This window comes from Phoca vitulina, unplaced genomic scaffold, assembly GCF_004348235.1.
Source record: "Phoca vitulina isolate PV1807 unplaced genomic scaffold, GSC_HSeal_1.0 scaffold22, whole genome shotgun sequence".
NCBI classification, from domain to species: Eukaryota; Metazoa; Chordata; class Mammalia; order Carnivora; family Phocidae; genus Phoca; species Phoca vitulina.
In genome coordinates this window covers 42,078,212-42,222,390 of record NW_022589725.1, presented here as the reverse complement: position 1 = coordinate 42,222,390, position 144,179 = coordinate 42,078,212, and the positions used below count along the sequence as shown (strand labels likewise).

The window sequence follows — 144,179 nt, the reverse complement described above, 5'->3', positions numbered from 1 at the left end:
CAATGTGATTGTATGATATTGTCCATACATGATGTTTGTCTAGGGCAAGAATCCCCTGCTTTCGTCTGATTCCATGACTCCAACATGGATTAGTAGAATTTTTAGGTGGTTTAATTTCACATCATTTGGAAAGAAATCAAGTGTCGGTGGTGTGCATGGTAGCCTCTAGCTTGGACAATATTTGTTTGCAAAGATGTCTGTAGAGAATGCCTCCAACACCTGTGTGTCGGGCCACAGCTGACTAAGTTTTTGTCATAGTCTGTGAGATAGGTCAAGGCAAAGAGAAGCAGGAACCAGGAGGACCCCTAGAAGAGAGATCATCAACATGAATCTCAACAAGCCAATTAAAGCCAAACCAACTTACAGATGAAGAAATAATCATAGCATCGTCCTCAGAGACCCAGTGACACATCCAGTTAATATTGTTTTCCTATTGATTCTGTTGTCAGGAAGGAAAGGCCCGGGTAGAATGGCGATCCAATGTCACATGCCTCTCTAAACGCTACCTATGGGTCAGGGCTCACTTTCTCCTCAAAGCAGTTTTGACTTTTGGGGTCAACTCTGAACTTCTTTCCCTTTTAGTCTTTGTTGGTTGGACTAATAATTACACTGACACAACAGATGAACAAGAGAAAAATGAGTTCTAAGTTTGTCCCTATGGGAGATCACAGAAATAGGAGATTCCCTGAAGTGATCAAGGCAGGCAGCTTCCGTAGCTTTTAAACAGAGAAACAATTATTTGTAAAGAATTGACAGAGGGGTTTGGGCTTGGGGTAGCAAATAAAGGAAGAAGCAACAAGGTTTGTTTATCCAGCCTTGGTGGCCCCGAGGGCGCTATTTCGGCAATCAGGATGCCTTCCACCCTCCAGGTGCAGGGAGGCTAGCCTTCACCGGGGAAATAGTTCCGGCTTTCAGGGGACAAAGGAGGGTCCGAGTGGCCTTCTTGCACTGGCTGTTTCTTAAATGGCTTTCATGCAAAATAATCGACATACCAAAGTGGCATATTTGGGAGTGGCCTGCCCTGAACCCCATCAGTTCCTTCCTCTGAAACTTGCCTGGAAAGTGCACACTTTAAAGGTGAGCTGATGGCTGGAGAGAGCAGAATTGGGTTTGTCACTGAGTGGGAAGAGCTCTGCAAAGGGAGAAAAGAGCGTAGACTAGAAGCAGGATGGACAGAGATGAATAAAGGGAAGTAATTCGACCCACAACCCATTAAACCACCTCCCAGTCCTGGGACTCGATCAGTCCAATACAATGGTTGTGCTTCATTTATCGGATGGACAGAGTTCATCTTCTCTTTCAATAGATGTAAGTTAGACTCCATTTGTCCTGTTTCATTTATATTAAAACAGCATTTTTCACCGATGATTGCATACGCTTCTTATCACCCGGCAGTGAGAGCATGATGAATTTGGAGGACGGCGGAAGCGAAGCTGTTAACTTCCAACTGAGTAGCTTCCAAGCCCGTGTGGTGGTGTGGAACTCTTGTTCTCTCACCATGGAAGGATTTAAAATCACCTTTTCCAATTCATAACTCTTACAGCTTGGGAATAAGGTCCTCAGTGCTAAAAAGAGCTTGCAGTGGGGATACCCAAGCCGATTTTCTAGTCTAAGATGTTTATGTGGCATGACTTCATGAACAAAGGGGCGCAAGTCTGCGATTTGGCCGGCATTTAAGGTGGGGTGTCTAGTGACAGAAAGAGCCAGGGGCCCGGGTCTACATCACCCTGACCACTTGGGTGGGAACCCTTTATAGACCTTGTCACCACATAAGATTAAAAGACCCGTGTGATTCAAAGATAAGATCAGAGCAGAATCTGTAATATCTCAGATCTGGGGCTTTCCATCACCTCTGCTTCTAGTAATGTTAGCATCCACACATCCACACTTTGTCTGGAAGAGCAGAGCAGGTTGCAAAACATCCGACACAGGAAGCCTGCACGCCGGCTTTGGCAGCTATAAATCTTGGTTTTGTCCCCTGGCCAAGTTAGGCCAGATTTCTTGGTCCGCTCATATACAGTTTGGGGTGTTGGGTAGTCTAATCAGGGAGCAGCTAAGATACTGCAAGTCATACGAGTGTGGCTCGTGAAACCATCTAAAACATATAGTGATTTGGCAAACATCTGTGCCATGGGAGGTAGTGCTTGAGTCACTTTTAATCTCCTTGACACGTTTGCAGATGCCCAGTGTTTGCAACATCATCCTGGTATGTCACCCAAGAAGGGCCCAGTGGCACGTCTGTTTTCGGTATAAAGGGAAACATTTTCACCTGTTGTCCTTATCTGGGCAAGGGACTGTCCTTGAGCCTCTCTAGAGGTTTTCCCAAGCCCAGTAACCCACCTGAAGAAGAGGCAGAGTGATGTTTCTCTAGAGTGAATGCCATACCCTGCCGTTCACCCACTTTCCATACGCAGTCCGCCACATGGGCAGGAACGAAAACCAGTATAGGTCCTTTTGCACTCTTGAGGATGTCAGCATCACCAACAGTCATATTCATGAGTCAACACAGCCAGGGGCTGGTAAACTAGCAAGAGGGGGTGTTGGGTCTGGGGCCAAACGGTTGGAAAGGGAATATTGGTAAGAGCAAGATACAAGTTGAAAGAGAGCCATCGTGGAAACTCAGAGGGAGCAGAGGATGGACTGAAACAAGCATTCTCCACTCAGCCTTCTAATACATGATTAATAAATGTGGGGGGGATATGTTCACTAATAACAAAAGGTGTGTGTGTGTGTGTGTGTGTGTGTGTGTGTGTGTGTGTGTAGGGAGTCTTAAAAGAGAGAGAAGGGAAGGTGGAAGCAAGTTTATTAATCCTCAAGCTTGGGAAAGGAGGTCTACTCCGTGAGGCCGTCTGTCGGAGTGCTGACAAGAGCGAATCCATCTCTGGTGCTCCACCTCTCACGCCCTGCAGTGACCTTCCTCGGGGCCACGTGTTCCAGGTGGTGCGGAGGTTAATGGATGCCCTGCCCCAGGTGTGGGGAGGCTTGTTCTGAGCTTCCCTGAGCACCCAGAAGGCTCCACTTTAGGTAACTAGTGGAGACCCTCTGGCGCATAGATGGCCCCACTTTAGGTCATGACCTTGTGATCCCACCACCACGTTCCTCATGCTATAAATGCTGGGGATTAAGGCCCGGACTGGAGGGAGAATGAGGAGCATCCTGGTTCCCCCCTTCAGTAACTTACCCCGAATAAAACTGTGAGCAGTATGGAGTGGCTTGCTTCATTTTTCGGTCTCAAAATGCCTTCTCTGTGTAGAGGAGACCCTTTCCTGACCCTCCTCCACCTTCTGAGAATTGGTGAGCCAGGCACAGAGAGAAAATGAAACAAGCACGGGTAAAAGGGGGTGCTGGGGGCAGCCTGCAGTCTGCATGGGGGGGCAGCCAGGGGTCCGCGCAGGAAATCCCCAGCTGGCTGGACACCGCATGTGGGGAGACTTGGCCGGGTCTTTCAAGCGTTCCGGACCAGTGCGTGAGTATGGGGACGGGAACACCCTGCAAAGGCCCCAGGGAATGTTCGAGGTCTCATCTGAAACCGTGGGGAAAAAGCAGAGAAGGGAGAGTGACCAAGCTGTTGCGGCGGTGGCTTGGTTGTTGATCTGAGTGTTCGGAGACCCCAGGGAAAGGGAATTATGAGTAAGGAGAGAATCGGAACGGAGCTTTAGAAAACCTGTCTGAGCCACAAGCTCTTCTAATGGGGATATTACGTGCAAGAGAAGGCCTGGAAATCCTGGCAGGAGCGGGCACGGGTGCAGGGGTGCGGACTGCCCCACACTGAAGTGAGACGTAGTGTGTCTCAGGAGAGCTGGGACCTGGAGCACGGGGTCCCTGGGACGGAGACTCCCCCAATGAGGAGAACTCGGTCTTGGAGGGAAGAGGAGGAGGTACAGGGCCCTTTGATTCGGGTGGAGAGTCCGGCCGGTTGTGAGCCTGGGCATGACCGAGAAGAATTCCCACTAGTCAGAAGACTGCTATGAGGGAATATTCTGCCGTTGAATTCGTGGAGCTAACGAGCCCCTTTAAGCCCAAGGGCCAGGAAGGGGTGGCTGTTTGGGTGTCAGGACTGTGGGAAACCGGGGGAGATGGTATTGTATGAACTGGGTTTGAGACACCGGAAATGGCCTCAGTCTCGTGGGACGAAGGTTGTCTGGGCGCCAGCACTAACTTGATGCATTAGGTCAGCCTGATATTGAGATAACCTGGCCTCACGAAGGGGCTGTTCCATTCCCTCCCTTACACTGGCCCTCTCTAGAAGAACTACAAGAAGTTACACATGAACTGGGAATGAGGCATGCCATTTACATCCAGCATTTTAGAGGCCCAGACACAGAATGGTTTTCCTGTGGTGTGAAAGACTGATTCGTGCAGTCAGGCCCCCGGGGGCTGTGGTGTGGGGCTTGTGTATCTGCCCTTGCTCCTATGGGTCGTCAGCTCATGGCTACAGTAGTCGCTCTGGTGGCAGACTTACATGAAACCAAAAGATTCTGTCACAAGGGAAATAGATGGGTTGAAAAACGGAAAAACAAAGGACCCTGCCAAGGACAAAATGGTGGACAGGGGGCCCATCAAGGTCTCTCCTAAACAGCTGTGGCAAGATCCAATATTAGCTGGGACCCGGGGAGAAAATATGGACAAACAATCCAATCTGGTCTTGCTAAGCCTATGGAAGGCGTTGCCTAAGGGAAAGCAGTTTACTCCCTTGAAGGAAGGCCCAGAAAAGCCAAGTGTATCCCTGAGTGCCCGTCCACTAACAGAGGAATTTTAGGGGTGGATCCCCCATACCCACAGAGGCTAGGGGTTAGGCCAACATTGCCCTCTAGTGCATGTGCTAGGGGGCGACCAGACGCCCCATGTCTTGCACTAACAAACACACTGTACTAGCTCTAATATTCACTGGCTGAATGAACACTTATCTATGGAAACCCCTCTATATTTCAGGGAGAAATAAAGGCTACTGATGGTTATGGGAGACAAATTGTCACCGGCTCGAGTCCTTGGGCTCTCCAAGCAGTAGAAATTGGCTGGGGCCAACAGGAATTTCCAGGCAAGGCTTTTACTGGGGCTTATGCTTGAGCACAAGGGAGACAGAATAAGGGAAAGGATCCTTCATGCTGGCATTCTAAACAAAGGCCAGAGAAAGTTTTTGAAAAGACTGAGGTGGGAAAGGAGTGATGTCTAAGAATGGGGGGTGGGGAGAGGTACAGGAAGTTGGGTGCACAGGTGCAGTGGACAGAACATGGTTGTCATGCATTGAATAGCTCATTAGCATGTTAAATCTCCAGCCCTGAGGGTGATCTTTAGTATTATAATGAGGGCAAAAGTCAATGACAGGTCAGTGCTGGGGTCCACCTTGGTGCAGACTGATTTGGTTTGGTCTTCCAGTCTTTGTAGTTGAGCATCTCCTTTGGTAAGCAACCTTCTTCCACCTTCCTGCAAGACATGCTACTCAAGAGTCACAGAGTGTTACCTATCAAGGAACGCTGGATTTTGCGGTCAGCGTTGAGGGAACTTGAGTCCAGTCCCTGCTCTGTCTCAAAATTATTGAGGTCAGACAAACTAGTCTCTACCTACAGACCAGCAGGCTTCCTCCCCACTGTTTTCTAGTGCATATCTCCCCCATTCCTGAATGTATTTGGGGTGTAGATGTTTTACAGGTTTACAATGACAGGTGAATTTAGGTTGTGTATCTGAGTAGAGAAACCCATCATGGTGAGTCATGCAAAATGGGAACCTCTATAGCTGCTGGTTCCCAGAGTGGGACAAATGTAAAACACTATAAGCTGTCAGGGGTGCTCGACGAGATTACTTCCACCGTGACCAAATTAGAGTACGCATGGGTCATCAGGTCCACTCGAAGCCCATTCAGTAATCTGGTTGGGCCTGTAAAGAAATCTAAGGGGATCTGGGAAATGACAGTAGATTGTAGGGAACTCAATATAGTTATTCTGCCCATCCACGCTGTGGTGCCAATGTAGTCTTATATTCAGAGAAAATCATGGCGTCCATTAAGACCTACCATTTTGTACTGGGCCTATCTAATGCTTTTTTAGCATTCCATTAGGACTTGAAGTCCAAGACCAATTCACTGTCACATGGAACAGGAGACAGTGGACCTTCCAGGCGTTACCCCAAGGGTATCTCCATAGTCCCACAGTTTGTCACGGGATAGTAGGCAGAGATTTGGAAGAAAGAATATTGCCAGAGGAGATGGTGCTTTCTCATGATATAGATGATGTCAACTTGTGATGATTTAGCCTCCCCGTCTCAAGCAGCCACGTCATTCCAGTGTACTTAAAGTCACAAGGATGGGAGATAAATGCTGACAAGATCCAAGGGCCCAGTCAATCAGTACAATGCCTGGGTTCCATCAGGTTGAGGAAGACACAGGTGTTGTGGGAGGTGGTCATCCATAAGATCCGAGCCTTCCCAGTCCCTAATATGGTAAAGGAATCACAGGCTTGGTTTATTGGGTTACTGGAGACCTTTTTTTATTTCCCATCTAGAGCAGATATTAAGACCTTTATATGCCTTGGTTAGGAAGGGAAGCCAATGGGACTGAGGTGCTAACCAACAAGAGGCTTTCTTAAAGGCAAAAATGGTAGTGAAACCAGTACAGGCCCCAGGAGTATTGATGCCTGATGCAAGTTGTGAATGAGATGTAAGTTCATTTCCAGAAGGGCTTGGCTGGGGCTTGTGGCAATGGCAAAATGTGAAACAAATCCTGTTAGGATTCCGGTCTCGATTATGGAAGGGAACAGAAACCAGGTATAGTCCCATCGAGAAACAACTTGAGCTGTATATCTTGTACTACAAAAGACGGCAGGACTGATAGCTGACCTGCCTGATGGTAGGAATCTCTCTGCAGGTAGGAGAATGGATTTAGGACACGTTCAGCAAAGCCTATGCCCAGGAAAGCATGCCTATGCCCAGGAAAGCACCTTACAGAAATGGCTTGCTTACCTACAGCAGACATTATGCCTCCCCTCCCCTGAGCAAAGGAAGGGGTAGACCGGCCTCCGGCAGACACTGGATACACTGATGTCAGTTGCAGGGAAACCCCCCTCTTTGGCATTCCTCTGCCATCCCGCTGGATTCTGATGGACTTTGGTTCAGAGAAAGCTATTTGGGAAGCATGCACTAAACCCAATGTAGCCGTCCAAGTATGGCGTGTGTCCGCCCAGTACCCATCTACACCAACACCACCAGGCAATCATGAGGCAGAACCACAAGTTGCTGAGAAGGACTGCCCCTGATGCCATCTCAGGTGACAGCTGGGGCATGTTGGCTGGACCACACACCACCCTCTTTCTTGCTGGCAAATAGATAGCATCGGCCCTCTGCCAGGACTGGCAGGACACAAATAGGCACTGGCCTGTGTGGACACCTCCACAAGACTTGTGCAAACCTTTGCCTGAAAAAGAGCAAGTACGGGGGGAGGGGCAGGGGCAGAGGGAGAGAAAAATCTCAAGCAGACTCCCTGCTCAGCGTGGAGCCTGACGTGGGGCTCGATCTCACAACCCTGAGATCATGACCTGAGCTGAAACCAAGAGTCGGACACTTAACCGACTGAGCCACCCAGGCATCCCTCCAGTATTATTCTTAACCCCTTGACATTGGTCAGGGCCCCACACATGGATATAGATATAGCTTTTGAAGCTCTGACACTCGGTGCTGAGGTAGACAGGTTAGTATGGGTACCAACTGAGACCACTGTGTACAGTAGAGGCACACCCTCTTGGATATGAAGGAACATAATTCATGGTATCATCCCTCGGGGAAAATACCTAAGCCAACAGTGGTGTTGAGTCATGGGGACCAAACCACTTCCATGTTGCTCCAAAATGGAGATTTGTCCATAGCTATTGCCTGTAGAACATTTGTCTTATCGCCTCTACCCTCAGTTGCTGATGTTCCTTCCTATCTGGTCAGGAAACCTCTCCCTGTCATGGATGTTCTCAGTCCCTCTGTGGAAAGGACCTCTTTCCTGAGTCGCTGGGGAACCACAGTTCTGAGTTTTTTCTTTGGGCTTAAGGGTATACTAATGTCGCTGTTGTGGCACAGGGATGCAGTCACCTCCTGATATGTGGCCCTAGGGTCATGGTGGAAGAAGGGCATGAGATTGTTTGGGCTGTAAAGATGTCAGGGTGGAGTGTAGGGGTGCTAACAACACTGACTCCGTCTTTGGCCTTCCATCTCGTTCATGCGCCCCAGTGACTTGCAGGGCCAGGTGTTCCAGGGCCTGTGGGGTGAATGTGTGCCCTGACTGGGGTGCAGGAAGGCTTGTTCTGATCTTCCCTAACGTGGTGCACAGAGGGCAGAGCAGTGCAGGAGGCCCCGCTTTGGGTGACTAGTAGAGAGCCTCTAGCGCATAGATGGTGCCCCTTTAGAAGACTGCCATGTGACCTCACCACCATGGTCCTCGTTCCGTAAAAGCTAGGGATTAAGGTCAGACTGGGCAGAGAATGGGGGTGGAGAATGGCCGCATACCTCCGGGATCGCCCACCTGCCCGATCTCCGCATCAGTCAGTTACCTGGAATAAAACTGTCTGAAAGAGCCTTCTCTGTGTACAGGATGCTTTCCTGACCTCTTGACCTTCTATCACCATCTGTTTCAAAAGCCTGGGAGTTTGCTCTAGAAATCCTTCCTTTAAGGTCATCTATAGGGATTGTCTTCCAGTTATCTCAGAAGTGATGAGCTGGGTTTTCTTTGGCATAGCTTGCATGAATCCAGGAGGATTTTTCTTTTATTTTCATTGTGGTTCGTGGTCAGCAGTACCTCATAAGGTCCTCCCAGAGAGGTAACCATGCATGTTTTCTTCTAAAGACCTTGAACTATATTGGTCTCCTGGTCAAGAGGGATGGCAAGCCTTGTCTATCAGTGGAGGCCATGCCCCTTTTACCTGCTGGTGATACGTTTTAGGTCTACTGAAGTGCTTGTATATAGCTAGTCACAGCATCAAATGGTTCACTTAAGTTCCCACAATGTTCACTTATCCCAGGCATGGAAGGTTTGTTTGTTTGTTTGTTTGTTTAAGATTTTATTTATTTTTTAGAGTGAGAGAGAGCATGACTGGGCGGGGAGCAGAGGGAGAAGGACAAGCAGACTCCGTGCTGAGCATGGAGCCCAATGTAGGGCTCGATCCCACGACTCTGAGATCATGACCTGAGCTGAAACCAAGAGTCCAATGCTTAATCAATTGAGCCACCAGGCACCCCCAGGCATGGAGGGTTTTAAATGCCAGGACGCACTGGGTGTCCAAACACTATTTCAGAAAGGTTCAATCCATGTCTCCTATTTGGAGTGTTCTGGATCTTTATAAGGGGAGGGGTAATGCATCTGGCCATTTAAGTCTAGTTTCTTGACCAGTCTTTCCTACAGTCCTTTGTATGTCTAAATTTTACGTTCTACTTGCCCTGATGATTGAGGATGGTATGGAGTCTGAAACTGTAATGAGTATCCCGAGTCTCTGTAAGCAAATGGTTTCTCTCTGCTGTAAAATGAATTCCTTGGCCTGACTTAATCCATAACAGAGTAACAAAATGTGGAATAATCTGTTATTAATTTCTTTACCACTGTTGTGGTATCAGCACATCTGGCCAGATAGCACTCGGTCCACCCACCAAGGATACAGACAAAAAAAAAACACACAGTGAGAAGAGCCCAAGCCTGGGGGCAAATCTACAAAATCCATTTGGAACTGCCACTATGTGGGCCTGGGAGGACTTCCTAGGGTATGTCCATTTCTTCCAGAAATTTGGTGAGACTGACAAGTGGACACTGGTAAATAATCTGGTCAGCAATTCTGTGGATGCCAGGGCAGAACCAATTGTCTTTTAGTTCCTTACCTATCCCCTGTCCACACATATGTCCCATTCGGTGGGAGATAAACACACGCCAACAAGTCCAAAGGAAGGGACTATGGAAGTCTGTCTGGCCCAAGGTATAGTCCATCTGGTAACTTGTTTGGCACCTTTTAGTATCCATTTGTCTTTTTCAGATTGGGGCAGGGGGCATTTGCCTGATAGTCAATAATACCAGTCAAGGATAAAGGCGGGCTTAAAAGTTGGGTGGAGAAAGGAAGGGGGTTCTGTTTTGGGCTGCATACTTAGCAGCTGTGTCAGCCCTATTGCTTCCTAAGGGTGTACCATCCGTCTCCCTAGTATGGGTTGAGCGGTGAGCGATGGAGGTTTTAGAAGGAGGGGAAGGGCTTGTAACAGGGCAGCGATTGTACGCACGTTAGCAATAGGAGTAGCGCAGAGGTGAAGAATCCGCGGGCTTTCCGAACTGCGCCAGCAGCATGGCAGACGCCAAAAGCCTGTGTGCAGTCAGTGTAAAAAGTGGCACTTCTCCCTTCCACCAACGTACAAGCTGTGGTGAGCACTAGCAGTTCAGCCACGTGGGCCGATTTCATAGCGGGCAAGGAAGGAGTAGGCCACCAGTGTTGCACACGGGGACACAATGGCATAGCCCGTTTTTACGTTTCGCTGGAAATTTCGTCTACAGGAGCCATTACGAATGAGAAGTAAATCTGGGTTGACTGGGGGGGGGGGTGTCTGGGGCCCCTCCTGTGGCTTTGAGCCCGTTCTATAGTGGCAAGGCGACTGTCATGGCAGGGGCTGGGGGGCAGCACTGTGGGTGGTATGACGGCTGGATCAAAAGCGTGACGACAGTAAGATGGTGGACGGTTAGTTAGAAGAACTAGGTTGTAGGTACTGTGTCTTATGAACTTGTCAGCGGGCAGACACCTCGTGGGGAACACAGGTGAGAGGGGAGAGCCCAGTGCAAGGCTTCGTCAGGCAAGATGGCAGTGGTGCTACAGTAAGCACGCGGGCCATGCCTGCGCCACGGGGCCTGACCCACAGGAGCCCCCCGTGAGCGCTACGCCACAGGATGAATCAGAGACGCAGAGGCTGTCCTGGGACCCCGTTATTTTCATGGCAGTATAGGTAAAAAGGTTTGTGAACATTAGATAAGCCAAGAGCTGGGGGTGTGGACAATGTTCATTTTAAGGCTTCAGAGGAGGTTAATGCCTTGGAAGGCTGGCCAGGAAATGGAGGACATACAGAGGTTTAGCAAGGGCAGCAAAATTAGGAATCCATTGGCCGCAGGAACCGGTTGCCCCATAGAAATTTATGTAGCTCTTTTTTGGTTTCGGGGAGAAGGATGGGCAAAAGTGAGTCGAGGCATTTTGGGGTGAGCCTTTGAACACCCTGAGGACATCTCATGCCCTGAGTAGGTAACAGCTGTTTGCACCCACTGAAATTTAGATGGGCGGGCCTTATGGCCTCGTTCAGCTGGTGCCTTTCGGAAGATGCGGGCGGCTCTGAGAGTGGCTGGCCTAGTGTGGTTCTAGCGTAAAAGCTCATCAACACACTGAAGGAGAGGGGAGGCTTGTGTGCAGCCTACGGAACCCAAGTGGGCTTTAAGGACTTAGGAGAGTAGTGAGGGAGACCCATCGTATCTTTGAGGTATGCGAGTGTCTGTTAACTGCTCCCTAAGGCAATCTCGAGTCAGGATGCCGTGGGGCTAAAGAGAAAGCCGAGCAGAAGTCAGCTACTGCAAACCAGACAGCATGCCCTGGAATCGAGGCAAGAACAGTAACTGGATTGGGGACACAGGGTAACAGGGGGGTGCAGGAGTTTATGGTTCTTAGGTCTTGCACAAATGGACAGATTTGGTTCCTGTCCGAGTCCAATTTACCTTCTTTCTTTACTGGCAAAATTGGGAGTGTCACAGGGTGAGGCCGTAAAGACCAGTGTGAGATCTGCTGCCAAAAAACGTAAGACGGGCTCCAGGTGCCGCTCTGTGTGTCCGGGGACGGGGCGCTGGGCTGCTGATGGGAAGGGCTCATTCCTTTCCGAGAAACACACCCGCTCAGCACTCAGGCACAACCCAACCTCACTTGCATGTGTGGCCCAGAGACAAACTGGGGCATCCTTTACAGACCCACCCTCTTCAGAGGAATTGAAATCAAGATGAGTTACAAGTAAGGAGAGTGGGAAATCTGTGGTTTGGCCGGAGGGCTGGGAGATAGACCCCTCTCTCATTGTATTTTACAGTGGCATTAAACTTACACAACAAGTCTGAACCAGGAAGGTTTGCTGATGAGAAGCTGGACCCCAGAAAGGCATGCTGGGTGCCAGGAGGGCCTGAGGGTCTTGGGGTGGTTGAGAATGGGGCCATGGAAGAGGGTCCCAGAGTCTCCAGTGGCTCAAATAGAATCAGGTGACAGGCAGAGATGAATCCTCCGAGCAGATGGTAGAGAGAGTCACACCAGGCTTGATTTAAACATCCAGTTCTGGGTCCTCTATTTCCACTTGAACGGTGGGCTTGGGTGTGATCGAGGATTAGCTGACCCCATCCACGGATGGCGAACTGTCCCACAGGGGGAGACAAACTGACCTTCTGGGGACGTGGGGCCCCGGGGGATGGTTTCCTTGACTTTTCTCTCTGAAGTGCAGGGCAGTTATTCTTCCAATATTGTTTTTTATAATATCCACAAATGTCTGGAGGCAAATAGGAAGGGTCACAGTGGCCTTGGAGTAGCTTTGAGAGTTACAAGTTGCAGAGAAAGAGTAGTTGATTTAAAAAAATTTTTTTCCCTACAAGCTGTTTTCCAGTAATTTAGTAGCTGTTTCACTTATAGGCTGGCTGGCCGATCCAACTATATTATTTTGAAGGTGCCTCTTTATATCAGGGAGAAAGTTTCCTACTAAAGGGGAAATTAAAAGATTTTTATATTCTGGAGTTTCTGGGCTCGGTGCAGTCGCACGTTTGAAGAGTTTGCATAAAGCATTCAGCAAAGGCCTTTGGATGTTCTCCTTCCCTCTGAGTTCACAATTCAACCTTAGACCAATTCACTTTAGGGAGAAAAGCCTCTAATACTGTTCCCATCAAGCCTTGAATATCAGCCTCCAGCTGAGCCATCTCCTGGTCATTTGCAGAAGGGCCTTGCAGAATTTCTGGCTATCTGTTTCCTCTGCGAGGGGGTTTTTCCAGGGGGCTGTCTGGCCTGCCTAATAACCACAGTACAGTCACGGGAGGGAAGAATACTCGCAAGCAGCCGATGCAGGTCTCTGGGAGTAGGGTGGTGAATGGCCACTAATCTTTCTAATTCCTCCCTAAATTGGATAGGATCTTTTGAAAGTGGAGGTAAAAGGGCTTGTTTCAAAGGTCTGCTGCTATCCAGGGGACATGAATTCTTTGTGGTGGGGGGTCCAACATGCCATCTGTGAAGGACCCTGCCTAGGCAGGCCTGAGGCGAGCAGGGTCTGCGTAGAGAGCCCTGGCCAGTAGGGGGAGCTGTAGGGGGACAGTAAGCCCGCCTCACCGCCTGCCCTACGTGTTTCGGCTACACTCACTTCCCGACCTTCAGCACTTCCACAGGCAACCTGTGTACCCTGGGCCAGGAAGTCAGGCCGGGGTGCCCTCTGAAAATCTCATAGGGAAAGGGAAGTTAAAACAGGGAGCTGATGGGATTTTTCTGGGGAAGATGGAAGAGTTTGGGGAGCTCTGAGAATTTGCTGAGGAGCGGAAGCTGGCTTCTGAGAAGGGGACTTTGACCCAGGGCCTGGAGATCCATAAGATCTTCTGGAAGGTAGGGGACAGGGAGCTGGGGTAAAGGGGTGCACGAGAATGTGGAGGCAGGGAATTTATGCTGGATGTGGATTTTAATCTTTGTTCCCAGTCTGATTTCCGTTCCTTCCTCTTGTTAAGGGAGCCGCACAGGTTAGCTATCATACTCCTTGGTGTCCTGTTCTCCATCTGATCTTCCCAGAGACACCAACAAGATCGCTCTGTAGGAGGAGAGCTCTTTTTTTTTTTTAAGTAGAGAAATTTTTCCCATTCAAAACATCCATCATCTGGTCATTGACGAGTGGGATCTCCATTAGTATATTTATTCCAAATGCGACTCAATCCAATAAAGCTTTTTAGTGGAAGGACCTGGAGATAACTTCCCAGGCTTAGAATAAATCAATAAATCTTAACCATGGGTGTAAGAGGCACCTCCAAAGTGGGTGCAGAAGATGGAACCCCCACAACCCAAGGTCTCCTGGAGTTACTCTATGAAAACACAGACCTTGGTAGTCACAGGCGAACAGTGTGGTGAAAATGGGGTCTCGGGTCTGTCACGGGAACGTGAGACATCTGCCGTCACAGACCCGCAAATCTGTGATACCAGGCAAGTGCTCCTGGAATGGGGCTCATGAGGCTTTTCGAACATTAGCAACACAACGAAGGCTGGGTCGAACGATGAAAAGGCCCCATATGGGCTGGGACCCCTTATAATAAACTCTCCTGAGAGCAGGCGAGGAAAGACAAAGAGAGTGCTGCCTGACTTTGTGTCTCGGATCCCCAGTCTCTTGGACTGGCCACCACTGGTACCTGCCCGTTCTCGATGGTGGGGACCAGAAGGAATACTCTCTTCACTGGTCCCAAAGCCAAGCTCTCAGGCCACAGAACAAGACAGGAAAACCTCATGCAGTTTTTAGAGAGAGCACCCACAGCAAAGTCTAAGCAGATGCCGGTCTGGTGAGGCTGATGGGGCCGTGCCTGTGTCCCGCCCTGTGGGCTTCTGCCCTGTGACAAACGACACACAAGACAGACAAAAGAAAACAGTCACCGCCTGTGGGAGGAACAGGATCAACAGAGAACAGAAGTACTCCTAACAAATCTTTACCAGAGTGCACGCAGGTATTTTCTCCTGCCAGGAAGAGGGCTCTCTCCGGGTTGCGTCTCTGGGACTCTGCGGGCAGAGCAGGCTGATGTGAGAGGAATTTCGCCTCTGCCAGCACCCGTCAGCCGTCCCAGGGCTCAGCCGAGGCAGCCCCCCGGGGCGGGCAGCTTCCAGCCAGGCCAGGCCCCCGCACTGGGCGCCAACACTGTAGGGAGGAAAAATGTCCTTTCTTCCCTTCTAGGTTCTGTGGCTGGCCTCATAATTACATTGACACGAGACGGAGGAATAGGAGAAAAACTTTAATTTTGTCCATATGGGGGCTCACAGAAATAGGAGACTCCCCAAAGTGACCAAAGCCTTTGAAACCGAGAAACAATTATTTGTAAGAACTTGACAAGGGGTTTGGGCTTGGGGTAGCAAATAAAGGAAGAAGCAACAAGGTTTGTTTATCCAGCCTTGGTGGCCCCGAGGGCGCTATTTCGGCAATCAGGATGCCTTCCACCCTCCAGGTGCAGGGAGGCTAGCCTTCACCGGGGGACTAGTTCCTGCTTTCAGGGGACAAAGGAGGGTCCGAGTGGCCTTCTTGCACTGGCGGTTTCTTAAATGGCTTTCATGCAAAATAATCAAAATACTGAAGTGGCATATTTGGGGGTGGCCTGCCCTGAACCCCACCACATCTATTCCCCCAGGACGTGTCCACGTCAGAGAGGTATTTTGCTCAAGTTTGCTGAGTGGTCCGCAGAACCCTGGGAGGCAGAGACAGCGGCTCCGTATTTCAGACTAGAAAGCGGAGGCTCGGCGAAGGCAGAGTGGCGGCTTCCTGAGCACCTGTTGTGCACCAGGCCCCACCGGGCGCAGCGCCTGGAGGCCCGTGGCTGTCCCCTCCGGCATCTGCCCTGGCCGCGCCCTCAGCTCTGACTCCTCTCCCAGCCAACACTTCTCAGTGGGGCTGAACACTTAACTGGCCTCTAATTGTTGTCTCTAAGTCAGACTCTGGGGACAGAACTCTGACTCGACTAGTTTTGGTAACCCTCTTACTGCCAGACCCAAAGGAGAGCACGTGCGTGGAGGGACAGAAGAGTCCAGGCTGCACGGGGCAGGCAGGCACAGTGCTCCCTTTGAAATGGACCGTTTTTCTGAGGACTCGCTAACGAAGTCCTTGACCTCTGGGGCAAAGGTTTATTCCTGCCCCTTCTGTGAGCCAGGCCCCGGGCCGTGAAGATGAGCCGGACACTCTCCCCGCCTTTGCGGAGCTTGCGGTCCGGTGCGAGGAAAACCCCTAAGTGGGCACTCACTGTTGAGCGCCGTGCCCGCTGCACGGGGCAGGTGTTATGGGAGCAGAGGAGAGCCGGTGGGGGCCGTGGGGCCAGGCCTCAGCACCTCAGATAGCTGGCGGGAGGGTGTTGTAAGGAAGAAACAGGCCCAGAAGGGTGGGGAGAGGCCGTGCTCTTTCATGGGTAAGGGGCCCCCGACCACAGTGTGGCAGGGGGAGCGCGCAGACTGCCTCTACAGACCTGCAAGGACACTTTCTATTTTTCTTTTTTCTTTTATTTTATTATGTTAGTCACCATACATTATATCATTAGTTTTTGATGTAGTGTTCCATGATTCATTGTTTGCGTATAACACCCAGTGCTCCATGCAGAACGTGCCCTCTTTAATACCCATCACCAGACTAACCCATCCCCACCCCTCTCCCCTCTAGAACCCCCAGTTTGTTTCTCAGAGTCCATAGTCTCTCATGGTTCATCTCCCCCTTCGATTTCCCCCTTTCATATTTCCCTTCTTACTATCTTTTTTTTTTTTTTTAACATATAATGTATTATTTGTTTCAGAGGTACAGGTCTGTGATTCAACAGTCTTACACAATTCACAGCGCTCACCATAGCACATACCCTCCCCAGTGTCCATCACCCAGCCACCCCATCCCTCCCACCCCCCACTACTCCATTATGCTGAGCGAAATAAGTCAATCAGAGAAAGGCATGTATCATATGACCTCACTGATATGAGGAATTCTTAATCTCAGGACAATTTCTATTTTAAGACGACCTGGGACAACGCTGGGGTGTGCCGTTCTTTTGTCTGTGTGGACTGTTGCCTTCTGGGGATAGGACCTGCTGGCTTCTAGCTGTCTCTTTTTTTTTTTTTTTTTAAAGATTTTATTATTTATTTATTTGGAGAGAGAGAGCGCGCACAAGCAGGGGGAGCTGAAGGCAGAGGGACAAGCAGACTCCCTGCTGAGCAGAGAGCCTGACACGGGGCTCGATCCTAGGACCCCGGGATCATGACCTGAGCCTAAGGCAGACACTTAACCGACTGAGCCACCCAGGTGCCCCAAGCTGTCCCTTCTCCTACTCCAGCCACGGGCTGCCATGGGAGCTGCCAGAGTTCCAGTCTGACCCCAGCTCCCTGGAGCCAGCTGGAGGTGGGTTTGAGTGTGGTTTCCGGGCATCGCTGGGAAGCACCTTGAAGACTGGTTGAGCCGTGGAGTTTGAGAGATGGTGGGAGTGTTTCTCAGCCGCAGGAATAGTAGTTGTGCAAGAAGGGAAGGTGGCAGAGGGCGCAGATGAGCGTTCTGGGAGCCTTGCATCTGGGAGGCCTGAGGAGCTGCTCCACCTTCCTGCAGGATGGCTGTGTACCTCTTCATGCAGATAGGCTGAGTACCCTGAGAGCTTCCCGAGAAACCCCTTTTGCAGGTGAAAGACGGTCCAAGTTTGGGGCGTTTGCAGCCTGTGCCCAGGAGAGTTCTAATATGACCTAACCATAACGGAATACCGCCACTGACGGACACGTGATCCTCGGCTCCCTTAACTTTGTCCATTAAACACCACTAGGAAAACCTGCCTTCCCTCAAGCCACTTCCTCCCCTCACTTCAGAGAAACAATGCTCTAAAATTACAAAAGAGAAATTCCACTTAATAGTGGGGGGATGCCACGAGAGAAGAGTTGCCTCCAGAAGCCATGATGGGGAAGACTTACCAGGTTACACACGATCGTGCGGAGCTCGGTATGAAATCTTTCATGCCTGACCTGGAGGGAGAGATCTCACACTGTGAGGCTGGCCCCCCTGGAGAGGTTTCAATCTTCTTTTAGGAGAAGTACAACCAGGTGCTGGAAAATGAAAAAGGAATCCACTTGGATTCCTCATGAACAGTTTTCATAGAGGATCCCAAAGTGGTTTTACCTTTTGTTAAAGCTTAGGCAGCAGTGATTTAATGAAAGGTAATATGAATTTACCACCCCAATAAAGGGGTGTCCTTGCTTCTCTCAAAAACATTTTCTGGAAGGAACTTGTCTTGGTTGATGCTTATAACCGTGGTAAATAAACAGCGAATACAAATCGAATGACAAAGCGCTAACATAGAAAAGCGATAGCAATCATAGAAATAGTCCTAGCGTAACGGGGCCTTTCAAGGTTGAGGCCTTGTTTCAAATGTAGGTTTTATTATGATTCAGGTATGGTGAGGCCAACAGATCAGGAGGTGACTGCCACTGGAAAGATCTTTCATTACAGTTTCCGAGGGGAGGAGGCACGCCACACAGGGCCATGCAGGGAAGGACCACGGTTGGCTACTAGCGAGAGTGAGTAGAAAACCTGGTTTTTATTGTGGTTTCTGAGGGATGGAGTGTGTGAGACGGTATAAGCAGGCTTAGGGGTGGCTAGTTTCGGAGGGCTCTGGGACACGGGCTGTCCCTCGTTGTAAGGTACGGGGCCTTGAGGTGATTGGGGCAGTGGACACGGGAGGTGGCTGGGATGTGGATACGGGCTGGTTGGTTTGCGCTGGCTGGCAGGTCCGGCTCCAGTCAGCAAGGCCTCAGAAACACATGTTTAATACAGGTCTCTGTCCCAGAAATCGTTTATGTGATTTACATGATGAAACTTTTAAGCATCTTCTAATTCTAATGAAATAGTCTGTGGTTCTTTTTTTTTTAATATATATATAACATTGATGATATTGATGATTTAGTTTAAAAAGCTAACAATCTGTGGCTGAAGGGCAAAGTAATACAATGATAGGACTTGAATTCTTTGAAAATCTTTCTCAACACTTTGCTCCTCAGTATTAACTCGCAATCTGTTTTCTGTGAAATGGCAGCAAATATTCTTTGATAAGACTTTGCGCACAGTATTGACGTTCGGTAGTTTTTACAGGTTAGTGTTCAAAGATTACTCGTATTTTTTAGTAATGCGTTGTTTTGGCCATAGGCTTAGAATAAGAGAAACTTCTGCGGTTTTTCACAAGGTTGTTCACCAAAGGGGCAATAATTTCTGTGAGGTGATGAAGATTTTTATCTTCATGGCTCCTTGCCTGTTAACTCTGGGGACCGTGTTACAGCCCATTCAAGGCACGTGGCTTCAGTATTTGCAAAACACAACCTACTGATCCCTCCTCATCAACCCCTGTCATACCCTGCTGGTCGCTACCCACCGTGGCTCTGAGCCCTTCCCGCGGCTGAACACACGCGATGTCGGAAGGTTCCTGAATCCAGTCCGGCCTAGATATTCTCACAGACACGGAGACACTTGGTCTGCAACATCAAATTGTGCCACCATTTGTACCACCACGTTTCAGTTTTTTCTGGATGGCCGGTGAAGTCTGTGCTCCAGAAGGAGGCGACGCATAGCCAGGGCCCTGCTCCTTCATCTCCCAGGCCACTTGCTCACACCACCGCCCCTACTCTTGCCCTCTTCCACGCTCGTGGATCACCACGCACTTTTGTTTCACCGAACGACAGTAGGTGAAAGAGGGATTTTTTGATGAGAATCATACCAACATCTACAGAGCTCTTCCTGTGGGCTCCATGGCTCGTCGTGATCCTCAGAGGCGTGCTGCTCTTCTCCCGGCTTCACGAACGAGCAGCTGAGGTGCAGGGAGGTCAGCTGGCCCGGGCCCACACACGGACTCTACAGACTGTGTTCTGAAGCCGCCACGCACCGTCTCAGGGTGGCCTTGTACTTACTTTTACCCTGCAACAGTTCGTAATGAAAAGCCTACGTAGCCCCTTTGGAAGGGATATTAAGTGGACACCCATGGACCTGTCTCTCCACCCCTCTAGCCCCACCTGGCACAGCGCCCCTCACCAGCATCTACAACACATGCTCTGCCTCACCCACTGCTTTCAGGGCTGCACGCGAAGGCCAGGCTTATTTTTCTTAAAGAAAAAACAAAAACAAGACCAAAACCCAAAACCTTCCTTTTTTTTTTAAATTTTATTATGTTAATCACCATACATCATTAGTTTTTGATGTAGTGTTCCATGGTACATTGTTTGCGTATAACACCCAGTGCTCCATGCAGAACATGCCCTCTTTAATACCCATCACCAGGCTAACCCATCCCCCAACCCCCTCCCCTCTAGAACCCTCAGTTTGTTTTTCAGAGTCCATAGTCTCTCATGGTTCGTCTCCCCCTCCGATTCCCCTTCATTTTTCCCTCCCTTCTCCTAATGTCCTCCATGCTATTCCTTATGTTCCACAAATAAGTGAAACCTTATGACAATTGACTTTCGCTGCTTGACTTATTTCACTTCACATAATCTCCTCCAGTCCCATCCGTGTTGATGTAAAAGTTGGGTATTCATCTTTTCTGATGGCTGAGTAATATTCCATTGTATGTATGGACCACATCTTCTTTATCCATTCATCTGTTGAAGGGCGTCTCGGCTCTTTCCACAGTTTGGCTATTGCGGACATTGCTGCTATGAACATTGGGGTGTGTATGGCCCTTCTTTTCACTACATCTGTGTCTTTGTGGTAAATACCCAGGAGTGCAATTGCTGGGTCATAGGGTAGCTCTATTTTTAATTTTTTGAGGCACCTCCAAACTTTTCCAAAGTGGCTGTACCAACTTGCATTCCCACCAATAGTGTAAGAGGGTTCCCCTTTCTCCACAACCTCTCCAACATTTGTTGCAAAACCCCCCTTATGTCCGTGCCATTACAGGGATGGACCCCTCTGGGAATCTCATGAGAGCGATGGACCAATGTCCAGGAAGAATTACATATCCATAAAATCTTGGGAAGGATTCTAAGGTTTCACACATGCCCTGAAGTGTGGGGAGCCAAAGAGCGAGCTCCTTAGGAGTTACACGGAGATAACCCAGTGATACTGAGAGGTGTAGGCTGGGCCATCGCAGGCAAACTGGGGGAGTCCTCGGACCTTCCTCGGGCTTCATCCCTGGACTCGCATCGCTGTTCATGCCTCACCTAGAACCTTCTCCCACAGGCACCTGGCCCACTCATTGTCCTCCTAGTGATCCCATCTTGATGGCATGGCAGGGACACCCCTCTCTGGATGTGATGAAGGCTCAAGGTTGGCTGTCGGGCATGGCATAAATGCTAATGAATCAATGGTTACCCATCCACTACGATCTGCCGGAAACTCCACCGCCTCCGTCAAATCTCCTGACCGCACCGAGCGACAGGCTCTCCTTCCATGGACCGCGTGAGCACGGGTGGTCTGTGCGGGCTCCTGTGCTGTGTGTCCTGCCTCGGCCTCCCACAGGCTTCAGAGCGCCATGCTGGAGCCAAGATTCCAGATTCCAACCTGGCTTGGCCACTCCCTCACCCTGCAACTTTGGGGAAGTTACATAATAATGTCCCTGGGCACTGATTTTTCTCAGGACCACCTAATAGGGTTGCTGTGAGGATTAAATACATTCTTACTTGTAAAGTACTTAGTACTTGGCACCGAGTAGGAACTACAGAAGCATTAGCACTTACTATTATCTGAAGGGAATAATCTTGTCAAATGCCTTTTTTTTTAAAAAAAAAGTGCCTATCAGCCCTTCTCAATGCCGCATACACGGCTGGTGTTCAGAACCCACTTCCCGAGTTTCTGACTAAGGTGGCCGAGAAGGTCAAGAATCAGAGGCTGGAAAGGTAAATGCCTTCAGCTCCTGCCCTAAGCACTTGTTTGCAAAAGAGCCGGCCTCCAGCTGAGCAGAGAAACAAGGGTCTGGGCCTGCTTAATCCTCTTCCTTGGCTGCCTCGTCCGCACACTCCGATGGCCCAGCTCCTGAGTGGACTGCCACTGCTGTCCCGCTCTATCTTATTTTTTTTATTTTTTTTTATTTTTTAATTTTTTTAATTTTTTTATTGTTATGTTAATCCCCATACATTACATCATTAGTTTTAGATATAGTGTTCCATGATTCATTGTTTGTGCATAACACCCAGTGCTCCATGCAGAATGTGCCCTCCTCAATACCCATCACCAGGCTAACCCATCCTCCCACCCCCCTCCCCTCTAGAACCCTCAGTTTGTTTTTCAGAGTCCATTGTCTCTCACGGTTCTTCTCCCCCTCCGATTTCCCCCCCTTCATTCTTCCCCTCCTGCTACATTCTTCTTCTTTTTTTCTTTCTTAACATATATTGCATTATTTGTTTCAGAGGTACAGATCGGAGATTCAACAATCTTGCACAATTCACAGCGCTTACCAGAACACATACCCTCCCCAGTGTCCATCACCCAGTCACCCCATCCCTCCCACCCCACCCCCCACTCCAGCAACCCTCAGTTTGTTTCCTGAGATTAAGAATTCCTCATATCAGTGAGGTCATATGATACATGTCTTTCTCTGTTTGACTTATTTCGCTCAGCATAATACCCTCCAGTTCCATCCACGTCGTTGCAAATGGCAAGATCTCATTCCTTTTGATGGCTGCATAATATTCCATTGTATATATATACCACCTCTTCTTTATCCATTCATCTGTTGATGGACATCTTGGCTCTTTCCACAGTTTGGCTATTGTGGACATTGCTGCTATAAACATTGGGGTGCACGTACCCTTTCGGGTCCCTACTTTTGTATCTTTGGGGTAAATACCCAGGAGTGCAATTGCTGGATCATATGGTAGCTCTATTTTCAACTTTTTGAGGAACCTCCACAGTTTTCCAGAGTGGCTGCACCCCGCTCTATCTTATTTGATCCTCACGAAAGGGCAGGTGGGACTGCCAGGGCAGACAGTGAGTGACCCCAATCTGACGTGAGGCACTGAGATGCAGAGGGGAGCGGGACCCGCTGCACACACACACAGCCCGCACTGTCTGCCAGCCCGGGGAGGGCCCTGCAGCTTCCTTCTCCAGTGGCCTTTGGTCACCCCCCAAGACTTCCTCATTCCGCCCCCACCACCGGTGCTGCTTCTGGCTCGTCTCCCTCCTTCAGGCTTTAAACGTCACTGTTTTCTCCAGAGCAGAGGCTTGGCCTTCTTCCCGCCCATGCCCCTCCTTGCTGGTTCCAGCCGTGTTTCAAGTGCCCAACCAGGTATGGCCTCCCAAACCGGCCAGCGGCCTGACGCCCCTGCTCAGTTACAGTCCCTTGTTTCCAACTGTCCCCGAACATCTGAAACTCCAAGCCAGCCCCTGTGGTGTCACTGTCCCCTCTGCCGTGTTTGCAGTTCTCTCCTTTACCAGCTGCCTGCTCACTCTTCTCCTTGGCATCTGCCCCTGCCTCTTACAGCCAGCTTGGGCCTGCTCTGGAACATTCTGCACACCTGCCCCGTTCTGGTCATCCTGCCTGGTCCTTCCGGTCACACAAGCCTCCTGATGGGTCCCCTACTTCGAGTCCCTCCTGTTCCTGCAACAGCTGTGATCTTCCCAAGGTAGAGGTTCTCCCTTGGAGCCCTGGATTCCTGAGAGCCGCCTCACATGAAGGTGGGACCTAACATTCAGACTGTTGTTATAGGCTGTACAATGTAGGGGTTCGGGGTGCCGATCCCTGTGCAGTAGAAAATCCGTGTAGAACTTCGGACTCTCCCAAAACGTACTAATAGCCTACTGTTGACTAGAAGCCTTACCCATAACAAAGAGTTGTTTAGCACACATTTTGTATATTATATTTATTATATATTCCTATAATAAAGCTAGAGAAAATGTTAAGAAAATCCTAACATACATTCACAGTATTGTACTGAAAAAAAAAATCCAGATATAAGTAGACCCATGCAGCTCAAAGGTCAACTGTATTGTGTGTTGTGATCCTACCTAATAGCTAAACTATTTCAGAGTCGTGTTGCTAACAGTCTGAAATCACTGTTGTAATCTCAACCCTCCTGGCTATTTTCTTGAGAGAAAGCCAGGCTCAGGCATTCTCCGGGGGCAGTAAGCACAGTCACAGCTCTGTGACCTTGTGGCCGCCACAAACCCACCCAGCACCTTCCCCACCGGCAGCAGCCCCGCCTGCTGTTTCTGTCCCGCCCGAACATCCTGAACTTCTACCTTCTGCCTCTGAACTTCTGCCTTCTGCCTCTCTGCTGCTGCCAGGGTCTGCACCCCCACCTCCTGCCCCCACCGCTGTCTCCGCCAAGTCTCCGGTCCTTCAGGGCCCCCGGCTTTCCCGCACCAGCACCCTGGTTTCCCCCGAGGCGTCTCTTCCACGAGAAGCGCCGGCCGCCACGCGCTCAGGCTGGCCTGTCCTGCCAGAGCTCGCCAGGTGCGCGCCAGGTGCCGGGGGACCCACGCGCCCACCTGCAAGACCTCAGCGGACCCACACCGCACGGCAGGACCGATCGTCACTCCCCTCTCGTCAAGGTGATAGAAAGCGCGCTCTGACAGAAGCGGGACGAACCTGCCACGACTTCACAGGAGAATGCAGCACAGAGAAACCAGGGCACGTTTTCTACGATTTCGTCCGATGAATAATGCATTGGGCACGATGCGGGGATATGTATGCCCTCGATTTCATTGGGTTACCGTATGGTTTAAGGATCTGAAGTGTATGTACACATTTCAGAACTTAGCCTAGACTTTTTAAAAAACAAATTTACTGAGAAATCAGTACTAGGTAATTCCCTACAGAAAGGGCAACTGAACACTGAGGGTCTAATTTCTGAAGTATTTATTAAAACAAGTGTATTAAGATGGATTTAAAGCACCCCTGTCACCAATTACCTTTTCCCCTCAAAAACCTACTGCAAAATTATAATACAGTTAAAATCTAAGTTTCTTAGATTAAAGAACTTTAGAAACCCTATAAGAAGCTCCTCAATTGAACACTCAGCTGACTGAGGAATGCAGCTGTTGGCCAGAAACCTTATGTGGTCTTTCAGACCCAGTGCAGGCAATTACAGAGGCTGTCCCAGGGAAGCGGCCCTCCCCACCCCTGCCCTGCGGACAGCTGGTGTGTGGCAGTCTCTGGGGGACCCGTAGTCAAGGACTCGGCCCCTGGCCCCCGCCCTCGCTCTTCCACCTACGTGAACTCGTGGCCTACCCACCTTCCTTCAGAGCCTCTGTATGGCAGGCACCTCTGCGAGCCTTCCGTGGGCTGGGGGAGCGCGTCCCTGGCTTAGTCCCTGGCTTATACCATAGCAGGAAGCAGTTACAGACTTCACTATTAATTTCACTCGGCTTTCTTCCCAGCTTTACTGAGGTAGAATTCAGTGTTGTGATACGTTTAAAATGTACAATGGGACGATTTGATATACAGTAGTCCCCCCTTATCTGTGCTTTCAGATCCCCGTGGTCAACCACAGTCTGGGCGCACTTGGTCCTCCTCCTGCTCTATCATCTGAGGGTCAGTAGTGGCCTAACGCCGCGTCCCGATGCCCACGTCTTTCCCCTCTCTTCATCTCCTCATCTCACACCATCATGACAAGGGTGAGTACAGCACAACAGGGTATTGTGAGAGATACCACGTTCACATAACTTTTATTACAGTATACTGTTATAACTATTCCATTTGATTATTATTGTTAATCTCTTACTATGCCTAATTTATAAATTAAACTTTATCACAGATATTTATGTATAGAAAAAAAACCCCGTTTTGTATCGGGTTCGGTGGTTTCAGGCACCCCCCTGGGGATCTTGGAATGTATACCTGTGGATAGGGGGTGGGGGACTATTGTACGCACACACGGGTTGTGAAAGGGTTCCTACCATGAAGTAAATTAACCTATCCATCACCTCATGGTTTCCCCCACACACACTTTTTTTTTTTGGTGAGAATGCTTCAGATCTACTAAGCAAATTTCCATTATATAATACAGAATTATCAGCCGTAATCCCCACATTAGATCCTCAGAACTAATTCATCTTCTAGCTGAAAGCCTGTACCCAACTTGGAGAGCATTATGCTCAGGGAAATAAGCTGGATGAAGACAAAAACCACATGGTATCACTTGTATGTAGCATCTTAAAGCTGAACTCCTACAAACAGTAGAGCGGTGGCTGCCAGGGGCTGGGGGGAGACTCGCCTGTTGTCTGAATCCGCTCCTTGAACATTTGGCAGCTCAGTCCTCTCTGGCTCCTGACAAAGACCCTCACAACTTACTTCATTTTCTTGAACAAGCATTCTCGCCCCTCATTTTGAAAAATATGTTGTAACAATGGCTGTATGGGAAAACAAGAGAATCAGGAGAAATGAGTTCCCTCATTAAATTAGCAGTGTAGCTCTGGTAGGTCCCTTCATTTTGGAGGCTGGGCCTTCTCGTCTGCAAAATGAGGTTACTTGACTAGATGTTGTTGAATGTTCCTTTCAGATCTAATATGCCAAGGTTCTATGAATCATGCTTCTAAAACGACCTTCTGAAAAATAAAGCAGCAGAATGAAGCTAAATATTTTTTAAAAATTATGTTTACAAGGTAACCTTTACAAAGTAGCATTTAAAAATAAATCATCTCACAACTCAAATGCCTGATAGTGTTGCCCTCACACTGGCCAGCAAATATTTATTGTATGTCTGCCGCATGCCAAGCACATATACACGGCGTTTCCTCTCCTCGCCCGTGAAAGAACACTTAGCGCTTCTTCCAGGTGAACTTTCTGCGGGCTCCCTCTTGGCCTGGCTTCTTCCGTTCTCTGACGCGTGGATCAGCAGTCAGCAGTCCAGCTGCAGTGTAGAAAGAGAAGCCTTTATGAAGCATGGGAGATGCACGCTGGCCTACAGGAAAGCAACCAGACCTGTAATAATTTACCAGCCTGGTGTAAGTCTCACGATAGCAGTTTGCTCTCACTCTTTTAGGACAGTTCCCCCATTTCGGAGACAAACACCGGCTGCATTGTTTGAGTCTGTTCTTCTCTTCCTATGAGGGCTGTGGTTCCTTGTAGGTTTTTAAGCCTGTTCAACCTAAGATAAGTCTGCTCATGCGTGGGTGGTCACTATTCACTGTGACGGCACTGACACTGCCTGCTTATTATTACAGGTGTGAAAGTTCCAACAGAGACGCGAGGCAGACAAGAAACACTATATGGCTGAGTAAGAGGAAGTCTACGGACACTGTAGATTTGAGAACATGAATATACAAACATACAGGTACAGTATGACTTATCAAACCTATCTGAGAAAAGAAACTTCTGGAAGTTTTCACTCCCTAATCATCAAGAGCGGGTAATTTCTAGGCAACTGATGAGCTACTCTCAGCATATGCCCCGAATAACGCGCCCCTGTGGTGGCTGGAACCACAGATTTCGAGAATACCAGTGATGAGAAAGCTCTTACAATGCTTTTATAAATACGTAAACAGACCATAGTTTTTCCTTGTCTTTTTTACTCTTCCAACACTAGCACTGCTTTGCCTGTAGACAAGGTGGGGGTATCTTATTAGGAGTATCTGAATGGGCGTAAAGCAAAGGCAAACTTCAATCGCTCATTGTATACCCATTACGTTTTTGCATTTACTTGTCTTTAAAAGGGCATGGAACAAATATTTTGGACAAAATGCAGATAAAACTTGTCTAAATTCTAGTTTGGATTATAAGTAATAATGCTTTATTACTTTTCAATATGCCCACTAAGTCAAACTGGCAGAATTATGAAGTAAGGTCCTATAAGTTATTGGAATGACTAGACATGAATTGTACAAAATGGTAAATTTTTTATAAGCAAATGGATTTTTAAGAGACTTAAAGAATCAACTAGCCTAAGCCGTAAGTGGCGCTTCTCTGCAGCGCAGTATCGGACCGCAGCGGCTCACGCAGGAGGGCACAGGGCAGGCCATCTTACTTGCCCAGAGAGGAGCTGCGGGGCCAAGAGGCGCTAAGTGACGCGCCCGGGCCACACAGCTGGTCAGTAGTGCCCCCAGTGCTTTCCTCCCTTCGTAAACAGTTCGAAGACGGTCTTCAGCTAGAACCGCCCTGATTTATCGTAAGCGCTTAAAGCAGTGCCCTCATGAACAAACTCACGGCCTCTTCTTTCTCACACTGCAGACTCTCATATTCATGACGAGGTGAGAGTCACCCAGCGAATAAGACAACATAAAATTCAAAGTCACATCACAGTGGAAAAATGGAAATCTCCAATTAATGTCGGAAAGATACAGTATAGACTTCCTCATCACATCGAACAGTTACAAGTTTCTAGGATAAGACAAACACAGTCACTGATTCATCTGTTAAACACAACGGGGCAGCGCTTGTTAAGCTGGTTAAGCGGTTAGGCCCTCAAGGCCAGAAGAAGCCTTCCCTGATGCTGGGAGGGCCTCCTTTTCTTTTTCTAGCTCAAATTCACTTCACAGAAATCAGAAGTGAAGAGCACTGGTATGGTTCTGGAGCATACAAAGAGAAGCCAGCAAACTGCAATGCTGCGTATTTAACAGAGTATTTTCTGATTTCCGGGGACTGGTGCAGGAACCAGGGAACACCACAGATCGGGCGGAGACACCCCCCCCGCCCCGCCACTCTCAACGCGGCTCGTACCTTGTCTCATCCACTCGACCTCTTCCTTGGTGACAAAACTGCACAAGGCTCTTGCCACCGCCAGGCGTATGGCTCCAGCCTGGGACGAGCGCCCACCCCCCGAGACTGTGCAGGTCACATCGTGTTCTCCAAGCCGGTCAAGGAAGCAGAAGGGGAACATCAACTGTTCTCTAGAACACATCACAGGGAAAGGTAGCTCACTATCGAGATGCTTGTTACAAACTGCTCACACGGTCCACATTCACAGAAAGCGAATCAGGCACACCGGCACGCATACTTCAGTCAACCTGTAAGAGGAACAACTCCTGGTGTCTCTGATGTCGAGAACGCTCTGCGGACAGCCACGTTTCTTCTTCTTCCTGGATAGAGCAATACACACCCTCTCACAGTTGAGCCCTTTTCTCTCATGAGAACCTTGCGAAGCTTGAAAATAACCTTGTAAAGAAGTCTCAAAGTTGGGAAATTCCACTCATCAGCAGAATCTCCTGGGATTCAGTGATCGATTATCCAATGCCACTTAGATTCACTAAACAAAATGCACCGTAACACATCTGTGTAATGTAGGATGCTCATCCTGACATGGTTTTGACAGCTACTAGAACCACAGTCAACTCCGACCCCACCCCCCACCTCCGAAACACCTACTCCTATGACCAGTTCTTGAAGTGGCAGGTGCCACGTGACACTGTGCACGACACCAGCTGGGCCCACTTCCCTTGGCAGTCTGTGCCCGCGCGGGCCCCAAAGGCACCCCAGCACTGGAGAATGGAACACGGACAGAACACCGCCCGGACCTTCTCTTGCTCAACCCAGCAAGTGACTGTTGAACACCATTTATGTACCAGGTCCAATCACCACTGCCTGTCAGTTACGCTGATCTTGCTATTTTGCCCCAATATCTCTACTGAATATTTAGAAAAGCCGATTCATTTTGCATTGACTTGCTTTATCTGACAGTGTAGCTTTCTAGACCTCAAATAAAACTTATACCACAGTGATGCTGAAAGACAGATATGGACAGTTACATTCGAGTGTTACTCTTCAAGCTACACGGGCAAAATAATTGCATGCAGACAGATGGACAGAACCTTCTCTCTGAACAGGACTTTCCAAGAACACAGTTAATTAGAATCTGCAATAGTGCTGCTTCAACAGGGATGTTGTTTGAACAGGGATGAAACAACAACAAACACGGGCCTGAAACAACATAAATCCATATTGCTTTTTTGAATAAAGCAACCAAATCAAAAATAGGAATGTTATAAAAATAATACTGTTCTAAGTAATAGCCATATTATCATAATAACTAAAGAAAATTTAGAGACTGATAATGTAATTCCACCGTTCCACTTTTCCAGCAGGGCAAGATAGGCCAAGACGGAATCTATGGGATTGACATGCAGACATGCGTGGGGGGTGGGGGGGACTCTGTGTTGCCTGACACAGGTAAGTGGTTAGTGACGTAAGTGACATTACTGAGCAGCTCTGGTCACCCACTTGTTTGGGAGCTTAAACACTTACCTGTGTTAATTCCTAAAATTCTAAGATTCCCTAACAAATGCTTATATAAAGAAATAGAGACAAATTCAGAAAAAACACATTCTCTAATCTACTCCGGACACACTAGAGGGACTGAACCAGGGGTCAAGGTAAGACAGACCACCAAGAAGGGTCTGGACATTTGGGAAGTGGGTGCACACTAAGGAAGAAAACTTAACTGATACGTAAGTGTGATCCAAAGGGTAACAACTGAAGATGATTATATATAGCTATCGATTTTAACTAATCTGGACTGCAAACAAATACGTGCAAAAACAGTCTTCATCTGCTCTCAGGCATCTCAGACAGAATCCTGAGTTAAAAGAATCAAATTTATTTTGTTCTTTATTATCTAATCAAAGTCATTTTGAAAAAAATATAAAACAATCTCCTTTTCCATCTTCTCTGAACGAACTCCTTATGGCACCAATTCAAAAGCATATAACTTAGCATATGTACAAATGCATGCTCTTTTTTATTTTTAATTGCTTAGAATGCTAACCTTATCTCCCCTATTACACGGCTAGTGCTGTGTGAGGAACGTATTTCTTTTGCACAGATGATCAGTTAAGAGTTACTTTAGTGGTTGCCTGACAGAGCAAAGGACTTTCCAAATCAGAAGGGTTATTGATCTTTGTATTCCACAGTACTAGGCACTTAGTAATAAATGTCTGTTGTGTAAGTGAACGGATGAATGAACAAACATTTTCTGATAACACTGGGAAGGCAACACAGTCAACGTTCATTCCCAATGATCTATTTGTGCAAACAGCCTGAAGAAGGGACCCTGGAAAGAGAGCTAGCCATCCAGCTGACTTGTAGGCGAGCATCTGAGAGATCAAGTCCAATTCTCCTACAAACTAGCAAAGTGACCTTTAAGTATCTGGGCTAAGGTCACACAGCTAGAAAACAGAACTCGAAGCGAGATCACCTGATTCTCAGTTTAGCTGCCTTCCTGCTGGTCAGTGGTCACCTTGCTGCTGAATCTGTAAGCTCCTGGCTGCTCCTGCACGTGGGAAGGCCAGCCTAGCACAATCCCTACAACCACTTTAAGATGACGAGACGGTCGGGTGCCCATTTCTGCCAAGATTCTCTACTTAGGCTTCCCAATCAGAGAGGAAGTCTCTTGATGATAGAAATCATATTTAAATAGCTCTGATATCTTCACAACACCCAGAACAAGACGGTGCACACAGACCGTCCTTAGTAAATGCCTGCTGAATTCAAACTGGAGAGTAAGTTCTAAGGATACCTATTGATTTATGAGTTCAAGCCATAACTGAGATTTATGGTTAAAGCATCAGGAGTTACATCTGAAAGTAAACTAACAGGTTATTACTGGTCAAATGCCATTCCTCCAAGCAGTTTCCAGTGCTGACGTTCTGGGTCTCTCTCTGGCTTTTCTTAAAGGAAAGAAGAGCTTCCGCTACCCATTTCCCTGTGAGAAGGATGGCAGAATTAGCCTACTCCATTTGAATGGAGTTAGAGTGGGTTACTCCTCGATACAGACACACATACCAATAAAATAAACATACATTTCCTGAAGTCATTATTCGGTCCAGAAACTTGCACGACATTAACAGGGTCCTCTCTTCCTTACATAAGCACTGGGATCAGCGGAGCTTTTGCCTCTTTTCACCTTAAATAGCGCACTACACATTCAGGAAACAGGGCCTAATCATGCAGAACTTGTGTTACTTGTGGATAATGACAGTAACTACTAGAAAAATAATAACCGCCTCCAAAAGAGTAAGCCTTTGGATAATGACTCACAGAGATCGAAGATGAGCATATTTAGAGAACGTGAATTGTAAAACTTATTTATGATTAATATCTATTTCTCCATGGGATACAAAGTTCAAAAAAATAAAACTGCCATATTTGGCACTGGGAACTAAAGCAAAGCCTGATGAGCTCTTGTTTTAACACATCAATGTCAGGTTTAGATTTGCTTGCTCAGTATGTAATCAGTTTCCTCTGAGTAGCAAAAAAAATCCAGAGCGATAAAGCAGACTTTTTCTAATATTTATGCTGGTAAGGGCCAAGGTTGGTTTCTGTTGTTTTGTGCACGTCCGCCCCCCAACTAGGGAAACAGAAGGTGGGAATCTACTTTTCTTTCATTTTGGCATAGTCTGCATTTCAGAAAGGAAGATACATCTAAAATACTCAACTTCCAGTAGGATCTGATAGAGGAGGAAGATTCAATTAATGAGGAATTCTAGAGATGCTTTTTCAAAATCTGGAAAATCACATTTAAAAAACAGTGACAGCTTCCCTCTAGCTAGTTTGATTTAATTACATTGGTAAAGAGAAACAATCATTCAGACATATATAATCAGAAAATCATAAGGCTTTTTAATATAAAGACAAAACGCAAACGCAAAATGAGAAACAAACCTGTCTTGTGTCACTGGGAAGTAAAGCAGATAATCGATTCCATTTACTTTTATTTTTCCACTTCCATGCTCATAAACAACTGCTTCTGCTTTTGCACTCTTTCTTTTACCTTTGTAAATACAGAATTTCTATTAGTAAAAATCTTCGAGGTGAATGGGGTAGGTAAAACGACGTTATGTTTTTTCCCCAGAAGGACAATATACTAGTACACTATACGTAGTAAAGTTCTATGAGTATTATAAGTCAAACAAAAATAAAACAGGCAAACTACACCATAATCAATGCAATAGAGCTTATTATGGGGTAATTTTGTTCCTCAACTCCATTTTAGGAACACCACAATGATTTAAAATTAGTTTCAGTGAGCAATGAAGTAATTCGTATTTATTTATGTTACTTTAGAAAAACAACCACTTTACAGTGTTCTTCTTTGGTAATCAGTAAGTATATCTAATCATATAACTTTTAAAAATATATGAACAGTATAATAAAATATAATTGGTAAAAAAGAAAAGAATCCTCAGGAAAGATTCCATTTCTTTGAAAGCATTAGTTGAAATGCCAAGGAAGAATGCTCAACTGTGAAGAGTTGCAGGTTTATCATTTAATAGGTCAGGCCTTAAAAGCTGCATCATAACGAAAGTCTGCATGGCTCCAAGGAAGATGTGAGGTTGAGGACCTCAAGTTTTCACGTTTCACAGTTTCAGTATCCAACAAGCAGATTCCCTGAGCATTTTCATTTTAGATGGGAAACCTTTATCACAAACATTTTTTGTCTCTGCCAGTTGAAAATGTGAAAAAGATTTAACATAAGTCTAAAAATAAAAAGCGTCAACAAGATGGGGTAGGTACGCATCCACATTTTTTCTTGGGACACGAGAAGGTTCAGATTTTTGAAACTTCAACAGAGTCTTAAAAATCAGAAAATTCAATGTTTCGGCAGCAAAAAACAAATGGACCAACTGAATACCAGGGAGTGATAGCAAATAAAAATAATTGTTGTTTCTCAGTTTTCACAAAATTTATTTTCTCTCCACGGAATGTCATTACCTTCGCTGGTGCTGAAGGCCATTCCTTGCTCATCATACTGCACAGGTTCAATCAGCTGTTTTTTTGATTGAATAGTTACACTCCTACGGAATCTCTGCACAAATTCTTCTTCGGCACCACCGTACAGTGTCAATAACCTTTCTAGCAGCCGAATGAACTGTGCATACTACAGACAATAAAATAAAAATTCATTAGAAGATGCAAGTGTAATTGCATTTGCTAAATTTTTGCTATTTTTGTATACCTGATCTTTCCAATGTTGCTTTTCTTGATGAATTTTGACAGGATGACACTCCTGCACCTTCATGCTGCTTTTAAAACAGCATGCAGACACAACACTTCCCCTGTGTATCCCTCAGTGCCCAATCTTTTCTTTTGAGAAACAAAAGAGACTTACCAAGCAAAGAAAAATCAGCTTCTCTGTATTTTAATTACATGAAATTGAGATTTAAATTCATTTTCAAAAAATATTTAGATGATCTTCAAGTGTAATTTCTACTCTTTTATTAACTGGATCAAGAGGAGGTTTAAAAATAATTTCCAGTTATGTATAGTAAAATGGGAAGAGTTTGATTTTGAGAAAATGTACCTCTTAAATTATATTTCATAATACATTTGGCAAATATATCTTTAGCTGTTCAAGCTGTGTTACTTTAATGTTTATGATTTCCTTTAAAACCGAACAATCAAGCTATTTAAAAATTCAAGAGATACTTGACTTAAAGGGCAACCTCTTGAAATAAATTATCCCTGCTACTCTGTGCGTTTTTTTTAATAGTTCTCGAACATGTGATTAGAAAGTAAACAACTTGGTATTAACCCCTTAAAATTAGACGCCAGAGTAATCATTCTAAAGTGTTTATGCAGAAGGAGACAACTAATACTCGAGATCCTTAATGTGGAGTGTGAGACCCAATTTTTGATAACCTTATTTGTGTTTTTGTCAACCCTAAAAATCATACTCCTCTTTGTTGCCTCTGACTTTATCGTGAACATCTGCCACTAATGATTTGAAATGTGGAGAAATCTCAACAGTAAGTTTTAAGAGACTGCTTCAATTACTGCTTCCTGTGCTGTCACAATAAAAGAGAGGGGGATTTTCTAGGTGAGGGTGACAGACTTGGCCACCTGCGGTACCTGGACTGACACAGCTCTGTTCTTCCCCTCCATTTCTGGGCCTGTGCCCTCTGCTCTCAGCTGTTCTCTCAATTCCATCACATGCTGACTATGAACGTACAGAGGGGTAGCTACGAGTCTGGCATGGCCTTTCTGATGAGCTAGGGGTAAGGTTTAAGAAGTCCCTGCCTCCCCCATCTTGATACCAGCCAGCAACTTCAGGATCTCTTCTGCTATCCAGTACCCCAAAAGTACAGCAGACTATCACCCACACATCTACTGTCTATGTATAGGAGATACATACATCATTATGTGTATGCATGGAAAATGCATATATTTGGTCTTCCCAGTTGCACACCTCTAAAAAAAAGCCCTTGGGATGTTTTCAAAATGGAAAAACAAACAAAAAAAACCCCAAAAAACAAACTTGTATTATAAAAAAATCAAAGCAGCCAGAAAACATAGGAAACAATGAAATGATACATTCAATGAAGAAGCAAAGAGATTTTTTTCAGTTAGATCCAAATGCAGCAATAGCGACTTGGCAGTTAGGATATTAGAAATTAACTCCAGATCTACCACTCACCAAATGCCTGACACCTTGTTAAGCAAGTTGCAACGTTTCCAAATCATTAATTTCTCCAATATGTTAAATGAAAAAAAGCGCAATTTAAGTACATGACTTAAAATCAACACGGGTGGCAAGGTACTAACAGTGTTAGCCAGTGTGCCGTGGAAGAAAAAGTCCTTCCTGGAACAATCTGTGAAACGTACACTCAAATCTTCTAGAAATAATCTAAATTTAGAATATCAGCATATTTAAAACATCAAATTTCCTCAGATAATATTGGCGTATATTAGAGCCTTTAGCAAAAGAGCACTCCAATGAAAACCTAAAGCAGGGGGCACAGACTTTATAGGGTATAAGACTCACCTGGGGAGTTAAAAGAAAAGAATTCCTGGGTGACACCCCTGGAAATTCTGAGCGAGGTCTGAATTCTTAGGAAACTGCATTTTCTAACCAGTTTTCTGGCTGCATTTTAAGTGATTCTGACATAGGTGGTTTCTCAGATTCCAAGATGAAAAATACCACCCTTCTAGATACTGCACACAGTAGGCCAGGGAGCAGCAAATTGCACGAGGGCGACCATGCGCTCCTTTCTTTTTCTACTTCACCTGTGAGAACTCCTTACATTAGCTTGTAAAATTAGCTATCAGCTTTACTGAAGGAGATGAAAACTGACCTCTGCTGTGCTTCCCTAGAACTGCCGGCGGAGGACACCGAGGGCACTTGTGGATAGGAGGGTCTGGCCAGGAGGCATGTCACCTTCCTGACCGCAATAAGGCCCTTTGGCAGAAACCAATATACATATGTTTTAGAAAGGAAAACTGTCTTAGGAACACCTGCCTCTGAGGAACATTACCGTGACGATCCTAAATACAGCAATTGTCTGCATTCTTACGGCACAAGTCCCCTTAAATTTAAAAGATTAATCACTCACATCTTGATCTGACAGTTTTTCCACTAACATTTCTTCTAGTTCCTCCTTAATCAGCCATCTGCTGCCAATCAGGTTTCTGTTAAAATATCACATATATTCTCTTTTAAATTAACCATGCAATTAGAGTTCTATCACAAAAGATCCCACATGCAGTAGCGATTCTTGATTGGGAAACAAATTTTTGTATTCTAGAGCATTAAAATTTCACCTAAGTAAACTACTTTTGAGAAGTGTTATTTCATTCCCTCATTCTACTTTAGGAAAGACATCCAGTCTAGCAAATGTTTTGTTGGAGGACTTAAACACGCTCTTGTGGAACTCATGTGATACACCAAGCTACCAGGTTTCCTAAAAATTAACACTGTGCTGGTTTTTCATTATTTACTTCAAAGGAGAAGCAATGGACACAAAGGTGGCCTGCCAGAGGACTAAAGTAGTAATCAAGTCCAAATAAAGAGCTAGCGGTGGTATGCACGACTTCAGCAAGGGATTCTCAAAGACTCATGTCTTCTGCATAAGAAGTAGTGAAGCACCGGGCTGACAGATCTAACCTATCACTGTTTGCCCAATGGAAGTCCAAATCTTAACATTTACATGCCTGAATTGTTTTTGGTATTTCAGTAAATATACAGCTATATAAAAAAAATTCTGAGGATCTCCTCTTCAAAAGTAAGTGCCATTTAATACATAAATCTGGAATGAAGATAAAAATAACAGCTGTAATATCTACTTCCTCCCAAACAAAAAATCAGCCTGTTATTTTGACCCCTAACTTTAATGATCAATGCTGAAATCGGGAACACACTTCTAGGCTTTAAGTATGCCTAAACACCACCAATGACAAGTGGCATGTTTTTCATTCAAATTTTGCATGTATTTTAATGCGAGAGAAGAACTTACTTGGTTTTAGTTTTTTCTGAAAATAAACCTTTGGCTTGCAACTGGTTCTGATGCTTTTCTGCTTCTAGTAGCTTTCCATATGCTTCCTGTGGCAAATAAAATATACACGCTAAAATAAGAGCTACAGTACATTATGACTTCTACTCATATTTTCCCTGTGAGCATCCCTCATTTCAGAAGGGACCTCCTCACAGAATCTAGCTGCACAGCAAATAACACTGAAAACACTTTTTAATTATACTATTTCTCCCTCAAACTAAAGGATGGTAGTATAATTTCAATGAGAATTTACTATCATACATAATAGCATACATTAACTGATTTTTAAATAACTCTGTAAGAAATTTACTCTATAAAAAAATTCTAGTGAGGTTGGAAAACACAAAAGAAAGCTACAAACTATTTTCCTTTAAGTTCCACAAACAAACAAAAATAAAGAAATCATAATTTATATAGCAATATGCACTTTAAATTTAGGGAATTAACCAGCAAAGTTATGATATTTACAGCTGAACTACTTATCTAATATTCAATATTTACATAATATTTAAGTCCTCACCATGTTAGTCTATGTCTTAAAAAGTTTTCTATTATATTTGTTTCATTATTTGATTTGTTTCCATTAATTTACTTTCCAACAAAGTCTGTAAATGTATGTCACTTGTTAAATTGTAATGTAAACTGGGGGGAAAACTGCCATTTTGTTAGAACTTGTAAAAAGCAATAATCTGGCAATGAATAGTATCAATAAAATACATTTTCCAGGAAATGAGTTTACAAAAGTAGAATCATGCAAGTTGTCTCCCAGTTTTTTGACTGAACAAATTTTCATTGAGGACTCACATCCAATATGTGTGTATTCACTTATAATTTAACATAATCTACCATACTGATACCTAATGAGTAGACATTTTCAAAGGATGAGCCAGAGATGATATAAATGACATTTTTTTCTTGCTGATCATGACACCTTCCAATATCATCAGCTACTTACTGTCAGATAATGAAGACACAACTTGTCACTGTAGACATGTTCATCCATCTCTCAAATAGTCTTAATAATTTCAAATTTTGGAAGGGCAACTTCTTGTTGGCTCTGATTAAACTGCCAGAGGTTGCTGACGAGTTTGTTCTAAGAAAAGGGGAAGTGTCCCTTTGCATGGGTCTCTGTCTGTACCAGCGTGCGTACATTAACAGTGTACATGAGGATCTCAAACAAAGTGAAACCATCACCAGGTCGGTAACTGTAAAGGTAAGTTTCCAGGGCAGCAGCGGCAGCATAAGCGTAGAACTGGTTAGAACTGTGATTTCTCAGGCCCTAACCCAGACTTTCAGATGAGCAACCTCTGGGGTGGGGCCCACTGATCTGTTTTAATGATGACCCTAAGTTACATACACTGACGTTTGGATCTAAACACTAGAAGTATCAAGAATCTAGTTCAACATAATACAGCAAAGGGACAAATTCAGTTAATTCTATTCTAGTGTCCATATTAAGTATAACAATCTCTACAACTATACCCAAAGCACAAATCCACCACCTGCAGCAGCAGTACTACAACCGTCTACCCCCAAAAAAAGCAAAAATGAATGTGAGCCATCCACGTGTAGTATGTATACCTGCTATTCAACTTAAAATTCTACAATTTATCTCCCAAGAATTGGTAAGCCTCATTTGACTGGTTCTGTAATTTATCTCCCAAGAATGGTAAAGTCTCATTTGACTTTTAACTCATTTTAAAAGGCTAAGATACTGGATTGTGACCCCACCTGGATACCATATCAGAACAATTTCTGTGTACCTGTTTCTAGAAAGCAATTCTCAAATGCTCTGAATAGATAAAATAAAGGAAGAAACAAGAACCCAGAAGACGAATCCCACCCCACTTGTACAAAGTAGACAGACACAGCACACACGGCCTCTCTCTGTGCACCGGGCCCCCTGCTGTCAGCAGGCTGGCCCCAGCCACACTGCTACACCTCGGGGCTCTGGTGAAGGAATGGCATCAGTCTCTCTGGTCTGCTCCAGAGTCTGGACGTTCTGAGGGTACGGAAGTCAGAGATGTTGTATCTTTCAAATCCAGCTAAAAAAATGCGAATCCAAGAGAACACCAGCAACAGTAATAAGATGCCTTCTCCTGTTTGTAAGGCTGTTAGTTTCTGGAATAACTATGGCAACTAGAAATAATAATAATAATAGCTATTATTATTATTATTAACCTGCCTCATAGTCAAATTTCAAGTCAATGTGTGGACTGCTAAAGTCATCATCATTTTCCAGTGACTCTGGACCGACTTTTAAGTCCATACTCTTCTTCACATATTTTTCACTGTCATCATTACCTTCCATGGTTATATTTAGCTCCATAATCATTTGGAAGTAGTACAAGTGAAATAATGAGAAAAAAATGTGGACTATGAGAAAACCACCCATGAATGGTACATGTCAAATTTCAAACATGGTAAATTTTATTCATTTACGGCAGACGCTTACACTTTGATGGTTGTGATCCATCGAATTACATAATTCTCATTAAGCCACCCCATACATTTCTTTAAATAGGAAAACATGCATCAAGTATTTAGCGCAATGCCTGACCTGTAGTAAAGGTCAAGAAATGACAGCGGGGGGAGGTATGGCACTCAAGAGTCTAACAATTGAAACAATTTTACTGGTGTACCATTTCTATTTATTCTTTCTCTTCTATATAATAAAGCCACTCTAGAGATCCTATCTTGGTTACTTAGAGACAACAGCTCTCTGGAAAGTAGATTCTACAGCTTCAGCTCCCTGAAGAGATGTGCACGAACCTGCATCAAAAATCCCTGAGGGTATGAAATATGCCAGGAACTGTCAGCATCACAGATTATCACTGGTAGCGTCTGATATATTGTTAAGTTTCCACTTAATTTTTAAAGGACACTAGAGATTTAGTGTGACCCCACCTACACTAAGTTTATATACTGTATTTAATAGTATAATTTTCAAATACGACAGGAATAACCCAGATGTGAAATGCTGAATCATTAATCACAACTATGATTAATATTTCATAAAATCAAAGCAAGCCTATCCACCCCTCGTGTCATCAGATTTCCATAATGTATGAGTCAAATTTAGAAGGTGCCTAATTTGAAAATACCAGATGCTCAGGTTGCAGAAAAGGGATGCGTTTAAACTAAACCCTTCCAAGAGCATGAGCAATATGATTTTTTAGTATTCTTCTAAAATCTGTTTTGGCTATATTAATCATGTAGAAATTCCAATTTTAGGAAGGGTAAACAAAATTTCTTGTGGGGGTAGTATTGGAAAAGTCAACTGTATTTTGATACCCAAAACATACACTAATAAACTAATAGTAACTGTCATCTTAGATGCTAGTTAAATAACAGAATAGTAATGGACTTAAAATATGTGTTTGTCAAAAAGAAAAAAGTCACAGAAAATCAGATTTCCTAAGTAGCAATCTCCCCAATTTTTTGGCTACTGGCATATACAATGAAATAAAATGAAATAAACATAATACAGAATTCATTTATCATAGTTACTGCTATTTATCTAATGTTTTAAGTGACATACTGCTATCACACACCCTTGCTATCACTTTGTGAAGACAATATGCTGCCTTAAAAGAGCACGCAGAGATATGTCAGCACCACTCCGTAGCTTTTTAAAAATCAGTACTTTGCACAGTTTTAAAGGAGTTATTTCATAATACCTCATTGTGAGAAGGGTCACTGTTTTAACTCCATTTTTAAAGATAAGGACACTAAATCAAAAGTTTTAAATATTCACCACAAGGTTACAAAGACGATGCAAACTACGTAAGAATTCTGTGGCACTAAGTCCCCAGGACTTCTGCTCATTGGACTCTGGGATCTTCACATAGTGAAGTCACTTCGAGGGCTGTTGTTCTCAGGCTTTATGAACACAGAAGGTTAAGTCATTTAAAATAAATCAGAGACTTTCTAAATAAGCCAGCCTTTTTTCAAAAGGCAAATGAATCCCGTTTACGCATAAGTTATCAGGATTAGAATTACTTGGTTTTCTTTCAAATTTTAACTTTTTTTCCACTTCAGCAGAATAGTTTAAGTAATATATAATGATCTACTTATTCCTTAATTTCAAACTTTTTTGGGTACGGATTTCATCTGTGGCCATGTAATTCCTTCAATTCATGGAAATACTCTGAAAATATTCCATTGTTTACTGTAAAACGAGTCCTAAAATATAAATGAGGTTTATAGATTTAAGAGGCTCAATTCCCAGTGCAGTAAAAACTGCATCTAAAAAGAGATGCACAACCATATCATAGAAATTGGGGTGAGGGAGATTATGTAAAATGTCAGCAAATGCCTAAGGTGTTTGATAAATGATTTTTTCCTAAGCACTGGTCTCATGGAACGTTAAAAGGGGCTCTGGGCAGAAAGGGTTCCGTGACCCGATGTTTGAGCAGTAGTGGGTTACTGTAACAGGCTTCTTCACTGCTGGACTTTATCATGCTATCACGCGGCTCCTGGCGGAGTTTCCCAGGACTCAATGTGCGGCACTGCCAAACTCACTTCGTGGCAGAACCTTTCTCATGCAGAATATTTTATAACCTGTGTTTCTTACCAAGCACTTCGGGAAAGGCTGCAGTAGACATGCCCAGACTTAATGAATCATATTTTACAAAGGGTTCCCACTTCAGAGTCAAATAATCACCTCCCGTAATGAATTTTAAATAATTTTTAATTCGCTTATAGTGAGTGAATGTAAAATTTTTCAAGAACGTGTATATATTAACAAATAAGCCTGAATTAACATTTTTCCCATAATTAAAGGCCCTGCCCAAACTCAACCATGGCTGTCCAGGTTGTAAATGTCTCGCTCATGGGCATAGCCTTCTTCCATCACCAGCGTGGCCGGTCTGGACAGGTACCCCCCCCACCCCCCCCCCCCCCCCATCAGGCTGGCAGGCCCCAGAGCACACAGACCACCCTTCTGGCCTGTCTCCTGACTGTGCACACTGGGTTTTCTCCCTCATCTAGAGCAAGGCTATTCACAGCTCAGTTGTACCATGGCATAGGATTTTCTTTTCTGCCCACACACATATATCCTCTTTAAAAATTCTTCCCTTTCCTTCATACTTAGGCTCAGTTGTTTCAGAAACTTCTCTTTTTCTCCCTCTGTTTGTTCCTTCTGCTCCTGAAACCCTAAACTGAAACTCTAAATCATGTCTGAAAAGTATACAAGTTCTCCTCGTCACATGGCTATTATGGAAAAGGAAAGCCATCCATTTTGGGTGAGAAAAGACAGATGAGCCAGTGCCATCAAGCGTGGAGCTCCCTTTTCAGTACTCAACGATCCTTTGAGAAACTCCTTAAGTCTCTTATTTCTTCTTAAACTACTTTTTATTGTTTAAGGCACTACTTGTTTATACTGTCCTATACTTTTTACATTACATATGCACACCATATTCACTACAGTGTAAAATCAGTGGGTTTTTATTGACTTTCCCAGGAACCTGAAGACATATATCGTATCCGTAGGAAAAAGGGAGTTCCAAGGAAGGTGGTAACAACCTTTGGAAGGTAACACATTTACAAAGTCTGAGACCACCACGGATCAGCATATTTCCTCCACTTTACGCTTTCCTATCATGCTTCACTTCTGGGCAGGAACAATAAATTGCTTCTTTCTTCTCGTCCTCATCTTCCCTCAAAAACTTCCCTGCCTCTCCACAAGGAGAGGACTGATGATAGACTGGATGGACTGATGATAGGCCAACTGGAAACAGTGTTCACTAAAACACTGTATGTAAGCCACATCGGGACTCTCTTGTATTAGTTGCTGTGAGGTAATATATAAGTCTATTACACAAACAGTGACCAAATACTAAAAAGAGGAATTGGCATTATTACAGAAGATAAAAAGGTTAATTGATGTCAGAAAGGTCTCCTGGGCAGAACTGCACACATGCTCTAGATCTGTGGGTTTTTTTGTTTGTTTGTTTGTCAAAAAGCTTGGCCCATGACTGCCACGCCTGACACAATTACAGTTGGCTAATGATAAAAACCTAGTTTGGCTTATGGTCTTTTTACGCCGTCACATGGTAAGAAACTGCATCAAAGAAATGGCAAGAACAAAGATACATTTCCAAGTGTTTAGGGCCTGCCACAGTCTTTGGGGGCTGACTCCTTGCTGCAGTGGGATCACTCTCCTACAGAACGAATAGCATCTGACACCCCCCCCACACACCCCCAACCTGCTGCCAAGAGAAGGCAGACCGCCCCCCCTCCCCTGGCCAAGAGAAGGCAGAACAAAGGAGCAAGCAAACAACATGAAGCAGTTTTATCTTTTTTCTTTTTACCCAATGCCTGACTTCCCTACAAAACCACTTCTGTAAGCTGACCAGTGGATATTTAGTCACATACTATTTCAAAGTAAGAGAGAGCCTCTAGGAGGAAGCTCCTCTGCATGATCTAGGAAATGAGGCTGGTAGGACTACAGTTGTTAATTAATAACACCGGCCATAGAGGGCGCTGATTGGCATATATTTAGGAAAGCATTTGTCCTTTTCTCCACGCATAAATTTTAAGATTCCATAAAAAGAAGTTTTGCAAATACAAGGTTTTATTAATTATCTGAATTAAAATGCTCAAGTTAACCCAAAAGAGCTGTAATTCCTACGTGTAAACTGTTCCGATGAGCAATACAACAAATGCGACGCCCCACACTTCTTGGGGAGTCAGAACACCCAACAAGATAAACTGCCCTAAATTACTGGAGTTTCACTAAAACAGAAAAGCCCAAAGAACTCTGCTCTACGTAACAGAAACTATATTACTCAAAAAGAAAAAAACAAACCTTTATTAATCAGACGTAATTTGACATTTTCAGTCAGAGTAACGGTAGCATTTTATCCACTGAGAAACCGACCGGTTTCTTGAGCAGTACCTTTCTAAAACACAGAAACCAACCGAAATCGAAGTTAGGCCCCTTCTACAATATGTAATTTCTTCATTCTGATGGAATGCAACAAAACATCTTGCCCTTGGGTTGCTCAGTTTCAGCCCAAACAAATGCAAATGGCATGTCAGCTGACAGCTGTTTGGTAAGGCTCCCCTACACGACCTGCATGCTTTACTTTTTTCCGTGAAACTCGGGATGAAAGGCAGAAGGCAGGAAGAGAATTAATGTAGCATACAGTCTAAAGGCAATGCTACAACCGTGATTAAGTAGAAAAGTTAAAAGGCACAGATTTTCCACAGCTTCGCTGCGTGCAACCCATCCGTGTAACAAGTTGACAGGCCTAGCGCGTCAGCTCCATCATCCCCTCCGACAGCTAAAACGCAGCACTGCATCCCTTTTCAGAGAAAATTTGCGTCTGCACCATGAAGCGTTGTACATTATTTCTTAGCACTGCAGGGGGCTCAAGTCCATATGGAACCTTCACAAATATTACCACAGATCAAACCAGCGGCGTTGGGAGGCAGATTTGACATACCTATTTAAATGAACAGCAGGGGTCCTCGGGCAGCCTCGGGCTGCGGGGGCAGCTCGGCGGAGCGCCAGCCGCAGCTCCATTAGTCAGCAAAGACACACTCTACATTTATCATTCATTTCATTTCTGCCAGGGCAAGAAGCTCATTTGCCCAAGGTCAACAAAAAGCGAAAAGAAGGTTTTCTTTTTTTTCCCCCAGAAATAAATGTACCTGACAAGTGGGGATTTTGTCCTTTGGGTCTGTGGAGCACAAATAAACACCAGAGAGTTCTAAAAGAGCCGAGTGAATGTGTGCCTGGGATTCAAGCAACCTGAAAGCTGACTGAGGATGGGGAAGCCCAGTGAGTGTTTTTGCAACTTTTAAAAATCATATTGTGAAGAAAATAAAACTTGACATCGTGTTCTTAAGGTAACACGGGTCCTGTTGTCAAAAATCGGGTATTAGCATCTAGCCATTTTATTCATAGCACCCTAGGGAACCCCCAAATTTGCACGCTACCAAACACAGCTCTGAAACAACAACAGAAAGCTGTTCCCAGTACACTCAAACACAGATGCAAGTCACAGTGTAATAAAACCATTTCTTAGGTCTTTTGGAGGCACAAATTCTAGACTCCTAATGCTGCACTTGCCTCTGAAAGGCAAAAACCGTGTATGAATAAACAGAAAGTACAGACGACATTTTGACTCTCTCCGTGGTCAATGCCTTACAGCCCCTGACAGCAGCACATACTCGTCCCCTTTCCTGCTTCGCACCTTACCTTCTATACGTGCATTATTACTCAGTGGAGCACTTACCTCCTAAAACAATCTCAATTTGCAAGAACCAGCATTTTAAGGCCAAACCATCCTGATACAAATTCTATGATGTTTATTTACCTTTAGCAAAAATGAATTAATAATATATACAGTCTTTCGACATACTGCCTTACCTCTAGAGGTCTTAGTTTTGCACAATAGGAAACATACTAGGTAAATCCTGAAGCCGAACAAAATATCTGGTACAGTCACTTAGCTTACAGTTCATATTATTAATCATTGATGTAATATACTTACATGCATTAATGAATAATACGACTGTTTGCCAGTATAAAAGAGAAAATGAAATGGACGGCCATCTTCTCCCCACTGGATTGCTAATAAAAAGCCAGATGAAAACAAATAAACAAAAATAAAAATTTATGCCAAGAGAGACCAAATAGCTATGTTTAACTGAAGTTAGGAGACATGTCTACAATTCTGATTAACTTTTAAAATGACAGAACAGCATTAATATTTAGAATTTTAATATTTAGTTCAGCATGTTTAATGTGCATGCAAACTATTTAGGATATTTAATATTCCACACTCATTAACATAAAACAATGTTTGTATCTGATAATATTCCTGTATATTTCATCATGAGAATTCTAGAACTTGTTTTAAATAAACACACATAAAATAGCAAAAATCATCTTGTTGGAACAAAAAAATCTAGGTTTAGCTATAAATACAACACGCTCCCATATTCTTAAAAAGGGAAACTGATAAAGTAATGACGTCATACATTCAGGAAATTAGGAAAAGGCATAATAAAACAACAAAGAAAAAAAAAACTAAATGGATTTTTCCATGCCACATTATTTGTTCCAACTCTGTGGTGACATACCTCCGAGAGTTTAAACGTCTAAAACAGAAGGGGCCCCCACAAGGTGTTATGTGTAATTCCTTTTGAAATACAGATGGTCATTCACATCTAATAAACACCAAACAAACTGAGGAATGAAGTCACTGTAGTAAATGAACCAAACCTGAGTCCACATCCTTTGCCCTTATTTCTACTGAGTTGTTTCTTGGTTAACCATTTGTGGGAACTTCAATATGTTAAAGGTATACTCCTCTGTCAATTACAGAAGTTGAAAACTCTTTTCTCCCAATCTGTCACTTTTTTTTAAAAAGATTATTTTTTAGAGAAAGCATCTTTCTTTTTTTTTTTTAAGGATGAGGTGCTTTATCTTTTTTTTTTTTCCCCATGGGGAGGGTGTGTGAGACAAACACAGACAGCCTTAATGTGTTGATATCCTGTGTCACCCACCTTTTAATTTGGTTTACAGTTGTCTTTCATAGTCAAGAAGTTTAAAATATATGTATACTGTAGAATCTGTCACTTTCCTCTATGGCATGGTTTATCGGCTGTTTCTCACTATCATCCCTACTAAAGAGCCTTGTTAGACATCTTTTTCCTAATTGCCTTACTCCCCATGAAACTTCAATACCACCAATATATTGTGGATCTGTTGATGTACACGGTGGCCCTTTGGAGGGCTGTAAACATTCTAACAGCTCCCCGGGGACAACATCACTCCTATGGAGAGAGCATGCTTTAAGACTTTAGGCTTTCTAAAAACTATTTTCCTCTATTTTCTTCTGGAAAAAAAAATTTTTTTCATGTTCAGAAATTTCATCTATCTGAAATCTATGTTCATCAGGCAGAAATCCAAGTTATTACCTTGTCCAGCAAAGAGAAACTTTATCCCATCAGTTTTTTGATACTATACTCTTCTGTTGAGTAAATCTTTTTTTAAAGATTAATTTGAGAGAGAGAGAGTGTGTGTGTGAGAGAGCACTCGAGCGAGCATGAGCAGAGGTAGGGGCAAAAGGAGAAGGACAGAGAATCTCAAGCAGACTCCACGCCCAGCACAGAGCCCAAAGTGGGGCTCGATCTCATGACCCCGAGATCACGAACTGAGCCAAAACCAAGAGTCCGACGCTTAACCACCCAGGCGCTCCACTACGCTCTTGTGTTGAAATACCACCTGTACAATAAATAGAATACTTCTGCTTCTGAGGATAACTGACATTACACATAGGCCACTTTAAGTGAATACATTTAAAACAAAGACCAAAATTTCATAATAAATTATGAAGAAAAGTCTTGATAGGGATTTTAGCTTAAAAAAGAAAACCAGATTCTTATATGCCAATGGTTGTGGATGAATTAAATACTTCTCCAACATCATTTTCACACACTTCATGAAATCCTGCATATTTTCCAATATTTATAACTTCACTATGCAATCCATTTGCACTGTATCGTTAAAGCAGTCAGTTAGAAAGCGCCTAAGAAAGACAAATATCATGGTTGCAGATAAGACTCTACTGTAAAAGTTGGGAGGGGTTTCTGAGTTGGGTCTCATTTCATGTGTGAGAGTGTGAGCATATATATAGAGGTGTGTGTGTATATACTTGATTTCATAATACTTCATTCAATCTAAGATGTCACAGATTTTAAGATGTCCCATCATGTATCTTATACAAAGAAGGAAGGAAAAAGTGCTGATCATCATGGTTTACATTAATTGTAAAATGAATCCTGTTGTCAAACTGTTAAAACTGAAAACTGTTTTAGAATTCACAAAATGTGGTATAAACAAACATGCTAATGCTGAATAATCTCGTCCATAGGTTGGTCTGTCAGAATACTGCACCACTAACACCATTTGATTAAAATAAGCTTTTGCTGGATTTTGATAGCTGGTAGGGTAAGGTTGCTACATTATCCTTACTTCTTTTTAAAAATTTTTCTCTGCTTCTTGCACATTTACTCTTTCAAATAAAGTTTATAAATATCTCCCAAAAGTCCTACCAGGACTTTGATTCAAATTATATATGTTTGTTCATAATTTTTAAGGAAATAACTTTGCAATATCTTTCTTTACAGGAACATGAAATCTTTTTCTAGCTATCCAGGCTTTCACCTATGAGCTTTAAGTTTCATAATTTTCTACATAAAAACTCTTGCATATTTTTGTAAGTTTTATCTGTATTTTAGTTTTTGTTGTTCTTGACACTGCCCCCTCATTTAACTATGTTTTCTATAAAATTAACTTTATGCAATATACCCTTCTTTCACTATTTTTTCAACAAACTTTTTCTTTAGAGCAGTTCACAGCAAAGTTGAGAGGAAGACAGCGATTTCCCATATACCATCTTTGCCCCCACATATGCAGAGCCACCTCCATTATAAACATCCCCTAACAGTGTGGTACCTTTGTTACAAGTGATGAGCCGACTCGCTCTGGCGCATCATTATCACCCTAAGTCCATAGTTAACATTAGGGTTCACTCTTGTACACTCGGTGGGTTTGGGTCCACCACTATAATACTATACAGAATAATTTCAGTGCCCTAAGGATCCTCTGTGCTCCACCTACTCCCCTATAAACATCTGTCTGCAGGTTTCTGTGTGGCCTTAAGTGTTCAACCCCTCTGGATAAATACCAAGGAACACAAATGCTGGATCATATGGGAAGAGTTATGTTTAGTTTTGTAAGAAACCGCCAAACTCTTTAAAAGTGGCTGTACCATTTGTGTATTCCCAAGAGCTCCTGTTGCTCATCGTCCTTGGCACAATTTGGTGGTGTCAGTGTTCTGGATTTGGGCCATTCTGACAGGTATGTAGTGATACCTCACTGTTGCTTTAATCGGCATTTCCCTGATGTGAAGCATCTTGTCATGTTTGCCATGTATATATCTTCTGTGGTATCTATTAAGAACTTTGGCCAATTTTTAAATTGGGTCATTGGTTTTCTTACTGTTGAGTTTAAGAATTCCTTGTGTATTGTGGCTAACAGTCCTTTATCAATATGTCTTTTCCAAATATTTTCTACAATCTGTGACTTGTCTTTTCATTCTCTTGACAGTGTCTTTCTCACAGCAGAAAATTTGAATTTTAATGAAATCCAGCTTCTCCTTTGGTGTTGTATATAAAAAGCCATGGCCAAACCCAAGGTCTTCTGGGTTATTAACTACTGATTCAATTTCTTTAAATGATATAGGCCTATTCAAATTGTTTACTTCTGGTGTAAGTTTTGGCAGATTGTATCTAACCTACAAGGAAATGGTCCATTTCATGTAGGTTATTGTATCTGTAGGCACAGAGTTGTTCACAGTATTCCTTGATTATCCTTTTAATGTCCCTGGGATCTGTAGCGGTATCCTTTCTTTCATTTCTGGTACTAGTAATCTGTGTCCACACTCCTTTCTTTCAGTTAGCCTGAATAGAGGCTCATCGATTTTATTGATAAAACTGACATATAAAATCTATTATCAAAGAACCAGTTTTTGTTGATTTTCTCCACTGATTTCCTGTTTTCAACTTCACTGACTTCTGCTATAATTTTTATCATTTTCTCTTCTACTTACTTTGGATTTAATTTGCTCTTCTTTATCTAGTTTCCTAAGATGGAAGCTTAGATAAGTGATTTTAGATCTTCTTTTCTACTATACGCATTCACAATGCTATAAATTTCCCTCTGAACACTTCTTTTTATTCTTTTTATAAAGATTAAATATTAGAATTCCCTTACCAGAGGCAAGGCTGAAGTTGACTGTTCTAGACTCTTTCAGTACATTTACCTATGTCTACCTACTGAAATACAGAGGCCTGTCTGCATGTTTTTTAAAAACACAAATGGTATTAAGCTGTATTTACACTACATACTTCCTATAGACAATTTGTCTTCCCCTGCCCCCAAAATTCATGTCGGAACCTAATCCTCAATGTGCTGGTATTTTGGTGTGGGGTCTTTGGGAGGTGATCAGGTCATATGGGCAAAGCCCTCATAAATAGGATGAGTGCCCTCACAGAAGGAACCCCAGAGATCTTGGGTCCCTTCGCCATGTGAGGACACAGGGAAAGACAGTGGTCTATGAACCAGGAAGCAGGCTCTCACCTGCTGTCTTGATTTTGGACTTCCCAGCCTCCAGAACTAGGAGAAATAAATTTCTTTGGTTTGTAAGCTACCAAGAGTATGGTAACCTGAATGGACTAGGACAACACTACACCATTTTCACTTCCTTTTCTCACCCAACAGTGTGTCTCATTTGTACCGATACAACTGGAACTACCTTTTTCTCTCTTTTTGGGGGGGATTGAGAGACAGAGGGTGAGGGAGAGAGAGAGAGAGCGGAAGTATGTGTGAATGAGGGGGGAGTAGTAGGGCAGAGGGAGAGGGAGAGAGAGGATCTTAAGCAGGCTCCAGTGTCAGTGCGGAGCCCGACACAAGGCTCGATCTCACAACCCTGAGATCATGACCTGACCCAAAAATCAAGAGCTGGCCGCTTAACCGAGACTGAGCCACTCAGGCACCCCTGAAACTACCTCTCTCTTGATTATCAGCGTTATTACTCCACAGTAGGATTCTGTGACAGTTTAGTTAGCTACCCTAATTGGTAAATGTTTAGATGGTTTCTAATTTTTTGCTGACACATAATATTTACAATTTCTAATCTGGTAAGTGTAATGATCTATCATTGTTTTATAAAACATTGTTTCTGATCTGATAATTTCCTGTGTTTACTGGTTACTTGTATTTTCATTTATGAATTGCCTATTTTGTCAGATGCTTAACTGACTGAGCCATCCAGGTACCCCTGTTCCTTGCTTTTTAAATTTATACTGTCTTCTTTCCAAAGAGAAGTTTTGAATTTTAAAATAGATAATTTATTGATCTTTGTCCTTTTCATTTTATGACTTAAGGACATAATATTATCCATTATTTGATAGTTGTATGTTTATCCTTCAACTAGTCACTTTAATTCTATTCTAGAATATAAATTTCTTAATTCCAAAATCATAAATAAACTTTTAAGTCTTGACCCAATTCTGTCATGTTCTGGATACACTCTATTCTTTTTAAATTCCATTGAGTAGATTAAGAAATAGGACACTTCTGGGGCACCTGGGTGGCGCAGCTGGTTGGGTGCCCAGCTCTTGGTTTCAGCTCAGGCCGTGGTCTTGGAGTTGTGGGATCAAGCCCTGTGTTGGGCTTCACGCTCAGCGCAGAGTCTGCTTGATATGTTCTGTCCCTCTCTTTGCCCCTCCTGCTTGTGCTCGCTCTCTAAAGTAAATAGGTAAATCTTAAAAAAAAAAAAAAAAAAAGGACACTTCTGTCCACAGAAATGCAGACGCCTACTTCCATCTATTTTTTAAAGACTGCTACAAAAATAAAACAGAAAATGAGAATCCAAATGTTCAGCTAAAGAAAATTCATCCTTACCAAAACCAATGACAAAACAGAAGGAAAGTGAAATGCAACACTCCAAACTGAATTAAATATTTTCAAACAAGCATTTGGGTTTACTAGAGAACACTCTGAATCAAATCTTCAAAATATGAGCTCATAATGGACAACTAAAAGAAATGAAACAACTTGATTAAACTCAGGGAAAAAACAGGAAAAAAACTAAAATCATTAGAAATGTAGACTGACTTATAAACTACCCAAAGAAGAAGTAGATTAAAAACATTATAAAGGACACTGGAGAAAAAGTAGAAAAACAGTCAAGAAAATGAAGATGAGATCAAAAAAAAAAAGGAAGATGAGTCAGAGACAGACTGCGGTTGAAGTGGAAAACAACCAAAGAAGGAATAACATTTATATAATTGGAGTCCCAAGAGGCAAAACAGAAAGTGGAACAGAACTAGTATTTATAACTATTAAAAAAAAACCTTTCTGGGTGTAAAGGACTTGAATCTATGATACTGAAAGAACTCATCGGCAGCACAGTAAGCTAACTTTTTTTTTTTTAAAGACTTTATTTATTTGACAGAGAGATACACAGCGAGAGAGGGAACACAAGCAGGGGGAGTGGGAGAGGGAGAAGCAGGCTTCCTGCCGAGCAGGGAGCCTGATGTGGGGCTCGATCCCAGGACCCTGGGATCCCAACCTGAGCCAAAGGCAGACGCTTAATGACTGAGGCACCCAGGCGCCCCAGTAAGCTAACTCTTAATAATCAACTCAACATCGTACTTGCACAAAGCTACTAAACAAAGATAAAGAATCCTTAGGACCACCAGGGAAAAAGATTAAATGACTTATAAGGAAAGAATAACTAGACTGATCTAAGACTTCTTAAAAACAACAAAGCAAGACAACTATAGCAAGCACTTTCAGGAAACTCAAAAAAAGAAAGTGTGAACCAAAGATTTCTCCCTCCAGCCTAGCTGTCCTTCAAGTATCAAGGCTATAGGAAAATAATTTTAAACACGTAAGTGCTCAAGAAATTTTGTAATCTATGAGACCCCTTTGAAGAATCTTTTAGCAAATGAACTCCATTCAACCAAGGATGACAAGGGAAACTTTAGCAAAAGGAGTTTCATAATTTAATTATAGAAGTAAAATTAGAACAAAGATGAGTAAGAAGTGTATACAAAGAAATGATGAAAAAACAATACACACGGGATACATATTTTTCTATATGTAGATATGTATTTGTAGATATGTATTTTTAAAGCTGGAATTCAATGTTTTTAAAACAGTTCCTGTCCACCAAAATACATACAGGCAGAGAAAAATCACAATTTATTTGTTACCAATGTGATTATCATGTTACTTAAATCATCATTACACTCCATTCCATACTGACTTGTGTGGATTTGGCCACCAAGTTGTCAACTGGCAGGATGCTCATATCATTCTGCACAATTAGCATTTTGCCCTTTACCTATACTGTGGCATGTTTTTATGACAGTATCACTTAAGGGGCACCTGGGTGGCTCAGTTGGTTAAGCATCTGACTCTTGATTTCGGCTCAGGTCATGATCTCAGATAGAGCCCCAGGTCAGGCTCTGTGCTCAGCATGGAGTGGGCTTGAGATTCTTTCCCCTCCTCCCTCTCCTTCCCGCTCTGCTCCTCTGCCCCACTCCCTGCTCGCGTTCTCTCTCTCTTGCGTGCTCTAAAATAAAAATCTTAAAAAAAAAAAAAAGTATCGTTTTAAAAAAATTAGAACTCATAATTTGAATATTTTTAATATTCAGATATCCAAATAATAATATTCTATTGTAAGTCTAATATAGTTTTTAGTTTGTGGTTTGTATTTTCTGGATGGGCAATCCTAACATCTGTGAATAATAACTGACTTATTCCTAACCTCTCTACCTTTTTTAATCCCACTGGTTAAGCCTTTCAAAACAATACTGAATACCAGAGGCAAGTGTGGGCATACTTATCTTATTCCTGAACGTAAGGTAAAGTAATCCAGTGGTATGTTTTTTAATTTAATGTGTTTCTGTTTCTCCTGATAGTTTTTCTCAAACTAATAAAGTTTCTTTTTACTTCTAGATTAAGAGTTTCATCAAAAAATAAATGCTGAATTTTGTTTAATGACCTTTTTTTATCTATGAAAAGATTTATTCCCTGACTCAAATAACACACTAATAAATTCCTAATATTAAACCATCCTTATATTCCTGGGGGTAAAAAGGTCCTCTGGTATATTCTCTTAATATAATGCTTTATTTGGTTTGCTATCATTTTATTTAATGAGATGAGACTAGACTACAGGTTTTTCTGCAGTTCATGTCCAGATCTAGTAATTGTGTGAGCCTATAAAGTGAACCTGCAGGTTTTATTTTTTCTACTCTGCAACAGTTCACATAATATAAAAATTCAAGCTTTTACAAGTATGAGAGAACTCAAAGAACCTCTGGGCCTGGTGCTTCTCTGGTTAGATCTCTGATTACCTTTGACTTCTCCAGCTTTTAGTCTAACCAATATTCTCCCTAAGACAATTACTACCTGTTTTGAGAGTCAGGGAAGTGTGGCAGTGCTTCGGAGTCGAGACTGTCAGGGCCTACCTACATCCTACCTCAGCCACTTCCTTGCAGGCTTGCAGTTTTATTCTCTCAGTCAGATTGATTTCTTGGGTGTTCAGAACGATTTGATATTTATCTAGCTGTGATTGAGGGACGAAGCAAGCTTATGGTCCCCCTACTCCTCCACCATCTTAACTCCTCCCCCCTGCCTCAGCCACTTCCTAGCTGTGTGTTCTTGGAAGATTACTCTCCAGGTTTTAATTCCTTCATCTGTAAAATGGGGAACATGATAGTATCTACTTAATAAAACTGTTGTGAAGATTATGAGTAAATACATACAAAGCATTTAGAACTGTTGCCTGGCCCACTCTACGTTTCAATAAATACTAGTTATTAATTAGGATATATATTTTTTAAAGATTTTATTTATTTATTTGTCAGAGAATGAGAGAGTGAGAGAGAGAGCTCAAGCAAGGGGAGTGGCAGGCAGAGGGAGAAGCGGGCTCCCTGCTGAGCAAGGGTCCTGGGATCATGACCTGAGCCGAAGGAAGATGCCTAACCAACTGAGACACCCAGGCGTCCCTATTAATTAGGATATTTTTCAAATTAATTAGAATAAAGCTACCCACAACCATCTTCACTTTAAAACTATCCTCTGAATGTTATTTAAAATGATTAATATTGTCCTAAATTTTATGGTTTCTTTTTTCCTTGACCAGACTTGCCAGAAGTTGATCAATTTCATTGGCTTTTTCGAAGAACTAGTTGGTTTTATTTATCCTACCTCAAAATTTCTTCATTCATCAATTTAGTTCCTTTCCTACCTTCTTGAAATGAATACTGAGTTCATTTATTTCTAGTATCTGTTAATGTCTCATAAATACGTTTGCTTCTGCATAATACCTGTCTCTGCATAATACCTGTCTATATCCCGTAGAGTTTGATATGAATTGTTCTGATCTTTCCACATTTCTAAATAATCTGTGATTTCCATTCTGATTTCCTCTTTAATCCAATAGTTTTATGGTTCTATTGATTTGAAGTCAGAAGACCTATCATTTCTACTTTTTGGAATTTGTTAGATTTTCTCTATGAACTATTACATCATAATTCTATTAATATTCCATTAGCATCCATATAGAAAAATGTATTCTTTGTACTTGTATGTGTAGCTATACAATCATACTGTGTTATTCAAATTCTTTAGAGCCTTACTTAACAGCTTTTGCTATGAACATTTCAATGCTAAATGCATGGTACAAAAAGATTCATGGTCGTCAAATCCACTTAAAGGGTATTAGATTCTATCAATATCAATTAACATTCTTGTCTCATCGAACCACTCCTCGACCCCCCTGAATTCCATTTCATCTAGTGTTAGGCGCTATTCCTTGCGTCTGTCATCAATCTAGCATATATCTTTGTTTTTTCTGATATTTTTATCACTTGCCTTAAACAGTAGAGCGGGATTTTTATGTTAACTCAACCTGGAAGCTTCCATCTTTTAATAAAGGAAGTAATGGCACTTTACAAGCATCATAATCTATTCAAATCTAAATTTCACTGATATTTTTTAACATAAAAAATTAGTTTGTCTTATGTTTACAAAGTACAGCAAAATTGGTAGGTAGGTGGCAAAAAATATTTTGCTAATTCTAAAGGAATCCTGTCTAAATATAGTTAACTGCAATATGTAATAAAATCCTACCAATACTGACATAGTTCCAAAATAACAGGAGCATTTTGCAGGGATGTCTAGACGTTTCAGTTGCTACATTCTAGCTGATAGTAATAACAAACTTCTAATACTGAGAAGCTGGTATGATTTGAAAGAAACAGTTTCAGAGGGGCAGATGTATAAGAGATGCAAAGAGACAAAGAGATCAAAGACATGTAAGTGAGGAGCCTGTGAGGCTGAAAAATAGAGAAGCCACTAAAAATAAGAAAAAACAGTTACCACATTTACAGAAAAGCCATTAAGTTTCTATGCCTTGTATATACAGTTTTATTTCAAAAAGTTGAGCTGCATCTTTAAAACTGATGTACACTTATAACACAGCCTTCATTTATTATCTCCCCAAGAGCTATCAATTGAAATGATGTTATAGTTTATAATCAGCTATGTCAAAGAAATGAGGAAATATAAAAGACAATATATTTATAGAAAGACCCCTAATTTTTATAACAAGATTCAAAATAAAACTTATCATTTCAAGCGGCGAAGTGGAGCAGCAGAATGAAAGAATGCCTAGCTCTGGGAACTCCTGGGTGGCTCAGTTGGTTAAGTGTCTGCCTTCGGCTCAAGTCATGATCCCAGGGTCCTGGGATCGAGCCCCACGTCAGGCTCCCTGCTCGGCAGGGAGTCTGCTTCTCCCTCTGCCCCTCCTCATGCCCTCTGCCTCTGCTTCTCCCTCTGCTCCTGCTCTCTCTCGCTCATTCTCAAATAAATAAATAAAATCTTAAAAAAAAAAAGAATGCCTAGCTTTGAACACAGGTTAAGACTTAGCAGAAATATCAGTGCAAAACAAGTACATTTTTTATTGAAATATCTGCTCTCTTACCAATCTCCACTGAATCAGCTCTAAAAGATACTGAGTAATGCCGCCTGCGAAGTGAGCATCTGTGGCTACCAGGCTCTCCTCTAGGAAATCTACACATCTTTGCTGCAGAGCTACATGCTTACTAAGAGTCAGCTGTGTCCATTCCCAAACCTGTTTATTACAATTATATTTATTTCTGTAATTACATGAATTAAGTATTACATAAACAGATGAAATATGAGTGGAAACAGAAAAGACAGTTTTCGCTGCTGTGAAAACTAAGTTGAATGCTTCAGAAAAACTGAAAGGCAAGTTACTAAAAAAAAAAAAAAGTTTGCTCCACTTCAGTGTGGTTAGACGAAAAATCTGTAGAAATATAGAAATATTCTACACTCAGATTTCTTAGAAAGTTTAAGTTCTTTGCTCCACTATGAGGAAACCAAAACTAAAAAACTTTGATGATGTGTCAGTGACAGCAGGGTTATGCAAAAGAAACAGGGAGAAACAGATACCTGCTTAAAGAAAAAACCCTCTAGGGTTGTAGCAAAAGATTGATGAATAAATATAAATTTATACTGAGTGTTTTTAAGAAGTAATTTCTAGTTTTAGTACTTAAAAAAAAGGTTTTTTTTAAAAGTAGGCTCAATGCCCAGCATGGAGCCCAATGTGGGGCTTGAACTCATGACCCTCGAGATCAAGACCTGAGCTGAGATCAAGAGTCCAAGGCTTGACCCACTGAAACACCCTAGCTGTAGTACTTTTTAAATTAACTGATAACTACCACCAGTCCACATTGGCTAACAGGCTTTTAATGTAAACTGGAAAATAGTAAGTATATTATTTCCCGGCAAACTTAAAGCCTGTATATGTTTTCTTCAAAATTTAATTTTACACATTTAAGAGATAAAGAGAAAATCTTAAAAGAAGCCAGAGAAAACAGAGGGCCAGGCAAGAATGATGGCTAACTGCTTATCAGAAACAATGCAAGACAAAAGACAATGTAATCATATCAATAAAGGAAAGACAAAAAAGGGGGGTCTATATTCAGTGAAAATATGCTTCCGAAATGAACAAAAATTTTAAATTTTCAAATAAAAAAAGTTGAATTAGTCTCCAGTAGATCTGTACCAACCTCTTCCTCAAAAAAGCATATTAGAATGTGAATAAATGAGTGTGACATTAGAATAGGCATAAACTCTAACCTGATCTAATTATAATATTATTTAATTAAAAAGAAATAGTCTATAAATTCCAGTCATTTATTGTTAGTTATAAAATATCACTGACCGACCTCACAACTGCCACAACACAGGGGTGTGTCTCCACCATATGTGGGCGACTGCTGATATGTAACATAACACTGCGGTAAAGGAATAATGCTCATTCATTCTTGAGCAAACTTACCTCTTTGTTTTGGAAAAATCTGTTCAGGATGCTGTAAAATAAATTACAATGAGTTAGATTATTACTGTAACATATTATAAACCTAAGTGAAATTTTAAAAAATATCAATGAAGAGAACTACCTTCATTATTGGCCTGGCTTGCTTCTCAAACAAGCCACTTGGAAAAAGGTAAGCAACAGCTCTCTGAAAACATATAACAAATATAACAAAGGTTAATTAACAACTGTTATAAACACAAGTTAACGTTATGACTAATAGTTCCTGAGTTCCTACATGCCAGATATCAAACTAAGAGTTTCATATACATTATCTCACCTTCTAATCTTTTAAACAGGAGAAAAAATTACCACATACACATCCCCCAAAGAAAAAATTATTTGTAACTATTAAACTGGTTATTAATAATTTTCAAGTATCAGTTTCAAACATGAATGTGATACCACAAATCTCTCTTTTAAAAGCAAACGAGAGGTGCTCCTATACAAACTCTGTGGTAATGTGCTCAAGAGCACCCCTTCGAACTCCCCATTGGCAGTGCAAATATCACAGACCGAATACCGAAAAGAGGAGGCTCCAAGCCTCATCCACTGTGATAGCCCCAATGTTTTTGATGTTCTTTGAACTCTTCCTAGAAGTTTTGAGAGGTTTTTATACTACATTTTTCCAACCAAGTTCTCTTAAATGTCTGTTTCTCAATGGGGATGCCATGGCATTTTGAGTGTGACAGCTCTGTTGTAGGCAGCCTTGCCCTTCCCCTGTCCTGCAGGTCACTTAACACCCCTGGCCCTTCTCCACCATCTATGCCAGTAATATCCCCAGCGCCTGGCGCACCTGGGTGGCTCAGTCGTTAAGCGTCTGCCTTCAGCTCAGGTCATGATCCCAGGATCCTGGGATCGAGCCCCACATCGGGCTCCCTGCTCAGCAGGAAGCCTGCTTCTCCCTCTCCCACTCCCCCTGCTTGTGTTCCCTCTCTCGCTGTGTCTCTCTCTGTCAAATAAATAAAATCTTTAAAAAAAAAAAAAAAAATCCCCAGCGCCTGTGACAAATCTCACCCCCACACATTTCCAAAAGCCCCTCACCTCCTAGTACTGCCACCAACTTGACAACAACTGTGTAAGCCATGACAGCGTCTTCTCGAACACCACTCCTCACAATTAAAAGCAAACCACATGCATTTTCATTTCTCTTGAATGGTGTCAGATGAGAAGTCTGTGGCCTTGGATCTTATTAGCACTGTATCTGAACTCTAAATGAACTGGCAGCTCACATAAACCCAGTGCTGTTCTTTTAGAGAGGCTGTTCTCAGGATGGACCTCTCTGCCCACCCACACAGTAAATGCGCTAGACCGGATTTCACCCCTGAAAGTTAGGGACCTGTAACTTGGGGCTTATCAATTCAGTTATCTTAGGGAGCCCATCTCTGGGTCAAGCTTCATTCTCCCATTCGGCCTTTTGGCAATAAAACGGACACTAAAGAAACCCTTAGATCACACATCCGAGTGCTAATTTTGTGAACATTTTTTGTTTTTAAAACCAGAGACTCCTCTGCCTTTCCTTCTCTGAGGGAGAAAAGGTGGACTTTTTAGTAAGTGATGTTGAGACAACTGACTGCCATTTGGAAAAAGATAAAAGTGGATGCAAACCAGACACTGTACACGAGAATGAACTGCAGATGGGTCAGAATGCTAAACACAGAAAATCAAATCAAACAAGTACGAGAAAAAAACAGGGCGAATTCCTTTATATAAGCTATACCCCCACAGGCAAAACCAACATCATCACAGGTGATTCACTGATTTATAACAACAAAATATTAGAAACACCCCCCCTATAAGGTTGGCTGCATAAATGAGGGCACATCCATGCCATCAAGCACTCTAGCCATAAAAAAAGATTGATAAAAGCAAGACGCAAAGTAAATGTACTCAGAGTGTGACCTTTGGTGTAAGAAAAAGAAATAAGAAAATACATATAGGAATAGGGGAAAATATACATAGGTTTCTTTCCACAAGGAAGGGTACAGTGGAAACTAATAAAAATCATCATTTATTAAGGGGTGGGCAGCAGCAGGGTGAGGGCCAGGGGATGAGTAAGGCTTCCCTAGGTATGCCTTTATTCAGCTGAACGTCGAAGCCTGAATATGCTTTATATATTAAAGACTAAAATTTTCAAAAACAAACTCTAAAGATTAATACAAACAAAAACAAATAAACCTCAAACAAAAACAAATAAACCTAATTTCTAATGACAAAAAAGAATAGCAAAGAAATCTTCAACTTTACTCGGAAGGCTTATTGTTAGTAATATTAATAATAAAATTCTGAAACATTCTCTGTATATTACAGCATAAAGTAAATAAATGTATTAATTGTATGGTGACCACAATGTTACTGTAGGAGAAGAGATACAAACATAAAAGAAGAAATGTAATGTTAAGTTTGAATTAGACAAATCAATACATACTTGTGATCTTTAAAAAATATTATTTCCTGGATTATTCCTATAATATTTAAAAGATAGTACTTTTTAGTTCTGTCCCCTGAAAGAGCACAGATGCAATGAAACTCTAAAAGCAATGAGTGGCCCCTAGTATCCAATCTTGGTTTCTAAATACAATTTCCTAGTATAAGGAACAGAGTATCTTAGAGAAATGATTAATTCTAGGCCTAAAGCAGGAAAAGTACAAAATAAGCCTAAGACACCTTCGTGTGTCAGGAAACAAGGAAGTGCTCAAAAGGACAGAGAAGCCAGCTTCAAGCAGCTCCCACTGGCCACATTTGGGACAATGTGAACATCAAAGAACAATGATAATGCCTGGTAACACACTCAATACATACATGTCGAAGAGTGCACCTCTACACACTCACTCACTCTCTCTCTCTCCAGGGTTCTGAAGGATGGGGCAAGGAGAAAAGGAAGGCCTTTTTATGAAACAATACCAGTTAATAAAAGTAGACGGAATGGCAGAAGTAGAAAATCACTGTTTTGTAAGTTCCAAAGTAATCCAATTTCAGCCAAGGAGCACCAGTGGATGACAAAGTCATTGGCTGAAAGGTTACTAGGGAATAGAATATAGAATAGAACCCCAAATAATCACCCTACAGATAACTTAGTTACAAGGGGAAAAAATCACTTTTACAATAAAGAGGTCTACTGGTCACCAAGGGGTCAGATGTACAATCAATAGTGGGACAAACTCATTATGTACCTCCTGGTGTGAGGGAACAGGAAGTATACAATATGACATAAGTATTACCCTTTATACATTCTAAATCTAATCACAAGAAAGCAAGTAGAAAGCCACAACGTGGACAACTGTATAAGACAAGTGGTCTGGATTCTACAAAACTAGCTAGTTATAAAGACATTTTAGGGAAAACTGAGGAAATTTAAATATAGACTATAGAATATATGACATTGTAGAATTATTGTAATTGTATTAGATATAATAGTGGTATCGTGGAAAAATGGTATAAAGGATGTATGTACTTAGGGGTAAATGCTGATACATATAGGGGTTAGGTGTTATGATACTGCATTTTCAACGCTCACTCAAAATACGTTTTATATATACAGAGAAAGGAAATGTGGCAAAATATTTAACAACTGGCAAATCTATATGAAAGGTATATATGTGCGTGTGTGTTTGTATTCATTGAATATTCAAGTTTTCTGGAAATCTGAAAAATTTCAAAATAAAAAGCTGGGGAAAATGTTAAAAATTAAAAAATAAGTCAGCTGGGTCTTTCCAAACCTAACCTGTCTCAGCAGGGTTACCATGAGCCTACAGCACCTGTGGGCCAGGTGGCCTTCAGGTCTGGTTCCCACAGTCAGTCATGGCAGCCCCAAGGCTGGTCAGACATTTTAGCCAAGGGGCTACTGACTCAAGGCCTGGGTGAGAATATTAGCAGTACACTGAAGTACAACTCCGCATCCTGGGGTAAGCACGCAAGGATCACGGGGGCGGAAGTCCAATCAACTTTCAAATCAGGTTCAAGCTGTCGCTGGCATCATTTCAAATATAAAAATTACTAGTAACCTAGGTGACTACTGAAAAGAGTTCAAGAAGGCAATGAAAATGTAAAGAATTCATTCCGCAGCTAAATTTCTCATGAAAACTAAGATATAGACAAGTCACCAGGAAGTTAATCAGTAGAACTTGAAAATAAAGCATCAATTGCAAAGGGTGTCTAGGTCTTAAGGCAATCTCTGTATTAACTTAAAAACAAGTTAATAAAATATTTGGTGGAAATTAAAAAAAAAAAAATCTCACCTAAGAATAAATTAACACATATTTACTAATTCATAATTCCTCACCATATTAAGTGATCATGTTGATTTTATTTATTTATTTTAGAGAGAACATGCAATACAGGGGGGAGGGCAGGAGCAGAGGGGAGGGCAGGAGCAGAGGAAGAGGGACAAGCAGACTTGGTGCTGAGCACAAGCAAGACACAGGACTCAATCTCACGACCCTGAGATCATGACCTGAGCCAAAACCAAGAGTCGGACGCTTAACCGACTAAGCCACCCAGGCGCCCCTAGGTGATAATAATAACACAACCAACTATATTATACTAACTATATCATACTATACTATACTATATACTCTATTACTAATTACTGATATGGCGTGTACAATGTACTATGCTATACAGTACCAACTATATTATATTTGTACCGAACTATATTAGGTGCTGTACTAAGTACTGTGGAGAAGGTCCATAGAGCAAGACACCATGTTAGATAAACAGCAAAATCACAAATTCAGTAAAAACAATGAAAAACAAAGGATGGCAGGAAAAGGAACAAAAGAAGAAACAGTACATAAGATAAAACCGCTTTTTTCCCCCCAAATCTGTATTACATCTTTTATACCAAATTATGAGGAATATACTTTCTAATTCCAGTGGAGTTACAACACAGTGTTCTATTAGTCATAAACTGGTTACTTTTTAACCAAACAGAAGATAGAAAACAGGAAAGGCACACTAGGAGTGTGCGTTCTGTCATCTGTTCAGCATGCATGGGACAGTGCGACCACGACCTAACCTATCACTTCCATTTATCTCCTACAGGCACTCTAAATTGATTTCTTCCAAATTCCGAGGCAAAGGACTACCTGGATTTTATGAAAAAACAATTTTGTTGGCTTTCCAGGCCTGAAACAGTTGTTAAAACTCAAGTAGGTAAATACCATTTTGAAAAAAAGTTTTTATAGGAAGAAGAGAATTCTGAGTGTGAGTATGAAGTTGAGCAGCCAGCCCACTGCCGTGTTTTGGGCAGAGCATCATGTGCTGTAACGTAGGAAAACCCTTACTCTCGCTGCACTTCAGAATTCAGAACAGAGGGAGTGATGAATGTCTAAATAACATAAGACCCTCACTATGTCCTATAACCATAAAAATATTCTCCGGTAACACCATTCCCAGTGATTCTAACTTGTAAGGACATCAGCTTTATCTAGTTGTTGTAGGGATTAAATAAGATATTTGCAAAAGCACAACATCCCGCGTGCACTAGATAAATGTGAGCTATACAAAAATGTTCTATGTGAAACACTTCTCCACGTTATTTTAAGACTTAAAGTGGCAAAGCTAGAACCTGAACCTCCTGAAATTTAATATCTGAATGTGCTCTTCCCTGCTGAGGTCAGGGAGGCAACCTAGGTCTCTCGGAAAACGGATTTACTTCTACACTGGCATGAAGGACATTCAGCTAGTTAGTGGTAAAATTAGGAGAAAAGCCCAACTGTGCTCAAAGGAAAAGAAACTGACCATTTACTGTGAATCAGTTTTACCTTGATCAATTTTATTCAACAAATATTCATCGCACCTAAGTTCTAGGGACTCAGAGAGTTTAGGAAGCTACGGTTCCTGACGGAATTCCAGCAGCGGAGACAGATGCACACATAATCTCAAATACGGGGGTTACTGTCAGAGTACACATGAAGTAACATGGCTTGGTACAGGACCTGTGCTGCAACTATTTCTAGGTTACGCGGAGGGAAATAAGGGAAGTGGCCATGACCTTTTTTCAGCAATTACTTTTCATCTGGCTTTTCTTAGCAGTCACTTGTTCCTTGCCAAGTCAGGTCCTTTACATACTGTTTTCTCTGCCTGGAATACCATCATTCCACTTCTCCATTTAACATATTCCTGTTTGTCTTTTGAGACCTAGCTCCAAGGCCAGCCCTCCTGAGCGACCTCCCCTGACTCCCCGGGGGCTCTGTCATTTCCCTTCTTTGTTTATACCTGTTGGAGCACTCTCCACACTTGTCTACTGCCCTACCACGTCAGTCACACCGGGCAGACAGAGCCCTCAGGTCTCTCCAGCACCACACCGTCTGGCCAGTCTATTCTCTCCCCATCCTTCTCCCCTGGCTTGAACTTCCACACTTTTTGCAGCAATCATAAAGGCTGATGCTCACCTCCTTTCCTTTACATACCAATTCTTGCCCTGTGTGTGAGCCACCTACACAAGACTTCCAGTGTCACCCAGGCCGATAAACCACTCTCAATTCCCATATCCATCCTTAGAAGCACATACCCACTTCCTCAACGACCTTACTCTTTAGCTCAAAGATTTCAATCAGGCCTCACCATAATTCCGCTCCTGTGATTGCCTGGCCTCACCAAGCCTCCCTTTGGAGCCTCATGACCTATAGGTCTCTTCCACAGAAGGTTGCTGTCTTCCCCTCACAGCCATGTTCCTACCTCTCTCCAAGTTCTTCCCTGGTCTCTTGTAAACACATCTCTGCTCCTCCCTTAAATGCTAGTTCCCTCAGAGTGCCATCTCTGATTCTCCTCCTGTTGAGCAAATTCATGTGGAGAGAGGCTAAACTTCTTTCTCTAGTTTCCAAACCATTCCCAACTGTCAGCTGTGTTTAGGATTGTTCCACTGAAGTTATCCTAACAGCACATTCATAGCTGCTCCTCAAATAACTTACTTTTGCCTTCTTACAGTTCTTTCTCCCAGGCCCTGTTACCAATTCTTTGGATTTTACCTTGGTCACATGTAGAGGGTGCTCTCGAAGGCAAAGGACCTTGGTTTCTTAGTCACCGATTTCCCACCCCAGATGGAGAACTTTGGCAGGTACCACAGTCCCCCTTATTCGCGGAGGATACATTCCAAGACCCTCAGAAGCTGCCTAAAGCCGCAGATAGTACTGATCTCTATATATACTATGGTTTTTCCTATACATACATGCCTATGATAAAGTTTAATTTATAAATTAGATACAGTAAGAGATTAACAATAAAATAATTAACAATATACTGCAATAAAAGTTATGTGAATGTGTTCTCTTTCTCAAAATGCTTTACTGTATTGTACTAACATCTTCTTGTGATGGTATGAGATGATAAAATGCCTACATGATGTGATAATGTGAAGCGAATGACGGAGGCACGGTGATGTAATGTTAGACTACTAGTGACCTTTTGATATGTCAGAAGGGGGATCATCTGCTTCTGGACAGATAACTGAAACCACAGAAAGCAAAACCACAGATAGCAGGGGAATATAGTACTCAAAGGATAAAGAAGCAAATTGATTGCAGAGTCCTTGAGTGAATCAACTAGAAAATACAACACTTTATAGATAATTGGGGACATTTAAACACAGGTTAATATATAAATGATCCCATACTGCACTACAGACTATATTCAAATTAATTTTATTAAATGTGATAATGGTATTGTGGTTATATAGGAAAGTATCCTAATTTTTTGGAGATGTATACTCAAGTATGTAGGGGTAAAGCATCATATTTGTAATTGACTTTAAAAGAAAATAGTTCAGGGGTGCATGGGTGGCTCAGTTGGTTAGACTCAGGTCATGATCTCTGGGTCCTAGGATCAAGCCCTGGGTCAGGCTTCCTACTCAGCAGGGAGTCTACTTCTCCCTCTCCCTCTGACCCCCCCCCCCCCCCCCCCCCCCCAGGTTCTCTAATAAAAAAAAAAAATCTTTAAAAAAAAAAAAAAGAAAGAAAATAGTTCAGCCACAAAATATACAGGGGAAGCAAATATGGCAAATGTTAAGTTATTTAAACTAGGTGATGGTCATAGGGCATGCATTATACAATTATTTCTCCTTTTCTGTATGAATGAAATTTTCACAAGTATACAAATTAATGTTTACTGCTATTGCTATTAGCCTAGAATATTTCAGGTTTTCAATTTTCAATTCCTACTCCCATGTAATATACATACACATATACATATATCCACGTGTGTGTACACAGGTACATATACACACACAAGTCATGAATCTTTTGCTCTTCTATAATTGAATAACCGAACAACTGAAATTGTTTTAGTAAACCTGCTGTTTCTGTCAGATAAAAGCAATCATTTCCTACACTTCTAAATTTCCATTTATTCTTACAGTGTATTTTTGAACTGTTTTCAAAACCAATTCTTCAGGTATTTGGAACCATGTCACTGAAAAACAATATAAAAATGAAACTGCAGAATGGCAATACTTGTACTTCCCAAGTGTTCCCTTTCTTTCAAATAACACAAGGCAAGAAATGCAAATCCTTACTTTGGGGGAAATGACGGAGCAATCCTCTGGTCAACACAGTCCGAAAGAACTTTCTCCGATGATGAAAATATTCTATAATTTGTGCTGGCTGATATGACAGTCTGTAGCCCATGCGGTTGTTGTGCACTTGATATGTGGCTAGTGTGACTAAAGAACTAAACTTTAATGTTAGTTAATATTAACTACCTGAAAACAGTCCCACACAGCTAGTGGCAACCACACAGCTCTAGACTATTTTAACCAAAGCCTTCATGCAGTATGGAGAGCACTGCACTGATGTTACCACTGTGCATCTCAAACTTCATTAAACTGTTACAAAGTTATAAAGTCTGTGATTTAATTTTACTGGTCTAACCTAACAAACATATACCCACTTTCATAAGAGAGAATATCAACAACCAAAACATCTTTGAATAGAAGATTTCTATGATGAATCTGGTCATGATAGCCATTCCTCATTTTCTCTTCCATGAGGTGAGAGCATTTGAATATTCTGTGATTTGATTCCCTGGGGGTTTGAATGGGGAACTCAGTATCATGGAAACCATATGGAAAGCTGAATTTCCTGACATCTCTCTTGGCACCACTGAGGCCCTCTGCTACTAACCAGAATGACTAACTTACTTTGTCTAAGGCGAGAGCACTTGGATTCTACACCTCATTTCAGCCTGGATTTCAATGCTGGGGTAGGAAGTAGAAATATTTATATACAGGAAGTTGCAGGAAAATGTAGGTATATATACACACAAACACTCAAAAGGGGCAAAAATGAAAGTAACATCACAAAAGACTCCAGATACCCAATTAGTCTTCTTGTAGTGTTTATTAATTCAGGACAGCCCCCACTGTCCTCTCCTCACCTCCCATCCTCTGTTGTTCCTTTCCACAGTTAATCTTAACTTGCTACTGGAAAGAAAAAGATATAAATAGGGGCACCTGAGTGGCTCAGTCGTTAAGCGTCTGCCTTTGGCTCAGGTCATGATCCCAGGGTCCTGGGATCGAGCCCCGCATCGGGCTCCCTGCTCAGCAGAAAGCCTGCTTCCCCCACTCCCACTCCCTCTGCTTGTGTTCCCTCTTAAGCTGTGTCTCTCTCTGTCAAATAAATAAATAAAATCTTAAAAAAAATATATATATATATATAAATATCCAGTTGTGACCAATACTGAAAACTCCTGCTTGTTTTGCACCTCTTTTCTCCCCAAAAATAAAGCAAAAGGAAGAAAAAAACAACCAAACATAACGACAAAAATGACAAGCATCCACCTCTTTCCTGTAGCCTCGGAATGCCTACCTGAAGGAACAAGGTCATCCTCCAGAGCTCCTGAAGACAGACGCTTGTCTGCAACATGCCCTTCAGGAACACTCCAGCCAGACTTTGCAGGGCCTTCAGTCCAGGTCCACAGTAACTGTCCCCACCACCATCTTAAAGGCAAGAATGGTGAGGGGAGGAAGGTGTGCATCACCTTTCTCTCCAAAGTCTGCTGCTGGTAGTGACACGGCTTCTGGACATTCTCCACGTTTGCAAAGTATGAGAACACATGTGCTGCAGTCTGCTGTTGCAGCACCCACCTCACCAGTATGGTCTCACTGAAGTCACTGCCATCTCGCTCCTAGAAGCTCTGCATCAGCTCTGAGGGCACTGGCCCCTGCAGCGGGAGCAAGACCCACCAGGGAGCACGACAGCCTTCCTGCTTCCTGTCTTTCAGAGCGTCTTCTTATCCTAGGAGCCCCAATGGTAAGATTTCGCCTTTCCTGACCAGGATTACTCGGTGGTAATTCAAAGCCAGGCTAGAAGAAGTTAGCTCAGTGGCAGGCACATCCTACACCCATAAAGGGGTCTGTTAGGGCCTAGTGACTTCACACCTATTTTAGTAGAAAGGCATTTGTGCAAGCCCTTCCAAATATGGCATTTAACTCTCCACCTCTCTCCATACCCCCACTAATTTGCCCCTTTGGCTTCCTCAATCGGTTTCTATTAAAAGCCACAGGCTCCAGAGACTTCCTCAAGCTCTCCTTGTAGATGGCAGACAACTTCATCCTCACTCCTTACAATTGACAGCCTCTGTCCCACACTGGAAAAACATTTCATGAAAGATAAAGTCTTCCATGGGCTGATCTCTTGAGTCCTTGGGGCTTCCCAAAATACGCAATATAAAAATACTATTCCCAGTTCAATATAAAGCTATGGATGGTATTTCAAAGAAGAGAATTATAATAAAAAATAAGTAACAAAAATGGTTAGGGGCAGAAGGGCTTTTCCCATAAAATTTTAAATTAAGATAAAGATTTGGTCGGGAAAGGTTCAGAAGTACCAGAAAAGAAAATGAGAAACAAAGGCAAAGAAAGTGTTAAAATAATTCAGTCATTTTTAAGCAGTTTTCCTGATGTTATTCAAAAATATCTGTATTAGCATGGTAAAAGTGCAGAATTTAAATATTATGATAAGGTGAAATTAAGTCAACCAGAAAACCAGTGGAGGAAGGCGGTGAGAGAAAGACTTGACTCTGTTAATGTTAAGCCATCAATCAACTATAATGTTCTCGGCTTCCCTGGTGCATGTGACACTTACCAGGCACCAGAGAAGTACCAGTAGGACACGGCCTAGGTCTTCAAGTATCTTCAAATTAGAGGAAACTTGGCATTTCACATGTGAATTGTGGTTTGGCCCACTTGGACCATGTTTATCAACAACAGAACTAACAGAAATTTCCTAATTATCTGAAATAAGCACCTTTTCACTTCTAAACAATCTACTTAAAACACGGTTATGTAAACTGAGAAACACCCAGTTCTTCCACAAAAACAGAAGACAAAAATAATGCATTTGACCCGTGAACAAAACAGGTTTGAATTTCTGCGGGTCCATGTATGTACTGATTGTTTTTGACAAACAGCGCAGTACTGTAAATGTTATTTTCCTTATTATTTTCCTAATAACATTTTCTTTTCTCTAGCTTGCTTTATTGTAATTATACAGTATATAATAGACATCACATACAAAATCTGTGTTAATCAACTGCTTAACGTTATCGGTAAGGCTTCCAGGCAACAGTAGGCTGTTAGTAAGGAGTTAAGTGATGAGGGAGTCAAAAGTTATATGCGGATTTTCGACTATACAGGGGGTCAGCACCCCTCACCCCTGTGTTGTTCGAGGGCCAACTGTCTATCAGTTGGGACTCAATTCTTCAAGAAGCTTGAAAACAATATTACTAGCCTAATGTTATTTGTTTTAGGTTAGCATTTGTGTTTCAAGAGAAACTTTTCCCAATCTAGGAACTAGATTCTGGATGTAGCCTGTAGTTAACACACTGGTATGCAAACACTGTCAATATCTATGAATATATATACCTGAAGGAGATACCAAATCACTGCCTTACTCTGATTTTGAGGCTGTGGATGACTTATTCTTTCAGTCTGAAGTTCACTCAGAAGAAACTCTGAGCCAGAGGGAGGGAGAGAGAAAAAAAAAAGAGCATTGTCCTATAAGTTCTAGCTTAGTATTTCCTATATTAAGTTCTGAAATTTGTATGGAATTCAGCGTAAGAAAGTTCTTAGGTGTTTTAAACTTACGTCACATTTGAAAAAATTGTTTCATATTTGAAGTAGGTTCAACGGTTGGTTGTCACAATAACAAAAAAAACCCCACAAAAGCCATGCTTCTTTTGGAAATGAAAAAGTGGAGGTATACATTTAATGGTAAGTATAGGAACTTTTAAAAATTTATTAGACCGTAGCACTGTTTATCTGGATCTAAAACAAAAAAGTGCTGACAAAAATAAAGAACGTAAATTAAAAAAAAAATTAATCCAAATAAGTCATGGAGTAAGGCAATTCTCCTTTGTAAATATGTTCCCTACATTTTCAGATTTTTAACTAGAATACCGGTAATTCAAGGGTTCCCTAAAATGAAGGCAAAGTATTTAACTACATTCTTAGGCTTAAATCAAAGTATAAAAGGATTGCAGGCTCAACCCAGGAGGAGCACTGGGTCAGGAATGCAATCTCTATTAATTAGGTATCCCAGCTGGGCAGTGGGTCTGCAGCTGTTAACTTGATCAATGACTTACCTAAATGTCATCTCTACTGATTCGCTTATAAATTACCAGCAAGTGAGACTAATGTACAGGTGCTAATTTATTTAAACTGTTCTCTACAGTTCTACATAGCTTTATAAACTGCATCTGGCACCTAATGTTAGCTGTCAGTTGTACTTAGACATGCCTGTCCTAACGACTCTGTTCATTAGAAGTGAGCACAAATTATGAAATATTGTGAAAAATGATACATCAAATGGAATGGGCACAGCAAATCAATTAGAGAAACTTCATACAGCATATTCACACTTAGGAGAATAAAACATTCTGATTTCAGAATGAGGTCTATAATACCAATTAAAAAGTAATTGGTAGACTTCAGCAGTGTTATATATCAATTTGCTGGCTTTTTTCCCGAAATTCTATAGTAATGTAGAACTTAACTTTTAATTCCCAAATAAAGACATCAGTAAATTCAAGTGCAATTTTGTATCCATAATATTTAATATAACTGAGATGTCTCCAACTTAAAATTGGTAACTGATACCACTTAATTCAAAAAGGAAAATGCAAATAGCAGTGGTTCTCAACTTTCTTCTGTGCTGACAGCATGATTTTGAAATCACTGTCACCCAGTGTCTGCTCAAGCATAACGATGTGTAACAATGTCACCGGACCAGGCTTTCCCTTGGGATCACTGAGGGAAACCGCTGCAGCCCCGCCTCTGTCACAGGCTCTGGGGCTGATTTCTTTACAGTCTCCAGACACGCAGCGTCTTCCCTTGGCCAAACTGTAACTACTTTAAGTTCAATTACAGAACCCACTCAGTGCAATGTTCAATCTGGCAGTTCAATCCTCCTCATGGTAACTATATGGTGAGAGCTAAAAATATTTTTTATATGCTGATCAACATTTGGCAGTAACCTGTGAAAGGTCTGAGGAATGGGAGTTGAGAACCACAGCATTAAGATATATTTTCAAAACAGCGTGCATGTCAGTACTTGCAGCAATATATATACATATAGTATACACGTATACATGTATATATGCATGTCACCATATACACTACTTACTGACCATGAGAGGGCAGCCGCTTTCCTCCTGCCACATCTGCCACAGGTGGTCAGGAGCATCACAGTGGTTCAGTGGGGAAGTGCAATAGGTGGTTTCTTTCTTTTCAAAAAAACTTAAAATATTAGGCAAAAATGAAACTACCTTGAAATGGAGAAAATCTGTACCTGCCCATGACTAATTTCTTTCCAGTTAATTTGTTATTTCACAAGCCAAAAATAACTTTTTCATATAAATGCAATACCAAGATTGAGCATTAAATATAAAAAAGTAATTTTGCAAAAACAAATGTAGCAGATATACAATGCTGCAGCTTTAATAATAAACTTCTAAATAACGTAACTTTTAAGTAAATATTAAAAGTGACAAACAGAATTATTTTTATTCATAAAATTTTATCTGTCATACCCTTTCCATTTTACCAACCCACATCTGTACTCTTTAAAAACCTTTATAACTTAAAGAAACGCTAACATGTAAGATTAGCTAGGTGCAATTTTTACATATCTATATGCTGGACTCAGTAAGGCCAGGGGCCAGATTTCTATTCCAGTTCAACCTTCTGGAATAAAGTTCCAAACCTAGAAATCCACAAAAAAAAATGCCTATGAAGAGTTAACATAGATGACATAAATTCATGATTTTACTTAGTAGGAAGGGCACACAGGTCCTCACGCCAAGTCCAAGGGCTCTTAGTTTTAATTCACAGGCCTAACAAGTTTAGTTATGCCAGAAGGCTGGAAGGCGAGAGGGCCAGAGGCAGATGTGTGCACACAGACATCCTGACAGGAAAGGAGATGACAGGAATCAGTACTAGAGTATGGCCAGGCCATTCAGTACAGGGACAAACAGGAACTATGAGCCCCAGCCAGGGTATCAGGTTAACAACCATACTAACAGGAAAATCCTGAGGCACTGTAAGGTTAAATTATACTCACCATACTCTACTAAATAAGGCTGGGGAGAACACTATTTTAGAAAATGTTACCCAAAAAATTAATCTTTGAAAGTGTGGAAAAACAGACTTTGCATATAGGAAAACCTTGTACAGCTCTGGGTTCCTCAACAATAAAGACCCCACAACATTTTTCTGACTGAATGTGGTAATGTAAATCAGACTCCCAGAAGGCATCTTGAAAGTATATAGGAGGTTTTTAATAAGTGGTGGTATTTTTCATAACCAGTAACAATTAAAAATAGGTTTCCCTTATCTGGAAACTTCACTTCTGTGGAATATCGAATTTCCTGATCATATAAAATAAGAGAAAAATTACTGTACCTGGTTTTAAATTCTGTATTAAAAGCCAAACACATTACAAAAAGCATTATAACCTCTAACTATATAAAAGCAATCATGACATTCTTCCAAAAATTATCTGGAAGCTTAAAATATTTTCCTGATTTTGGATATCAAATTATTTGGTTTTGTCTTTAGAAATAACTAAGCATTTTGTCAGTATGGAAATGCTACATAAGACTCATTAGCTATATACTCTCTTTCAGGTTATATATACAGCCAAATCTCAAACAAAAATAACAGTTTTGAAAACATACACAAAACCAGGAACCGCAATGGGTATGTAATTTTAATGCTTTGGTAACAGTTGGCTGTCACTGTCCTCTTTTGCTTTTACATCTACTTAGATGCCAACGAGAGTCCACTAAATTTAATAAAATGCCCAAAGAGTTAATTGATATAAAATGTGAGACTTAGTGAGGCAGATCAATCACTTGCAGGTAAGTCTAACACAGCAGAATTATGTCACTGGTGTGAAAGGAGCTAACACTTCCACACAGGCATTTAGGCAATGTGCTGGGTGAGACAAAATCTCAACCTGCGGGTTATGATACCACCTCCGGTGTCGATCACTCAATGATAAATCAATATACTCAAGAGTACTTCCTACTGTTCTCCTCAACACGCAGTCTTAGGTGGGATGGAAGATTTGTGTGACAAAGGCAATCAGGGAACTAGTGAAGGATTCAAATTATGGTAGATTTTACTTATTGCATTTAATAGTAATAGTAATACAATGGCACCTAATTTACCAATGTGAAAATTATACAGTAAGCCTAGGCTTTCAACCAGGTAAATGAATTAAATTATATGCCATGTCTACTACCTAGAAGTTAAATCCTCTTGAAAATATTTTTAACAACCCAAAAATATTCTGATTAAAGATCCAAGCACTGAACTAACCACTCCAAACAACATATAATTTTTAATACTAACATTATGAAAATGGTTATCTTCTCAGACAGAATTACAAAACTGTTGAACAATTCTGTTTCTTTCAATGAGTTGAATTATCTCCATGTATACCCAAAAAGGTAGTAAACTCAGTTGGGTAGTGGGATCCTCTTGCTCAGAACAGTTACTCAGGGACACACAGGTCACAAGAAGAGAGGGAAGGGCCAGTTTTAAATGCAAACAGTAATATAAAGAAAATTACCCACAAAACGTCCCAAGGCCGAATGAATTCAACCAAACATTTAAAGAATTAATACCAACTCTTCACAAACTCTTCTAAAAAGAGAGGAAAATACCTACCAACTCATTCAATGAGGCCAAGTATTACCCTGATATCAAAATGAGACAGAGACATACAAGAAAACTACAGATTAGTATCAGTTAGATGCAAAAATCTCAACAAAATACTATCAAACCAAATCCAACAATACATTAAAAAATCATTCACCACAATTAAGTGGTAGATTTATTCCCAGATGCAAGGGTGGTTCAATAATCACAAATCAATCAACATGATATATCACATCAATAAGAGAAAGGATAAAAGCCATATGATCATCTCAATAGATACAGAAAAAGCATTTAACAAAGCATACACAGACACATATATATGTTCTTTATATATATATATATATATAAAGAACATATACAACTCAACACCCAAAAAGCAAATAATCCAATTAAAAATGGGCAGAAGACATGAACAGACATTTCTCCAAAGAAGACATCCAGATGGCCAAGAGACACATGAAAAGATGCTCCAACATCATCACCTCATACCTGTCACAATGGCTAAAATCAGCAACACAAGAAACAACAGATGTTGACGAGGATATGGAGAAAAAGAAACCCTTGTGCACTGTTGGTGGGAATGCAAACTGGTACAGCCACTGTGGAAAACAGTATGGAGATTCCTCAAAAAGTTAAAAACAGAACTACCCTATGATCCAGCAATCACACTACTGAGTATTTACCAAAAAAACCCAAACAAACAAACAAACAAAAAAAACCCCAAAAAAACACAACCCCAAAACACTAATTCAAAGGGATTACATGCATCCCTATGTTTATAACAGCATTACTTACAATAGCCAAATCATGGAAGCAGTCCAAATGTCAATGGATAGATGAATGGATAAAGAAGATGTGATATACACACACACATATATGCACACTGGAATATCACTCAGCCATAAAAAATAATGAAATCTTGCCATTTGCAATGACATGGATGGAGCTAGAGTATAATGCTAAGTGAAAGAAGTCAGAGAAAAACAAATACAATATGATTTCACTCACATGTGGAATTTAGGAAACCAACAAAACAAAAAATGAGCAAAGGAAAAAAAAGAGAGAGAGACAAACCAAGAAGTAGACTCTTTAACTATATAGAACAAAATGATGGTTACCAGAGGGGAGGGGGTGAGGGGGATGGGTGAAATAAGTGATGGGGATTAAGGGCACTTGTCATGATGACCACTGGGTGATGTAGTGCTAAGTCACTATATTGTATACCTGAAACTAATATAACATTGTACATTAACTATACTGGAATTCAAAATAAAATTTAAAAAAGTTAGAACAAGCTGCAAAGTGGCTAAATTTTAAGTACCTTTGCTAGCTATATTGGGATGTCTGGCAAAAAAGTATTATTAATTATTACTACTTTTATTAGGGTTAGAAAAACTCAAGAGAGGAACAATAACAGAGTTCTAACTTTAATTCTCAAATCATTTAGAACATGCCCTGACTTTGAAAATTCAAATACATAGTTAAGATAATAAAAAACACTCAACTCAGGTTTACTTATGGGATTTCCTGTAAACTTCACTATATTTCCATCACCATCTGTTTTATCATTTTGTAAGAAAGCTGAGTTTAAGACTCCACAATAGGTTAAGTGTTTCCACATTGTGTATGAGCATTCACAGTGGCTCCTGAGACCTTGAATCAAGAAAATTATCCATTTCTCATTAAAATCTAAAACTCACTATGCTTCATAATGCTTCAAATACAGAGTAGCATCTCTCTTTGAAACCATGGTTCCAACTTCCAATACATAGTGGTTTTTGTCCTTATTCTGACAGTTTGATTAAAATTGACACAGAGCTAGGGGCGCCTGGGTAGCACAGTTGGTTAAGGGTCCAACTCTTGGTTTTGTCTCAGGTTGTGATCTCAGGGTCATGAGATTGAGCCCCGCGTCAGGCTCCGAGCCCAGCACAGAGTCTGCTTCAGTTTCCCTCACCCTCTGCCCCTCCCCTCTAGTGCGCTCTCTCTCTCCAGTCTAAAATAAATAAATCATAAAAAAACAAACTCTACAGCAATTACTTTCCCAACAGAGTAATTGCACTTACGTCAATATCCTCTTGAGTAAAAGTTTCTGGATCTTCTCCCATCATGTTGGCTAAATGTCTCTTTCCTATGTTGAACTCTTCAATCTGCTTTTTAATAAAATCCACTGTGTAAGTTTCACGTCTTAAGGCTGCGACATTTTTCTTTGTTGTTACACCTGTGGTGTGCCTTAGCCTTAGTATCTAGCAGAAAATATAAACAAAAAGAGAAAAGATTTTAAGTTAAATAATGATCTTGTATGCCACGGTCTTTAAATAAAACAGGATGTTCAAACAGTTGTCTTTATTATAGTACTCAGTTGGCAAGAGTCTGGGAACAGGTAAAAGGCCTGTTAAGAAAGCTGTTAGAAATTGTCCTCCGCTCAAAAGCTTGCTTTTAAAAGCCTCTCCTTACATAGTAGTTTAAACTACTGGCATTTCAACACATTAACACCCAAAATACCTGTAAGTAATATGCTACCTCCTTATCTACTACAAACATCCACATTTGATACCGATTGATCAATGTCAACTAGTTGTGATATTTGACACAAAGGCAATGAAGAGTAAAATGCCACTCCCTTAAAAAGAGGCAAATGCATGTGCAGACAGAACCCAGCAAGCAGAAGTCAAGGGAAGGAAGGAGCATGTACTGGGGGATAGCACACTTAGGCTACTGGTAGTCACCTTGTTTAAGGGTACAAATATGGCCCATCTTTCAATGCCTTAAAATAATAGTTTAGCTTAGCTTGAGACTATTCTGTGGTCCTTATTTTAAGCTGATACAGTGAAGAAACTGCTTCACTAAGCACTGACATGATTTATCATTAATTTGGTTCAATACACTAACAGAAATAAGGGCTTTCCCATCCTTTTAAACTATCAGTAATGATATCACACTTGCTGCTGTTGATCCTTTTATGCTGTAGCACTAGGAATTTCCCCTCCAGGCATTAACAGTTCACCTACAATAAAGGGTGCTAAAGAACCAGAAAAATATTTTCAAATGACTGTTCAGCCACATTCAGTAGCTGGATATAACTAGAACAGATATTTTTGGTCCTGGCTTTTCTCAAAATCTTAATCTGTGGTTCTCAAATTTCATCCCAGCCTCAACAATTTTAAACTCTTAAGCAATTCAGACCTTAAGAACTGTAATTCTTAGTAACTCATTCACTTCCCTTTTCATTAACATAAATTCTCTTTCACGCATACCAACACCAACACCATCCCTGCCTCATCCATTCCCTAACCCTTTGAGAATCAGAGATTCAAGTAACTAATAATTTGTCACTATAGTAACAATAAAAAGCAGAAGAAAAAATACAGGACAAATATTACAATAACCTATTAATAGTAAAAATTATGTTCTTAAACTCTCACAAATCAAAATAGTGATAAAATGATTTCTTGCTACTCTTAAATGAGCAAGATAGGGCATTTTAAAATTCCATGAAACTTTATAGTTTATTTTTCCTCAGGGGAGCACAAAGGAGTTTCTCTCTTTATATTATTAATTGAGAATCTTAAGATGCTTTATAAAGATACAGTGTCACTATCAATCAGTAAAAACATGACCCAAACTTGCTTACGTATAGTTAGCCTGCCCTTATACAGCCTCTTTGTACACCCATTACCTCTCCCCACAGCCAGTGCCAACAGCACCAAATCCTCATCTCAGGAGTTTTACCATCTTATTATATTTTTACTTTTTCCAGGGTTTTGCTTCTGTTTCTTTTTTTTTTTATGATTTCATGTTTTCTTTGAATACGGGAAGATGCTGCTTCCCGTATTCAAAGTGAAGAGAAAATGCCTGTCTGCGCCAAGAATCATGGCAAAGCTATGGATCTAGAGAGAAAGCAGCTGTCACTCAGCAGAGGTGATCTTTCCCAATGTTCCACTGCCAAAAGGATGATTACGCTGCTGGTTTGTAAGTCACATGACAAAATGTTTTGGTCCATAACTAAACAATCCATTTGTAATACAGGTGACCCCACTACACTTCCCACCGATCACCAACCACAGCCGTCAGGAGAAATGAGTTTCCCAGTGAATATGGGAGACTTCCATTCGCTGAAGTAATGAGTTCTAAAGAAGAGTAAGATTAGGAGGAAAGTGATGAGTTCAATTTGGGGCATGACAAGTTTGAGATGCTTGATGGGCATCCTGGGAGAGATAGGTGTCCTGGAGGCAGATGGCTCTGTGGGTGTGTACACAGGAGAGATCTGAGCTGGAGATGCCGTCTGTTAATAATCAGCATGGGACATGATGTGACACCATCAAAGTAGGGGAAATGGCAGGCATTAGTGTTAGGATAAGAAACATCTATTTTACTATGCAAAGAAACAACACAGTTTGTGAGGGAAAGTAGACGGAAAGGTAAGATTACTTGTCTTATGACCATTTTTTTTTTATGAAACAGGACAAGAGATGGGTCTGCAGAGTAAGGGGAGACAGGTTTGATGGACTGAATACTTCATATTCAAAGAGCAATGATACAGTGGTTGTAAGGTAGACAGAACAATTAAAGGAAGAAAATAAGAAAAAAATTTAAGCACCCCTTTATACTGTATGTGAGCCAGGAGAATAATACCAAAGAAATAGTTATGAATCCATATCCATACAACAGCTATAGTATTTTATTAATTATCTTCCTGTTTCCTATATATTTCCTTTGTATGTTTCAGTGGTACATTCAATGTACTAATTAGTTCAGAAGAGTTCTATCATCAGGCAAATTGTACCCTTCAAATTATCAAGTGTTCCATTCTCAAGCAATACTTTTACCTTGAATTTAATTTTGTTGAATCGTAATATTGTAACCTTTTCAAACTTCCCTTTGCCTTTCCCTGGAATATCACTGCCCATATTTTTCATTTAAATTTTGAATCACTTTAGGTTTTGAGTCAATCTGAGGTTTTTTAATACATGAGAATATCCTACTTAAATGGACTTAATAGATACTGTCTCATTTTCCATCTTATTTTATCTTGTTTTTATGCTTTCATTCCTGTTTTCTTTCTTTTGCTAGATGGTCTATAGTTTTTTTTATATTTGTCTCTTGATCCGGCGATTTAGACACCAGACAGCCTGCTTTTATTTTAGTAATGATTACCTATATGTCTCCGAATAAAATGTTTAAATTATTTCTCCTGTCAACTTCAGAAAGTAACACTCATTGAATTCTCACTTACTTACTGTTTTCTTCTTCGACCATAGAAATTATCTGTTTTTCTGTCCTCCATTCATATCAGCTTCTCTTAGTCTTATTATCTCTTTGTTCTGCATCCTGTATGATTTTTAAACCTTTAATCCTTGGGATTTTTTTTGTTTTCTGTGGTGTTAATTCTGCAGCCACTCTGAATTTTTAGCTCTTAAATCACTGGTCTATCTCCAAAAATCTTTCCTTAACCATTTCTTTAATCATATTTTCTTGTCTTATCTCCTGTTTTATACAGCTCTCCCTAACCCAACCTTTTAAGAATGTCCTTGACAGTGTGAAGCAGTTATAGTAAAATAATTTGTGTTTTCTTCATCTCTCTCTCCCACACTGTTCCTTTTCTTTTGTTCCGACAACATTTTAGTATCACCTCAAGCAAAGAGTTGATTATTGGCTTGAAGATTCATTTCTTCACTTGATTTAAAATTATCTTGTGTCTGTCTATTTTCTTCAGACTTTGTGACATGTGGCGGCTTTCTTAGTTTTAACATAAATGAGGCTTAAAAAACTGTAAAAAATTTTTTATTTTTGTTCATTTAGAAAGGAATTTTTTAAAAAAGTCCCTACTTTGCTATTTTTCATAATCTCTTTAGGATCTTTAGAATCTTTTCAAAGACATTTGTATACACTGCCTAAGAATATGACATCCGATTTATTATAAAGTCATCACAGCATCAGTACCAGATTACTGAATAGATTTATAAATGTTCTAAATTATTCCAGCAATGATTCACACAAAAATATTTACATTCAAAAGAGTCCATTTTTCATTAGAACAATCCATTAAGTAAGATGATGCTGAATGTGAATCCACTAGATCTTTAGCTATGAACAGCCAGAATTCCTGGAAAGAATGTGCTTTGCTGATAAGTACAAATCTCCAACAAAATTTTCTACAGGTTCTATTTCCAACTGAAAAGCTATGACAGAGAATTTTCCTCACACTTTGTTTTTATGGACTGGTATAGATACAACTTGACAGATTTGTTTCTTTTTTAAGATAATCAGTGGGTCAGACAACTATAATTTCAATCAAGCGGGTTGCCAAAGAAGCAGACACATCCTGACAGAGCAGTGATGTCCCAAATTTGGCCAAATGCCAGGGCTACACACTACTTTAATGATATTACGAGTATTAAGGAGTTTCCTTTTTGTTCAACTGGATAAAAATGGAACAAAGAAGAATCTGCCGCTTATTTGAATAGAAAAGGCAAAAGAAAAAATACTTTGAGGAATAAAAAAAAAGGTAAAGACTAAAGTCAGATTAGAGAGAACATGGATAGAAACAATATAAGGACACCAAGTGAGAAAGGATAGTAACCTTTTTGAATTGAGTTTATATTTTTATCAGCTAGAGGTCTCTGAATGCAAGCAAAAGAAAATGGCTTTGCTTAAGCAAGAGACATTTCTTAGAAGACTAACAGGGGCCCAGGACTATAACTTGAAGCAGGCAGCTTAAAAACAGGAACGCCAATGATCCACAACACATTCAAGAAGTCTGTGGCCATTAAGATAAAACACTATTCCAACTGTCCTTAGCTCTCTGCTCAAGATCTCATGGGAGGGACTACCTAATGGGGCTACTTTGGGTCAGATGCCCCAGATTATAGTTCTTCCAGATTGTATCCAGTGGGGAAGAACTCATTCCTCCTGAGAAAATAGAGTGCCCTGCTGAAAGGGAAATGGACAATTAAAAGGTTAAACAAGGAAATCTACTACACTACTTAAGCAAAATTCACCATTTATTTTCTTTACACAATCTTATAAATTTAGAGCCTTAACGTACTTACCAATCAAATAAAATATAGGGGCTTTGTTTGAATTGTGCTTTAAACAAACCAGCTATGAAAAATTATTGCTGGGAAAACCAGGGAAATTTGAATATGGTATCAGATGATATTAAAATTACTGTTCATTCTGTCAGATATGTGCATAGGGGCATGGAAGCTTATGTTTGTTTTTTTAAAGATTTATTTATTCATTTGAGAGAAGAGAGACAGAGCACGAGTGGAGGGTTGGGGCAGAGGGAGAGGGAGAACAGACTTCCCACTGAGCAGGGAGCCCAATGCGGGGCTTGATCCCAGGACCCTGAGATCAGGACCTGAGCGAAGGCAGATGCTTAACGGACTGAGCCACCTAGGTGCCCCCATGTTTTGTTTTGTTTTGTTTTTTTCTTTTAAAATCTACCTGTTAGAGATGCACATTCAAGTATATACATAAGTAATATAATGGGAAGTCTGAGATTTACATAAAAGCTTACAGAAAAAAAGGTAGGGAGACAGATGAAACAGGACTATGAAAACATTAATAACTGTTGAAGCCAGTTAACATATATACATAGCGTTCATTATAGTATTCTATTTTTGTAAATGCCTGACTGAACATGCTTTATTTTTCATAATAAAATTCTCAAAAGTAAACTATTTTACAAGTTCTTTTAACAAATTTAAGCAACTACTATGGGCCACACTATCTACTGAATTTTAACAGAAATAACTGTCAAGCAGACTTGAGTGGTGTTAAAACGAGAACATTGCCATACTGACAGAAGGAAACATGAAGCATGGTCAAACTGCAGTTTTCTTAAAGTTACTAATCTATCTGGCAAAAAGGAGTGTGGCAGGTGTTCACATGTATACACATGTGCATACACACATGTACACATGCACATATCCCTATACGTAAGAACTCTTCACAAGTTTAAATTCAGGAAATGATCAGTGAGCATCTAGGAGGTATCTGTGGGCACTGTACTAGGCATCAGAGTAGGTATACAAACGTTATGCTATTTTTCTCAAGAGGTTTACAAACCAGCTGTAGGGGAAAGACCTAAACACACAAGACACTTAGTTAATAAAAAAGAAGTAAATGTGGGTCTTTCATAGTTGCAGATAGCTTCCAAGATGGCTCCCAGTGATTCTACCGTTGGTATTCATCCTGTTGTTCAATCCCCTCCCCTTGAGTGTGGGCTTCTGTAACTTGCTTGAGTAACTTGCTTCTGATGAATAGAATACTATGAAAGCGATAGAATGTCACCTTTAAGACCATGTTACAAAAAGACTGTCTTCCCTCTTTTTCCCCCTCTCTTGATCAACCTGATGGAAGCCAGATGTGGTGAGCTGCCCTACAGAGACCCACATGACAAGAACTGAGGGTGGCCTCCACCCAGTCCAATAGCCTGGCAGGAGATGAATCCTGCTAGCACCCACACACAATGAGCAAATGGGGAGGTAGATTTCCACCCTCCAGCCTTGAGACGACTGGAGCCACAGCCAACACCTGGACTGCTACGTTATGGGAGACTCTGAGGGAAAACCCAGTAAAACTGTGCCTGCAATCCTGATGCACAGAAACCATGATATAACAAACGTCTGCTGTTTTAAGCTGCTAAATTTGGGGGTAATTTGTTATGCAGCAATAAATAACTAATTAATTTATCATCCTACTTACAACAATGAAGCATAATACAAGTAGATTTAGTACACTAAATCTATCCTTAAAAGGACAGGATGAGATCTCAAAAGAAAAAACTTATCCCATCAAAGGAGTTTTAATTTCCATTGCTAATAAAATGGGATTTTAAAAAAATTCAGAAGTTACCTAGGGGAAAACGTAACTAATTTACAGAGCTGCAGACAGCATTTGATACAAATGCAAGTCAATTTTTAATTTCAAAGAGTTTTTAAGAAATTCATCAGTAAACTTTATTAAGACCCCATCATAAACCAACTGGATGCTATGATAAATACAGGACATTATAAGCTCCTAGAAGCCCATAAGATGAGAGAAGAACAGATATTTAAGACAAGAACAACAATGTTTTTACAATAAAATCAAAATACACAAGGGCTAAGCCACCAAATGCCACTGATCATTCTTTGGCAGACAGTCCAATTTAACAAGGGGTGTACTGACTCAGTGAACACAGAAAGTTTAAGCACTAAGTGTTTAGCAGAAAATAAAATTAAGAGGACATATCATTGATAATTGGTAATATTAGCTTTGAAAATAGAAAACTGGTCTACTACTTTTCCTTATTATAAAAGTCATAGGGGCACCTGGCTGGCTCAGTCAGTAGAGCGTGCAACTCTTGATCTCGGGGATGTAAGTTCAAGCCCCATGTTGGGTGTAGAGATTACTTAAAAATAAAATCTTAAAAAAAAAAAAAAAAATCAGGGGCGCCTGGGTGGTTCAGTCGGTTAAGCATTCAACTCTTGGTTTCGCTCAGGTTATGATCTCAGGGTCCTGAGATCGAGCCCCATGTCAGGCTCTGTGCTCATCAGGGGGAGGGGGGAATCTACTTGAGGATTCTCTCTCTTCCTCTCCCTCTGCCCCCCACTCACACACACTTTCTCTCTCTCTATATATAAAATAAATAAATCTTTTTTAAAAAGTCATAAATATTTCAAAAAGCTAAATTAGCATTCTTACATCATACTGACAGAGGATTTAAGAAAATCTGGGTACTTTTGTAGTACACCATGACTGTCAACTGCTTATAATGCCAGTGCAATGCTCATTAGTGAAAGATTAAAAAAAAAAAAAATTCAAGTACCTTAGTATAGCAAAACAAATCATAATCTGGGTCCTGTCAAACTTTCCCATCTCTCACCATTCTTGCACCAATTATTATACCAATTATAACTGCTATAACCAATTAGTTGTTGTTGCCAGATCCACTGACTCTGTACGTCTGTCTCTTCTGTACCTATTAACATCATCATAGAACAGAATACCTCTCTTTTTTCATGTAACTCCTAATTGCTCCTGAAGACTCTTATCATCTCCTTTGAGAAGCCGCCTACCACTCTACCCATTTCAACTCATTTGCATTAGACACTGCATTTCTGTGCTCTTCCGTATTTATCTCTGTAAACCTTACGGTAAACTGTGTGTAGGTCCCTGATATTCAGGGGTTTATAACCTGAAGTTCTGCCATTCACAAATAAGATTCCCTCCTCCATCCCAAATTTGGTACACTTAGATATTTGCAATTATAGCGGCATTAATATGAAACATGTAAACCACAAGATTGGTACACAAGAGGAAGTCTGCTAATGAGGGTCCCAACTGAACACACAGGAGTCACAGGTTAAAGAACTTGTTTCTTTTTCCATGTGGCATCAGTGTTTCTCACTTTTCTGTGACCCACAGTAATAACTACTATTTAGATCACCACCTAGGACACACTTATAAACAAAATGCAAAAATACCCTGTATGAGATGTATTTGATTATTATTCCATTGTTTTATGAAACATGGCCCCTAAGAAAAATATAACTATGTTTTTTTCTGAGAGAGTGAGAAAGAGAGTGTGCGTGTGTGCGTGGGAGTGGGGGGCAGAGGGAGAGAGAGAGAATCCTAAACAGGCTCCAGCCCCAGCGCAGAGTCTCAGGCAGGGCTTGATCTCATGACCCTGATATCATGACCTGAGCCCAAATCTAGTTGGATGTCCAACTGACTGAGCCACCCAGGTGGGCCTGAGAAAAATATAACTATTAATGTTAGAGATGGAAGTGAAGGAGTATTAATATTTAAGACAGACAAGCTCTGTGCCAGAAAAAAAAAAAGCTTTATAAATGTCTTTAACCATATATATGGTAATAGTAAGGGTCTGACTGGGGTCAGTTAAGTCTTTCAGTTATATGTGAGTTGCACTCCGTGTGGTAAAACATAAACTGTGACAATACTAAGGAATTTGGGGATTGGGCAATCTCAGGATCATCCCTAGAGAGTACTAAGGGTCAATACTGTCTGGTAATTATTTGATAATGATTTGTTTACTTCACAGTGCCTGGCTCAAGTAAAGTGCTCAGTAAACATTTGCCATATGGAGGGGAAAAAAGCTTTATTTCAAGTCAGGGAGATGAAAATTAAAGTAGCAAGAAAAAATCACTGTTCACCCATCTTACTGAAAAAAATACCTAATGCCAGTAGGAAAAGGGGCACTCTCATACATCAATGATGGAGTGTGGATTGCTACTGTCTTCCTGGAAAGCTATGTGGAAATATCTATTCAAATGTAACATGTACACATACTTTGTAGCAATAAACTCCCAACTGGAACTCTCTCCTACACAAATAAAAGCAACAGTACCTAAGAATTATTACAGGATGTTTACTGAACATTTTATTAATGGTAAGAAAATGGAAACAAAATAAATGTGCATCAACTATTACCACTGACACATATGGGTGCATATGATAGAACATAGAGAAAGACAGGGGATACATAGATTCTGGAGTTTGAGGGAGGGAGAGAAAGTTAGCACCCCTCCCTCCACACACACACTTAAAGTTCAGCAATAAAAACATTCTATATGCTACAGCCCCTTTTATAGCTAACTACGCATATACAGGGAAAATATACTCAAAACAGATGCATGAAAAAATAAAATTTTCCAACATACTTTCCAATGATAAAGTATTAAGGGGCAGCCAGGTGACTCGGTCAGTTAAGCATCCCACTCTTGGTTTTGGCTCAGGCCATGATCTCAGGATCCTGGGATGGAGCCCCAGGTAGGGCTCCCCTGCTGAGTGCTTCCCGCTCAGCCAAGAGTCTGCTTCTCCCTCTCCCTCTGCCCTTCCCTATGCTCATGCTCTCTCTCTCAAATAAATAAATAAAATCTTTTAAAAAAAGTATTAAAAAATAAATGATGGGTAAATGAATAGATGGACTGGTTGATTTAGGTTAAAATATAAAAGATTAAAAATATACAGCATTCCTTTTCTCAATAGTTTTTATTTCATAATATTTGACTTCTTTGCAATATTTGGTACTTGTTTATCACTTTCCCTACTTAAAACATTCACCTGTTTTCCATAACACCACACTGTCTGGTTCATTGAATGAACTTTGGCAGTTCATTCTCAATCTCTGGGAGGCTCTTCTTCCTTGACTGTTTCCTTCAGGGCCCTGTCCCTCTATTTATTCCAATTCAGGACACCTTCACTAGGTGTCTGAATTCACTTCCAAGGCCTTAATTAACATCTACAAGTTAACAGAGAACTTGTAAATCAGATTTCTTCTTGAACAATAAACCTGTCAATCTTTGGGCCTACTGGAAGTCTCCACTTGGACATCCCAATTATAACTGTATAATAAACAGAATTATAGCCAAAATTAAACTCGTTTTCTTCCCTCTCAAAACTTTTCCCTCCTTTTGAAATCCCATGTCAGCAAATGGCACCATCATCCAACTGAGTCCCGTGAAGCTAGAATCTTGGCTTCTCACTGCCCTCAGGAGTAAAGGAAAAGGACAAGTTCTGGTTTCCATCTCTCCAGAGACAAGGTGTCGGGAAAATTAAGAAAACAGAAACTGCACAGATGCAAGGCACTTTTAAAGTCACTATCAGGGCACCTGGGTGGCTCAGTTGGTTAAGCGACTGCCTTCGGCTCAGGTCATGATCCTGGAGTCCCGGGATCGAGTCCCGCATCGGGCTCCCTGCTCAGCGGGGAGTCTGCTTCTCCCTCTGACCCTCCTCCCTCTCATGCTGTCTCTCGTTCTCTCTCTCTCAAATAAATAAATAAAATCTTTAAAAAAATAAAATAAAATAAAATAAAGTCACTATCAAACCTATCCACTGTGACTTTCTCCATTAAGTCTTCCAGACTACTGCAGGAGTCCAGTTCTCATTCACCTCCTCTGGCGCGGCACTCCTCCCACTGGACCGTGGAGCAAGCGGGAAGGACTGGACCCTACACCACACCTAAGGCACGGACTCCCCTTAGCTTGGCAGCCAACTTAAGGAAGGGGGGGTCGCTCTAGTTCCGTCTGCAGATAACTTCCTCCCTCACTGCACCTGAGAAAACCAGAAACAACCTCAAGTGGCCGCTGCAAACCAATACCCATTCCTCCTCTCTCAACCTCAGACCTCTACTAGATACCCCAAACCCTTAAGTCCCTGTCTGAGGGCACGCGAAACGCCAGGGGAAGGTAGCGGCGCCGGCTCCACATCTTCGCGCTACACGGACCAGTGCTTCCACTTCTCCCTTACCTGGAATCCAGCACCTGTCTGCAACTCAGCAGCCGCTGCTTTCCAGACGCCTTGTCTCCGGGCGAGGCTAACCCCACCTCCGAGAAAAAGCCGGTAGGAAGCCGCTGCGCCGCAAGACACACAGGGAGCCGCCATATTGGCTGCCGGAGACCGGGGCAAGAGGGTGAAGGGGCGGGGCCTGAGGCCTGCGCAGGCGCCGGTGGGAGCTAGGTTCCGGGGGCTGTCGGGAAGAAGCAGGGGGCGTGTTCCGCGGTCCGGGGCGGCTCGTCGCTGGTTGGGTGTGTGAGCCCCCGGGGCGTGTCCGACTCCACCCCCTGGTTCGTAGTAGCCCCAAGCTGAAGCTCCAAGCTGTACCTCATGGCCTCTTTCGCCTTCTACAGCTGATGAATTCTGTTGTTGTCTAAGTCTTGGTATGACTTCCACGTGGCTCTTTAACCAACCCTTCCTTCCCTTGCCCAGCGCTGCACCTCGAGCTGGCTCTCCCTGAACCGCAGAACCCGCGCCGCTCCCCCGCACCTCCTTCTACAGTCTGACTTCATCACACTCCAACGCGGAGGCTGCTCTCTTTGCTCACGCCAGAATGGACCCCAAGCCTTGCCTCCTATACGTCTTTCTACTATGGGTTTCCTCTTCTCTCTACCTTTCCACATTTTCAGGGTCCAGGGTCTCCACCTCCCTCCAGCAACTGCCAGCCCACTCTACCTTCCATGGCGCTCACACTCCTATTGTTTAACTGTGTAACGCGCAGGCTAAACCATTCACAGGTGAGGATGAAACAGTCTTAGCCATGTTTACGCGCCTCTCCGCATGGTGTTAGCGCTAAGCCTTAACTTGAAACCCAATCAGAATTAAATGCACCGTCATGGAATAGAAATGAGTACACCTTGCTTTCTGAGACTTGTGTGCCCTTGAGAGTAACTCCCAGGGTGCTTTCTACAAAATACATTTTAAATGACGCAGAAAGCCGCTCTGAAAGGGTTTCCAAACATTTAGAATGGAAGGATCAGTAAAATTAAAACACAAACACACAAAGTTGTCAAGCAAATATATACACCATCATTTCTTAAAACACATTTAGTCATTAAAAAGGTAGAAATGACATAATCCCAGAAAAAAAAAAAAAGTGTTCCTTTAAATGGAATGCACTTCACTGTATTGAAAACTCACTCTGTTGTTCTGTGATTACCTTTTAGGCTAGTAAAACTTTCATCAGAAATTGGCAGAGGTTCACAAACCAGGATTTGGGAACCAAAACTTTATAGCTCATTAAAATAGATGCCTTTAGACAGCAGTTCCTACACATTGTCACAAAAGTGTTTTTAACTTAATTGTGGATATTTAATTAAAAAGAAAACAACCAAATAAGTATGTGAAAGCAGAATTTTTACTATTTCTTTAAAAATTTTGGAACATATAAGAACTAAATAAGTTTGGAAATTAAGGTTAGGAATTGTAGAGGTTTCTCTTCTATTTTTTTTTTTTTCTTTAAAATTCATGTTACAATCTTTCATTAGATTACAGTAAAGTGAATGTAATACATTTCCCACCTCTAGGGGCAACACTTGGACTGCTGCATGAAATTTCTTGTGTAGCCTTTGAGTTTGGAACAAATATACCACTATAGGTTGACATTAGGTACATAATTTGGAGTCAGAAGGAAAGACTGGGATCAGGAATGTGCTGGTAAACATTTATAATATGAAAAAAAAAAGCGGGCGCCTGGGTGGCTCAGTTGGTTAAGCGACTGCCTTCGGCTCAGGTCATGATCCTGGAGTCCTGGGATCGAGTCCCGCATCGGGCTCCCTGCTGGGTGGGGAGTCTGCTTCTCCCTCTGACCCTCCCCCCTCTCATGTGCTCTCTCTCATTCTCTCTCTCTCAAATAAATAAATAAAATCTTTAAAAAAATAAATAAATAAATAAAATATGAAAAAAAATGTAGTTTTACCACACAGCTAAAGCTTAGATTCATTTAATTTTCCTCTCATTTACTGAGCACCTACTATGTCAGAGGCATCAGGCATCCTAGGCACAAGGATCATAAAGTCCCCAAAGTCCAATATGGTGGGGTCACATCTAATGTGAGGGTTTAGTTCTAAAGTCAGCTTGTAGTCAAAATGTTGAACTAAAAAGTGCTGCTGAGACATGAGATAGCAATAACTTCTAGATGCTTCTGGTGGGAGTATACTAGTTCAGCTCTCCTGAAATCAACCAACCAATCCATGATGTTAAGGGGAGTACACCCTACAATCCATCAGTTACAATCCTAGGTATATACCCTGCAGAAATTCTTGCACAGTGTACCAGAAGACATGTATCGTCATCATCAGTGAGACCCCTGAACTGAGGAACTCCTAGAAGCTTCTGCCTAACTATAAATATTATCTTTTAGAAACTAACGAATTGCTGGAACAAGAAAAAAACATTTGAATATGACCTCCCAGGACAGACACCTGTGCAGATGAATCATAAAGTGTCTGAGCTTCATTATAATGTTAAAATCCCCACCCTGAGGGCGCCTGGGTGGCTCAGTTGGTTAAGCGACTGCCTTCGGCTCAGGTCATGGTCCCGGAGTCCTGGGATCGAGTCCCACATCGGGCTCCCGGCTCAGCAGGGAGCCTGCTTCTCCCTCTGACCCTCTCCCCTGTCATGCTGTTTCTCTCTCTCTCTCTCTCAAAAAAAAAAAAAAAAAAAAAAATCCCCACCCTGAGAGGGACATGAGCCTCATTGGCATGACATACAACGTATGTATAGGCATGTTTTCTGAGTGGGAATGTGTAACTCTATGCCTGACCATTGCATGCGATGCATCCCCCTCTGAATATTCATCCCAAACCCTAATAAAAGGAAGCTGCTTACCCCTGCTCTGGGAGACACAGCTTTGGGAAGATTCCCATGATCTCAGGCAACTCTACCTCGTGTAGTCTCTGTGGCTAACTCACCAAGGAGCAGACACACATCAGGACACAAACATAAGAATGTTCATAACATTATTGTTTTTGTAACAACAAAAGTAACCTATCTATTGATCCGAGGATGGATGGACGTCAATGAATGAATCACAACCACTCGATAATCACCAGATAGAGGAAAAAAAGGAAGTCACATATGCTTACCTAGTCTGATTCCATTTACATAAAGTTCAAAACCAGGTAAAATGAAGCAACATATTGTTTAAGGATCTATCCCTCTGTAGTAAAACCATAAAGAAAAACAAGAGCATGATCAACACCAACTTGGGAATAGTAAATAACCCAGGAAGGAGGGAGAGGGTGCTGTGAACAGGGCACATGGAGGTGTCAGTGCTCCTGCCAATGTTCTTGGTCTTTAGATAACTGATGGATATATAGGTGTTCATTTTATCCTTGAATTTCTAAAAATATAGGTACATATAACAGGTAGAGCTGATTTCATCTCACCTCCCACCATGACTCACACCGGGAGATATGGCAGGCTATGGCAGGAGTGTAAATTGGTACAATGGTTATTTCTTTTTTCTGTATTTCTCACACCCCATTTCCTTTCTCTTCTCTCCTTCATTATCTCCTCTTCATCCCCTACCCTCTCTTTTCTCCTTCCCTGTGTAGATAACTTAATGATGAATGATGTAGTTTCCAAAAAATTCACACACACACACACCTTTAAAGGATTCCTGGAACTACAGAGTTTTGTGAGTCAGAGTGAAAAACCATAACCTAGAAAAAGCACAAAGGCTTCATGGGCCCACAGATAACTGAGTTCTTCAGAGAACTTTGGGTCAAAGATGACCAAACACTCTGTGGTTCATGGAAAGTGCACTGAGTGTAGATCAAGAAATATGTATTATTGTCTGAACTCTGCCATAAACTCACTCTTTGACACTTAGTAGTTCGTTTAGCTTATGGAAAACCTACATTTCTCATTAGTGTAACCAAGGGGTGGATTAGACCAGTGATTCTCAAAAGTATGATCCCCAGAGCAGGAACCTCAGCATTACCTGATTATATTGTGTGTTAAATTAGATCCAATTCAGAAGATGTTGATGTCCTAACACCCAGTACCTCATAACATGAACTTATTTGGAAATAAGGGTTATCTAGAGGTAATCAGGTAAAAAAGAGATCAGTGGAGTGGGTCCTGATCCAAAATGACAATATTATAGGGAAATTTTGATTTAGAGATAGACCATGTACAAAGGGAAAACAATGTAAAGACACAGGAAGAAGATGACCATCCGTAAGCTGTAAGCCATGCAACATGTGAGGCTACCAGAAGCAAGGAAAGAGATCAGGAACAAATTTTCCCTCACAGGCCTCAGAAGAAACTAGCTCTACTAACACCTTGATCTCAGCCTTCCAGCCTCCAGAATTGTGAGACAATAAATTTCTGTTGTTTAAGTCACCCAGTTTATGGCACTTTCTTACAGCAGCCTCAAGAATAAACCCAGTATATTGTTTTTTTAAAACGTCTACAATTTTTTGGTACTTCTTTTTTTTTTTAAGATTTTATTTATTTGAGGGAGAGAGAGCACAAGAGAGAGCATGAGTGAGAAGAGCGGCAGAGGGAGAAGCAGACTCCCCGCTGAGCAGGGAGCCTGATGCGGGACTCGATCCCAGGACCCTGGGATCATGACCCAAGCTGAAGGCAGATGCTTAACCAACTGAGCCACCCAGGTGCCCCAGTACTCTTCCTTTTAAAAGGTGGAGCCCTTCCTTTTGAATATGAGCTGGATTTAATGACCTGTCTCTCAAGATTAGACTTTAGAACTAGTCACAAATGCTGGCTTCCTGCTTGCTCTCTGTCTCGTGAAGCACCCACTCTGGGGAACTCAGATGCCGTGTGGTCAGACAGCCATACCGAGAGATCTGCCTAGGGAGGAACTAAAGTCTCTAGCTAACAATGGTGGGAGTGAGCCATCCTAAAAGTGGGTCCTCCATCCAAGTCTTCATTTGACTTCAGCCCCCGGTCACAGCTTGATTACAACCTCATGAGAGATCCTGAGCCAGAACCACTAATCTCAGACTCCTGGGCCACAGAAATTATGAGATAATAAATGTACATTCTTTCAAGCCACTAAAATATGGGTTAATTTGTTATGCAGCAATAGATAACAAACACACCTGGGAATTCGTTAGAAATGCAAATTTTTGGGTCCCAGTCCAGACCTACTACATCTCTGAGTGAGACCCAGCATAAAGCCTTCCAAATCATTCATAGTTCCTGCTAAGGTCAGATTCCATTACATTTCATCAGGTGTCGATACTCTTTCATCTTACCATCTGGTCTGACCGTGCAGATTCATATGTGTCTTTTGTGTGCATGTGTGGTTAAAAAATACACAACATAAAGTTTACCATTTTAACACTTTGTAAGTGTATAGTTCAGTAGCATTAAGAATGTTCACATTGGGGCGCCTGGGTGGCTCAGTTGGTTAAGCAACTGCCTTCGGCTCAGGTCATGATCCTGGAGTCCTGGGATTGAGTCCCACATCGGGCTCCCTGCTCAGCAGGGGGTCTGCTTCTCCCTCTGCCCTCTTCCCTCTAGTGCTCTCTGTCTCTCATTCTCTCTCTCAAATAAATAAATAAAATCTTTAAAAAAAAAAAAAAAAAAGAATGTTCACATTGTTGTGCCACCATCACCCCCATCCATCTCCAGAATGTGTCAATCTTCCCAAACTGAAACTCTGTCCCCATTAAACACCTCCCAATCACCCTCTTCCCAATCCCTGGTAACCACCATCCTACTTTCTGTCATTATGAATTTGACTATTTTAAGTACCACAGATAAGGGCAATCACAAAATATTTGTCCGTTTAGGCCTGGCTTATTTTACTTAGCATAACGTTTTCAAGTTTCATCCATCTGGTAGCATGTTTCAGGATTTCATTCCTTTTTAAGGATCAATAATATTCCATTGTTGCATTGTTTCGTTGTTCCACATTTGGTTTATCCATCCATCCATTGAGGGACATATGAGTTATTTCCACCTCCTGGCTATTGTGAATAATGGTGCTATGAAAATGAGTGCACAAGTATTTATTTCAATCCCTGCTTTCAATTCTTTTGGGTATATACCTAGAAGCGGCATTGCAGGATTCTTGTTTTTAATGGGGGCAGACTTTTAACTTAACCTACCCAGGCAGGTGCCCACACAACTTCAGTGAAATTTAAATCTACAACTTAAAATGTTTTTATTATCTAGAACAGCTAAATAAGCAGTGTATGTGGAGTAAGGAAATGAGTAATGCAAATTTCACTGAAGTGTAAAAATATTTATGAGAGGTAATTTTAGTACATTATCGCTATATATGAAGCTTCTGTAACAGTTTAAAAACTGAATCTGTCTCAGCCTACAAGTAAATCTATTCTCCCCGAATGCATATATTTTGCAATATTAATTGGATTTTAATTAATAACAAATAGAACAAATACCTTCTTTGGTATTTTCCCCCACTGTGTTCAATGTGGACCCAATCCATCTACATATGCTCTTTACCTACGAGCTGTCAATTATGCTTGCTATAAAAGACACAGAACTTAGGGAGCTGTCAGTCAATGCTGTTATGATGCTTCAAGAATCATTTCTCCAGGCTTCGTTATCAAAAATAAAACAAATTTACATGGAACATAAAGGTGGATCGATCACACCATTTGCTGTGCATTGAAAATGATTTCCAACATACATAGTTTCAGGGGCAGTGTGCTTAGGGCCAGTGTCTTCTTGACCATATTTGTAATTATTTTGCATAGATTAAGTCATTTTTTTAAGTGCATGTAGACAGTAGAAGTAGTTACTCTGATTGGGTGGTGGAATTATAAGTGGTTTCCCTACTAGGAATAGTAGTGCGTACAAAATGTTCTATGACGTTATGGCTATTTCTTTCATCCATGCCCTCCCTTGGCATGGATTTGGCTCGATACAGGATTCCCTTGTGATGAGCCCTGAACAGAAGTAAAGAAGATCTAGAAAAGGGGAGCTAAATAGCCAAGATTATAGATTGGATATAGTCAAGATACTAGGATTTCAGAGCAAAAAAAAAAAAAAAAAAGTTAAGAAAGAATATAATTGAAATCAATAAAATCAGTGAGGGCCTGGCTAAAATAAATACAGACTTAATAATCAAATTCCAGAACACTAGAGCCAAAATAAACTTCTTGAGGCATGAAGAGACTATTTTAGGACAAAGAGAGGAGGTGCCACTTTACACAGCAGGGAGGCGATTTAAAAAGTGCATTGTGGGGAAGAATTTGATGCAGCCTGAAAATGTAAATAAGTAGAAGATTGTCATCTGGGCCTGGAAAAAAAAGAGATGTTCTGAAGTATAATCTTCATTCTTACGCTTTTGAGGAAGTGAAGGTAAGAGCAACATATTTCTAGCATCTCTGAGAAAGCGTATGCATTTAGATGGACCATGAGATATAATTCCAAGAAATATGGAAGAGAGTTGTATAAATTATACAGCATATGCAAGTGAACACACACAAAATATTAATTGAAAGAGCATTATATAACATTATATGGCAGTCACTGAGGGCTGTTCTAAGTTTTGCCTCATTGAATCATAACACCATCCTTATGAGGGAGACACTGTTATTATCCTCGTATTAGAAATAAGGAAGTTGAAGCGTGGGTGTGTTAAGTAACTTGCATAGGGTGCCACAGCTAGGAAGGCATGGAGCCAAGCAACATGGCACCGGAAGACACTCACCTAACCACACTTTCATATTATGTCCAGTCCCAGGAGAACTGAGTTAGTTAACCAGGGTGTCTTTAGAATCCCCGCTTTCCCCTTTATACATTGTATTTGCTTGCTGTTAACCATTCTCTCCCGGGACCCAGTTCCCTTGTCCTCTTGCGTTAGCATCCAACCCCACGTAATTCTGTCTGCCGCTCTCAGACTTCTCACCCATCCCATCTTCTGTGTAAGGACATGAGAATACTTCTGTCTAAGTTGCTCTTTAGCAGTCAAAAATTGGCTGCCCTTCAGATACGTTTTCTTTGTCTGCACAGTGGTGTGTGTGTGTATGTGTGTGTGTGTGTCTGTGAAGTTTAAATGTGGATACTCTAGGTTGACCACATACCCTCCATACCCTCCACTCACCATGTCCCCTCCACTCTTGGGGTCCCACTTCAGGCTGTTCCCACACATGTTCTTATTCCATCTTGCCTTCTGCACTGCCCACCATGACTGCGACACACATGAACTTGAAAAATGTTTCCTGATATAAACATGAACCCCAGAACTATTCAGATTTTGCAGACTCAGAGATAGCTAGAAATGCTGGGGCCCTAGGGCTCAAAGGATTCTTCCAGAAGGGCCAACCAAGGAACTGGTTATTTCATAATTTGGAGACATAGATAAACCCGCCTAGTGTCTCTGCTGACTTCACTGCCCAGCTGAAAAGTGGAAATTTAGTACTTTAGGAATTGAAGTAAGAAATTCAATCTAGACAAAAACTATTGTGTCTTTATCACCCAGTATTTATTGATACCTATTTTGCAATGTTCTGTGATAGGAACCATCTGAATATTAATATGATACCTGTCTTTCAGGAGCTTATAAACTTATAAGGGGAAAAAGATATTTACACAAATATGATCATTCTAGAAAGATTGTGATATAGTCATGAAAGAATTGCTAAGTAATTTGGGAGTTTGAGAAGGAAAACATTACTTCCTGCCAAATGGATCAAGATGGTTTTATTTCCTAAATGTTTTATAGAGCTGCAAATCAAAATAAGAAAACCATCTAACTCATTTCTTTACCATTATGCAGAACCACTTCCAAACCCTCTCTGAAAGCAATTAACCTACCCCATTTTATAATACCTACCAAGTAGAATTTTCTATCTCAATTTATCAAATCAGGCGATTAAAAATTATTCTTCACTATCCTTAAATGACGCTTAAGCATTTGCATGCCCCCTTTCCGATTTCCACTGAAGACACATTGCTGGCCCATTTTCCAACTGTTTTCCAAAATCAAGTATCATATCTGAAATCTGAAATTGTGTCCAATTGCAAGAAGCATATCACAGCCTAGTGTCTGATTAAACGATCTCATCTCTTTATGAATAGTTTGCTATGATTAGATTGTAAACACCTGCATGGTGTTAACTTTACTTTAGACTCAAAGGAACATTTTATCCTGGGAAATACAGATTCCTGAAATAAGCATATCAGTTTTCAAACCAAGCTTTTAGAGTTGCATTCTTAATGACCTTTGAAACTTACAAATATTTATGCTTCTGTGGTCAATCCATGATTTCCTGTCATCTTATATACATTTGTCTAGCACTTTTTAGACATAGGTGGCTGACCTCAAGGCACGCACTTGTCAAATATTCGTATTTCTTAAACCTTCTTATCCAATCAGGGCAATGTGTTTCTTTATGTAGTCAGAATCAAGAGTTCAATTTAAAAATTCAACAACTCATGCAGTTATGCCAGAGAAGGTAGAATTGATAGTACGAGGTAGCACGACTTCCAGATTTTTTAAAAATATATTTCGCCTATGGTTGGAAAGAGAGAATGTGAGAAAAGAAACAAAACTTTAGTTTTGATCTTCTGTCTTTTGTATGTCCATAATCACACACACACACACACACACACACACACACACACACGTATTGTAGATTTGCAGCTTCCCAGCAGCAGGGAGGGATTCCTTCTAGACAACAATAGGTACAAGTTTTGGGTTAAAAACACTGTGTCAGTGTGTGTTCCATTTCAGGCAATGGTATCCACTCTTAACTGGTTTCAATAGGAGGTACTTATTACCAGGTATTCAAAAAAATCATTGAAAGGGACAGTGGATCAAGCCGCAGCTGCACTTTGAGGAACATCTCCCTGAGGACTACACAGCTACTATGTGCACCAGCCAGCTGAATATGCCTCATGCTCTGCTCGTCTTTTCCCACTTAAACCAGTTACAAATTCAGTCTCACATGGATACCTCTGATCAGCAGAAACTAAACTGTACCTGGAACTCAAGCTGCAGGGGAGTCTTTAACTTTCCTGCTTTAGCAGTACAGGAGAAAAGTAATTTTTTAATTGTTTTGCTCATTGCCCTACTCCTAGCAGTTTTTCAGACAGTACCCAGGACCTGGAATATACATGTTGGTCGAAGGAAGGAAATTGGAAGGGATGTTGAGCAAGCTAATCCACGGTTTTTGCAACAACCCCTTAATAGGGATATTACAATACGGGGTTTAAGGCTCTAGTAGATGCTTACATGAGATGAATCTGAAGTCCTTGTCAAATCCCTTGAGCGCAGGGTCCATGTCTGTTTCGTTCATGGTGTATCCTCAGCTGGACTGTGCCTGGCACAATACTAGGCAATCAATAAATGCTTGTTGGTTAAATGAATGATTACATGAAACATAAAATTGCCTTTTTTTTTTCCCCTATCACCACCATCCTTCAGGGGTCAAGGTTCATATACAGATTGTTCTCCAATTTTTGTTTGATGTCAGATAGATGTCTTTGATAATTCTGTCATTTGATTTCCTTTTCCTAAGTTAAGGAGGTGTACAAATTGAGAATTTGTGAACACCTTTGGGTGCACCTTCTCTTTATACTGTCAACTACATTTATTTTGATGCCTGGGTAGCTCAGCGTAAGTTTACCTGCCATTACAGTAACGGTGTGGTTGCCCGTTGGGTCCATTTCTACTTTTATTACACAGAAAAGGACCACTGATGATTTTTACCCCTCAGAAAATGCCTTCCTTCTAACCTTAGAAAGTGGCATCTTAGACCTTGAAGCAAGGCAAGCACAACATGATGAGTTAGAAAATAATGATCATCAGATCAGTTTTCCAAATAGCATGTCCTCCATGTGGCTTTGTGTCTGTGATTTGGGATGAAGGATAAGGAGAACTGCCAATTTCTTGGCAAATGCTTCTCTCTTTTATTTCATATTCATAATACTTGGGTTTTTTTTTTAACTTATTTTCTATTCCTTATATTAGAAACCCTGATTTTTTCATTTCCTAAAAAACTTCACTGATGCTTCATTTTCTATCCACACATCTCCATTATCTTCTGCATGCAGACCCAGCGTGTACATATCTCCATAAATTAGTTATTGTAATGATTATTTAATTGAGGTACCCAAAGTTCAGCACCTTTAGGAATTAAAGTGAATGGATTGCACATTACACACAACTCCATGTTTTATTTTACAAATTTCCACTTTGTAAGATTTGTCTTTCTCCAAAACTAGACTTATAACCTTATCTATACCAAAATGTATACCTTAACTTTATTCAATAATTTATATTTTTCAAGGGTTGTTATATATTTTACCTCATTTGATTCTCACAGCAATCTAATTAGCGTTTAAGCATACCAGGAACTATCAAGTTTGGATACACTGGCTTGCATATTTTAAGTGTTAAAAGCACATATTAACATTGGAAAAGTGCTATTTGATCTTTAGAAAGAAAAAAAATACCTATTAACGCTATGAAAATAAAATACTTCAAAGGAAAAATAAAACATTATCTAGGTAGATTGGTTGTGAAAATGGAATTGCCTCTTAAATTTCGTAGATGTTCTTAATTTCTTCACACACACACACACACACACACACACAGAATCAAAATACCCTGAATAATGTGAAAAAATCCTTTAATGATTTTTGAAATAATTTCATGACTGCAAACACTAATTTGCCCTAAATATTGGTATCCAGGTTTCATGACTACTCCCTTGGCCAGGAATTCAAGCTTATTCTCCAAGTTCATAGTAACAGTGAATAAGTAAGGATTTAGAAAAACAATTGGCTGAGATATCTCTTCTATTTTTTCCTTGCCATTTTCCTTCTTTGACTTATAATCCTTTCCACATAAACCCTTTCTCTCATAGCTTGATATTAACATCTCTCTTTTTTTGTCATTGTGGTAACATACATATATCATAATATTTACCATCTTAACTATTTAAAGTGTATGGTCCAGTACATCTGTACTGTTGTGTGACCATCACCAGCGTCCATCTCCAGAACTCTTTCGCAAACCTGAAACTGTGAACCTATAGAAAAACATTCTCCCCTCTCCCAAACCCTAACAACCACCATTCTCTTTTCTGTCCTTATTAATTTGATGACTTAAGGAAACTTTTTTTTTTTTTTTAAAGATTTTATTTATTTATTTGAGAGAGAGAGAAAGAGAGACAGAGAGCATGAGAGGGAGGAGGGTCAGAGGGAGAAGCAGACTCCCTGCTGAGCAGGGAGCCCGATGCGGGACTCGATCCCGGGACTCCAGGATCATGACCTGAGCCAAAGGCAGCCGCTTAACCAACTGAGCCACCCAGGCGCCCCTTAAGGAAACTTATAAAAGTGGAGTCTGACATATATGCCTTTTAGTGATCTGCTTATCTCACTTAGCATAATGTCCTCAACATTAATCCATGTTGTAGCCTATGCCAGAATTTCTTTTCTTTTTTTAAGGCTGAAAACATTCCATTTTATGAATGTATCAGATTTTTCTTATGGCTTTATCTGCCAATAGACACTTGGGTTGCTTCCACATTCTTTCTATTGTGAATAATGCCACTATGTGGTTACTATTTGCACAGAATATCTTTTTCCACACTTTCACTTTCAACGTATTTGTGTCTTTGATCTAAAGCAAGTCTCTTGTAGACAGCATATAGTTGTATCATATTTTTAAAGCTATACTGTCAATCTCTGTCTTTTGACTGTAGAGTTTAATCCATTTACATTTAAAGTAATTACTGAGGAGGAAGGTCTTACTTCTGTCACTTTGCTATCTGTTTTCTATATGCCTTATCACTTTTTGTCTCTCATTGTTGCCCACATTACTATCTTTTTTATGTGTTTAGTTGATGTTTTCATGGTGAAATGTATTAATTTCCTTCTCATTTCCTTTTGTATATTCCATATTTTCTTTGTGATTACCATGAGGATTACACTTGACATCACAAAGTCGTAACACTTTAATTTGAATTTATACCAGCTTAACTTCAATAACACAGAAAACTTCTCCTATACAGCTCCATCCCCACCACTTTCAGTTATCAATGTCACAAAATTACATCTTTATGCATTATCTGTCCAAAACATAAACTAAAATTGTATTTTTTATGTATTAGTCTCTTCAATTATGCACAAAACAAAATATGGAGTTATAAACCAAAGTTAAAGTAATACTAGCTTTTAGACTAATAACTTTTAAAATATATTTGTGTCTTAAATCCTGCAGAGAACAAAAAGTGGAATTACCAATCAAAATTACATTAATACTAGCTTTTATAATTGCCCATGTATTTCACTTCACTGTGATCTTTACTTCTTCATATGGCTTTGACTTGTCTGGTGTCCAAGAATTTCAACCTGCAGGATTCCTTTTTGATTTTCTCATAGGGCAAGTCTAGTGGTGATGAACTCCCTCAGCTTTTGTTTATCTGGGAATGTCTTAATACCTCCCTCATTTCTCAAGGACAGTTTTGCTGAATCTAGGATTCTTGATCAACGATTTTTTCTTTCAGCACTTTGAATACATCAGCCCACTGCCTCTGGTTCCAAAGTTTCTGAAGACAAGTCTGCCGATTATTCTATTGAGGATTCTTCTTTGTTAAGAGCCACTTCTCTTGCTGTTGTCAAGATTCTCTCTTCATCTTTGGCTTTCAACAGCTTGATTGCAATGTGTCTTGGTGTGGGTCCCTTCGAGTTTGTTCTGCATGGAGTTCATTGAACTTCTTGTCTATATTTATGTCTTTCATTACATTTGGGGAATTGGGGCCCATTATTTTTTTAAATAATCTCTCTTCCCCTTTCTCTCTTTTCTCTCTTTTGAGATGCCCACAATGTGTATGCTGACTGGCTTATGGTGTCCCATCAGTCCCTTAGCCTCTGTTCACTTCTCTTCAATCTTTTTTTCTTCCTTAGACTTGATATTTTCCATTTTTCCATATTGACGCTCACTGATTCTTTCTTCTGCCTGCTCAAATCTGCCTCTGAATCCCTCTAGTGAATTTTTCGTTTCAGTTATTGTACTTCTCAGCTCCAGAATTTCTGTTCTTTCTTTTTTTAGGTTTTCAAATCTCTTTTTTGTTATTTGCATTTTGTTTACACATCATTTTCTTTATTTTCTCCATGTCTGCCGTTAGTTCTTTGAACATCTTTAAAACAGATGTTTTAGAGTCTTTGTCTAGTAGGCCCGTCATGTGGTCTTTCTCAGGGACAGTTTTTGTTGTCTTTATCCCCCCTTGAAATGAGCCACCCTTTTCTGTTTCATTGAATGCCTTGTGGTTTTGTTTTATTGAAAACTGGGTATTTGAATAAAACACTGAGGTAACTCTGGAAAGCAGTTTCTCCCTTTTCCCAGGGTTTGCTGATTTTGGTTTTTGCTTTTATTTTTTTATTGTTGTAGGCTGCTCTGTGCTGGGGATCAGCCTGAGGTATAAACTAAAGGTCTTCTCAAGTTTTTTTCTGAGCCTGCACTTTTCCCTGGGTATGCATGATGACTTTCTAAATTCCCCACCATATATGTGGTTGCTTTTGAATATCCTAGAGCTTAACTATCTGGCTCCCAAAGGAGGAAATGGGGTGGGGGGTGGGGAACAAAAAAAATTTTAAAAGACACTGGCCCTTTAAATCCTCTGACAGTCATTTCAGCCTGAAGAGAAGAGGCTTGCAACAGTTGAGGGATGAAGGCAACAATGCCTCTCTGTGTCTGCACTCTGCGCCTGTTTTTCTGTGATCAGAAACAGCAATCAGCGATCAGAGCGCAGATCCCTGATATTTGGAGGCAGAGTCCTTATTATCCACCCTGGCTCCCTCAAGCTGTATGCAAGCTGCTCCTGAAACATGTGCACAGCTGTCTATTGTGGGGCCAGAGGATGGGAGATGGGTAGTTGCTACAATGAAATTGACTGAAATTAAGTGCAATTTACCATCCAGAAAATTTACTTCCCCTGGAAGTAGCAAGCCTTCAATAGACTCCAGAGTTCCAAAATAGTGATAGCAGACAGAATCTGCCCAGTACAATTACTGTCTAGGTGGGGAGACAGATTCCTAGTGCTCCCTGCTCTGCCATCTCCCCAGAATCCTCCCTTTATTTTTATAAGATAAAAGGTGGCTTTCTTATTATTTCTTAAAATAGTTCTCTTTGTTTTGTATTTTTAAGACAATAAAATGTTTCCCTGTAGATTACTGCAAAACTCTGAATAGCTTGTCCCTGCACCAATTAAACAATTTTTAAATAAATACCAAATAACATATTAATAGGCAAATTGTCTGATATCTTTGCCCAAAGCAAGACATATTCCTACTAACATGGTATCATATTAAGGAGCAGATTTTTCTGTGTTTGCTTGTTTTTTTTTTTATAGACTGTGAACAAAAGCCATTTTAGGAAAGGCAACGGACATCCTTTTGCAAGTGCCATCAATATTGAGACCATTTCTATGCCAAAGTTTCTTTACATTGACTGCATGTTGAAAAAACACTGCTGTCTGGCCCTAGGCCCAGAGATTGTGCTTGAATGGTCCGGGATATGTCCTGGGCTTTGGGAGTTCCAAAAGCTCCCATGTGATTCTAATGAGCATGGGAGTCTCTGCTCTATGCTTTCTTTCTCTTGTGGCAGTGAGCATGCTACTCCAAATATGACTGCTCAGACATTTTTGTACTCTTTCAGGATGAAGCTCATGATTTCTGAATGAGCACTGTCCTCACTTCACAATTCCAGGATATTGTCTAATGTTCCTATGTGTATTGGACACTATTGGAGCTCAGCCAGATTCAGTTGAATCTCTTTTATTCTTATGCACCCCTCCTTTGGCTTCTGTAGGCTTTTGCTTGTAATTGTCCACACCTGTCTTTCTTTGGAGGTCTGCCCAAGGTCTGCTGAAGTCACTTTGGGCACAAGCACAGAAAGCAGGAAATGCCTGGGAGGTCTTGCCTTCTCAGGGAAGCCCCTAGCCAATGGCTGACTGATGCAGCCAATGAAAGCCCAGCTCTCTTGCCTGCAATTGGGATAAACTGAGGAAAACTTGTAACCCAGTTCCCCTGCCAGGTCAGGCTAGTTCTTCTCTTCAGCAAACTTTGCCTGAGATCATACCCTTGCTTGCCTTTTCCCTTTCCCTGTCTTGCTTCCCCCGTCCCTTATTAGTTTCTCCTGGGAGCAGTTCCAGAATAAATCATTTGCACGCTTATCTTTGTCTCAATATATGCTTCTGGTGGCTCCATGGTAACTAACCCTAGAAGTAGGTTAGTTAAGAGAGGAAAGAGAAACTAAGAGAGAGTGAAACATAGATTAGAAAGAAACAAACCAACTTTTATTCTGCAATGCTTGAAGAAATTCCAGGGTCAACAAAGAGGACCGTCTATGTTTAATCATTTGAAAGTTAAAAGATTATTTTGTGTGTTTTTAAAAACTGCCCAGGACTATCATGCCATGACTGCTGATGTATTCATCTATTAGGGAACCGCACCAATAGCAAAATATTTTCATATATGTGATCATCAGTATCGAATTTGCAGAGATGAGTATACGTATTCTGCCAGCATCACTTAACCAGGCAGACTTTTGCAAACTTACACATCCTAATTATATTCTTTGGTTTCTGGCATGAAAAATTACTACATGCCCATGCAGGGACATAGTTCCATGAAAAGTCAGGGCAGACAGGATTTCTCTTCCACTCATGCAAACAAAACATTGGGTTACTTTTAAATAGGTCATGATAGTTCAAGAATCATTTTGGACCAGTTGCAGGTGGAAAGGCAGAGTGGGCTTCAATCTTTCTGACACATGAGGCTCCAGAAAGCACTTCTATACCCGATGCTCATTTTCCCCCTGAAGACTGTAACCTTAGCAAAGAAGCAAATGCGACCTGAAGGTTAAAAGTGACCTGAGTCTTCAAGTCTCAGTAAGAAATTGAGGCCAAGAGGAGCATGAAGCTAGTGCTTTTCTAAATACACAGATTCTGAGCCTGAATAAAAGGCTTCATTTTCCAGAGCTGTCAGTCTGATGCATTTCTTGACAATTAGATTTACTAAAGAATTTTATAGAGAAAAAAAAGAGAGAGAAATCAAGCAAAATGTCCAGATGTCATCTGTTAAAAATGTTTTATTGAGACAATAAACAAATAACATCAACGAGTACTAAAATTTTAATTAAAATATGATTTACAATGTTGCTATACACCACTAGGAGTGTTCTTATTGATAGGAAATAAGATTGCATTGCTTGTATCCTTAGGACACTCAAACATCCCATTTGACTTTGTGGGTCTCCCCCCAAGTAGGGCGCTCTTATGATGTACTTTCCATGCCCATGAGCATGAAAATTTTCTTGAACATTTTAAAACACAGTAGCAGTATCAGTCGTTTCCTTTCATTGCTGGCTACATCGCTAAATAGATGTATATGATGTTCTTGTGCCTTCTGCTCAGAAAAATCTAAGTATTGCATTTCTGTCAATTCATTGATTGAAGAGCTTCCCCCTCAGAATGTTGACAGCTGTTTCAGACATTTATAAAATAACTTGGATAACAGCTGCAAACGGGATTGGCTAAAGAAGATTTGGAAGCATGTAATTAGCATTCATCAAATGCACACATTCCCATTGAAAACCCTCTTCAACCCAAAAGTTGACTACCAGGAAGCTGATGACTCTTGTTCAATCTGGGAACAGGCCCCGCTAACACTTAACTTTCCATTAGCTGATTTAAAAAGGAGCGTATTAATATAGTTACTATTGAATACTATTGAATAAGTTATTGGTGAATGCCGTCTGTAACTGACACTGCTTTAATTTTTGTCCTTTACCATCAGACAAGCATCCGTGTGAGAGTGGCAGGCCATCTCTTAATAATGTAAATAATTGATAAATTCCTTTACTTGAGCAGATGTAATTCCTAGATATAAAGTAGAAATACACCCAGCTAATTAATTAGCTTTATGGACCAAAAAATACTCTTCGCAAGAAACAACAACATAAATATCTTAGTCACCCCTGTGTTAAAAGTGCATTAAAAGCCTCAAAGTAGAGGCGCCTGGGTGGCTCTGTCGGTTAAGCGTCTGCCTTGGGTTCAGGTCAGGATCTCTGGGTCCTGGGATCAAGCCCCACTTCCAGCTTCGTGCTCAGCGGGAAGCCTACTTCTTCCTCTCCCTCTGCCCCGCCCCCCGCTTGTGCACAGGCTCTCGCTCGTGCTCTCTCTCGCTCTCTCTCTCTCAAATAAATAAAATCTTAAAAAAAAACAAGCCTCAAAGTAAATGCCAAAATGTTAACAGTGATGGTTAGTGCGGCATGACTGTGGGAGTGTTTCCCTTCTTCCTGTATATTGTAGGTATTTTATTTGAACCTGTGATTCTTATATGACTGAGAAAATAAACTTTATATGAAAAGACTTTGAGTACTTCAAGGACGCTACAAGTGTACCTTCCGAGCCAAAAGGAGCACTAGTTTTTCAAGACTTAACTGTCTTGAAAGGACCTTCAGTTTAAAAAGAACTTCCCCAGGCACTGGGTTCCTATGGATATATGAGTAGATACCGCAGTGCTTGCAACATAACAGTGAAGTGCTTATAAAAGGGTCCTACAAAGAATGAGGACACTCAAAAAAAAAAAAGAATGAGGACACTCAAATGGGGCTCATGTTAAGAAAGAAACTATTTTATCTGATTAGTAATATGAGTACAGATCTGAATATCCATACAGCAAAACATATGCTATCTAGGGGAGGTGATACTGCTCTTGAGCCCCGCCCAAAAGCATACCCAAATCTGTGCATTTGTTCAGACTCTTCAGTCTCTCTGGCATTCATTCCTTCTTCCTCACTCAGTTTGACTTCTTCGGGGTTCATTTGGATTGTTGGCTTCTTCCCTGAGCTCTTCCTTCACTCCTTGACTAGTGTACATTCTCCTTCTTGACCCCATCTTCTATCTTCTCTAATACAATGATTTGGCTCTGGCTTCATTCTTAGAGACCACGAATAGCTCTCTCACCAGAGCCAGAAGATTTTACAGACGGGATTGACTTCTTCATCACTCACCACAATGAGATATCATCATTTTTATTTTTGTGTATGATGCATGTATTTATTTTAATTTTTTACCTGATATTAATGTCTAATATTTTTTACAGCTTCATTGAGGTGTAATTGACATATGTAAATTGCACATCTTTAAAGTGTACAACCTGATAAATTATTTTATATATATATATATATATACACATCTGTAAAACCACCACCACAATCACAATAATGAACAGATCCACATGCCCAAAAGTTTCTTTGTGCCCCTTTGTTATCCCTCCATTCAGCCCCAGTTCCAGGTGACCACTGAGTTGCTTTCTGTCACTAGAGTTGAGTTTGAATTTTCTAGAATTTTATGTAAATGGAATTATGCAGTATGTACTCCTTTTTCAGTGGCAGAACTCTGATTGCTTTTTTTTTACTTTTTTATTGTTATGTTAATCACCATACATTACATAATTAGTTTTTGTTGTAGTGTTCCATGATTCATTGTTTGTGCGTAACACTCCATACCCCATGCAGACGTGCCCTCTTTAATACCCATCACCAGGCTAACCCATCCTCCCACCCCCGCACCCCTCTAGAACCCTCAGTTTGTTTTTCAGAGTCCATCGTCTCTCATGGTTCGTCTCCCCTCCGATTTCGCCCCCTTCATTCTTCCCCTCCTACTATCTTCTTCTTTTTTTTTTCTTAACATATATTGCATTATTTCTTTCAGAAGTACAGATCTGTGATTCAACAGTCTTGCACAATTCACAGCGCTCACCATAGCACATACCCCCCCCGATGTCTATCACCCAGCTACCCCATCCCTCCCACCCCACCCCCCACTCCAGCAACCCTCAGTTTGTTTCCCGAGATTAAGAATTCCTCATATCAGTGAGGTCATATGATACATGTCTTTCTCTTTTTGACTTATTTCGCTCAGCATAACCCCCGCCAGTTCCATCCACGTTGTTGCAAATGGCAAGATCTCATTCCTTTTGATGGCTGCATAATATTCCATTGTATATGTATACCACTTCTTCTTTATCCATTCATCTGTCAATGGACATCTTGGCTCTTTCCACAGTTTGGCTATTGTGGACATTGCTGCTATAAACATCAGGGTGCACATACCCCTTCGAATCCCTACATTTGTACCTTTGGGGTAAATACCCAGTAGTGCAATTGCTGGATCATATAGTAGCTCCATTTTCAACTTTTTGAGGAACCTCCATACTGTTTTCCAGAGTGGCTGCACCAGCTTGCATTCCCACCAACAGTGTAGGAGGGTTCCCCTTTCTCCGCATCCCTGCCAACATCTGTCATTACCTGACTTGTTAATTTTAGCCATTCTGACTAGTGTGAGGTGGTATCTCATTGAGGTTTTGATTGGGATTTCCCTGATGCTGAGCGATGTTGAGCACTTTTTCATGTGTCTGTTGGCCATTTGGATGTCTTCTTTGCAGCAATGTCTGTTCATGTCTTCTGTCCATTTCTTGATTGGATTCTTTGTTCTTTGGGTGTTGAGTTTGATAAGTTCTTTATAGATTTTGGATACTAGCCCTTTATCTGATACATCATTTGCAAATATCTTCTCCCATTCTGTCGGTTGTCTTTTGGTTTTGTTGACTGTTTCTTTTGCTGTGCAAAAGCTTTTTATCTTGATGAAGTCCCAATAGTTCATTTTTGCCCTTGCTTCCCTTGCCTTTGGTGATGTTTCTAGGAAGAAGTTGCTGCGGCTGAGGTCGAAGAGGTTGCTGCCTGTGTTCTCCTTTTGGACTTTGATGGACTCCTGTCTCACATTTAGGTCTTTCAACCATTTTGAGTTTATTTTTGTGTGTGGTGTAAGGAAATGGTCCAGTTTCATTCTTCTGCATGTGGCTGTCCAATTTTCCCAACACCATTTGTTGAAGAGAGTGTCTTTTTTCCATTGGACATTCTTTCCTGCTTTGTCAAAGATTAGTTGACCATAGAGTTAAGGGTCCATTTCTGGGCTTTCTATTCTGTTCCATTGATCTATGTGTCTGTTTTTGTGCCAGTACCATACTGTCTTGATGATGACAGCTTTGTAATAGAGCTGGAAGTCCAGAATTGTGATGCCACCAGCTTTGCTTTTCTTTTTCAACATTCCTCTGGCTATTCGGGGTCTTTTCTGGTTCCATACAAATTTTAGGATGATTTGTTCCATTTCTTTGAAAAAAGTGGATGGTATTTTGATGGGGATTGCATTGAATGTGTAGATTGCTCTAGGTAGCATTGACATCTTCACAATATTTGTTCTTCCAATCCATGAGCATGGAACGTTTTTCCATTTCTTTGTGTCTTCCTCAATTTGTTTCATGAGTGTTTTATAGTTTTCTGAGTACAGATCCTTTGCCTCTTTGGTTAGATTTATTCCTAGGTGTCTTATGGTTTTGGGTGCAATTGTAAATGGGATTGACTCCTTAATTTCTCTTTCTTCTGTCTTGTTGTTGGTGTATAGGAATGCCACTGATTTCTGTGCATTGATTTTATATCCTGGTACTTTACTGAATTCCTGTCTGAGTTCTAGCAGTTTTGGGGTGGAGTCTTTTGGGTTTTCCACATAAAGTATCATATCATCTGCAAAGAGTGAGAGTTTGACTTCTTCTTTGATGATTTGGATGCTTTTGATTTCTTTTTGTTGTCTGCTTCCTGTGGCTAGGACTTCTAATACTATGTTGAATAGCAGTGGTGATAGTGGACATCCCTGCCGCATTCCTGACCTTAGGGGGAAAGCTCTCAGTTTTTCCCCATTGAGAATGATATTCGCTATGGGTTTTTCATAGATGGCTTTTATGATATTGAGGTATGTACCCTCTATCCCTATACTCTGAAGAGTTTTGATCAAGAAAGGATGCTGTACTTTGTCAAATGCTTTTTCTGCATCTATTGAGAGGATCATATGATTCTTGTTTTTCTTTTGTTAATGTATTGTATCACGTTGATTGATTTGCGGATGTCGAACCAACCTTGCAGCCCAGGGATAAATCCCACTTGGTCGTGGTGAATAATCCTTTTAATGTACTGTTGGATCCTATTGGCTAGTATTTTGGTGAGAATTTTTGCATCCATGTTCATCAAGGATATTGGTCTGTAATTCTCCTTTTTGATGGGGTCTTTGTCTGGTTTGGGGATCAAGGTAATGGTGGCCTCATAAAACGAGTTTGGAAGTTTTCCTTCCATTTCTATTTTTTGGAACAGTTTCAGAAGAATAGGTATTAATTCTTCTTTAAATGTTTGGTAGAATTCCCCTGGGAAGCCCTCTGGCCCTGGGATTTTGTTTGGAGATTTTTGATGACTGCTTCAATTTCCTTAGTGGTTATAGGTCTGTTCAGGTTTTCTATTTCTTCCTGGTTCAATTTTGGTAGTTGATACATCTCTAGGAATGCACCCATTTCTTCCAGGTTATCTAATTTGCTGGCATAGAGTTGCTCATAATATCTTCTTATAATTGTTTGTATTGCTTTGGTGTTGGTTGTGATCGCTCCTCTTTCATTCATGATTTTGTTGAGTTGGGTCATTTCTCTTTTCTTTTTGATAAGTCTGGCCAGAGGTTTATCAATCTTGTTAATTCTTTCAAAGAACCATCTCCTAGTTTCGTTGATCTGTTCTACTGTTCTTTTGGTTTCTATTTCATTGATTTCTGCTCTGATCTTTATTATTTCTTTTCTCCTGCTGGGTTTAGGCTTTATTTGCTGTTCTTTCTCCAGCTCCTTTAGGTGTAGGGTTAGGTTGTGTACTTGAGACCTTTCTTGTTTCTTGAGAAAGGCTTGTATTGCTATATACTTTCCTCTTAGGACTGCCTTTGCTGCATCCCAAAGATTCTGAACAGTTGTGTTTTCATTTTCATTGGTTTCCATGAATTTTTTAAATTCTTCTTCAATTTCCTGGTTGACCCATTCATTCTTTAGTAGGATGCTCTTTAGCCTCCATGTATTTGAGTTCTTTCCAACTTTCCTCTTGTGATTGAGTTCTAGTTTCAAAGCATTGTGGTCTGAAAATATGCAGGGAATGATCTCAATCTTTTGGTACCAGTTGAGACCTGATTTGTGACCTAGGATGTGATCTATTCTGGAGAATGTTCCATGGGCACTAGAGAAGAATGTGTATTCCATTGCTTTGGGATGGAATGTTCTGAATATGTCTGTGAAGTCCATTTGGTCCAGTGTGTCATTTAAAGTCTTTATTTCCTTGTTGATCTTTTGCTTAGATGATCTGTCCATTTCAGTGAGGGGGGTGTTAAAGTCCCCCACTATTGTTGTATTGTTGTCAATGTGTTTCTTTGCCTTTGTTATTAATTGCCTTATATAATTGGCCACTCCCATGTTAGGGGCATAGATATTTACAATTGTTAGATCTTGTTGGATAGACCCTTTAAGTAGGATATAGTGTCCTTCCTCATCTCTTATTAGTCTTTGGTTTAAAATCTAATTTGTCTGATATAAGGATTGCCACCCCAGCTTTCTTTTGGTGTCCATTAGCATGGTACATGGTTTTCCACCCCCTCACTTTCAATCTGGGGGTGTCTTTGGGTATAAAATGAGTCTCTTGCAGACAGCATATCGATGGGTCTTGTTTTTTCATCTAATCTGATAGCCTGTGTCTTTTGAGTGGGGCATTTAGCCCATTTACATTCAGGGTAACTATTGAAAGATAGGAATTTAGTGCCATTGTATTGCCTGTAAGGTGACTGTTACTGTATATTGTCTGTGTTCCTTTCTGGTCTATGTTGCTTTTAGGCTCTCTCTTTGCTTAGAGGACCCCTTTCAATATTTCTTGTAGGGCTGGGTTCGTGTTTGCAAATTCCTTTAGTTTTTGTTTGTCCTGAAAGCTTTTTATCTCTCCTTCTATGGCAGCCTAGCTGGATATAGTATTCTTGGCTGCATATTTTTCTCGTTTAGTGCTCTGAAGATATCATGCCAGTCCTTTCTAGCCTGCCAGGTCTCTGTGGATAGGTGTGTTGCCAGTCTAATGTTTCTACCATTGTAGGTTACCTATCTCTTCTCCCGAGCTGCTTTCAGGATTTTCTCTCTGTCTCTGAGACTTGTAAGTTTTACTATTAGATGTCGGGGTGTTGACCTATTTTTATTGATTTTGAGAGGGGTTCTCTGTGCCTCCTGGGTTTTGATGCCTGTTTCCTTCCCCAAATTAGGGAAGTTCTCTGCTATAATTTGCTCTAATATACCTTCTGCCCCTCTCTCTCTTTCTTCTTCTTCTGGGATCCCAATTATTCTAATGTTGTTTTGTCTTATGGTATCGCTTATCTCTCGAATTCTGCCCTTGTGATCCAGTAGTTGTTTATCTCTCTTTTTCTCAGCTTCTTTATTTTCCATCATTTGGTCTTCTATCTCACTGATTCTTTCTTCTGCCTCATTTATCCTAGCAGTTAGTGCCCCCATTTTTGATTGCACCTCATTAATAGCCTTTTTGATTTCGAGTGGTTAGATTTTAGTTCTTTTATTTCTCCGGAAAGGGTTTCTCTAATAACTGCCGTGCTTTTTTCAAGCCCAGCTAGTATCTTTAAAGTCATGATTCTGAACTCTAGATCCGACATCGTACTAGTGTCCGTATTGAGTAGGTCCCTGGCAGTCGGTACTACCTCTTGTTCTTTTTGTTGAGGTGATTTTTTCCATCTTCTCATTTCGTCCAGAGGAGAATAGATGAATGAGAGAACAAAATGCTATCACGGTAACAACGTCTGCAGAAAATATACTCTAAACAAATCAGAAAAGACCTGAAGCTGGGGGAAAAGAAAGGGAAAGAAAGAAAAAAGAAAAAGAAAAAAAAAAAAAGATAAAAACAAACAAAAACAGGACAAAACAAAAAAAACCAGAATATGATCAAATATGATCAGGCTGGTGCATAGATCAGTGCCACATGCTAGATTTTGGGTGTATTTTGGTCTATTAGAAGAAAGTGTCTCCCAAAATTTTAAAGAAAGAAAAACTTATATATGTACAAAAATAAGGCTTGATATGATGAAGGGATGGAATATGACTGTAATGATGAAAATTATAAAAAATTTTGTAAAAGGAATTGATAAGTTGTTTGAAAAAAGAAAGAAGAGGATTTAAAAAAAAAGAAAAAAAAGGGAGAGAATGTGATCAGGCAGGAGAGTAGAACAAAGCCATACACTAGAGATTTAGGGTATATTTTGATCTGTTAGAAGAAACTGTATCTCAAAATTTTAAAGAGAACAACTTATATATATATGCCAAAAATAAGGGTAACTACTATGAAGGGATAGAATATGACTCTAAAAATGAAAAATAAAAATTTTTTTTAAAAAAGGGATTGATAAGATGTTGGTTGAAAAAGGGAAAAAGAAAAATTAAAAAAAAAAAATTAAAAAAAAATTAACTTTGAAAGACTAAAGAATCATGGGAAAAAAGCCATGGATTCTATGTGCAGTATTCCCCTAGCGCTGGAGTTCTGCTGTTCTCATTGATGGGTATACTCGGTCTTTGCTGGCGGTTCTCGCTGATCTTCTGGGGGCGGGGCCTGTTGCCGTGGTTCCCAAACGTCTTTGCCGGAGGTGGAATTGCCCCACCCTTGCCGGTCCAGGCTAAATAATCTGCTCGGGTTTGCTCTCAGGAGCTTTTGTTCCCTTCAAGCTTTCCGTACAGCTTTGGAGGCCGAGAGTGAAAATGGCGGCCTCCCAAGCTCCGCCTTGGAGGAGCCAAGAACTCGGGGCCCCGCTCCTCAGTGAGCCCCCAGAGAAAAGCAGTCACTCACTCCCCTCTCCCCGGTCTCCCGCCGCACTCCGTGCTCACCCGGCCTGTGACCGTGGGTTTCTATCTCTGGCACCCGACTCGGTGTGGAGTCTCCAAACCCAGCAGATCCCTGCAGTGTGCTCCCGCGCCTCTCCTCCCGGGGGAAGAAGGTGAGTCTACCCGGATCTGCCACTTGTTGGGTCCCTGCTGGAGGAGCAGTGGCTCGACTGTGCCGCGGATCATGGTTTATGACAACCCTGAGCTGAGAGCCCGCACCTCGGTCCGTCTCTGCAGCCGGCTTCCCTGCTCCGATACCTGGGAGCTCTGCCGCACTCAGGCACCCCCAGTCTTTCTGTGACCCCGAGGGTCCTGAGACCACACTGTCCCATGAGGGTTCCACCCCCTACTTAGCCAGTGGAGTGACATCCCTCAGCAGAGCAGACTTCTAAAAAGTTGGCTCTATCACCTGCCAGAAGCGGCCGAAGGAGGCCCCCTCCCCCACCGTCTATCTTCCCGAATATCGCCTCGGATTCACTTCTCTGCATGTCCTACCTTCCAGAAAATGGTCGCTTTTCTGTTCAGAGAGTTGTTGCTATTCTTTTCTTCGATCTCCTGTTGAGTTTGTAGGTGTTCAGAATGGTTTGATCCCTATCCAGCTGAATTCCTGAGACCAGATGAAATTCAGGTCTCCTACTCCCCCGCCATCTTGCTCTGCCCCCCTAAATAAAATCAGAACTCTGATTGCTTTAACTCAGTTCTTTAAACATTCTTCCACATACTTTTGTATCAATAGTTCATTTGTTTTTATTTCTGAGTAATATTCCTTGGTATAGAGGTTTATCCATTCACTAGTTAATGGACACTTGGGTTGTATCCAGTTTGGGGTCATTTATAAATACAGTGCAAGTTCTTGTGCAGACATATGCTTCCATTTCTCCTGATTAGATAAATATCTAAGAGTGGAATAGCTGGGTCATAGGGTAGATGTATGTTTAGCTTTTTAAGAAAGTGAGTGTTGCTCTGGATCCTTGCCAACACTTGGTGTAGTCAGTCTCTTTATGGTTAGCTATGTGGCGGGTATGAAGGTGTGTCTCATGGTTTTAATTTGCAATTCTCTAAAAACTAATGATACGGAGCATCTTTTCATGTGCTTATTAGCCATCTATGTGTTCTTCTGTTCAAATCTTTGCCCACTTAAAAAATTGGCTTGTCTTATTCTTGAGTTATGAGGTCTTTATCCTTTATCCTTTATAGGATATATGTTTTGCAAATAATTTCTTCCAGTACATGGCTTGCTTTTTCATTTTCTTAATATTGCCTTTAAGAAGAACAAAAGCTTTTCATGTCAATGAAGTCCAATTGTTTTGATTTTTCCTTTTATAATTCATACCTTTAGTGTCATATTTAAGAACTCCTTGTTGAACCCAAGGTCACTAGGTTTTTTCTTATTTCTTATTCTGGATATGTTTTAGTTTTTGCTCTTATGTGTAAATATATGATTTCAAGTTAATATTTTTATATGGTGTGACATAAAGATTGAGGCTATTTTCTGCATATGGCTATCCAATTATTCTAGCACCATTTGGTGAAAAGATTATCTTTTTGTTGACGAATTGCCTTGGCACTTTTGTTGAAAATAAATCTACCATATATATGTAATTCTATTTCTAGAATCTCTATTTCATTGATCTATTTGTCTAACACCAATACCACACTATCTTTTACTGTGACTTTATTATAAAGATTAAAAACAGATAATTTAAGGGGTGCCTGGGTGGCTCAGTTGGTTGGGTATCTGACTCTTGCTTTTGGCCCAAGTCATGATCTCAGAGTTGTGAGATTTGAGCCTTATATCAGGCTCTGCGCTGAGCATGGAGACTGCTTGGGATTCTCTCTCTCCTTCTCCCTCTGCCCCTCCCTGCTGGTGTGCTCTCTCTCTCTAAAAAAAAATAATTAATTCTAAAAAAACCCCAGATAATTTAGGTCCTTTATCTTTGCTCATCTTTTCCAATATCATTTTGGTTATTCTAGGTCCAATGAATTCTAGGACACCCACTCAAGCTTCAGTGTCCAGGGTCTTTGTTGGGTCTTCATCACATAGGCATGATTGATTGATTGTCATGTGATTGACCTCAATCTTCAGGCCAACTGTGTGACCACATCCAGAAGGAAGGAGGTAAAGATTTGGAAAAAGGGGGCAAATAAAAGGAATGCTAGTTGGATGGTGAAAATCTAGACACCACTTGGGAAACAGAGACTGATTAAAATCCAGAGTGGCAGAGTGGTCAAAAAAGGCTTTTACCATCTTGTACTGTTGGTGGGAATGCTAACTGGTATGGCCATAGTGAAAAGAGTATGGAGTTTTCTCAGAAAGTTAAAAATAGAACTACCCTACAATGCAGTCCTACTAGGTATTTACCCGAAGAATGTAAATGTACTAATTTGGGGTGCCTGGAATGCCCAGTCAGTTAAGTGTCTGACTCTTGGTTTCCGTTCAGGTCATGATCTCAGGGTCCTGAGATCAAGACCCACGTTTGGCATTGTGCTCAACGTGGAGTCTGCTTGTCCCTCTCCCTCTGCTCCTCCCCCTGCTCGCTCTCTCATAAATAAATTAAATCTTTAAAAATAAAGAATACAAAAATATTAATTCAAATGGATACATGCACCCTGATGTTTATAGCAACATTATCTACAATAGCCAAATCATGGAAGCAGCTTAAGTGTCCATCAACAGATGAATGGATAAAGATGTGGTCCTTTCTGCCTGTGGACGCCATGGAGTAAGCATTGTTAAAGTCTCCCCTCCTACTGCAGTCACATCTAAGTCAGAGTCTCTCAAAGAGCCTGAACAGCTGCGGAAGCTCTTCATCAGAGGTTTGAGCTTGAAACAACCCATGAGAGTCTGAGGAGCCATTTTAAGCAATGGGGAACACTTATGGACTATGTGGTAATGAGAGATCCGAACACCAAACACTCCAGATGCTTTGGGTTTGTCAAGTATGCCACTGTGGAGAAGGTGGATGCAGCCACGAATGCAAGGCCACACAAGGTGGATGGAAGACTTGTGGAACCAAAAAGGGCAGTGTCAAGATTCTTTTTATTTTTAAAATTTTTTTAATCTTTTAAATTTTTTAAAGATTTTATATATTTATTTGAGAGAGAAAGAGAATGAGAGAGAGAGCACGAGAGGGGGAGGATCAAAGGGAGAAGCAGACTCCCCGCTGAGCAGGGAGCCCGATGTGGGACTCGATCCTGGGACTCCAGGATCATGACCTGAGCTGAAGACAGTCACTTAACCAACTGAGCCACCCAGGCGCCCTCAAGAGAATATTCTTAAAGACCTGGTACCCACTTAACTGAAAAAGATTTTTGTTGGTGGCATTAAAGAAGACTCTGAAGGACATCATCTAAGAGATTGTTTTGAATAGTATGGGAAAATTAAAGTGACTGAAATCATGACTGACCAAGGCAGTGGCAAGAAGAGTGGTTTTGCTTTTGTAACATTTGATGACCATGACTCTGTAGACAAGATTGTCATTCAAAAAGCCCATACTGTGAATGGCCACGACAGTGAAGTAAGGAAAGCCCTGTCTAAGCAAGAGATAGCTGGGGCTTCCTCCAGCCAAAGAGGTTGAAGTGGTTCTGGAAACTCTGGTGGTGGTCGTGGAGGTGGTTTGGGTGGGAATGACAATTTTGGTCGTGGAGGGAACTTCAATGGGCAAGGTGGCTTTGGTGGCAGTCTAAGTGGTGGCGGATATGGTGGCAGCGGGGATGGCTATAATGGGTTTGGTAATGATGGAAGCAACTTTGGAGGTGGTGGAAGCTATGATGATTTTGGCAACTACAACAATCAATCCTCAAATTTTGGACCCATGATCGGAAGAAATTTTGGAGGCAGAGCTCTGACCCTTACAGTGGTGGAGGCCAATACCTTGCCAAACCACGAAACCAAGGTGGCTGTGGCAGTTCCAGCAGCAGCAGTAGCTACAACAGTGGCAGGAGGTTTTAATCACTGCCAGGAACCAAAGCTTAGCAGGAGAGGAGAGCCAGAGAAGGGACAGAAAAGCTATCGGTTATGATGGATTTGGACCTCAGCCAAGCACAGTGAGGGCAGGGCCGAGCTGCTACAAAAAAGACAGATTTGAGACAATACTCACATGCTCCAGCAAAAAACTTGAGGACTGGATTTGTGACTAATTGTATAACAAGTTATTTTAGTTTCTGTTCTGTGGAAAGTGTAATGCATTCCAACAAAGGGTTTTAATGTAGATTTTTTTTTCTTTTTGTACCCATGCTGTTGATTGCTAAATATAATAGTCTGATCATGATGCTGAATAAATGTTTTTTTTAAAAAAAAATATACACACATGTGTGTGTATAATGGAATATTACTCAGTCATGAAAAAGAATGAAATCTTGCCTCTTGCAATGATGTGGATGGAGCTAGGGAGTATTATGCTAAGTGAAGTAAGTCAGACAGAGAAAGACAAATACCATATGATTTCACTCATATGTGGAATTTAAGTAACAAAACAAAATGAGCAAAGAAAAAAAAAAGAGAGAGACAAACCAAGAAACAGACTCTTAACTACAGAGAACAAACTGGTGGTGACCAGAGGGGAGATGGGTGGGTTAAAGAGATGATGGGGATTAAGGAGGGTACTTGTGATGAGTACTGGGTGTTACATGGAAGTGTTGAATCACTACATTGTACACCTGAAACTAATATTACACTGACTGTTGACTAACTGGAATTTAAATTTTATTTAAATTTAACTTTTTAAAGAAGCCTCAGAAGACTTGAACCCTGCTGGCACCTTGATCTTGGACTTCCAGCCTCCAGAATTTTGAGAAAATAAATTTCTGTTGTTTAAGCCACCCAGTGCGTGGTACTTTGTTGTGATAGCCCTAGCAAAATGATACCATTGCCAAAATATAGTGTGAATAGTTTAATAAACACTAACATCAGTGATGCCTTATGTACACAAACCAGGGCAGACCAGGTACAGAACAGAGGCAACCCCATGCAAAGTCAAGGTCTAGAGCTAAAATTCACCTTGAGAAATCTTGAAATCCATAAAACCCTTGGGGGAAGGATTGGACACCCACAGGGAAATCTGGCCAGTATTACCTAGATCCAGCCATCTATAGGGGCCTGGTATTCATTTTGGCAAGTGCTTGCTTACATCATACTCAGGCCTGTGGGCCAACTCCTTCCCACTGGCTGTTTTTGTAAATAAAATGTCATTGGCACACAGCCATAACTATTTGTTTACATATCGTCTATGGCTGCTTTCGTGCAAAATGGCAGAACGGCACGGTTGCTACGGAGGCCATATGGCCTGTGAAATCTAAAATAGTTCCTAAACTTTACAGAAGAAGTTTGAAAAGTTCGAAATGAAGTGAATATTACAACAAAGTATTTCCAAATGCATGATGAACTTGCAGCCGTTGAGGCCCCTCAAGTTCAAGGTGATTCATGTATGCCTACAATGGAACTCTGGGAGCCGTGGCTTCCGGGGTGACCTCAGGGATCGGTGAGCCGGAGAAAGTAGAAGAGGCGTGCTCGGGGCACTTCGGAAAATGCCATTTGGACAAAAGGAAGGAAGGAAAGGCGAGCTAATAAAGAAGACAGGCTGACTACAGGGGACTGAACTGAGGAAGTTTTGAGAACCCAGAGGTACGGAAGACATTTGTCAGGGGATTCACGCAGAGAGCACCCCAGGCGCAGGAACCATCCTGGAGAGTACCTTTTTGTTCTGGAAGCAGAAGTGCTAGTCATCCAGATGTCAGCTGGAATGAAGTCTCCCAGACCCTGGCTGTCCCGACAGGCTTGACTCAAAGCTTTGTGGATGTCCTACCCTCCCTGCCTTCCAAGATTTCTAAAAATTCCTGGGACCTTACGTCCCTTTGGTCGCTTTTGTCTCCAAGCTCCTCATTTCAGTGAGGCTGTATTACCTATTACACATCAATCTGGATGGACCATCCAACCTCTTCCGTGAGTTTGTTTCATGGGCATGCATGTACACACACACACACACACACACACACACACACACTCCTAGAAAGCATTCAGCAGAAGAAAATATTTTACATAAATTTCTGAACCGTGGCTCACATTGTTCTTCAAAACCGTTGTCCTTAAATAGTCTCTGGCTATTTCACCAACTGGGACATTTCTTCCAGCTGCATTTCCCAGCATCCTCTGCAGCCTCAGGCCAGCCCACTCTCCCCCACCATCTCCATCCACATCTTTTCCCTTCTCCTCTCCTCCTGCCTCTCAGAGTCAGGAAGAAATGCAGGCCCAGTTAGCTATCCTCTTTGGGTGTCTTTAATGTGTTACCACTGTCTTCTTGATGCCAGTGATATTGAAAGTCTGATTTATTTTGGTCCTTTGTGATTTGCTTTTTCTCTGTAAAGTTCTGAGAATTTTCAGTCATTATAATTTTTTTCAAATGCTTCCTCCCATCTGTTTTCCCCTGTCCTTTTGGCACTACTATTATCAGCACGTTGACTCTTTACTACTTTCTTTCTTTCTTTTTTTTAAAATTAGTTTCAGAGGTAGAATTACTACTTTCTGCTGGGAGGGTTCCTCGGCCTGATTTTCTGCTCATAAAAATCTGCTTTTGGTGGGACCCATGCTGACTTTCATCCCACCCACTCAATTCTTGATTTCAGCAATTACAGTTTTCAATTATTATTTCCACTTGGTTTCTTTTTTAAAAATAACTGCCTGTTATTAAATAGAATTTAATATTCCATTTTCTAGAAGGAAAGGAATAATGAAAGACCGCAGGTTGGAAAAGTTCACAGGCTAGGTAATAAAATCAATTCTACCTCCGAGTACAGTATGGTAAAATTGAGAATCTCAAAGACAAGGAGAAAGGTTAGTGTGTTTTCTTGGTTTTCCTTTTAAATGGGAGAAATCTGTAGATAGCAGCCATCTTTGACCTCTTATTTATTTAATAATGATAATCTCTTGGACGACTTGTTCAAGTATGGTGTTGGCTATGATTTTAAGTTAGATAATCGTTTTCATAAGAAGTTTTATTTATTTATTTTTTAGTAATCTCTGCACCCAGCGTGGGGCTCAAACTCATGACCCCCAAGATCAAGAGTTGCGCGCTCTTCTGACAGAGCCAGCCAGGCACCCCTTAAGTTAGATATTCTTTATCGTGTCTAGGAGATAGCATTTTGTTTTTAGTTTTCCAAGAGTTTTTATTTTTCCATCATAATTAGATGTTAGTTTTAACCATATACTTTCTAAAGCATATAAAACCTGCACATTATAGACTAATGTTGTTTGTAAGTACTATTGGTACCGATTGCTTGCCATGAGCAACTTTCAACTCACACTCTTCAATTTACTAGACAATAAATGTCTTGAATTCTCTTGTAGGAAAGTGCCAAAACTCTTACTTAGTCTGCCTTTTTCCTTGAAGCCTGATTGAAATTTGACATTTTGGGGCGCCTGGGTGGCTCAGTCAGTTAGCGTCTGCCTTTGGCTCAGGTCATGATCTTGGGGCCCTGGGATGGAGCCCCACCTCAGGCTCCCCGCTCAGCGGGGAGTCTGCTTCTCCCTCTCCCTCTGCCCTTCCCCCACTCCTGCGTGTGCTCTCTCTCTCTCTCAAATAAAGAAATAAAATCTTTTATTTTTATTTATTTATTTTTAGAAGACATTATTTATTTATTTGAGAGAGAGAGAGAAAGAGAGCTGGCCTGCTGCTAAATGGATCAATTGAATTTTAAATTCTGTTTACCGTATTTTTCACTTCTGAAAGCCCTGGTTGGCTTCATTCAGAATTGTTTGCTCTGTTGTCGTATTTCCAAGCGTCTCTTGAGCAACACATCAAACACATTTGCACCATACACTGGTTCTTTAAATTTAATATTTATTGATTTATTTGAGAGAGAGAGCACAAGTAGGGTGAGGGGCAGAAGGAGAGGCAGGCTTAAATTAAATATTTAATTTAAATATTAAATTTAATATTTAAAGCCATGGTTCCTAAACTTGAATGTACATCAGAATGACGTGAGAACTTTTTAAATCGCACGTGGCTGGGCCTCACACCTAGAGGCAGAACCCAGGAATTTCTATTTCCAACAAGTTCCCAGGTGATGCGGATGCTGCTTAGTTTAGGGACTGTGTTTTGAGAATAACTCATCTAAACTATTTGTAGATCAGATTTTTCTAGCTCTGGTTGGTGCTCTCATGATGCTTGTCTTTTCGTGGTTTGGTTTTGTTTTGACTAAAAGCTACTCATTTTACTTGTTTTTTTTTTTGCTTTTGTTTTTGTTTTTGTTTGTTTGTTTGTTTGAAGGGGGAGGGAAATACTTGGGACCTGGGATAAAGGTGTATTTCTGAAGAAAGGATTTGTGTTTGCTTTTGCCAGATTTCTGGGGACACTCCCAGACCATTCTAGATTAAATTCTTGCTTGAGGTTTTTTGAAACCCCTAGTGAAGTTGAATTCAGGCTGTTTCATTCATTGCCTTAAGGGTGGGTGATAGTTTTGCTACTCAACAACCGGTTTTGAGATTGGCCATGTCTTTCCACTCTGATGGAATAGAGGACGTGTTATTTCTAGTTTAACTTTACTGTGAGAGTGTTGCCCTTTCATGTTCTAAGTTTGTGGGGTGGGGGATAGAGTCCTACTTAGCCCCCACTTTGGGCCTTTTCTTCTACCCCTACTCTGCTAAACTGTTGAAAATTGGTGATTAGGCTCACTAGGTCACCAAAACTCTCAGGTTGAAAGTGAATGCGACACCCTGCTGGCCCCTCTGTGTTCTCTGAGTTGTAACCATTCTCTCTTAATCTGTTTCATCTTTTCACTTTGTTTATGGTATTTTTTCAACATAGAGCAAATTTAAATTTTAGTAGGACAATCTAGGAATTATCCAATTTTCTCTGGCTTCTGGACTTTATGTAGAAGGTCATTCTCCAATAAAGATTTTAAAAAATTTTTCTTTAAATTTTTCTCTAATAGTTTGTAAACCATCACTGATATATATATATCTACATATAGATATATCATCTCACAATGCAGGAATCTAAGTTTGATTTACTCAAAATGGATATTCAGTTGTTCCATATCCATATACTGAATAATTCATTCTTTACCTGATTTAAAGAGGGTAACTTTAAAGACGGTGACTGATTTAAAATGTCACACTTTTCATGTATCAAATGGCTGTATATTTCTGGATTATATTCTGATATAATAAACTATTTGTCTATTACTGGCATAATAACATGCTAGTTTAATTATAATAGTTTTTAAGGACATTTTCATATCTGATAAGATACATCTCTACTCATTATTCTGTTTTTCAAACATTTCTTGGCAATTTTTTTCTTTTGTTAAACATTTTTTATAATGGATATAGAATTTTATTCACATTTTGTACCTATAAAGATCACTACCAGTTATTTGGCTTTTATTTTTGATTTATTAATGTAATATCTTACATTTTTTTTAGAGGGAGAGACAGAAAGAGAGGGTGGGGATGGGGGGCAGAGGGAGAGGGAGAGAGAGAGAATCTTAAGCAGGCTCCATGCCCAGCACAGTACGGATGTGGGACTTGATCTCATGACCCTGAGATCATGACCTGAGCAAAAATCAAGAGGCCAGATGCTTAACCAACCGAGCCACCCAGGCACCCCACATTTTAAATTTTTTAATGCTGAAGCATCTTATCAATCCAAAAAATAAATCTTACTTAGTTATTTTATGTCATTGTAAAATTTACTGCTTGACTCTTATTTATTCTTATGCTATTGTTTTCTCACGTAGAACCTGGTATGTGTCTGCATATAATTTATGGCAAGTTCAATTTGGATTGTTGCTCACCTTTGAATGAGATGAGTTCTTCCCGGGCCAGTTGTCTATGGCAGCTACATGTCAGGGTCATGTTCCAGGCTGGCAAGATTCCTGTGACAGGAGCCTGTGTGAGCATCCTCTTGGCTGTGACTTCTCCCCAGACAAGGACATAAGCCCTACGGTCAGTTCATGAGGCTGAGCCCCTGTCCTCCCCTCCCACTTCACCAAGACACCTCTTTCTGTAACGGCGATCTATGCGATGGTTTATCCAGCATCACCCTCCCTGCTTCTGGAAGCGTCCCAACAAAACAAGGCCAGGGACACTGCAACAAGCAGCTCTCAAGAATGATTAATTTTGCCCTCAGAGTGTGTTACTTACTTCTGAGGATGGTGATTTTATTTCAGTCAAGATCCAGTGGGGAAAGCAGAATGCCACCAGTTAGTTTAGTAGAGTGAGTTTAATGTATGAGCTTGATTAAACAGATACTGGAAGATGGAAAATGAGAAAAAGGACACCGACTTAACATAGCGATAGGAACTGCAGGAGGCAGCTACCACTCTTAGCCCCCGGGGGAAGTCAGGAGAGAGCCTGGGGTCGTTACAACATAGGAGCTTGGTGTGGGGGGGACACAGACCTCTGGGACGGATGTCAGCCAGTTGGTCGCTATTTCAGAGGGCATAAGATGATGTTCTAGGAATGTAGGAAAATCTGGAAACTGAGATCAACTGTTTGTGGACCCATTGGGCACTCCTGGGATGAACCCCAGCCCTGGACTGACCCTCTCCTCCCTCCTTCTGTTCCTCTTCTAGCACCCCCTACTGGCAGACTCTGGCAGGAGAAATGTGCCGGCAGCACAGGGAGAGGGAAGGAAGGGCCTTTGAGGGGGAGGCTGAGAGTAGCTTCACGATCGGCTTGGGTCCCTGGGGACCTGGGGACACCTACCACTTTTTGTTTCACCTTCCCCACCTTTGCCAGCCCTTCCTCATAGCCTGTGGTTCAGGGTTATAGATGTCTCCTCATTTCAGTGAAAATGGATCTTGCTTCTGCTTTTTGTGCTTTTAATATTCTTGTAGGTACTTTTTCTTCTAGTCCTCCAGTATGATTTTTGAGGAGTGGGAAGAGCAATCCTCTTTACCCCACCATTTGAAAACTTGAAGTCATAAATGTGCTGTTGGCTCTTTAAGTTGCTTTTAACAAATCCTTTTCTCTCCCGGCCTTCTGGATAGCATTTTATTATGACTTTCTTTTTCTTGTGTCATTGAGAACATGGTTGTCTTTCTCACCCTAATAAGGTGCAAAATTGTTACTTAAACTTTCTTCTGATTTCTACAGTCATTTTCAGAACTAGGTTTTCCTTCTATAGCCTGAGAATGATGAGCAATAGGAAGGTATGTATAGACACACACGCACACATGCACACACACACACTAGACTCGAATGACGAAGAATCCATCTAAGACTTGGTTTCTACCAGTTAACGGGGTGCGTAGATTTCCCTAGGCCCCGGGCATCGGTCATTTTTATTTTGCTGTATTCTCCTCATTTATATTCCCGAGTTCAGATTGAATTCACTGCCCGGCCCAGTTCTGAGTGTTTGGCAGCTATCTGTAATTGTCACTTTGTGGTATTGCAGTAGTGGAAGGATAGGGAGCAGCTCATTGTGTGGCCTTTCCTCTAGCTTCCCCTAGGGATGCCAGAGGTGTTGATCGAATGCCCTTTCCAATACATAGAGGAATCCATCAAGATTACAGATCCAAGATAAATAGAATTGAGCCTAGGTCTACGTACCAGGCCAGCACCCGTGCCTTGTTGTTGAGATTGGTTACTGAGTGATGAGTAACCAACATGGGTGAAATGGAGAATGGGAGGCACACGTCTAACCAGCTGAAGGCTTCTCTGACCCCCACTCAGCCCCATCTCTGGTGACCCATCCCGACTGAATGACCAGGATCTGGGAACCTGTGCCTGGCAGTCACGAGACCTCATCTCAGCTCTTACTGCGTGTGCTGTATTACCCGTCCTGCAATCTTCTTTGTTAGTTTTGTTGGAAGTTTTTATTTTGAGGGGCACCTGGGTGGCTCAGTCAGTTAAGTGTCCGACTCTTGATTTCGGCTCAGGTCAAGATCTTAGGGTCATGAGATCGAACCCCCCCCGGTGGAGCCTGCTTGGGATTCTCCCTCTGCCTCTCACTCGCTCTCTCTCCCTCCCCCTCTCTAAAAATAACAACAACAAAAAACCCACAAAAGCTTAAAATTTTTATTTTGAAATCGTTATAGAGTGGCCAAAATTTAAGATATAATTACAGATTAAGCATTAAAAGATTGAAAATAGTTATCAATTACAGAGTTGCAAAAAACGTTCTTGCGGGTTTTAGGTACCCTTCTCCCAGTTCCTCTCAATGGTAACATCTTACATAACTATAGAATAATGTCACACCAGGAAATGGACAAGCCACAGAGCTTATCATATTTTACCAGTTCTACATGCATTTTGAGGAATGGGGATCTTGGAGGGAGAGAGACAGAGGGGTGGGGGAGTGTGTAATGTCCAAATGTATGGCCTGTGTAGACTCATGTACTCACCACCACAGTGAAGATACACAAGAGTTCCATAACCACAAAGGCTCTCTCCTGCTATCTTTTTATAGCCTCCCCTCACAACTACCACCCCTTAACCTCTGGCAATGGCCAATCTAGTCTGTCTCTATAATTATGTTAGTTTAAGGATGTTATATAAATGGAATGATGCGAAGATTTTGAGTTTTGTTTTGTTTTGGTTTGGTTTTCTTTTAGTCAGCATAAATCCCAGAGATTTATGCAAGTCATGTGTGGGTCAAAACTTTGTTCCTCATCATTGCTGACTAGTATTCCATGGCGTGGATGTGCCACAGGTGGCTCACCATTTGCTCATTGACGGTCATCTGGTTTGTTTCCAATTTTCAACTATTATGAACAAAACAGCTATGAACATTTATGTACAGGTTTTTGTGTGGACATAAATTTTTATCTCTCCGGGATAAATGCTCAGGAATGTCATTACTGGTTGTTTGATAGTTACAGGTTTAGTTTTACTAAAAACCACCAAACTGTTTTCCAGAGCAGTGGTACCATTTTACATTACCACCAGCAATGTCTGAGTAATCCAGTTTCTCTACATCTTCACCAGCATTTGGTGTCAACATTATTTTTTTATTATTATTTTAAACATCTAATTGGTATGTAATGGTATTTTGTGTTGATTTTAATTTGCAATTCCCTGATGACTAATGAAATTGAATAGTTTTCTATGTGCTTATTTGCCATCTGTGTATCCTCTTCCATAAAATGTTCATGTATTTTGCCCATTTTCTAACAAGAATTTTTTTTTTTAAGATGAGTTTTGGGACTTCCTTACATATTCCAGATATAAGTCCTTTGTTGGATATGTGGTTTTCAAATATTTTCTCCTGTTATGTAGCTCGTCTTTTCATACTCTTTTTTCTTTTTTAAAGATTTAGCCCATGGCTATTAGTGCTAGTAGAACATACTGGGCATCCACACTACCTTCTCCTTCCTCTTACTGCCTAGTTCTCTAACATACAGGACTGATGTGGTATATGGCGACATATAACTCCTAGGAATGTTTTATTTTTATTTATTCATTTTAAGTAATCTCTATACCCAACATGGGGCTGGAGCTCATGATCCCGCGATAAAGAGTTGAATGAGTGCTCCTCTGCCCGAGCCAGCCAGGCACACCCCCCCTAGGAAATGTTAGAAACTACTAAGCTGAGAAATAATTTGCCATCTCTGAGCCAGGTGATTTTCTGATTCTTTTTAAGTTGTATTTTTAGGACACCGAAAGGAAAAGCTGAGTCAAAGTGGTGAGCACACCAGTTGCTCCCTTCTGAATGTAATACCGCACCAGTACCTGGTTCTCACCTACGCAAATTCTGGCCCTCTACGGGGAAACTTGTCGCTTCAAGGTGAGGGTTAGAGCCCTCTGATGTACCACCCTATCTGCAGTAATCCAGTCTTTAAACTTGACTTAGCTGAAAACTGCTCTCCCACACAGCTGGTGTCTTCTGTAGGAGGCCCAAGGAAATGGAGTGTGGCCCTTTCTCTCTTCCCTTGGCTCTGCTCCCCATTTGCCCATCAAAACCAAGTGGAGGAGAAAGCAGAAGAGTGGTAAGTGAGGAGAAACATCTGACTGCTACTTTCCTAGGACAGTGTGGTGCCCTCTGATCCTGGCAGTTGTCAAATTTAGTCTTTATTTTGGGGGCATTTCTGTTGATTCTTTGGAGATTCTTGTCACTGGGGACCTTTAATCTATAGTTCTTTCAACCCAGGGGAATGCTTTTCTTTTGGCTTAATTTGTAGAATAGACTAGAGTTAATTTCTTTGTTGGCCAGCATATCTTATCTAGAGAAACCTTTTGATTTTTGCAATGAAGTTTGTCTTCTTAAGGCAGATAAAGTAGTTGTTGATATAATCACTGTTGGCAGATAAAGATCTGTTAGAAACAATCTCCCTTCAGTGGAAAGGATTGAGGAAAGAGAATCACTGTTGAAAGGGCTGTGATGGCCTACAGCACTTGTAATGGTTACCTTTCGCTGTGTAACAAATGACCCCAAACTTGGGCAATTTGGGCTGAGCTCACTGGGGTGCCTCTCTGGTTTCTTCCCAGCTTGACTTTTCTTGGCCAGGCTCCCTCCCATGTCTGGCCCTCAGCTGGGAAGCCTGGGACAGCTGTGAGGCCAGCTCCCGGTGCTGTTTCATTGTCCAGCAGGCCAGGCTGGGCTTGTCCACATGGTGGCAAAAGGGCTCCTAGCAGCAAGAAAAGCAGCAACAAGTCCTCTTGACACCTGGGCTTGGAATGCACACAACCTCACTTCCCCTGCATTCTGTTGTTCAGAGCATGTCACACACAGCCCGAATTTAAGAGCTGGAGAGACAGACTTTAGGTCTTGATGAGCAGAGTTACAAATTATGACTACATTTAGTAATCTACCATAATGCTTTAACCTAAATGCCTCCTCCTCATCTTCCCCAAGAGAATAAGCCAAGGGACAGAAAATAGGGAACCAGGAGTAGCCAAGCTAGTCTATTAGGTCGTTAAATAACTTCTCTGACCACTTACAACCATCCTGAGTAAGAGTACTCAGATCATGAAGACAGTGCTTCTTTGGACCAGGGGAGTGAGAATAGAAAGACGGGAGATTAATGCAATATATGTCTTCTCTTTCTGGTGCACAATATCGGATAAATAGGCCCTTTGTTTCCTTTTATAAGTACCGCATTCTAAGACTGTTTAATTTGGGCTCAGGAGAACTGAAATAGGCTTTCTGTAAATAGCCCAAGCTGTGACCAAAGCCATTTTGTAATGAAATTCAAGTTCAACAACTGATACCGTATGCAGATGCTATATACTACTTCCCATTTGTCTGACACGGAGTGTGGGGAGAGGAGGCATACGCAGCATGATTACCATCTCCCATCCATGTTTTTTGAAATTCTTTGGTTGCCACAAATTTATTGTGCTTGAGTTTAAGAAGATATTTGCTTTTTCCTTGCATCCACAGCAAGTAACTTTTTGAAAAGACAAGTTCCAAATGTACTGAAATGGTCTTAATCTAATTTTTCTGTGTACAAGTGAAGGTTCAATGCAAAACAATAAGTATGACAAACATTTTGGTTTATTAGCGTAACTGGTTAGGGCTGTTGCTTTTGAACTCTTTTCAAGGTTTCAATAACATAAACATATCAGCTGGAAATGATATATTTCTACTGATTTCCATCTCCCCACTCAGATGGAAAAGCCAGTATATTTTTACAACTTAAAAAATCAGTTATTTTTCCCAGGCAAATGCATGAGTGAAATTTTCAAGGCATTTTCCAACATTACACCTGCATTCTGGAGAACAGAATAAGCTTCTTTGTGTCTCAGGAAGGGGGAAAACACCAACCACTGAATACCTCTTGGCTTTGCACAGTGACACTATTTAGTATGATATGTACTTAAATTATAGATGCGAATCAGGATTTAGGCACTTAGCCAATATCTAATTACTGACACTATTGCTGAAATGGCAATATAATGTGATGTAAGATGATGATGGAAACTTGACCCATTCTGTCTAGATTGTTGGTATGCTGCTGAATATTATCGATGTTTGTTTCTCTGGGTAGATGACGGAATCGTGCAAAGTGTTAAAAAATATATAACAAAGGCATACTTTGCTCCTTTGGCTCTGACATGGTCACACTTCAGAGTAATCTTAGAATGAAACTGTCCAAACACCTACAATCTTACCAGCTGAGTTCATAAAGTATTTGAACATCTCCTCTTGTGAGCCACTGTGTCTGGGACCTCTTTTGAGCTGTCTTGTGTTCTCCAGAAAGAACAGAATGCATTCAGCACTACAGACTGCTGAATTACCCTTGTCCATTTGCCTTTAGGTAGTATTTTATTCTTAAATGTGCAATTCTCATTTTTCCAGGAAGATTTTTGTGAGTTACAAACGGAGTTTCTTGTTTCTGTTTTGGGTTTTTTTTTTTTTTTTTAGGTGAGATACCAGGGTGCGAGGGAAAAAACACGGGCTTTGCTGTCAGACATCAACAATTTGGTCCAGAATCCACCACGGCCACTTTCTAGCTCCTTGAACTTCAGCCTCGGCATCTGTGTAATTGGGACGATCACCCCAACAATGCAAGTGGTTGGTGATAATTAGCAACAAGGAATGTAAGTTTCTTAGCAGATAGTAAGTGTGTCATAAATAGTAGATATTGTTATAATTGTACTTTGTACATATAAATATGCCTGTATTTATATGTATAATTCATCTTTTAGTTGTGTACTCTGAAATTTTCTTTTACTATATAAAACATTTTGTTTATACATTGAACTAGTTCCCACATTCTGTTAGACTCATTAGTATTCCTGATAACCACTTAGCCAGAAGCACTTTATATCAGTCCCACACCTAAGTGGGTTCTGTGGGGACAGAGCGTGGTTAACTGCGTTGTCTGCTTATTTATGGTGTCCGGGGAAAAGCACTGTCTTTGGAGGCAGGATGCTTGTACTTTTGTTTTTTGAAATTATAAACTCTAGTTGATGACATTTATCCTGATTAGCCCACAGAACAGTGTATGAAAAAATGACCACTTTTTAAAGTGTTATTATTTGATTTTTTATTAAAAAAATTTTTTTAAAAGATTTAATTTATTTCAAGAGAGACAGGTTGCAAGTGGGGGGAGGAGCAGAGGGAGAGGGACAAGCAGATTCTGCACTGAGCTCAGAGCTCACCGTGGGGCTCGATCCCTCAACCCTGAGATCACCACCTGAGCCGAAACCGAGTTGGATGCTTAACTGACTGAGCCACCCAGGTGTCCCTAAAATGTTATTATTTTAAATGCTATCTTAAATTATTTAAAAATGTTTTTAATTATTTAAAAATGATACTTTGAATATTATTATTTTAGAAACCTCCTGTCAGTGGAATTATGCAGTATTTGTCTTTTTGTAACTGGCTTATTTTACTTACCATAGTGTCCTCAAGGTTCATCTACATTGTTGCAAATGGCAAGACTTCCTTCTTTTTTAAGGCTAAATAGTATTCCACTGCTTGTATATACTGCATATGCTTTATCCATTCATCCATCAATGGACATTTAGGTTTTTTCCACACCTTGGCTTGCTGCAATGGACATAGGAGTGCTACTTTTTAGAGATCCTGATTTTGATTTGGGGAGATATAAACCCAAAAGTGGGATTACTGGATCCTATGGAAGTTCTATTTTTAATTTTTTGGGAAACCTCCATACTGTTTTCCACAGAGGCTGCACCCTTTTTACATAAAATGTTAGTACATTTGTGAAAAACTCATAGAATGTACAACACCAAGAACAAACCCCCAACTAGGGATTTGGGGTGAGAATGTCGTGTCAGTGCTGGTGCCTTGATTGTAACAAACGTACCACAGGGCGTGGAATGTTAATAGTGGGGAAGCTCTGCACGTGTGGGGGCAGGAATGTATGGAAGCTCTCTGTACTTCTGTTCGATCTTGTTGTGAATGTAAAACTGCTCTAAAAAATAAAGTCTGTATTTTAAAAATGTTATTAGTACATCAACTCCTTGGTTCCATCCACATCAGAGTATCATACCGAAATCTCCGTGAAGCTCTCATGGAGACTTAATATAGGCAGTATTACATATACAATCCCCTGCCTGGGACCCACTTCCCTGTGGGCCACTGTGTCGTTTTTCTGCTCTCTTTCGCTGGATCATTTGCCGAATGCTCTCCTCCTGTCCTGTCTTAAACCCATTCTACTGGCAAGGCCCAAGCTGATTTCCACTTGGCTAAATGCATTACTGATTCTCAGTGGTTACATGTCATAGCATCTGGCACAGATGATTGGCCCATCCTTGAAACACATCCTTCATTTGGCTTCCAGCTTGCCACAAGTTCCCGATTTTCCTCCTACTTTTGCCCATTCTTCCTCATTTCTCTGCTTCCGGAGTGCTCAGAGCATAGCCCTGGGACTTCCATGCCTTTCCAGCTTCACTCACCTCCCTTGATAATCTCATGCAGTTTTATGGCTTCAAATTTCAAATTAGGATCTTTAGTTCTGAACACCCCTGGAAAATCCCACTGTCTGCATGGCCCCTCACTTGGGTGTCCCGTAGGCATCTCTACCTTACCATTCCCTAGAGTGGGATGACCTTGACCCCTCTCCCAGCCCTGCTGCACTGCCACTCTTCCCAGACACCTGCAGGCACTCCTGACTTCTTGTCTCACAGCCCACATCCAACCCATCCAGAAATCCTTTTGCGTCTACCTTAAAAACATACCTAGAACTGACTCATGTCTCACCACCTCCACTGCCCCCAAACTGGCTGAAACTACTCTCCTATCTCATCTAGATGGTTGCAGTAACCTCCTGAGTGACCTTCCTACTTCCACTTCTGTTGTTTTGAAATGTCAGTGAGGTCCTGCCATTCCCGTACTCAAAACCTTCCGGTGGCTCCCATTTCACCCAGAGTAAAAGGAAAGTCTTTACAATGTCTACAAAAGCCCCACAGGATCTGCCTGCCCCACTCCTTACCCCCACCAACCTGCGCTTTCCTCTCAGCCCACATATTCACGCCTTGCCACAGTTACTCATATGACATGCCCAAGAATATTTTCAAATGTCCCCTTCTCAATGACACGTCCTTGACCACATTATTTAAATTGTAACCCCCAGCCTTTATCCTCCTTCTCCTCTTCATCTTTCTCCAAAACACTCATCATCTTTTTTTTTTTTTTTTTTTTTGAGAGAGAGAGAGAAAGAGAGTAGGAGCAGGGTGGGGAGAGGGGGAGAGAGAGACTCTTCAGCAGGCTCCATGCCTAGTGCAGAACCTGACACAGGGCTCCATCTCACGACCCTGAGATCACGACCTGAGCTGAAATCAAGAGTTGGACGTTTAACCCACTGAGCCACCAGGAGCCCCCATCATCTTCTTATATACTTTTTGTTCTGTTTATTGCCTGTCTCCCCATCTAGAATGTAGGGCACAAGACTGAATGTACATGATTTTTCCCCCCCACTGCCATAGCCTTAGCCCCTAGTGGGCACAGTAGACACTCAGCTAATACATGAATGAGCGGATTCGTGAATGAAAGCACCTTTCCTTTGACTGAAGTGACAGCCCCTCCTCATGCGAGTGAGAGATAAGTAGCTAACTGTGCTCTTGAAAACGTCTCCAATGCTAGAAAAATGTAAGTCAAAATCTTTAGAACGATTGTTGCTGTAAATATAACCGACATATTATGCTACAGCGTGAAATGTAAAGTAAACATCATTTTCATCAGAAAGAAAGGTAGTTATTTGCACTGAATCCTGCTCAGCTAGGTGTTGAAGGGTAATTAAAGAGGCACAGGAGGTATGTCTGTAGACCTTGAAAGGCAAGGTAAGTCTTATTTTTGAGTTTATGGCTTGATTATATCAATTTGTCTTCCTTCTACTTTTATTACTTAATGAATGAAAAGCGAGCGGAAACATTTTTTACAATTCTTCGCGTTTAGGAAGTTTTTAACTTTAGAAGGAAATGTGTCTTAATTTTTCAAAGCTCTCCCTAAGCGTAGACTTCTTCATTTTATGTTAACTTGAGTTCAGCATGGAATTTCAATGATGTGATTAGTGTTGAAGGCAAGGTTCACTGGTGGAAAGGAATTTTTGCTTCTTTGGTTTGGGTTTATCCCCATCTGCCTTTGTCAATAGTTTGCTCTGAAATTTCAAGGAACTCCCATCACTCTTCAGTTTTCAGGCTGCAAAATATGAAGAAGAAAAATTACAGCTCTTTTGTAAGAATGCTGCCATGTTTTATAAACTGATGTTAAGAAAGGTAAAAATATTTTAAAATCTGTTGAAAGAAATTTACAGTGTAATGTCAAGTGTACTCAACATGTATTCTAAGAGTGGAAACAGTGGTCAAGGTTTCTGCCGGAAACACCTCTGCAAGGTACCACCCTGTCCACACTGATGCCCAGATCCACCCCTATGGCTTCACTGAGGTGGTCTGGCTCCACCCCAAAGGGCCAGCTTTACGTGAATGATGAAACATCATAAGAGCCCAACTTCTGGTCTCCATATTTAGACATATTTTAGAAATGGGTAGAAAATTAATTCATCAGTGAAGGAAGCCCATTGACAAAAGTGGGGCACCTGGGTGGCTCAGTCGGTTAAGCATCCAACTCTTGATTTCGGCTCAGGTCACGATCTCAGGGTCGTGAGATCGAGCCCCGAGTCTGCTCAGCAGGAGTCTGTTTGGGATTCTCTCTCCCTCTCCCTCTGCCCCTCCCCTACTCGCTCGTACTCTCTCAAATGATTAAATAAAATCTTTAAAAAAAATGACTTTTTAAAACTGAGTAAATTATCTAAACTAACTGGAAGTTTCTGATTAATGAAGTCATGCTTTGTATTTGACACCAAGGCTATTTTTTTATATCCTCATTTGTTCTTTTTCTCTCATTTCCTTTTGCTTACTCTCCTTTTCTCTCTTTCATTTACTGAGTAATAAGAAATAAACTGATGTCGATAAAATTTGCCTCTTATCTCATCTGCTTGATCAGTATGTGTTCTCCCCTCTCCGCGAGTCTTGTGGGTTTTTAGCTGTAAAAAAGCCCTTCCCCATCAGTCTGTTACTGAAATGGTTCATTCTTGGCTTAGGCCAAGATGTGGATATTATTTAAGTTTATATAGACTGAGAAGTAGCTATTATCTCAATCTGGCTGTATAACAGTTGATTACTTCCTGAAGTACCTCTTTAGATCAAGAATCCTCCTAATAAAAAATCTTTAAAAAATGCTTTTAAATTGCAGAATGTGGAATTAACCAGCCTCCATGTACCACTCAGGCCTCTCCTGGGCTCAATTGTGGAAGGCCCCCTTTCTCCTCCTGGAATGCCACCGAACAATGGCCACGGCGTTTGCTTAAAGATGACAGCCGTGGGTTCAGCCTATAACCGATGACCTGGGCAAGACCATTGGTTTTCTCTCTGCTCATCTTGCCGACACAGAGCTCAGAATAGCGTAAAGAAAGCAAAAAGCCTTGGGGGAAAAAAAGGCGCCTATGGAAGTTCCAAATATGATTATCCCATTCGGATCAGACTTCTCTGTTTTAAGTATTTCAGCTTAAAAAAGAAAGCCAAACTGCTTACATTTGGGAGGGAGTGAAAACTCCCTGGCTTTTTTTATGTTGCTGCACCAAACGTTTCTATTTTATAGCGGCTTCCTGATGGCATATCCTTTTTCTGTTTTTAGGTATGACAGATGCCGGTGCTGTCTCCGCTGCGCTTGGGATCGGGGACCACAGCAATGAGCTAGCAGCTTTCTCACGGAGGGACTTGCTCCTATCACTGCGAGTACAGGATTGCATTCCATTTGCAACCTGCTTGTGGTCAGCAGAGGAGAGCTCGTCTGATTCTCGCTGAAGTGATGATTACTCGTTTAGTGTTAGGTAATACTGAGGTGTGCATTCTGCCTTGGCTACTAATTTATAAAACCTTAAACTCATGACCTTAACCTCTTCTTTCTGGAGGTGTAATCATCCTGCCAACCCACGCACAGAACCAGAGATATTGCTGTCGTTGTTAAGGTAAAAGAGGCTCTCTTGGGTATTTTCGGTATTTTTTTTCTTTATGTGTATTCATGGAACTGTAAATCTCTTTATCTGGTGTCGAATATTCTCCACAGCATCTATATTAACTAGAATATTTGGAAATAAGAAGGAAAATATTCATGAAATAAAGCATAGGGCCCTTAATTTTTAAATATTTTGGCATGTTTTAGGGAATTTTAACTGTGAGATCAATTCCTTGCGGAAAAATCAGAATTTTCATTCTTACCAAGTCCCCAGGAGAGGGAAGCTTCTCTCCTTATCCCATCATCCACTGGAATACATGGTTCACGTGGCAGTGGTCAGGTCTGTGGGGTTTATCAGCATCGTGCCTGGCACCTTGAATGAGTGAGCCAGACTCCACCTTCAAATGGTTAAGCTTTTCTCAGTTCAGAGACAAAATCCCTGTCCTCTGACCACCATCTAGCTGACTGGTTTAGACACCACATGGAGCACACGTGTAATGGGAAGGTAAAATTTTTTCATGACTTCAAGAGGTTGCTCTGGGGATTGCAAAAGGGAAAGATCTTTAAAAAAACATACAAACAATAACCCATTTCCCCTTTACTTACAGAAACAGTGTTAGAGGAAACTCAGCTAGAGGATAAGCTCTCAGTGTGGGGGTTTCTGCCAGTGCTGGTAATGGGTAGAGGCCGGAAGAGTAAGCTGTTAACTTGGCAGATCACCTTCATCAATTTTTTTAAAGATGTTATTTATTTATTTTGGGGTGTGGGGGGCATGAACGGTGAGGGAGGGGCAGAGGGAGAAGCAGACTTCCTGCCGATCAGGGAGCCTGACATGGGGCTCGATCCCAGGACCCTGGGATCGTGACCTGAGCTAAAGGCAGATGCTCAACCAACTGAGCCCCCCAGGCTCCCCTCCTTCATCAGTTTTTTAATGTGGAAAGGCAGGTTGGGTGCTTTGTGTAGGGTCCACTTAAGCGCAAAGCTTATCTGAGGCAGAGAATAAATTAGTATGACTTTGGATATTAGCAGCCAGCAGCCGTGAGGAGAGGGAAGGCATCAGGATGCCTGAGAGGGAAAGTGGTCTGAAAAGATACTAACAAGATGGGGCCAAAGGGATAAACTTGGCCTTCTCCACGTCAGTAGATGACAAGACTTTTGAGGACAGCTAAGTCAAGCTATATGTCATTACTCCCAATAATTCGTTCAGTAGGTATTTATCGAGCACCTGTTGCATGCCGGGCCTTTGGGTCAGGCACCAGGGATACAATAATCAATTTAAAAAAGAAAAAGAGGGATGCCCGGGTGGCTCAGTCAGTTAAGTGTCTGCCTTCAGCTCAGGTCATGATCTCAGGGTCCTGGGATTGAGCCCCGTGTCGGGCTCCTTGCTCAGTGGGAAGCCTGCTTCTCCCTCTCCCTCTGTCTGCTGCTCCCCCTGCTTGCGCTCTCTCGCTCTCAAATACATAAATAAAATCTAAAAAATAAATAAAGAAAAAAGAAAAAAACAAGGTCTTTACCTTCCTGGGACTTACCATCTAGTGGGAAATAGGATATTCACTAGATAAATGCATTTGGATTATGAGTTATAATTAAGACCCGGAAGAAAAGGAACAATGTGGGAGATCTTCTCTAAACTGGGTAAAAGGTGGAACGAAGGAAGCTTTTCTGAGGAAGTGACTTCTGAGCTCAGGGATGAAGAACGTGTAAGAGTCATATGTGCAAAACCTGGAAGAAAGAACATTTTGGAAAGCTGGGAAGTGGGGGGGGGAGGGAGCGGCAGGCACACAGCTAGAGCAGCTTGAGCCGGAAGGAGAATGGCACTAAGTAAAGTCATCAGGGTCAGCAGCGATGAGATCATGCAGGGCCTTGGAAGTTCTGCTAAAAAAAATTTTTATTTCAGTCTCAATGAAATGGAAACTTCTGAAAGCTTTTAAATGAGAAAAGGGCACGATCCAACTAGAGCTTTCAAAAGCTCGCTCTGGCTGCATTATGGAGCATTAATTAGAAGGGGGGAGAACAGGATGATGACGCAATAGGCAAGAATCATGACACACGGACTGGGTTGTGGCCGTGGACACAGACAGATGGCTCAGGGGGGTGTGTGTTCCCGCATGACCCACCAGATCTCCTGTGATCTGAGGAGGTAGGCAGACACCCGTCCCTGACATGCTGAGTGGAGAAGAGACAGCAGGCACGGGTCCAGGCTTCTGGGTGGTGAATGAGTCAATACAGTTGACTTCTTTCTTGATGAGCCATTGTCCATGGGCAACCCTGCCCTCACGCCCACGTTCCTTTTAGAACAGATGCTCCCAGAGAAGGCCTGTGGTTGGTCGATCCATTTCAGCTTGGCACTGTTTGAGCCGCTCTGCTGGCCTACACCTTTTTCAGGAGCCACCACCTTTGATCACCACTTGCCAGGCTGGCCTGAGTGGGTGTGGTTCCCGCGGCGTGGCCCCGCCCTGTTCCCATCACGCCTCAGGGCCCCCTTACAGGATTGACCCAGAGAGGGCCAAGAGATTCCCCAGTAAGAACTTGGAATTGAAGCAGGGAGAAGTGAGAGCGAGGCTGTGAATAGACCCTGCTAATAGTAGGAGAAATGTAAATGAAAACCACTTACCAGAAGATGCCTTTTATAGCTTCTACATTATTATACTAACAGAAGTAAATTGTATTTTGATTATGGCCAGTTGAAAACCACATCCTACATGTATGAGGTATATAATCAGCTTAATCAGTTGCTGATCCCAGGACAATTTCGTCCCAGTGTATTGGGAGAGTGCAAATAACATAGAGTTTATTCCATTCTTCTTAGTAATTTAAATGTCACTTTGTTAAATGAACTTGAAGACAGATTTGCATTACTTCAATGCAGGGTTTCCAATAATAATGTAACACTTTTTTTTTTCCCCTTCCAGTACCAAGGCAATGGCTTAATGTAAAAAGCAAGCGGTTAAATTCAAAACATTTTCCCGAATGAGTGTCTTTTAGTGCTGTGATTTTTTTGGGGGGGGGCGGGGGCGTGGGGCACGGGGTCAACTGTATTTTCAAAGTCTCACTAAATGTGCCAGGTGTTAAGCTATTGTGTCTTGACCCACCTCTCTCAAACCCACTTGTGTAATATTTTATGACACTGGGGCTGGAACTCTACACATCACACTATTGCTTCAGCCAGGGGCTGCTGAGATAGACTCTGCCAACAGGGGGCGCTCGGGGTGGGGGGAAGGTGAGCTTTGGAGGTGGAGGGGGTTACTGGTCCCGCGGCATTTGCCGCCTGCTCCTGTCGCCTCGCCCAGGCTCACCTCTCTGCTCACACGACAGTGTTCATTCAAATAGTAACAGTTGAATCAAATCAATGGCTGACACTCCCAGGACCAGCTTCACCGCCTGCGCCAGTCGGTGATGTATCAGCACCTTCTCAGACCACCAGGTCCCAGCTCTGCACAGCCTCTTCTTGGAGCCTCTAGCTCTAAATCGTCTCAACCCCCAGCCCTGGGGGAGGGGGCTGCATCCTGCCGTTGCTACCACTGTCATATCTTAATGTTTCCTTTTTGCTTTTTCAACTCTCAATATCTAGCTAACGGTTCTGTATGTTAAATGATCTCTGTTAATGTGAAAAGGTCTCTGATGTAGTTTTGTCTCCTGGCTGGATGCTGAGTGACGCATAAGTTACCGTGGGCCACGGAGAGTGACTGCTTTCTGTGGGGCTTTGAGAGTTCAGCCTCCTTCTGAATCCCGAGACTACATGGACCAGGACTTGGTGTCGCGGAGATGTGACCTGCACGGATCCGTGACGATGGAGACTGTGCAGCCTGGTGCGGTCGCTGCTGGCTGAGAACCTCTGGTCCTGCCAAGCTTTGTTTTTTATTTAACAGGCTGAAAAAGTCCATGCCTTAGGAGCATTGTAGGAATGATAGAAACAGAAGCCATAGGAGGAGCACCTGCCGATTTTTCCAGCTGGACACTGCTGAGAATTCTTAAATAGTAGAATAAAGAGATCTCCTTTCCTAAAGGAAACTGATAGTATAAAAGAATTTTCAGCTCTGCTCCAGATTACCCTTTAGAAGCTCTTACTATACTTGTGGCCAGAGTTCCATCTGGAACTCAGGGAACCATGGTCAGCTGTAAAGTCCTTTTCTTCTTCATTTACACACACTCTGGCAACAAAATGTTTAAAAGGAGCTTATAAAAAAACCATACAATCCATAGCATGGAGGTGGGGTCAGAAAGCCATGGTTTCTATCTTTGGCTCCAGTGTTTATAAGATGAGTGATCTTGGGTGAGTTATGTTCCGGCTTCCTCATCTTCAAAAACACCATGGTGATTCCTGCCTTGGCTGACCGTCTGAAAATTAAATAAGATAATGTCTGTAAGGAGGTGAGCCAAGGCTTGGCATCCAATGCATGCATGGCGTTGTTGGCAGCCTCTCTCCTCTCCCGAGCATCCGCTCCTCCAAAGCAAAACCGACTGGGTTGGTGTGAAGATGGGGTGTACTCTCGTCGTGTGATAGGGGTCACAATTACCCTTTGTGTTCCTGGTTTAGCTTAGCTCCCCCGGCCCCAGCCCAGGTCCCCATAACTATGGTGTTCATACTAGCCAGCAACAAAGAAAACCAAGACATGCCTTTTACACTTTATGCAGCTGGTTCCACATCCTACTTTGTTTCCAACTCTCATCCATTTCTAGGCTTCCTCTGGGACATTAGGAAGTTACATTGCAATGTGACAGAGAGAATTCAGTCATACTGAAGCTTCTCTATCCGGGCAGCTCTGACTGTCCGATTTATATGGGCCGAGACTTTCTGCTGAGGGGGCCATGGGATTTCCAGCCATCTGGACCTTCTCTGGGCATTTCAGAGGTCTCCAAGCCATGGTGTCACTCAGAAGAGAAACAGGTCATTTCCTCCTGATCTAGTCCACTGATCCCAGAATCAGTGCTTTGTTTTTTTTTTTTTTTTTTTTTTTTGAAGATTTATTTATTTATTTGAAGGCGGGGAGGGACTTATGTGAGTGGGGGGAGAGCAGAGGGAGAAGGAGAGAGAATCTGAAGCCAACTCTGCCCTGAGTGCAGAGCCTGATGCGGGGCTCGATCTCACGACCCTGAGATCACGACGTGAGCCGAAACCAAGAGTCGGATGCTCAACCAACTGCACCACTCGGGCACTGCCCCCTGCCCCCGAATCAGTGTTTTAAGCAAAACTCAAATCAAATCCCTCTTCTGCTTCAAAACCTTCAATGACTCCCCATTATCTGTAAGGTAATATCTAAGCTACCATCTGATCTTCAAAGATGTCGCCCATAGTCAGCCGTATCTCCTGGTAGTCATGCCCTTTTGTGGTCCCTTCGGTGCCAACTCTGGGCTGACAGCAAGCGTTGGGAGACTAGGTCATAGGAAGCCTTGCAGCTTCTATCTTGTTCTCTTGGAACACCCACTCTGGGGGAAGATAGCTGCCATGTCAAATGTCCAACTACTGCCGGACACCACCACCCTATGAGCAAGGCAAAGGGAGCTGGATGGAAAGGTCCCGAGACTATAAGGAGAGGGAGAGACGCCAGCCGCCCCAGCGTTCATGTCAAGCCTTCAGATGACCATAGCCCCAGCCACCTAATTACTGCGGTGGTGGAGAAACTCCAGCAAGACCAGCAGAAGAACATCCTGGTGGAGCCCAGTCAGATGATGGTCGGAGCTGTAAGAGTGAGGGGCAGAGAGGTGGGGTGCTTGCCAGCATCTCTCTCTCTTTTCCTCTCTCTTCATGAAGTCTGAGGGCCACACCATGTGTTGTCTCCGGGGGGGACTCCTTCTCTAGCAGTCCCGTAGTCACAGAGCCCAGCTTCAAGGGCAGGGGACGCAGGTACCCTCTCTCACTAAAAGAAGTCTCAGGATTCAGGGCCACGTTTACAGATTGCCACAGTCTGGCCGCAAGTTGTTTCTATCTCTCTTATGTGCAAAATACACTCCCCCTTCCTTCTTTTGCATACACCCTGCCATTGCAAGCATCACACTGTTTTAATTAGTTGTTTACATGTTTGCCTGCCCTCTGAACTTCCTTCAAGACAGATAGGGTGTCTAATTCATCTCTGGATCCCTTGTGGCTGATATGCTTATTACCCAGCATATAATATATATCCAGGAAAGGTTGAACCACCATAAATTACACTGTACACACATACAGTAAGTGGATTGTAATCAACATAAATTGAGAAAGGAGAATATCAGCTAATGGTTAGATTAAATCCTGTATTTAATTACATATTTCCCAAACAGATATCTCCCTCTTTTCAACTCATTAGAATCATCTCGAAAATTAAAAGTAAATTTGAAAAAATTGGGGAGTATAAATGGAAGCTGCAGAAAGCTGTTCTTGAGTCTTGCTAGGGGAACAAATAATTATATTAATATTCACTCTCCTGCTCTAACTGCTCATGTTTCATCTTTATTTTTGCCTTCCTTTCCTACTGAGCAGGGTCAGGGAAAGAACAGGAGTCAGAAGGGTCCAACCGCCTGGTGTGACTTGGCTCAGTAGGCAGGTAATTCAGCAGCTCCTTCAACCTCTCCCATCAAAAGTACTTCAATCTAACACATCCGAAGTACACGGAAGGCAGCAGGTCGGTCCTGGCCCTGAGCCATCGTGGACAAAGGTGGGGAGAAGGAATGAGGGAGAAGAAGCAGGGGTGGGGGAGAAGTTTGATTTATATTTAAAAAACCAAAACAAACCAAACCCAGGAGAATGTCTTCCCCCCCCATCGGCACCCTATCAGCACTGGGTCTTTCCTAAATTGGCAGCAAAGGGGACTCACGGAGCAGTTTTGAGCTCCAAATGTTGTGAAGTCAGCCCCACAACCACAAACTGGAAGGAACGCCATCCCTCCTTGATCAGTCAGTGCAGAACCTGGGACAGGATCGAGTTTCCAGGAGGATGCTCCTGGGAGGGAGTAAGGGTTCAGTGATGAGGGCATAGAGATAGCCTGGAGAGAGAAAACCGTTATTCATTCATTCACTCGTTGAGTCTCTCGCGAATGAGCATCTCTGTACAGCCTACTCTGAGCCAGGCCTTAGGAAGAAGACAGAGCACGAGACCGTCAGGGTTTCCACCCTTGGGGAGCTCGCACTCCAGTGAGGGAGACACATGGTAAGTGTTAAGTTAAAAATCCTTGGGGCGCCCGGGTGGCTCAGTCTTTAAGCGTCTGCCTTCAGCTCAGGTCATGATCTCAGGGTCCTGGGATGGAGCCCCCCGTCAGGCTTTCTGCTCAGCGGGGAGTCTGCTTCTCCCTCATCCTCTGTGCTCTCTTTCTTTCTCTGTCACTCTCTCTCAAGTAAATAAATAAAATCTTTAAAAAATTAACAAAAAAAATCCATGCACTGCTTGTATCGTGGTGAGCTCCAGAAAGGAAATCAACAAGGGGATATTATGGAGAGGAAACAGAGGGGGCAGTATCTTAGGCAAGGTAGTCAAGGAAAATGCTTCTGAAGAGGAAACGTCTCAGTTCACACATGAGGGGAAAGAAGGAGTCAGCCATATACAGCTCTGGGAGAAGGAGACACTGAAGCTGGAAGAGTCCAGGAGGTTCTAGGAACTGATGGAGATGGGCAGGGCCAGATCCCGCAGCCCTTGTAAGGCAGGCTGGGGAGTGCAGGGTTTTATTTTAAGTGCCACGAGAAATCATTAAAAGATTTTAAGCTGGGGAGTAAAATAATTATGTCGTAATGACATCAGCCTGGAGGCCATATGGAGAATAGAATAGAATTGGAGAGGCCAGTTGTCAGACTGTTCCAGTGGTCCAGACAGGATACGAAGGTGGCTTAGACACAGAGTGACAATGGGGATGGAGAGGAAGGAGTGGATTTAAGGTGGACTTTGGCAGTAGAGCCAACAGGACCTACTGATAGATTGGATGGGGTGAGGGAGGCTGAGACAGAAGTGAGCGAAGCCTCTCAGATTTCTTCTTGGGTGGGATAATCTTCGAATGCTTGTGGACATCCAAAGGGAAATGTCAAGGCCATGGTTGGATAATGAGCTAGAGCACAGAGGAGAGTTCCGGAGATACCAGCACAGAGGTTTAAATGCAGGAGATCAGATGAGCCTACTGATGAGAACATAGAACAGAGGAGAGAAGAAAACTCCGGCCCGAGGCCCAGGGGCTCCGATGTTCCGAGGTTATGGAAGACAAGGACTAGCGGTGGGTTGGCTGAGGCGAATCTTTATGCCTTTGTTCACACTGTTCCCTTGGTCCAGAATGCCCTTGTCTCCTGTCTTCGCCTAGTCAAATCCCATGCATCTTTCAAGATGTAGTTAAAATGTCACCCCTTCTGAGAGCCTCTTCTGACTCCCTATCCCCGTCCCCACCATAGTAGAATCAGTTGCTCCCTTTCCTGTCCTCCCATTGCTCTTTGTTCCCAGGCTCTCTGGGTCCTGAGAACACTGTGTTCCAGGCAATTATTGACTTTTCCATTTCCCGAACTGAGCTGGAGCTCTTTTGGGCACATACCGTGGCTTTATTTATTCTTATAAACAAGTACAGTTCCAGTACCTAGCAAACCATAAATATTTGTCGAGTGAGTGAATGAGCGGAAGACTGGTATCCACAGTACAAATTAAAATAACCCCTGCAATCACCTGGTGGCTCTGGGCCACTCGAAGAGGTTGCCTGATTTAGGTTAGAAAGAGGGGACTGGGCTCTTTCAACCAGACCTTTGAGAACTCAGTTGCCTGCAGAAGCATCTCCCGGATGTTGCTTATAAGGGGAAGGTCAAGGACTATTTGTTGATGAATGCTCACCACCAAGTCACTGATCTCATCTAAGAGCACCCAGGTGTCTCGTGGAAGTCAGTACAGAGGCACTGGAAAGTCTGGTTGAAGGGGAGGCAGTCAGGGTGTGCTGACCTCCAGCACAGATCCAGATTCCGAACGTAAAGATGCAGAAGGATGCAGGGAGAGGTTGTCCTTTTCTGGCCTGCAGTTGCTTTTCACTGAGCTGAGCTCCTGCATGCAGGTGACTGCCGGCAGCGGAGAACCCACCCTCCCAGGAAGGGGGAGAAGAGCCTTGCCAAAGGGCTCAGACAGGTGGTGCAAAAGGAGCAACAAATCGTGTCTCTGCTCACTCTTATGTTGTTGCTGTTCCCCACACTTCCTGCGAAACTGGGGTCTCCATGGCCTGGCTGCAGCCGTCCCACCGAAACAGCGCTCGGGCAGGAACGGACCTGCCTGGCCACGGCAGTGTGTTTGCACACCTCCGGGCGATGCGTCTCCGGGCTGATTTCTCTGGTTATCGTTGTGGCGCG

General features: G+C 41.7%; 1 protein-coding gene and 1 pseudogene across 1 annotated transcript; one reads left to right on the top strand and one right to left on the bottom strand.

Moving 5' to 3' along the window:
- Window positions 1-26,315: 26,315 nt before the first annotated feature.
- MRPS9 (mitochondrial ribosomal protein S9) lies at window positions 26,316-87,450 on the bottom strand. Its single transcript, XM_032419386.1, has 11 exons — window positions 87,280-87,450; window positions 76,086-76,265; window positions 57,949-58,011; window positions 57,828-57,858; window positions 45,363-45,442; window positions 36,820-36,905; window positions 35,920-35,995; window positions 33,302-33,467; window positions 32,252-32,360; window positions 28,316-28,485; window positions 26,316-26,510 (listed from the first exon to the last, which is right to left on the bottom strand). The coding sequence occupies exons 1-11, from the start codon at window positions 87,412-87,414 to the stop codon at window positions 26,419-26,421; spliced, it is 1,188 nt and encodes a 395-aa protein (XP_032275277.1). The 5' UTR covers window positions 87,415-87,450; the 3' UTR covers window positions 26,316-26,418.
- A 28,423-nt stretch (window positions 87,451-115,873) lies between these two features.
- Window positions 115,874-116,992, top strand: LOC116641731 (annotated as a pseudogene).
- Window positions 116,993-144,179: the final 27,187 nt, after the last annotated feature.

Coding starts and splice junctions, on each gene's coding strand:
- MRPS9 (XM_032419386.1), bottom strand. CDS start 87,414: ATGGCGGCTCCCTGTGTGTCTTGCGGCGCAGCGGCTTCCTACCGGCTT. Junction 33,468..35,919: donor AAAAACTGTCAGATCAAGAT/GTGAGTGATTAA, acceptor TATTGTCTGTAG/TATGCACAGTTCATTCGGCT. Junction 32,361..33,301: donor GGCCTTCAGCACCAGCGAAG/GTAATGACATTC, acceptor GTATTTACAAAG/GTAAAAGAAAGAGTGCAAAA.